Genomic DNA, 144,179 nt, shown 5'->3' with positions numbered 1-144,179 from the left:
CCTGTTGCGCTATGATAGCTTGGATAGGCTCCAGCCCCTCCGTAAGGATAAGTGGAAGAGAAAGGATGGATGAAGCAGACGAAATAGTGATAAATCCATCTATTCTCTTCTAGTTCTCCAGGAGGGGCTAGAGTTATTTTCCAATTCAACAGTTTAGGGCCTCCTTTTTTATTGTTTGTCATATTTAATGCAACAGATGTTTCAGAAAAGGCTGCTGGTGATAGCAGCATATGTGGCACCAAATACATAATAATATATGAATCCTTCAGAAATCATGATGCCCCTGAGGATGTGCAAATTACCCATGTCGCGTGCACTAATGCACCCCCATACCAGCATGAATGCTGGGTTTTGAATTCTGTGCTGGTAACAAGCAGAGAATGCTTCTTCTCCTTTTCAGCCTGGATGAGGGGAAATCATCCACGATTTCCTAAATTTAATAATCAGTCAATCAATCCTTTGATCAGAGCACAGGGCCATCTACCACTTTGCCTCAGTCCATATTAGATGAGCTTGAGCCAAGAGTGGTGTTTTTGGATCTTGTCCCAAGTCAGTGTGGCGACTTCCACAATTCTCACAGTATTTGAAGGATATAATGTACCACAGGATGCTGACCTCCCTGCCTTAACTTCTCAAAGGCTCGGTGTCTCTACCATCTTTTGTTTTTGCTCAAATTGTGTTACCGGCCTGTTGACAATTAACCTAATTAATTGTGGGTTATTCCACCAGGTGTTTCTTTATAGCGTGACACAACTTTTCCACTGTTTTTATTGGCTGTTTTGAAAATTCTTTTGGTCATTATGTGGCTGGCATCAAATCGAAAATGAGAATTGATTTATTCCAAAACAAAAACAAAACAATAAAATAGCTCACAAACACAGCAACACCGTTTGATATGTTCTTTCTGTATTCTGGAGTTGTACACAGTATTCATCAAAGCAGTCTTTTAGAGTTACACCACCCTGTGTGACTTAACAGTTCCTGAATACGGATTTGATCCATTTTACCCAAAGACCCATTAGGTACTTTTTGTCAGATTATTATTATTATTATTTTCACCATCCACCCCCTGCTGTACTAGTTCAGGGAGCTAAAGGGGAGTGAGAAGCGAAAGGCTTAGTCTTCTTCCCAAATTTCCGTTTTGTCCCATATAAATAGTTCCTTCCCATTAGAAACTCTTTCTGATGCCTGAAAATTATGATGAGCACAATTATGACGTGTACTATATGTGGTGGCCGTGGGAGGTCAAATGCATTGCAACTTAAGGAAACACTAGCAAATACAATCATGCTGCAAAACTGCAGAAAACACTGTTTTCTACATCCGTAAAAGAAGCAAGGATTCATCTGATTGTTGTGAGGGCGAACACAAATCTCTCTTAATCACACAATCCAAGTAATACCGTGGATACATGTTTGCTATTAGCTAAACGGCTAATAGCGTGTCACCTCTGCAGCTGCTCCGGCATGACTTTTATTTTTGTAAGCTTTTGCAGTGTTTGATTCTGTTGTGTTTCATGTGCTTTTGTGGACTTTTCTTAAAGTTGTACCGAGTTTGACCGCTCAGGGCCACCGTACCTACAGCTAATTCATGCCGACTAGCAAGTAAATCTGCACACCTAACTGCAGTTAGTGTTTACTAATCATATTGCTGATATAAATTCACTTAAAGAAGCAAAATACAATTTAAATCAGTCAGGGTTAATCCTACCAGTGGCTTCTGTAAATAATTTTTATTAGTCAGACACTAATCCACCCGCTAAAAACTTGTACTAATGAAGTTACCCATGCTATTTTGCATAAGACTCAGACGTGTTCGCTGGTTCACCCCGGGTTCTGCCACAAGGTCACACTTAGTTACATCAGCAGGCGGAGGTTTTGCTACACTGTGTCTCTGTCAGATTTCTTGAGAGGCTGTTGCTTCTTTCGGGGCAAGCCGGGCTCTCTCTGAGGATTGCATCTCAATTTTCAAAAGAACTGATAGCTTTAGACGGAAATTAATCTGTGTTAAAAGCGGTAAAAAAGCTTTAGCTCTTCATATTTCTGGGGCTTAAATACAAAACAAAACAGAGGAGGAAGAAAAAAAAACAAAAAAAATCTAATCTGGTACATTTTGTTGTGGGCAATGTTCTTAGATCCTCTCTCATTTCTTTTTGCTAATTGCAAGACGGTAATTAAGTGCAGAATCTAATTTACTATGGGGGGTTCGTTTAAGGAAGTATGCATTATTTAAGGAGGGGGATCCAAGGAGGAGGATTAATATTAGGGCGCATTAGAGTAAGAAAAGCAGAGAGGCACTTTTGACGACAACAGTGACATTGAGGATTGAAAAGGGAACGACAATGTTAGCGAGGCAGACGCCATCAATGATGATGATGGGGCTGGTGATGATGGCGATTATGGCACAGCGGTGGCGACTGCTGTTGTGGTTCTCTCAAGCCAAGGCACATAAAGGAGGGTCGCTGACCTCTGATTTCACTCCTATTTCCCATACAAGCCAAGTCCTAATAGAGTCTATTAACAGAAAGAGAGGGAGAGAAAGCCCTGACGCTCGAGTAAAGTCTGCATATGTGATGACTTGCAGTCTGGCAGGCTGAATGAACCAGGCTCAGAGCCTGATAACCTCCTCTTTCCTTATTATTTCCCCTCATTTAACTCACTGTGTACCTCCATCACAGTCCATTTTGTGTGTGCGTGCTTGAGAGAAACTCAGCCAGAGCAATCTCTCACTCCTGCAGCATGTCTGTTATTTCACAGCAATTTTGGATAATGATTTATTTTACTATCCACAATTGGAAGGCCTTCCGCTTGAAAGGGAATGATAAAATAGTAATCCCGCTGCAATTATGTAGTGAGAGATAGTCACATTCATCGAGATCCACTGATACAGCTGACATGGACCTGAGAAAGCTTTGAATTGATGGCGACTAACGTGCCCAATCTTTTCTAGCATTACCAGGTCGGGTAAGGGTGTAAAATTAGAAAAGCCTTTAGAGTACACTCTTTTTGTAAATGATTTGTCAACCGCTTCAGAGATTGGTTGCTCAACCAAATAACTGTTATTTCACTTTATATTAATATTAAATATTCCACCAGGTTCAGCAGAAACACTCTTAACAGTGCAATACCATAACGTAAGCGGTATGTTAAAATTAGCACATTTTTAACCACTAAATTAAGGTTTTGGTATCTTTTTCAGCCACAACACGATGATTTAATTTTGCATTTAACATTTTTGTCTGTTATGTAAACTAGCTTAGATTGCTAGCTTAAATTGCTAATAGGTAAAAAAGGCAACACCAAAGCTTTGTTGCCTGTTTCTGGTTTAGCCTTGGTGATGACGATATAAATTAGTTTTAGAAGCCAGCGCTAAAGAACTGCTGTCTTAGTTTAATGTAAGTCTCTATTTTGGAGACTAGAGGATGTGAGGGCTCTTTGTTGTGTGCAGTCTACATGGTCGGCGGAGGGGTTATTTAGCCGTCATGAGGTTAGTGAAAAAAGGGTAAGCTTATTTGATCTGGAACATATTTCTAAACCTCTGACTGAACAGAACTGCTTTTTTATTGTTTCAAAGTTCACTGTAACCATTGTCACCACAGCTACGATAGAGAAGAGGAGAATCCTTCAGAAGCTAGACTTACTCGCTTGTTCACTGAAAAATTTGGCCACTGTGTAGTTTTCATTTAGTAAGACTTTAGTAAACTAGAGGAGGACTTTGTTGACTGACTTTGATGCTGGATTTTGACATTAAAAAATGTTAGCAGCAACAGGAAAACAAGCTAACTCAAGGTAAACTTCATGCTATTCATGCTAGTGTTTGATTCGATTAGCCTTTTTTTTTTTTTTACTTTATCTTTAATACATTTACCTTTCATTGCTGACTGAAAAAGTGGTGGAAGATATTTCTTATTAATTATAATGAAAACTCAAGCATCTAAATCAAATTCTGGACTAGAGATATTTTTTGCATCAGAGGAAACTGAGGTCAAGAGATAAGCTAACTGCAGGTTTGTTAAAGCATGATTCTGCAGATTGCATGCAAGTTATTCGCTAGGACTGTGCCATACTTGTGCTTTCAGTGTTGCCATGCTATTATCTAAATAGTTGCAAGAGTTAAAGGATATTCCACAGGTGTAAAAGATTTTTACTCAGAGGCACCATTTTAAATAGTACCTGAAAATAACGGGAGTCCTTTGGATGCTAAAGAAAAACAATGGAAATTCACCTAGGAAAAATCAAATGAAGGGTTGTAGCCTGTTGAAAGCTCAGGTTCGAATCCTACTGAAATGTCGTGGGGGGGTTAAAGCAGGCAGTATATACAGGGAAACGTTCAAACGTCTTACAACTCAAGGAATAAAGACATCTCAGCAAGCCAATCTCAGAAACTCGTGAATAACAATTATGTAAAACGCCTACAAGAAGTTATTTCTGTTGAAGGGAGGAGCAGTAGCTTCTGTGGCAACAGGAGGATATTAAATGTATGGATATTTTTGCAGGTGTCGTGGTATATCTTCTTTATCTGTACACCACATCAACAAGGATCAAGCGTTTGTTTGACAAAATCTATAAAAGGCATTGCTCTCGGTGGGATTTCCCTTTTTCCACATGGCTGTATACTTTGCTTAAGCTAGTTTTTCAATGTTTATTTTTTATACTCTTTTACTTACAATGAAAAAAAAAGGTCAAAAGATATTTTTCAGAGGGCACCACAATTTTTTTTTTTTTTGGCAGAGATGCCGGCAGACTTTTTTGGAAGTGCATGCAGGGTCATATTTTTCTCCTCACGCCTAGTATATGTGTTCTACTCCAGGCTTTCTTTGGAAGACATTTAATAGTTAAACACTTTCACTTGCACTATGTTGAACTTGCAAAAGCAACACCTCTCAATTACGTTTTCATTAAAGTGGTGCACATTAAGAGTTCCACTTAATATAAATGGAGACCTATTATGTTGATATCAAGCTCCACATATTTATTCTTTCTTTCTACAAAAGTAGCTTTGCATGACTCACAATAATCCTTATTTGTCTTATACTTTAGCTCTCTTCCACCTCCATTTAAGCCAAATTTCCTCTGATTGGTTGCCTCTCAGGGAGTGGGTGGGCCTCTGTTCACATGGACAGAGCTTTGTGCTTGAGATTACCATAGTAGGGATATCAGCTCAATGAGAGAGCCAAAACTGCAGCTATAGGCTCACGGAAGTGACGTGCACATATGCTGTCCTCATTATTTAACACTTTAGCCATGCTTAATGTAAGCATCCAGCATTGTAACAATAAATATGACATAAAATAGGTCCTCTTTAAGGTCTAAATTGGAGTAAACCAATGACAAATGTTTAACAGAGGGTGTTTTAACTAAATCAAACATAGTGGAGGGCATAACTTTTGAAACAAAGTTTAGCCAACCCCAATATTTTATTTTATATTTTGCAAAAGTCTCAAAAATAAAACTACTAGCTTGGAGACAAAATGTCCCCTGTGACTATATCTTTAATGTCCAGTCTCATTCTGAGAGATGGCTTGTAGCTGTTGGTCACTTTCCACCACTGCTTGGTCATTTATTACATGCCCTTATGACAAAACCGCATTTCCAGCGCTTCACGTTGTCAGGAAACGCGAGCCTTGGGCTGCACTGTCCGCTGAGACATTAAAAGACGTACAAGATTGAAAAGTGATGGATTGTTTCCAGTAATCCTTCGGGTTTCAGCATCAATGTGGGAAAGCACGTGGAGCTCTGAACACATCAAAGGCAATACGCGGTCTCGATGCCACAGTCATGAGAAGCTTTATCCAATATGGTCCACTTCACAAGAGGTACAGCGAGGATGTGAGTCAGCAGCAGTGGAAAGTGAATTCAACATCTGCCTGGCTCCCAGCTGCAGAGGTTAAAGAACACAGAACAGGGATTTTCTCTACGAGCGGGTCAAGCGAGTGGCTTGGACTGGCTTGGAATGCTATCCCCCTTTTTTTAATGCTCAATAATGGTGCATTTTGCATGCTTGGTAGATGTGAAGTTGACAAACCAAGCAGGGCAGCAGTTTTGAGAGATCAAGGAACTCCAGGATTTAAGTGGGGGAAAAAAAAACAACGTTCTTCACCACTCCAAAGCCGGGAGGCTCTCCGGAGCGAGCTTAATTACCAACTGCAGGCAGAGCTTCATTTAGAAACCACAGGGCTTTTACTGAAAATCAGAGGTGCTAATAAGTTGCCTGCCCATTCGAGGTCATCAGCACGGGAAGCAGAGAAGAAGGGTGTTGTTTTATCTAACTCTTATTTTCCTGTTAGTTTGTAGCTTAAACTAGACTCTTTGCTTTATACACTGCTGTTTTGTATCATTATCTGTGTCAAGTAGAGTAATTATCTAACAAATGTATAAAAGCGGCTCTCTAATTAAATGCCACGGGCTGTAGGAGACGGAGATAAATTATTTATTCTGCTTTGATGAGAGCTAGCTAGCTCTGAGCAGTCAGTCGTTTTTAGACTTGAAACCGCTGTAGCGGGATTTTACTGAAACTTTTCTGGGGGTGGGAAGAAAAAACAAAAAACCAAGCAAAAATTTGAATGTTTGCCACCAAGGTTTCTGTGTTTGAGAGCCAGCTTCTCCAAAGATGGTCATTCAAGAGACAAAGGTATGTATGAGTCAGGAAGAGGCGAGGTTGTTCAGAAACAAAGTATGCAGTGTTTCAACCACAGCTCTGATCTAATGTGATCTTTGCAGCTGCAGGGCAAGTTAAAAATATATTCCTCCAGCCAAAAAAAAAAAAAAAAAAAAAAAAAGGAAAAATTTTACAAAAAACCCAAAAAGAAAATGGAAAAAAAAAAAAAAAGGGGGGGGGGGGGGGGGGTTCACAGTAATAAAGCATAACTCAGGAGGAGAATCAACAAATGAGACAAAGGAGGCGAGCCAAGGTCAGATAAGAATTTCTTATTCCAATAAAAAATACATTCATACAGAAATATAACAATTTTGCAAAACAATTTCAAATAAAAATTTCATAAAGCATAAACATAACAATTTTACAAAAGTTTTTTTTTCCTTTTTTTTAATACAAAGATTTTAGAGAACAAAGAGCTCTGTGTGTGTGTGTGAGACAGAGTAGTTTGGGTAGTGGAGATGAAAGTGATGATGGAGATGTGAAAAAAAAAAGAAATGCGAGCAAAGACAAGGAAAGAAAAAAAGCATGAGGCTGAATCAAGGCTCAATTATCACTTGGAACAGTATCGGCTGCTGTTTTCGCAGAATGGATGTTCCTGCTCTTTGCCTGCCAAGGGCCTTGCCAGCGCTCCCAAAATCTATCGCAGCAAGCACTTTCAAGTTTGTACTCATCCCCGTCTCCAGTGCCCGCTCATCTGAAATCCATATGTCGGAGCATGCCGCTCTGCAACTTGCTGCGACATTGGATTCCTGCAGCCGGGTCGCTGACCTAGAGACAGTGCCGCACAAAGATTTATCCTAAAGCAGTAATCGGTAGAAGCCCGAGCGGTTTGGGAGTCGGGGGGTTGGGCTCTACTTTGTCGTTGAGGGTCCTTCTCGCTCCACCTCCAAACAGAAACTTTGATGAGCTTTTTTTGTGGCCAAATTTCCCAGATCCTGAGAGCCTCCATTCACCCCACCCGGCTCACTCCTGTGGTTTTCATAATACTGTTGCAGCTTGGCTAAAACAAAGCTCTCCAGACAGGTCAATAACCAACCTACACAGTCAGCAGTCTGTGACAGATTCCATGCCAACAAAGCCTTTAGCAATTCATTACTGTGAGGCGGTACAAGGCGAGGCCTGTCCGACTGCAGCCTGTTAATTACAATAAATCTTTAGCTTTTTTCCCCCCTTCAGTCCCACTCGAAGGGATGCAGGGACAAGGAAAGGGGGGTGGTCAAACCGGGGTGGGGTGGGGAAGGACACCGGTGAATGAGAGGAGCAGCACTGTGTGTGATGGACTTCAGTACATACTACACAGTAGTTAACATCTTTAATAAATGAATTTAAGTGCTCTAAACATACAGCATTTGTCCTATGTACAAGTTCAAACTTAAATTAATGGCATTTACATCGACTAAACTGGTGCTCCGACTCAAAAAGAGACGGGGAAAAAAAAAAAGGCAGTTGACTCAGAAAAGGTACTTTTGTGAACATTTACATTTAAACAACAAATTAACTGCCAGAAAAAACTAGTTTAAACACAAAGTAGGTGCAATTTCATTTGTAATTGAGCCTTGATTAAGCTTTTCGCAAATCACCCAGACAACAAATGTGACACCCCAAAGGGAGCAAAACCACGGCTACCCCAGAGGGCCGAGTCACTTGCATAAGGCACCATTAAAAGGTCAACAGTGCATTATTGGAAAGAAAGTACAAAAAAATCCAAAATGACTCCTCAAGGCAAAGAATGAATGAGAATGTTAGCAAGCAGGGGTGATCTGACAAACCAGAATGAAGGCAATGGATTTAAGTGTTAAAATATATATTAAAAAGAAAAAAAAAAAGAGGAAATCGTCAAGGCTTTATGTACAATATTGTAACATTTAACTGTTTGCCGTTTAGCTGCACTTTTATTGAAACTATCTGGAGTCCTGATTACAGTGGAAACAGGAAATGAAGAAACCCTAGAACCATGCAACACCTGTCTATGATACTGAAGTTATAGTATAGTTGTGTTATACCTCTAAGCACACAGCTTATACAATTGGACTACAAATGAGCTTTGTAGCTTGTAAAAAAATAATAAACCAGGCTACATAACACATTGCACATTTAGTAGCTGCACCAAAAACACCAAAAAAAGCTCCTGTCATACAGTGACCAAGAGAGGGGAGGGGTGTAGGGGGGTGTTTTGGTCCCTAGGTTACACAGACCAGAAGGTGACATGTCAGCACCTCTCTCTCTCTCTTTGTCACTGGCTCTGGTCAAACCCAAGGCCTCGCTAGCTTCAGAGAAGCAGGGGGGCCCCCCCTCCCTCACCCAAGTCTGGTTACCACACAAGGCAGGCAGGCAGGCAGGAGCTTCCTCCCTGCCTCATCCTCACACCGCCACCAGGGAAACACAAGCGGAATGCTTCTCCCAGAATGCTCAGTCCACAGCAACATCGGTACCAGCCCATCCGCCAATCCCATCTCTTCTACCCCCCAAAATTCTCCTCTTCCTCTCCTCTCTCTTCCAGATGGGGAGGAGGGGGGTCCGGTAGCCAATCACAGACATTCACAGTGCACACATGCTTGCCTCAGACAGTTTAGTAAAGTACCAGTGTATCTGCTGTCTGGGAGATGTCCCCAAAACATCATGCACCATACGTACAAATCATTCACTCTTTAATTGTCTTTTCTTTTTATTTCTTCTGTTTTTTTTGTTTAGTTTTGTCTTTTTGTGTGTGTCTGTGTGTGTTTTAAGTCCTTCTCAATCCAAAAAAAAACAAAAAGAAAAAAACCGACAAAAAAAAAAACTTGCCCATCCATGATTTTGTCCTCTTGTTGCAACAGACGACCTTCAGAGCGCCTTTCTCCGAAGAGAGGTCCCGGAGGCACTGGGTTTCAGTATGGTGCAAAACGGCATGCTTTGGCTGGAACACTCTCCCGCCACCCTGCTCTGGGACAGTTCAACCAAGAGACTGGTCGGGAGGCGGCGTTTGTTTACATTTTTTTTTCCTTCCTCTCCCCTTTTCAAAACTTTTTTTTCCCCCCACTTTGTGGCGTCGCTCGGCGCTCACCCCGCTCTAGATGTGCCTCTTCATGTGAAGAGCCAGATGGTCAGACCTGGAGAAACATCTGTGGATAGATTGGGGGGAGGCGAGAGAGAAAGTCAGTAAGATGCTGGATGAGGCACGCTGTAGGGCATGAAGATAGTCGTTGCAATCTGCAGACCTAAACTGAGAAATTCGTAATATGAAGAAGCCAGTTGCTTCATTTTTCCTGCAGCCTGGCTTTTCCTGATTTTTGTGTCAAAGACTCTAAAAATTAGAGTCCAAACATCAACGCAGACAAGCAATCTTGACATCTGACTCATAAGCTTCTGTTGGGCCTGAAATATGCTATGTCACATTTTTACTAGACAAACTGGCCAAAAATATCAACATGTGTATACTGAGTTAGCATTACCCGATATATCAGAGCGATCTATTCATTAGTCGAGTACTAGTTTTTTGGGCTACATGAATGTGCTTTCAGTCTAAAGACAAGCATCACTGCTAGGATGATGCATGGGAAGTGAAAATAATAAATTAAAAATCAGATCCCATGAGAACAAAAGCAGTCTTATCAGAAGCCCGGTGACGATGCTCAGAGATAAACAGCCCAGCTTACCTGTCACAGTGACTGCATTTAAATGGCTTTGCCCCGGTGTGCTTCCTGAAGTGTCTGGTCAGCTCGTCGCTTCGTGCAAAACGCCACTCGCAGCCCTCCCACGAACACCTGTATGGTTTCTCACCTGCGGGAGCAAACAAGAAGACTGGTTAAAACCCGCGCTAACATTTCCCCCTGGTGTGATGACATGCTTGTTTCGTTCATTCAAATCAATCAGGAAGACGGACTGACAAAGCTGTCTGAAACCTGGGATACCACTGAACCTGTTGGCTCACAGGCTCTGCGTGCATGCAGCTCGAAACATGCCAAGAATGTCAACAGTGCTGCAGTGTGGCTGAATGTGTGGGATATTTAAAATGCAAAACAGAGGGAGGGGAAAAAAAGAAGAAGCCGCAAGTGCAATTTCACACTGCTGATCAAACACAAGGGACATTGGAATGACCAGTCAAAGCACCTCCCAGTTCAGTCCCCCCGGCTCCTCAGCCAGTCTCCCCTTTCCCATGGTGAAACCCAATCTGTTTTGAAGTCCTTTTATCTCCTACGTACAACCCCTCCCCCTTGTAAACCCCCCCCCCCTCTCCTCGCTCTCTCTCTGGCTCAGTCAGTCACATTCCAGATAGATTAGGTCACAGTTTAGCTATCCAGCCATGCAGAGCTAATACTCAGCGCTCCAGCTGAGGACATCATGCACTGTGGACCTTTAATTACATGACACAATGGGCAGACGATGCCATTAAGGTGGAAGACTGAATTAACAGCACTCCTGGCATCGACTCAATAAAATCTGAGATTTTATTTTTTTAAAGAAAGTACTGTCTTTCCTTGTATCCCCCTTTTCTGTTTTTACTCTGGGGCAGATAGAGCCGGGACTCACCTGTGTGTGTGCGCTGGTGTGCTTTTAGGTGGGAGCTCTTTGTGTAAACCTTGCGACACCCATTGAAATGGCACCTGTGCACACGCCTCCTGCCGTCCGGAGATGCGTCTCCGCAGGCAAGTCCCGTCTTTTCCGAGCTCTTTGCCACGCCGCCGCTCCTGATTTTGACCGGCAAGTGCAACTCGGCGTGCGTGCTCACCCAGCTGCTCATCGCGCCGCTGGCCTCCGAGTTGGCCTCGGGAGAGGATGGAGGTGTGCTAATGACAGAGGGGCTAAAAGGTCCAGAGCCAACCAAGACAGAGCCCAGAGGGTTGGAGGTAAAGCTGTGAGTGGGCGAGAGCTCCTCAGAACTGTCTGAAGCCTCGCTGCTGGCGTCTGAATTCACACTGTTGGTTTCCAAGATTTGGCTGTCCTGATTGTCCTCCTCGTGGGCCTTTGGGTCAGACTCGGCCTTGGCCTTATCCCCGCAGGCCAAGATCAGCTTGCTCCAGAGGTCCTCTTGGCTGTCGAACTTGAGGTCGGATGTGGAGACGTAAGGCTCGCTCTGCAGGTAGCGCTCCAGCTCCAAGCATGTCTGGATGAATGCAAAAGAAAAAGACACAGTAAGAACAGATGAGTCACAGCACATTCACTCATAGCAGCAAAATGCTTCTGCGAGAGGGGAAATCCTTTTAAATCATGCATGCGCACATCCCCAGTATGCTTTTGGCTGGTGGAATATTTGCTAAACGCTTACAGCGGGAAACCAGCAAATTTCTGCTATTTCTGCATGTGCAGTAATGAGGCTGCACTGATTAAGCAATGGAAGGAAAATTAAAGAAAAAACAACCAATATTTGCTGCTTCTTTGTATCACATGACGCACGCTGATATACGTCTTAAAAGCTAAGCCCCGATTTTCAAAACTTTAAACTTTTGATGGCCAATTTGGGGAAAAAATAAAGACACATGCTTCTAGAAACCGCCATTATTTGCATTTCCTGATGCCGGCGTCACTAATCATGTGTCTCCTTTGCTCAGCTCAGCCCCCTCCACCGCTGATTGGGCATCATAACACGACGCGACCACATGGAGTTCATTGAGCAGCCTCAGCTCTGAGCTCTCCTGCAGCCAAACGTGCAGTGTCATTTCAGCACTCCACAATGACTCACTCAACAAATATAGAGTCCTTTTAAGGAAGCCGCTCAACTTCCCCCTCCAACATTTCAGCTGCTTGTCCTCATGCAGGACCGCTGTCATGCAATCAGTCCTTCCCCTCACTGTCAGCCCCTCCAAGCCCCAGCTGTGAAAAGATTCACTGACTCTAAATTTACTAACTTCTACAGGGCCCTTAAAGTTAAAAAGCAAAAAAGGAGGAGGGGGGTCATTAGAAGAAGAGTTCTGAGACAGCAGCTTTTATAAATATTCTCCTCTAGGCCTCTGCAGCTTTTACACTACATTTTTCCAGCTGTGCTGGTGTCTACTCATGCGAGGAGGAGGAGTAATTGGCCGAGGCTTGACATTTTGATATCGTTATGCCGTGGAGCCCATTCAAATCCCAAGAATGATACAAACATCTGCTTCGTAAAGGAAAGCAAATGCTCTGAAGCACAGAGACGTATAACGCAGATCCCACAACAGACTTATAACTTTGTGATTTGAAAAGCACCGACAACGACATCCTCTACTCTCATGCTGATTTCAAACTGCACTTCCTTCCCACAACCGCTGTCATTCGCCAGCATGTGTCAGCAGTTGACAGAAGCACCCCAGTGCCCTGAAAGCATCGGCCGAAAAACAAGCAGAAGCCGTGCTCCAAACAGAGCAGTGGCAGTGAAGCAGCAGCACGCCGATTCTGCTCGAGTTACTCTCTCCCCATTCATCTCGGACTCCAGCTGTCAGACTGACACACTGATCCACTTCAGCCGGCCACAAACTTCAGAACCAAACAGAAAATGAAACGGGATCCGTCTAAGCAGCGGGAGCCTGTTTTTGTACAACCGTTATCAGCGTACATACACGGACATAGTACATATAAATACATTTGAAGTTGTCCGCCGTGTCATGTGTTACAGCAAGAAGAGCATGAAATCTGCTCAGTTCCGCTTTGCCTTACAGGCTCAAATTGAGACTTAGTAGTGGAAAAAAAGAGCTGCTAGCGGATACATTAACTTATATTCACCTGCTGCCAGTACTCCTCCAGTGACGGTAAGGCTGAGAAATAGCCCGTGTCGTGAACTATTTGAAGTTCTTGAAAGATGCTGCACATGGGTAGAACATCCATTTTTCCCCGAGCTTGTGATTTTTTATTATTTAAATTTGTTTTAGCTGCACTTAAATATATTTTTCTCAGGTAGAAAACCCAGTGAAAGACACAGCAGCGATCCCTCCGCGATGCAAACGACTTGTACTCAGCAGCAGCACCAGAAGAAGACTCCGCGCGTCAGTCAGCCAGTCAATCCCCCCCTTTCCTTCTTCTCTCGCTCTCGTTCAAGGTATTTGCAAACACTGCACCACACTGGATGGGGAACAACTGCGCTCTGCAAACTTCCCTCTTCAAACCTCGATGCCCCCTCCCCTCCTTCCCTCTTCTCCTCTGCCGCCCCCTCGTCGTCATCAGTTACGCCCGCCTCCCTTTCCACCAATCAGCGACGAGAAGAGCAAGGGCCCGCGAATGATATCACAGCCGACCAATCGCGTCGGTCCGCTAACTCATCTCCGCTTTTAAGTGGTTCGTTTAACTCTCAGTGGCTCGTCTCTGATTGGCTGGTATTTATAGCCACATATATATATAACCAGCGACGGGCTCTTTTCGCCGTAGTCTTTTTTTCTGTCGACGGTGTTTCGCCACAGACAGCGCATGTGAGCCGAAACCTCTTGTGTACATGTGTGCAACTTTTGTCACAAGTAGCAGTTGCAACAGTGTTGTTTGAAGGGGGTTGTCTTCAAGGCCGTAACTGTGGCGAAGTGCTTGTGTTGACAAGAGCCATTGAAAGTTCCACTCGGTGAAGACGTGTCTTGGGACACGGTGACTAATGGATGGCAGGATATTATGTTATCACGACACACGCTGTCATTAGAGGAAACATTAGTCCTCAGTTCTCCTCTATGACTACATTCATGTAGACTTCTGCTTTATCGCTGATTTACTGAAGGAAGATCAAAGTTGCACTCTGTGGTTGAGGTTTGACAAGTGTAGCCCTTACTGGGGTTTTTTTTAAAGTATCTTTTTAAACCCTAATTTGCACTTAAAAGAGCACAACGCAGAATTAATATTCAACAGTAGTTCCCCAAAGTTAAAGAGTTTGTTTTACCCCAATTTAATTATTATGATACATGGAGAAAATCCTGTATAAATTAACACTCAATTATTCCCAAGATCATTCTAGACCATGTTTAGGCGGGAATTTAACCAAATCTTTGAGCCTAGCTTTGCACTGCTGTGCCCGTGTTTGTGTAGACAGGAAGTGAGGAAAACACACTTTTAGAATAGTTCCACTACTTGTCTTCATCTTTTGTTTTAATATGAGAAGTGAGAAGTACTAGTGCTGTGCCATACTGCACATTTTGATATGCCCCAAGTATTGCCGATACCGATACTTTCACCTTATAAAGGCAGCTTTTGTAGGGGAGAGGAGTGCGTCATGATTTATACGATGAATTCTGAATGCATCTTAATGACTCTAAGTCACCACGATTTTTACTTCCACAGTAATTAGTTAAGATGAAAGCAAACTTTTTGTGTCTTTGTAAACTTTTTTTTTCTTTTACTTGAGACTTAAAATTTAAATGTGCCTGTCTTTGGGTCAGCTTCTGTTGTTTAAATGTGCTATAGGCTATAAAAAAAATTAAAAAGGGCATGACAGTCAACACTATCAGACAAGACTAACATTTTTCATAGCCTGGATGTTTCTTTTCACATACCTATACTTTAGTGTAGGCAGACTCTAACAGTACGCATAGTTGTGTTTATCAAAGGAGAAACGTGACAGTTTACACCAACACAAAATTCCTTCCTGTCATCTCGCGGATGACGTTTCATTCCAGTAGCATTCCATCACATATCTGGCCATTACTCTACGTCACCCAGCTTTATTCTTATCATTTCCTCTTTGGAGAATTACTCGCGTGCCACAGAGGCATCTCCTTCCTGCAGCTATTGCATAAGTTCACAGCACTGAGTTGCTGCACAGCCTGGCACAGCTGGTCCTCATGAGATAAACAACACCACAACACAGGACTTGCATTGTGTTCTAAGTGGCACTATTTTTCTGTCGCTGGCCCGAATAGACAACTGAGCGCCCTTTGTGCTGCTCTCAGCTGTGAGGTCACGTTGGTCACCCAGAGCATCTGATTTGGTCATATGGCAATGGGATGTCTTGTGAAGCCTGGAGCTGGCCTCAGTAGCCCTGCAAAAGAATTCCACTCTGCTTTGATGTTACTAATGGGGCTATTCATTGTGGCCCCTCCAGGACTCAGCAGACATGTCCATTCTATAAGAGCTTTTAAAACTTCTTTTGTCACCGAGTGAAATGTAACAGAATGTGCGGCTTATCATCGTACAATAATATGCCCGGCTTCATTATTCACGCATTTCCGAAGTTGCCAGAGCTTACACCGTTTGATGAATAACAGAGTACACCGCCGGGTCCCGTCGGAGCAATAGTGGGCAGCTCCGCAGTAATCACTTCCTTCAGAAGACCTCTTAGATGAAGCATTTAGAGAATGCACGGGGTCCTGCATGGCAGCTTTTATCTCAGAAGGCCAGGTCCGGAGCTTTATCATCGTTATGTAATCCCAGCCCAGCCAGTAGCCACAGGAAAGAGCAATTACAGGATGACCCATTTCAATGAATCATTGTCAACCCAATCAGTGAGTTGTTCTATGGGGTTTTCTGAATATCCTGGGTGCAGTGGAGACCTACTGATGTGTTTTAAAAGTGGGTTTGGGAAGAGAGATTAGGCTGATCTCCAGTTTTTTTTATCAGCTTCCTGTAAGTTATGACTGGACGTGAGTATCTGATTAACATAGATTACGTCTAAAAAGTTTGATGCTTAGTTCTTACAAAACATCTAATGATGTCACTTTTGCCTTGTGATGGACATTTAACTATTTATAGACTGAGGATTAACCGATAAATTGGGTATGATATCAAGAACAGCCAAACATGAACATTTTTATTAGTTGCAGCCACAGACTGTATACAAAAGTCAGATGTGGCCACCATGACATCGGCCACTGCTTAGAGAAGTCCCAGCCTGAAGCCTCGAGTTGAACATGTTGGTTGTGTTTCATAAACTCAGAGCAAGTGAGCCAAACGGTTGTTTTCCCTCAGATTTCTGCACAACCACACGACTATGAAACCAAGGAGTTGCTCCCTGCTGGAAATGACAAAGAATACGAGGCAGTTCTTCACTGCCTTTTTTAAGCTGCAATCAATGCAGCAATGATATTACGTTTTGTTCCAGTTTAATGTGACACAATGTACAATTTTAAAGAGTGATAGATTTATTTTTTTAAGGGACATGACTTGTGTCTTTGACAGGTGAAGCAGTCATTTTTGGCACAAAGTGGGCCAATCACGAGAAAGCTTCGAGACGAGTAATTGAAGCATTTACCAATGGGAGCTGATGATGGTGAATCCATTCGTGTGTTGCCTTTGCAATGAACACCTGGAATGTCCAACCAGCTACAAAAAAGTATGAAATGAGAAAATCACTTTATGTGTGAATTATATATAAAGTAGATTGGGAGCTTTCAGGCCCGCTCCCACTTTGGATCCAGGAACCAGACACCCTCTCTACTGTAAAAAAGCTTACAGTTGGGCTGAAAGGGTTTAGACCCTGAATCCTCCCATAGTTACACCGCAATAGGCCTAGGCTGCAAACTAAGGGCTTCCCATGATGTGAAGTGTTTCTTCTTCACGCACCTTTTTTCATTCACATGTGTTTATACACCACTCTATATTTAATCATTAGTTATTATTAATCTCTGTCTGTCTTCCACAGTGTGTCCTTTGTCCTGTCTCCTTCCCTTCGATCCCAGCTTGTCACGTCTGGATGTTTCTTCCTGTTAAAAGGGAATTTTTCCTTCCCGCTGTCGCCAAGTGCTTGCCTAAAGCGGGACATTTGATTGGTCCGGTTTTATTGTAGAGTTTTTACCTTACAATATATAAAGCGCCTTGAGGTGACTGCAGTTGTGATTTGGTGCTATATAAATCAAACTGAATGGAATGTGATTGGGCAAATGACCAAATGAGAAGTTAAATTTATGAGCAATTAAATACACAAACACACCTCTTGTGTGTAAAGTTAAAGCCACAGCACCAATGACACAATTACAGTTAAACTACCTGCAGAATAATGAATTTTAGAAAATGAACTACCAATAGTAGCCTTTTCTTTAGCTCCACATGCAAACACACTAGACATTTATATACAACAGATAAACAAGATAAATGAGCTGATGTTATAATTTACTTTAAGTGTCAGTGTCAAACGCTGTTGGGTAACAAATTTGTGTCCGCGGCATCTTGGAGCAGACGTGGCTGACTCGAGAAATAAACTCATTATTTGCCTGCTTACAATCAGAAGGCCAGTTAGTAATGAGGCACAGAGCTATTGATAGAGATGCATTGCTCTCCTCTGGGGCCACTGAAAATTTGTCCAAGCTTAAATAAAATGAGAATAAAAATAACTGATTGGAAATCAATGTACATACATCATTCACTCTTTTGCTAAAAGGAGAAATGGAAGGAAAGAGAGAAGGAATCGGGGGGGGGGGGGGGGGGAGCTCCTGGAAAATCGATATTCATTCGAATCATAAATCAGAATTGAGTCAGTGCTCGTGTGGGGAGGGGGAGATAATCATTGGCCTGGTTTTGGATTACACACTCCACGTGGCTGAGGCTCGTCCAGCCTGCAAATGTGTTTAGTGTTGTTGCAGTCCCCTGCTTGCTACATTACCTGCCCCCTCCTGCCACACACACACACACACACACACACACACACACACACACACACACACACACACACACACACAGACATGTTGAGATCCTCTCATTGAAATGCATTGATGGTTTAGGGCGACGCCTGCCTTACGTGCAGCTGTCAGGCAACGCTTGGGACAGATCAACACGTGCGCACAATGGGTCATGCGGTGTCAACCCCATCAGGTCGTCAGTGAGGAGCCCCTGGCCCCCCAGCAGCTCTTGACCTTGAGGATGAAGAGTGGGCCCCATGAGTGCGTGGATGTGTGTGTTTTAGCTGAGCGGACATGAGACACAGCAATCAGTCACAATGCTCATGTGATGTTTGGCGATAGAGGGTCGTGAATTGCTTTGTGTGCTCGCATTCAGAACAGGCTGATATATCAGTTTGCTGATATACTGGGGTGGAAATCAATATCGTTCACCTCCAGTACGATGGAGGGTCGTCCCCGATCAAAGCTGCACTCAGAGGGCAAAATAGATCTTTCTTTGTTTTTGGTAAGCAGGCCTGGGTTGGTCATCCCGAGCGTTTGAGATTTTTATTTTTAGTTTGTGTCTTTATACACACGCAATAGAGCATTTTAATTCCATATTTATCATCACTGACCTTTAAAGTACATCAATTTAAGTATGCTGAGCTCAGCTCTGCGGCTAATTTGCAATCAACAGCTCTGCCATAATTAAAGACAAAAACAGTTCCTCAGAATGTCTTGGCCTTAGGAAAGGTGCCATTATTGTCCATTTATACCTTCTATTTAATTTTATTGCCAGATTTCTTACTCAACAGAAAAATGAAATGATGCTGATGAGGTTTTTCTTTTTTCAGCTCATTCATTGTTATGTCAGTGGGTGAGATTTCTCAGGGGAGAACAACAAGATATTATGCAGCACTGCTGCCTGATTCTACCAGGCGCATCCAACTAAATACTGGAACCAGTTATTTTCAGATTTGAAAAAAAATTGAATTATTGTTGATATTTGTTCATTTGGATTAAAAAACCCCAAAGAAACAAAAACAACATCAAGAATCAAACATGTATGGCCATGTCACTCATTCTGTGGTTACTCGTGGTCCCCGGAGAATATATCCTGCAGTCTGTGGAGATTCATTGAACTTTTCTAGGTAAAGTTTTCAGTAAAATGTTTCCACTCAGTGAAAGATTCACATTTACGTAAATGAGCGCCATAATTCCTAGAAGATGAACCTCACAGACATTGTATTGCATCGCTACTTTTGTAGATCTGCTTAGGTTTTCTTAGTTTTATGGGTGATTCACAAAATTTGAACTGTTTTCCAAACAGTGCGACGTGCATTGTGTTAGTAAATCTGGCCTTATTAGTATTCTTGGATAGACATGTCGTGAAATTGGGTCCAAATTCATGACACTGTGGGGATAAACTGTGACAACTTTCCAATCACATTTATTTCAGCGCCACAAAAGTCAGCACGACCAATCATTTATAACTAAATACCAACAAAACTGAAAAAGTGGGGTCAGTTCTGGACTGTGTTTAGTGCTAGTTAGCAAATGTTACCCACAAATGTAGTCACATAAACGTAAGATGGTGAAAATTGCACAGTGAATGTGATAAATATCTTACAGCAAGACATTATAAGAGACATTATAAGAGCTCTGAATAGACATGCGTGACAAAATTACAAAATGGGGAAAAAACTATTGTTTTCATCCAGTCTCACTTACTTTTTTTGGTCCCTTTAACGATTGTAATTAAAGTTAATTTGGAGACTTCATAATTAAAGTGTTACCATGCCAAGAAGCAAGATTTTTAGAAATAATTACCATTGCGTTGCCTCGCTTCAGCATGCAGATTCTTAGTCTTTATGTGTTGCATATACCCAGCTCACAAGTAAGCAATATGTGAGGATTAACCAAACCATTTAAACCTTAAGGTTATATTATTTTAAACATAAATCATTAAAATATTGAAATAAAAGACTCAATAAATGAGAGATTTTAAACACGTGGTTGCTGTGCTGCCTTGAAATCCGTTCGCAAAGAGCAAAAAAGTGTCCGTGTCAAATCACAAAGGACCGTAACGTAGCAGGAGTTTGGAAGCGTATAAACTTACGTATGCTGGGGGTGTTTTGACAACAGCAAATTACCACTGACCGTGGAGGCTGTGTCATACAGCCTTAAGGTTATCACTCGAGTGAGTAGCAACAGTGAGTCTGTTTCTGTGATTCACAGACATGCTCTCGTAGCCCTCGGGAGTCTCGCTGCTCAAATGAAACAAACAGTCTCCAGCTACATTTCTGGAACATAGAAAAAAACAAACAGTGAAAGGACCACACATACCCCCTACAAGCTGAGCTTCATTCACTTCTACCAATACATATTGTGCCAGCCAAAGATTTCAAGTAGCGCTTTGTTTGAATGCCGCTGTCACACGGGGAGCGATTTCAGCAGTAGATCTTAAAAAGTGCTGGAAAATCTGCGGGACAGTTCAATGGTCATTGTCTCACACGGGGTGGTGCATTCAGGGGCTGCAACTTGTTTTTTTCCCTCTAGTGATGCCAACACTGCACTAAAGGCTGCTACCATTATACGGGGTGGAAGAATGTTAAGCATTTTATTATTTTCTGCCAACCTCTGTGGGAACCAGCACTCTCTGGCTCTTTCGGGGGCTGGCCACTTTATAAACACTGGTCCAACCCACTGATTAGAAAGCTGGGCTGTACACTCACTGTACACTTTAGGGTGTGAGATAGGAGAAAGAAGAGTGTTTAGCTGTGTGTGTGTGTGGGGGGGGGGTTATCAGGTCAACATGACCGTGAGCACAGTGAGCTGAATGTGGTATTCCCAGCTTGTACAGGATCAACTATCACCCAGTTGCAGAAAACAGGCCAGCGAATTCCTCGTGCATGAATAACACTCACAGTGACTCACAGTTTCGTGATATCTGTAATCTACAATCTCTCTCATGTGGAAGTGACTGTTGTTTTGCTACTTTAATTAAATATCTGCTTAAACATCGCTTTTGCGAGGCCTGTTCTCATTTATTTTCTGCACATTACAGCCACCAACATCTCGGACGGTTTGGCTCGTGGTCGATTCAGGTTGTCGGTATAAACTGGGATAAACGATAGCCACTCGCCGCTTTTTTTTCATTACAAAGGTTAATGGGTTGTTTCGGAAAAGCGGATTATTTTTATGATATTTCCAGAGATGGGTTTGCTTATGGCGAAGCAGACCAACATCTGCTCCAGTGCACCGCGTTTGTAAAACAGTCTGTTGTTACAAATTTCGCCAAGCTGGGAATAAAAAAATGTCTCAACTTCTTTTGTTTTCGCTGTCTGTGCAGATACAGTCTTTAGCCTCCACCGCTCTTTTTCTATTCTTAGACTTCCTTTTATCCCCATGCACAAAACTAATCCCTGTGTCAATCTTTAATCCTCAAGCCACAACTCACCTGGCGTCATGTTACTTGGGAGGAACTTCCTTATTTGGTAAAGCCATTTGGCATAGAGAAGGGGAACTACACAGCCTGCAGCTGTTTCACACTGTATTGTGGATTTAATATGTCATTTTGAGTTGATTCCAAAAATCCAATAAGTATAACGAGCTTTGTACCCTTTTTTCCTTCTCATCTTTTACCAAATCTGCGTTTACAGTCACCTCCCGCCCTATGCTGAGTTCACATCTCAATATAAGTCACTGACCTAGGATACAGTCTTCTGCCGAGGGGGTCTTTGTCCTCACACAGCTGTGAACAATGTGACTCCACTGCTTGCTTATCGTGCTCACCTGATCTGTGATCTGTCACAGATCTGGGTCACAAATGAGTTTCGGATGAAACTTTACGATAAAGGCAGAAGTGAAAAGGAAACAAAACAAGCAAAAACGTGGAGAAATGGCTTTGTTTTCATCCACTGGGTCAAACAAAGTGGGACTTTTCCTCCCCCCTGGTTTGTGTTGTAACAAACAACCATTTAAAGTGAAACTTGGAGCAGCAGGAGCACTGCAGTATGAGTAAGCCTTTAAGAGCCTGCTTCCTTGTATCAATCCAAGTGCAGGGTAAGACTCATCCAAGCAAAGTTTATGGCACTGTAAGCAATGAACTTTGGAAAATCTTTATTGTGAGCTGCGCTTTATCATAATTGCGTTTTCGTCAGGATAGCTGATCAGCAGCAGCTGATGCAGAGTGTGAACTTTAGGTGTCCGTGCTGTATAGGAAACACATCAGCTCTGCTGCACCTTTCACTAAGGTCGTGACTTTTAAAGGTTGACTCCAAACAGGCTTTGTCGACTCAGCGCCTGTCTGTACATTAGGACACACGGAGTCGGCTGCTAACCGCTGGTCGTTGCCAAATTAACAAATCCTACCCAGTATGACCTCACCTACCAGTGAAGGCTGCTGAACTTTGAACGGTTATGTCATTTATTTGATCTGTGTGTCATCGGCATTTCCTTTTACAAGTTCCTCCCCTATGTCAGCCTCTCTCTGTCCCTTAACTTTGCTTGTTTTCTTTCCCTATCAAAAGGAAATCCTATCCTGAAACCCCTTGTTTCCCTTCATAACCTTTTATGCCGTGGCTTTTGTCAGGCTCCATTGTGAATTTTCTTTAGCCTAATCGTTTCCACGATAGCCCCTTTCTGAGGCCATTTTCCCAAGATTACATAATAGGTGAATGCTTGAGTGAACACTTTGATCTATGGTGACCCACACAGTGTAGGTTTCAGTTCCAATTAGAGGTAACATACATACTGGTGACAAATTAAAGGAAAAACCTACATCAGCTGTCTCAGTGAAGTGCTGGACCACTACAACCCAGCAGAGATGCTTCAACGTGTCTTGCTTGCACATGTCACTTCAATTTTATTGCACATTCTTTTACTTATATTTCCCCATTTGGAGTTTTTTGATGGAGGTGACATTTGAACATTGATAAGACACACCACAGAGCATGACCGGTGACTAAACTGCTTCATCCCACCACAGAAAGCAGCGGTGTTAAAAAGCCTCCACTCCACAGGCACGTTCAGGTTTTTTCCTTTAATTTGTCATTCGGCTGTAGCTAGTGTGTCCGAAAGAGGAAAACAAACTATGCAGCGACTCTGTGTAATAGGCTTGGTGCGACAGCGAAAGGCAGATTTAATAAATAATCATTAAGGTTGCCATAAAAACAACTCTGCTCACTGTCATCATCTGGTTGCTGAAGCAATCAGATGATAATCATCAAGATTCTGTCTCTCTCACTCCTCCCCTCCTCCTCTCTCTTCAGCAGATACCTTTGCCCAGCTGAGAGTGACTCATTCATATCTCATGACTGCTTTCCAATGAAACTTGTTGTTCCAAGCAGCGGTTTCCGGGAAGCAGGCGGAGTGGTGAATTATACCATCACACCACCACCGGCTCCAGGGAGTAAGACTGACATAAACAAATACACCGAGTACAAACTGTACATACTAATGGCCTCAATTGCTTGTCAAACAGATGCTGATGCAGACTGACGCCTGACTTGTTCCCGACAGAATCTGCAAGTAGTCTCTTAGAGATAGAGAAGGCAGGTAATGAGCTAGCTCTAATCCAGCTACTGTTATCACCACTGATACTTAGAACCACTGCTGACACTATTAACAGATAGCCTGCTACAGCTACCACTATGCATAGTTTTACTTCTGCTTTGAGCATATATGCAGCTAATAATACAACCACTTCGTCTTTAGACTTAAATAGTTCGTCTTCTTGGAAAACGTGTCACATCGTTATGAGATCAACAACTCGATAAGTCGCATCTCAGATTTCGCCGACTTTCCCTGTTCATGTGGTATTCATGTGATCTGTCATGTCTCTGTGCTAAATGTGACGCTACAGCTAACAGTTACTCAGCAGTTAAAGCAAACCTGACTAACTGCACATCACGTCAGCTTCAGCAATCAAGCCAGTGAATTACTAACAGATCTTAGCTTCATATTTAGCACAGAGACACGACAGCATGCGTTAATCTTATCTAACTGTTATAAATAAAGTGTTTATTTACACACTCACTATATATATATATTTATATATAGATGAATGAATCAGTTAAAATAAATGTTTCTTCCTGTTCTGGGTTGTTTTGTGACCATCTGGATGAGTCATGGTGGATAATGGCTATGACTGTGGTTCAGTGGAGTCCCAGAGCCTTAAACTTTCCATTCTGACAGATGTCAATGACTTTCTTTGTCAGCTGTTTCTTTAGATTGTTGGTATGATTTCTGATAGATTGTTTAAAAATATTAATTCTGATTATCTGTGTGCAAAAAAGGGTACTTTTTCAAAACACTATGAAAAAAATGAGTCCCAGTCTGAGAATAGACACCCTGGTAGCCTAAAACCAAAATATTGAGAGCATTCAAGCCTCCTGCTGAGCACAACATGCAGTTCTTTAAAAACTAAATAAACCTGTTTTAATGGTCAGTGCTCTGTGAGCACTTAGTTGAACTGTTTTCACACATGAAATTTTCTCAACACTACCTGATGGAGTTGCGTTTGAGAACACCACACTTTAACCCGCGTTTAGCTGTCACGCAACATTGTGATGTCAGTATAATGCTACGTTACTGGTGCTCGTTTGTGCTTGTGCTCATTTCTAATGAGGGGATCATGAAGCCTCCAGCACTGGATGTGTGTCTATGCAGGCCATTAAACAAGACTCACCTGCATGTTGATGTGAGACAGTTCTCCTCGTCTATGGGGCAAAATGATCAGCAATTACAGTGTTTACTTAGCTCTACCAATGCGGCTCTTTCTGGAAACAAGGTGAGCTGTTAAAAGATTTTGTGAGGTGTTCTTTAACACGTCTTCCAAATGTGTACAGTGTGCACCATTGGTGGCAATTCAACAATTGGTGACCTGTACGTGTCTCTCGCCCTATGGCTCAAGCCCTGTGACCTTGAATTGGATAATCAGAAGAAAACGGATGGATGTTTAAGTTTAGTTATTAAAAACTACTTTGTTGTGTTAAGTAAAAGATTACGGTTTGGGACAAAATGTACCGCTTCGTGTCAGTCACCCCGCACGTTAAAAAAAAGCGATGAGTTGTGATTGGCCAAGCCTTGCTGTGTGACAAAGAGCGACCGCGGACACTATGCTTCCAACAGTGTCTGAAATTCATGTGTGAAAGCCGCTCAGCCATTTCTCTGCACAAACATGTTGACATGTGCAGGCGCACAACATGTCGTTAATATTAAAGAATGTGTGAAAGCGTCTCTGCAATGATCTCCCAACCAGTGTCATTTTGAAGCCTGGCTAAAAGGACAGACACCGCCAGGCCTGCCACGCCACGGCAGCAAGGTGACACAAGAAGACGGACGAGACTAGATGGCAGACTAAGCGAAAGGTAAACAGACAGGCAAACAGGGCAGGGGCAATGCCCCAGAGAGCAATGACACGAGCTAGTGCCTCCCAACCGCGACACACAGACCCAGACTGAGCAGGGGAGCGGGCGGGCAGACGGGAGGGGTGGCTTTCAAATGACTGAAGAGCCGAGCGTAGACACACAGCACCCTGCTCACCTCAAACGCACCGCCTGTAATGACTGGAGACATGCTTGCCTTCCCTAAGGAGAAAAACAAGAGGATGTGGGGGGGTTCACACACACACACACACACACACACACACACACACACACACACACACACACACACACACACACACACTAACACGCTCAACACCACCTCTTCCCCAAGAAACCCTAATGGCTGAGGCTCAATAAACAACAGCAGTGGCAACAACACCCAAATAAGCCATGACAGCATGTGCGGTACCTGAGCGAGTTTCTAATTGATCATTGTCGGCTGGAGACTCCACACTTCTTGCTTTCATTGTAAGACATGTCTCATGCGTGGCGCAGTCACACTTTTGCATCATGGCTATTCTTGGCTCAGAGCTGTGCATTCGAAACCTCTGGAATTCGAAATTGTGAGCTCATCTTGTTTTAGCTGTAAACATATTCCAGAAAGATTTATTCATGGAGAGCGTGCTCTTTTTTTTCTTTTAAATTTCATCTGATAATACACAAGAACTATTCCCTGTCGCACAGCTCCAAACTGTCAGCTAATCCAGACGTGCAGTCAAAGCATGTCCAACATGACCGAGCAGCTGGCTGACCTATTGTGAGAATTAATTAGCAGCCACGGCAGATTTTAGCACAGTTATTTGGGACTTTCTGTACGTAGGTGTGATATGTGGGTTAGTGGTGAGGGGGGCGACGTGGCTGGGCATCGTGTCATCTCGGGCTATCGGGTGGTGACGGCCACTCAGAACAGCCTCAATAAGCGTGCTGATCCCAGCCGAGCCTGCTGACCACCACAGTTAGTGTTCCCTCCCTTTACAGCCGCCTAATCCGGGAATTTAACAATACGCCTGGCCTTCCAAACCAGGGATCAAATTCTCCCGGTTGACTCTGCATTAGCCCAGCCAGCACATGCACCCCAGGCCCTGTGCCCACCCACAAAGCCAGCAAGCAAAAATTCACAGGCTGACACCCTTGGTTCATTCTGCAGCTACACACACACAGAGAACACTCAGTAACAGAGGGATGTTAATAGGAGTTTTTTTTTTTACCTTCATTTCCCATTTATTTCCCTGCTCTTGCTCCTCTGTGTCCTGACACAGCTACCCCTTAAAAATAAATTTAAAACCAATTGAGATGCTGTGTTATGCTTCCCGACATTGACAAAAAGGTGAGGATTGTAGGCTGTGTTTGCGCAGCGGCAATAGGATTAGATCCAGGGAGAAAAGAGATGGGAAAACTGGACACATCCTGACATGTAATGAGCGTACACTGCACTTTGGGAGCATTGCAATTAGTGAGTGTCATTTCCTAGTTTTATTTTGTTTCTCCGTGTAGTCACCCTTCCAGCATTTCAGTTCACGTGGACGCAAGGTCAGATAGAAGAGATACCCCAGCCTGTGTCGGAACCTCTCAGCTGTACGCGGTAATTACTGGTGTCCTTGATATTTGATGTGAAATGGTGGATGGTAACCTTTAGTGTTTGCCTGTTAGCTCACCCCTCCTCCTCTCAGTGCTCCTGCCCTCAATTGCTGCCACCACCGCTGCCCTCCCCTCTGTTCCCGGGAGCACGGATGGAAAACAGGAGGCTCACTTTGGAGGGAAATGTGAAGTGTGCTTGAGTGCCAGCTGGTGTCTTGGGATTGGTTAAACATCCATTGGCCAAATGGTGACCTGTCATCGCTGTGAAGCGGGATGACACTGTTTGATGGGACCTGCTGTCCAGGAGAGGATGGGTGAAAGGACAAAAGGACATGGGATTTCAATCTTTGCTTCATATTCCATTCATAAGTCTGCAGAATGCAGCAAAAGTTTGATTTGACAGCAGAAAGTTGTTAAGATTACTATGATACTACTTTAAAGATCCTAAAGTGAGTTCAGCCCCTTTCAGACTGGGCAAAAACCCATTTTTGTCTCTAATCACACAGTTCGTTCCCAGGCTCAATAGCATTGCGGTATTCCTGGGTATTTATCAGCGCCATCTCGTTTTTTGCTCCTTCTCTGCTGCAGTGCCATGATGACTGTTTGTAACTGCCGCCTCCTGTGACTTTTTGTCCATCTGTTTCATTCAAGCAGCTCAGACACCGTTCAGCGGACACTGACATTGAAGAGACTGAAGTACAAAATAAAAAGTCCCCATCCAGTGTGAATATGATGTCAAAGGCCCACTAAACCAAACTAAGATTTAAAGAAAACAAGCTTTGTGGGGGCATGAGGGTTACCAACACTCAGATTACTTGTTTGGCAGGAGTTGTACTTCTGGGAAATCCCAGAAACCTGTCATCAGCTTAGATGATGTGCTGCTTTTACTAATCTATTTTTGTTGGCAGAATGGATCTCTTTACCATGAGGAGCGCTGCTCATAGTTCTAATAACTGAAAGCACATCTGTTTCTCGGTTTGATGAGTGTTTCTCTTGTCTGATTGACCATATGACATCCTTGGGACAGGGCTGTCCTGTTCAAGGTGAGTGGCACTCATTTCTGGAATGACTGTTTGAGCACAGTTGGAAGTGAAATGACAAATAAGCAATTAGAATGTATAATCCGAATCAACAATACACACTTCATGCACAACATTATGGACACCTGCCTAATATTATCTTGGTCCCCTTTTGCTGCTATAACAGCCCTGACCCCGAGGCATGGACTCCACTAGACCCCTGGAGGTGTGCTGTGGTATCTGCACCAAGATGTTAGCAACAGATCCTTAAAGTCTGGTTATTTGTGATGCGGGGCCTCCATGGATGAGGCTTGTTTGTCTACTACATCCCACACATGCTTGATTGGATTGAGATCTGGGGAATTTGGAGGCCAAGCCAACACCTCAATCTCGGTTTTGTGTTCTTCAAACCATTCCTGAACCTTTTTTGCTTTGAGGCAGGTTGCATTATCCTGCTGAAAGAGGCCACAGCCATTAGGGAGTACCGTTTCCATGACAGGGTTACATGGCCGTCCACAATGTTTAGGTAGGTGACACGTGTCAAAGTAACATCCACATGGATGACAGGACCCAAGGTTTCCCAGGAGAACATTATCCAAAGCATCAGAATTTTGCCCGGCTTGCCTTCTTCCCATAGTGCATCCTGGTTCAGGTGTTCTCCAGGTAACTGATGCACACGCACACTGGGCCAAACATGAGATGTAAAAGGAAACGTCATTCATCAGACCAGGACACCTTCTTCATTGGAATGTGGTCCAGTTCTGATGCTCACATGCCCATTGTTGGTGCTTTTGGAGGTGGACGGGGTCAGCTCAACAAACTGTGCTACCCTGTGTATTCTGACATCTTTCAGTTACAGTAGCTTGTTCCCACGTGCATAAGGGAGCCTTGCAGACCAGTCAGGGTAACGCTCCATCAGAATAAGCACTAACTTTTGGTAGATACTGACCACTGTAGACCAGGAGCGGTCCACCAGAGCTGCAGTTTTGGAGCCGCTCTTACCCAGTCATTCGTTTAGCCATCACAGTTAGGTCCTTGTCAAACTCTCTCAAATCCTTACACTTGCCCATTTTTTCCTGCTTCTAACACATCGAGTTTGAGAACAAAATGTTCACTTCCTCAATAATATCACTCACCCACTAACAGGTGCCATGATGAATCACTCTGCTGTTCACTTCACCTGTCAGTGATCGGAATGTTATGCCTTATCTGTGTATGTCTATATTTAATAACTGAGATTTCAGCTTGTTTGAATTTACCCTTAAGCAGATAAATGTGAAAAGAGCACCTTCCAGCACATCGTTCTGCACTGTCAAGATCAAACATCAGCAAAACACCTTTTTGAAAAGATGGGAGGCTTTAACCTAAGCCCCTAAATCCTTGTACTGTAAAGGTGCTAAAATGATGAGCATCAGAACATTAAGGATCCATAAAACGACCTGCATTGCTGTTTACCAGGTAAAGAAACATTCTTGAGGGGATTTATGCCTGGACTTGTGATTACTTGCTCATATAAAAGCTTATGCTATAGCCAGAGCACTGTGACTCCAACGTAGCCTATGGCCACTAATTAAGACTAACAACAGTCCCACCGACAGTCTCTGATGAGCTGCTTTAATTGGCAGAACAACAACTGAAGAAAGTCTCCTGGCCATTACTGCAAGCTACACCTGAGATGGTGAAACTGCTGCATCAGTCTGATCATACAAACTCATCGTAATAAAAGAGCTCCGGTGTTTTCATAGCGGACATCTGTCATTGCTGCAAGTGCTTTAAACAGCATCCTATAGAAACCCCATGTGAAGACACGGAAAAGCAGCTTGTTGCAACACGCCAGGTGTTTTGACAGTCGGGTGATGTTACACACCTCTCCAAAGCACCTACGTGAAGTGTGTTGTACCAACCTCAAAACACGCCCCCCTCCCCAGCTGAATAGCAGTGGCTGATATAACACAAAATCACACCCATCAGTCAGAGTGCGCCATGTTTACATTCGGCCCCTCACTGTTTTTCTTTGGAGGTCCCATTGAGAGGTAAGCGCTGATGGAAGAGGTGAGGCGCTTGTGCACAAATATACACAAACACCTGCATATTTGAGATGCCTTGTAGAAGTTATCTTCCCAGTCCACTGTAAACACGCACACACTAATCTCAGGGTACATCCTTTATAAAAGCCGAGGAACTCCTGCCTTATCTTCTTCAAACAAAAAATGGCAGCCGGGAAACGCTGCCTGGATCAACTGGAATGAACTGTGACGTGGCCGTCAGCTGGGTCTTGTCCCAGGAAGAAAGTGGGAAAGTGGGGGAAAAAACAAAACTAACCAAACCAAAAAACCTGGCTTTTCTTACACATGGGTTTGTTCTAAAACACATTCCGAACCAGGAAGCAATCTCCATAAACAAGGCAAGATTGGGAATATTTCCCAGGTCACTCCTCTGATAGGAAATATAGACGAACATCAATAAAAATACCACAACTGTACTGCAATAGGCTATAATATTGCAATTACAATTGGTTAGAGAATTCAGCACTGAAATGATAATGGCTTTCTATTACAGGCGTGGCAATAAAGTCATTCAGAGCCACATTATCTACACATATTGATATTTTTTTGGTCATTACTTTTGCAGCTAGTTTCAAGTCAGCCATTCTATAGGGCTCCTATTGATTTGGTGTGAAACCGGCATCTGGTGATATAAAAGTGGAAGGAGCAGTGAATGTGGCAGAGTGACTGAGGTCAGCTGCGCTGTCCAGTCGCATTCACCGTCCTCATCCCATTGTCTACCCGTGAGTGAAGAGCTGAATGCACACTTTTCTTTCTCTTCGATAAACTTTTGACCTTTCAGTATCTCCTTCTTCTGCTTTCTTTGGCCCGTGAGTCCGTGTCATGGAGGCCGTAGGTGATTTATTCTGATAGCGTATGCAGCTGAGTCGCAGGGGAGGAAAAGTTTGCTAAACTCGACCCGGTGAATACTCCACTTGCGTCGCGTTTAATGGCTCTATTTTGAGAAACCAGGTCAATGCTTCTCGTGTCGGGAGAGCATCCTTCACTCCCAACCTGAAACAGAACCTCTGCCGCTTGCTCCAGGTAAGCATCGTTACGCCGAAGCCGAGCCATCGTCGGGGCACGCCGCCGAGCATTTGTCACAGATTGCACGAGCGCTGGCTGGTTATTATTTCTGGAGCCTTGTTATAGAGCCTCATTGTTGATGCTCACTCCAGGCGCTCGCATGCATTTTCGTCACGCGCGCTCATCTCCCGACCTTTCATCAGATGTCATTAGCATCAGGTTGTGACCGATGTTCCTAAAAGCTCTGTGCACTGAGATCCTATCGGTGCGGTTTTTTTACATTTTTTTTATTTCAATAAAACGAGAGCCATGAAGAGAGAGCGAGATGAAGGGAGCTCGAGGGGAGTGATTGCCACCTGCCACTTCATTCAACTGCATTTTAATCTGGGGTGTCTGGAGGAATCTCATTCCGCAAATGACTCCACCGGAGGAGTGGCGGAGCGCTGAAGGAAGGGAGTAGAGATTTGAGCTCCTGATACCTCATAACAAATCACCTGGATATGAACTATTCGCTTCCTAATGGGAATCCATATTCATCTTTCTCTGCTAAAGCTCTCCTGTGGGGATGCAGATGTGCGCTGCTTTTATATCTTCTTCTTATCCACTTCTCCATCCGTGTACCCTAATCAAAACCCACACATATTTTAAGGCCCTACACCATCCGCTTACTCATATTGAATTTTCCATTGCTTCGCCATTGAGTTTATGGCCCATCTTTGGGATTATTAATGACACGGCACAGAGTTATACATATGAATATGGAGATCAGCCACACTGTGCATACGTTTTCCTATATAACGGGAATTGATCTAAATCTCTCACGTCTCTTTTGACTGATGGCGCCACCCTTCCGCTCTGTGCATTTTCTTAATAACGTGCCTTCCTCACTCCCATCATCTGTGTATTTAAAACCGGCTAAAAAAAGCATCTGGGAATGATAAGTCTCCTCAATACTAACTCCTCCAAGTTATTCAATCTGTGGCAGAGATACAGGGGGTCAACTTCACGCTACAAGGGATCAAATTGAGACAATAACAGGTTTAGTTCTGGTGGTCTCTTTCATTGTACAGAATTTGCGTTTTTTTATTTTTTATTCAAGCATCTTGAAGGGCACCTTCACGCACGTTGCCTTTTCAAGACCGTGCTGCTATATGTGTGCGATACCCAGACAAGATATGTAGGATGAATTATTACAGTAAAGGGATTTTATTTATTAACTGGAAGGTGGACGTTGGGCGCGTGCCAACTGTTGCTGTTCCATTCAGGGGCCTATCATCTGTACTGTGGAAGGGCAGATAAATACTGTATGGCTGTTTCATGGTTAGAGATAATATATAGCCACACAGTTTGAATTTACATTAGCAGAGAATTAGCCTGAAGATTGCTGGTGAAGGGCCAGCGTGACGAGGCTAAAAAAATAACCACACCATGACTCTGTGAAGATATGGAGAATTTGTTAGAGGGGTGCTACCAATTTTACATGTATTGATGGGTGCATTTGTGTATATATACTCATGATATATCAGCCATGCTATGGCTCTCCATGGAGGGTAATGACCTTGGGCAGCCAATCCTTTGCCATTTGGTGAGCATCTCGACTTCATGCTCACATTTCTGTTCCTGCATATAAAGTTGCATAACTGTAATCCATAAACCTAATTATTAGATTTCAAAGTAACTATGTGTACCAATATGTACAATTATGTTCCTCAAAAGTAAAAGGTACATATTTGCACTAGCCTTAACTCTTTTCTCCCATGAAGACAACATTTCACAACCTTCCCTTGTATCCTTAATGACATGTTTTAACACCTTAGTGTACATCTGTAAAGACATGGTTTGAGGTCCATTAAAATAGCAAGAGTTTTTCCAAGGCTAGCACTAGTAAGTGGCATAGGCAGACATCACTGTCATCACTTCTTCACAGAAACCTGTTCAGAAACAAGAGTTACCCCTAGTAGGTGTCCGTGGGGGAACATTTTTGCTTTTTCATACTGTTTCCAGTATGTATGTCAACCAGATGTGGGCGAGGTCTGGCAATGATGGCACTATTTATGTTCCTATTTTCCTATTTTAGTAAGAACACCCAAATGACTTGCCAGCAAAGAACCAGCAGTGTGTATGCAACTGGCCTTGTGCTGGCCCATGTGTGGGCCACCTCTGGCAAACCAGGTCTGGGCCACCAAAGGGTCGTCATGATGATTGAAAACAATGTGCGGAGAGTTCGCTATTCTCGCCCCGGCTAGCTATCGAGCTAGTGGGTAACAGACGTCTCCGAAAACGTCAAAGCATTTTTGCAAATATGAGCAGATATTTGAAGTTTACAAAGCTACATTCCTAAAATATCTTAAATGTTTATTTTGTGACCCAGAAAGAGTAATAAGAGTAATATTAAAACTAAGTAGCTGCCGCCATTGTTGGAAACTGGATTGGAAACATGGCTGGGCCACGCTATGAATTCTGGGATATGGTGGGCCACGAAGGATACACCCGACCCATCCTTCAAATCTGGGGAAAAGAAGGATGCATTTGTTGGCTGCATTTGGAGGGGTCTATGAATCTGGACAGCCTTCGTGGCTTCGCTGTGACGTAATCGGTCTACAAATGCGGCCTCAGGAGGATGCAGCTCATGAATTTGGACACCCCTACATGGTTCGGACTTATCCGGGGTGAAGCGTTCCAGAATGTCTTCTCTAAGTGCACTGGTTTCCTCCCAAGAGCCAAAGACACAGGTGTAAATGTCAGATTGATAGATCATTGAGTGGCTGTAACCCCGTTAAACCCAATTCTGAAACATCTTTAAAAATATCCATTTTTGAACCGTTACATTAAGGCACAAAATTGTCGCCAGAGGTTCAAGAGGGATCTCAGTAAAGTGCGAAGTTGAATAATAACAAAATGTTGTGATATACCACAAAAAACATGACAATAAACTTTATTTTACAGATTTAAGTAAGTTATAAACGGACAGTTCTACTTACTGTACCCGTAAGAAGCGGCACTTCTAACAAATAAAGTATGACCACATTACCGCCACATGGCAAACAGTCATTCTACTCACCTCAGCTGAAGCACACACAACAGACAAATCCAAGCATTTGTTTCCTGTTTCCTGTGGTCTCTGGACAATAGAAACACATGCACTCTATAGAATTATTCGTTATGTTCAGCACTGTACGTGACCAGACTACACACTGCAGCATCAGTCTCATAGACCAATTACGCAGAACAATGGGTAAGGTGAGTACCTTTACCCTGATGTCAGGCAAATCAACAAAAACATGAGCGAGAGGGCAAAGTGGTATATGCTTTACATAAACAATGCCTTACAGTCGCTTAGACATGCACGCTATCAGGTATACAGTGTTGGTCTCACTGACCTTTCAAGTCAGTTATTCGCATAAGCCCAAGTCTTGGCCAGTTCAGCTTATTGAGGATCGATTTTTCATATAAAGCATATGGGAGTCAGTACGAGACGTGCGGTATATTAACAGCACCGAGGCAACCACTGTAAACATCTGTCCCGGCAGAGCCCCTGGAGTTATTTCGCTCGCTGTTACATCATCATTCAAAGGAATATTGTACAACAGCGAGTGTAATATTGACGTGCGTTATTAGAGGAATGAAAAACTGGAGGACACCACAGGAAATTAGCAGCGGTAGAGCTGTGAATGTTTTGCATCTTCAGCTTGCCGCATATTGTTTGCTGCCTCGCGCACGTTCTCATTTCCATCCCCTCCGGTCGCCGTTGTTATTGTCATTTTTCATTGTTTGTTTACGCTTTGCCTGGATTCCAACTTTCTCTGGGGTGGAGGAGGGGGGTGGGGAGAGAGAGAGCAAATTGTTATTTCAATCAAGCATAACGAAGCCAGAGAGGTGTTGTTGTGAAACTGCCGCCGCTGTATCTTCCTGACCTGCGCTGGTAATGAGTGTCATCTGCTCATGCTTGTGGGACCTCTGCAATATCAGCTGATAGTCATGTTTGTTCAGGGTTGTTATCCTGGGTTGAGAAACAGCTCGGGATAAACAAGAGGAAACAGAGCGCCTACACATGAGACTGGCCTCTCAGCAAATGACATGAAATTGCTCTCTCTTTATTTCTCTCTCTCTCTCTCTCCCACACTCTCTATTAGTTTTACAGTAAAGTGATGCTGCATCATCCAACCAACAATTTCTGGGGAAATGCTTCGACTGCAGCAGAAAACAGCAGCTCGGAGCAGCGAGATAAATGCGCGCTATTCAGCACGCGAGCAAAGCCTTTCACTCAGGGGCCTCGGACGTGTTTTTATTTTGCAAGCAGCGATTTCATCTCGCAGTCTTCACACCAGTCTCAGAAATCCAATAAAGATGACTGACTACATTTTATCACCGCAGGGTTTATCTTTCACGAAGATTTACAAGTCCAGCCCGATAATACGGAGAAAAAAGGAGAGAAAGAAAGAAAAAAATAGGAGAAATATGTAGAACTATAAACCCGGTGTGATGTGTTTTACTCAAACTGAGATACAGCGTGGAGCAGCTGAAAACAGTAAATTCACTGGTGCTGTTACCGCTTCATAAAAGAATTAGGCAGCTGATTTGTATTACCGCTCATATATACAGTAATTTGTCTTCTTTTGCGTTCGCTGCTGCTCTGCCAGCTCTTGATGTTGTTATCCGAGTCAACAGGCTGGCAGCGGGTCCTTGCCGCCACCCCAGCAGCCTCCAGTGACACAGGAAAAACCTGTTTCACCCTCGACCTTTGTCATTACCCAACGCCAGCCTCGCAGGGCAATCGAGGGATCAAGGCCGGCCAGGAGAAATCCTGTCCCCACACATAAAAAGAGGATGCTCGTCGTGATCTCTCTCCCTCATTGCCAGGAATTCAATTTCACTCAGCTAACATCTGCCAGAGATAAGTGAAACATAAACAATGTCACTCACAGCAAGGTGGGGGTGGCTCGCTGATTCGTCCTGCACAGAAGCAGCAGTGCAAACACATCCCTTAATTAGAGCCACAGCATTCGTGCTCTTCTTCCCCGCTTTTTATGAATTTGTGACAAAAACAAGGACAAAACTAAAAGAGATACGGACAACCTGAAAAGAAACGTCATCAGGGGTGAGCGCAGATTATATTCAGACACTTTCTCTCTCCAAACAAAAACTTTAAAGTTCCTGTTACTTCCTGTGTCATGCCACTTTCTTTTTACTTTAATTCAGAGACCTCCACCCGTGGGTCAGCATCCACGCAGCCTTTGCTTCCATCCTGCTCTAGCTCAAGTTAAAGGCTCCATTATGGTTGAGATGACGCAGATATCCAGAGTCCCGGTGTAACCCCTTGAGACCTGACTCAGCCCGTCTCCAGCAAACAGGGTTTTGAGAAAGCGGTGCTAACACGTGTCAGTGAAACAGTATATCCACGCTGTTTCAGACACATGTTAAAATTCTAGAGGTGGTGCACTGCTAGCAGCGAGCTGGGGAATCATTAAAAAGGCTCTGATCTGACAAGGCTCTGTTTTTCAGACTGTGGAAAATGGCAACTCTGTTTTTCCCATTATCCATTTTCATGCAGTTTACTCAAATTTTCCTCGCTGCTCGAGCAGCAAAAACTGATCAAAATTTCCTAATTACATCCACTCAGAGGAGATAAATCATCACTTAGTGTTCCTCAACTTTTGGGCAATGTGTGAAAATTGCTATTAAGCAAAGAGAGTCTGAATCTCCTTACTGTGTACTCTTGATTTGAATAGAAAGAAAAATCCAAAAATATAAATTAATTTGAATACTTATTTTGAATACAGAAATTTTAATTACATTGTTAGGGTAATCACCCCACCCAAAAAAGTAAGATTGCATCTGTATTATCAGCTCGCTCTGATAATAGTAGCCATTTTTCGAATATTCTTAGAAAAAAAGAAATCTCCCAATAAAAGCCTGTAATAAAAGTGAGAAACAAATTGAAAGACCTCCTGCTCTTGGAAAATAAAAAAAAGATAATAATATTTTTCGTCTCCCTCTAGCAAAAATAAAATCTACCTAACCGTCCTCCTTTTCTGACCCGCTAATCGTTTTGCACGGTCCCTGGTTCGAGACGCTCATCTGCTCCCTTAACAACCGGGCTTCACTGTCAGATCGCGTCACAACCGTCATCAATAAAACAAACGTGTGCTCTACCTATGTGTGGCGTTCCTGGTGGCCTGCGTTAAGATTTATTGCTTATTGAAGTACATAAGGAACACATAATGCAATAACCTTATGCTGATGGAATAATATAATTTTCTCTTTGCTGCCTCAAAGGAAAATGTAGCTCACTATTATCACTAAGTATTCTCTGGAGGGAGGGGGGAAACCATAAAGATAGTATTTATATCTGTGTGGCAGTTGCATTTGGAAACATACACAGATTCAGTATTCATACAGACTTTTGCTTATTTGGTGTGCAGACCTCATTATATTAGCATACCAGGAGGTAAATGACAAATAAATGCAGCACTCATCGCCGTCTCTATTTCTACTTGACAATGCATGTTCTGCATGAATGAATATTGATGCACTGCTTTCCCTGGATGCTTCATTTTCAAGTTAACATCCCCCCCCCACCACCTTTTTTTGGGAGAGGGGATGAGGTTAAAAAAAAGCAGCAGCAGCAGCAGCAGCAGCAAGGAGACTTGTAAGTAGCGCACATTGTTAGCATTGAAAGCGTTTCCTGCTGGTAGTCAATAAACAGGATGCTTGCTGTGTCATCCCAGACGTTTGAAGACAGCTGTCGTATGGCAAAGAGAAACAGCTTGGAGTCTGCCACTTTGAGCCTAAATCTATTTCTGGGATTTATGCTTCAGGTTTTTTTTTTCTTTATGTTATTTTTTTGGGGGTGAAATGGATGTAAAAAGCAAACCCCCTTGCTTCCTATTCCCCTCGTCTGCCACCCCCTCCGCTTCTCTCTTCTAAGCTCCTTCCCCATGCAGCTAGCTTCACACACACCTGCTTTTTGTTCGACACAAAGCTGATTACACTTTTCAGCTATTCCTCGAAAAAAAAAAAAGGAAAAAAAAGGGGATTGTCAGGTAACTATGCAAATTACAGGAAAAGCAGCTTGGATATTTTTTAAGGAATATTTTCTGGGAATATTCTGGGAAATACAGTTGTTTGCTTTCTTGCCAAAAAGTTAGATGAGAAGATTGATGACATTCTCTGAGGCTACTGCTAGCTACCTAGCCTAGCCTAGCATAAACACCTGCAGTCCAAAAAACACAGAGTGGCAAATTAAATATGTGAAATGTATGTACTTTTTCTTTGAATATCAAACATCTTGATGTGGTCTATGCTACATGTCTACTGTCTTTGTCCAAGGAAAGCAGAGACTGCAGGAAATGACTGCTTCTGGTCAGGAAAAACAACAGCATGACCAGCTGTGAAATGAATTGTTGCTTTACACTTTGTTTTCTCTTGTACAGATTAGAGAACCAGTGGAATTTCTAACTCTCTGTTGCATAGCTCACCATATGGTGAAGAAGTTGATTTCTTAATATATTTTATATTAGTGAGGCTGAAATAGAAACCATAAACAAACAGAGACATGTTGACCTTTATGACATCTTTATAAGCAGTCTGAAGCTAATTTTTATAAACCAATATGTGGTTAAAGATTTTGTATTTTCAGACTTTCAGAAATTTTATTGACCATTCATGCTTGTACGGCAGCAGTCCCCAACCTTTTTTGCGCCACGGACCGGTTTATGGCCGGCCTTTAAGGTGTTGCGGATAAATACAACAAAATAAAACTAGTACCGGATTTATTCATAACACACGTGAAAAGACCCAGGAAAACCGAGTTAACGATAAAAACGATAACAAAATAACGCTGAAAACCGATAAAAACCCTGAAAACCATACATTTCACACCTGAGCCTCAACTCTTGCGGCCCGGTACCAAACGACTCATGGACCGGTACCGGTACCGGTCCGAGGCCCGGGGGTTGGGGACCGCTGTTGTACAGGATGTTGTGGGCAAAAGAAGCATTCTGTTTGCTGATGACCCCCTATGAGCAAGCACTTGGCGAAAGTGGGAAGAAAAAACTCCCTTTTAAGAGTAAGAAACCTCCAGCAGAGCTGGGCTTAGGGAGGGCTGGCCAATTGGAGGTAAAGGCAGGTAGACAGTCCAAAAGACGAGATGTGGAAGAGAGCCAGAGATTATTAAATGCAGAGTTGTGTATAAAGACATAGTAAGTGAAAACAGGTGAATGAAGTGCATTATGGGAAGCTCCAGCTTCTTGGGCTATTGTAGAGTAACTAAGGGAGGGTTCATGGTCACCTGATCCAGCCTTAACTATAAGTTTTATCAAAAAGGAAAATTTTAAGCCTGACCTTAAAAGTAGAGATAATGTTTGTCTTCTGAATCCAAACTGGGAGCTGGTTCCACAGAAGAGAGGCGTGAAAGCTGAAGGCTCTGCCTCCCACCTGAGGAAAGCCAGCCAGCAGATAGTGAAGTGCTCTATTGGGATGATATGGTACTATCTGGTCTTTAAGATAAGATGAGGCCTGATTATTCAAGACCGTGTATGTGAGGAAAAGGATTTTAAATTTGATTCTGACTTTAACAATGACAGTTGTTCAGCCCAGAAGTCATAAATGCATGAACATCTCTCTGAGACAGGATGTTTCTCATTTTGCAAATGCAAGAAAGCAGTCTTTATTAGCTTTTAACTGCATTTGTAAATGATCATCAGTTCATGGAACAGGAAGTCTTAAACAGAGATCAGCTGTCCATCAAAGGTTATTTTGGTGTAACAAAACCCTTACCATGTGGAGAGAGGGACACAGACAAAATCAATGTCTAGAGCCAAACATAATAAAGTAAGTTTGTTGTTAAAATCATACATAACATATGCATTTTTTCCTCAAACTATCAAAAACGTATCAAAGTAACATCATATATCCTTGGGCGATGTCTCTGCCTTACTTGAGCGTGTCAGTCTCCCACAGTTGCTTGCATAGATGCCCTCTGACTCTCTGTGACCCTCCCCGCTCACCTCATGTGGTTCCAGGCTGTGCATGCCCAGCCCAGCCGGTGGATAACCCCACTACCTCATCCTCCCCTCGGGACATCCTTCCTCCTCTGTCTGCACTCTTTACCATTCTCCTCATATCTTCACTGAGCTCCACTTCCCTCCTCAGTTAGAGAAGCACCATCTGCTAGGCCAAATCCCAAACCAGCCTCCACCCCCCCCCAACCTCTCTGTGCTTAAACCTCCCAGACTCCTTCTCCACACTCACATCTCCACAGCAGGAAGCAACACCTGCAGCCTTACGTCACTTCCTGTCAGAAATGCTCACCCTCCACCCGAATCGAATCCTTTTGCATGCATTTTTCTTGTTTTCGTGCAGAGATTTGTGTCTTTTATGTGTGTTGGAAAAAAGCTGTCGGCTTGCCATTTGCTTTCTGGCGTTGTTCCCGGCTCCCACAGTTGAGGCTGTATTTTCAGTGACAGGTTGTGTCTGGACACTTAATCTGGTCTCGCACACACAACCTTGGCCACTGTTTTCTCCCTGACCCAGTCCACCCTGTGAGCAGGTTCCTGGCATAAATCACACCTTTTCCTCCCCTCTGTTGGAATCTTATCATTTCATCCATAACGTCCTTTGGGGGGGTTGTCATCTGTACAGCAGGATAAACAAGGCAGTGTGTCAGCTTGACCTCTTATTTAAGATAAAAAATATGAATCTTCTACAATGAGTATAAAAGATGTTAGGCTACATTAACTTCAATTGCCATATTCTTCTGTCACAAGCCATTTCCTTGCGTTTCTTGCCATTACACAGCTTAGGAAATATTCTTATTGTTTATTGCGGCAGCAACTCTATTGAGTTAGGTAACACAAAACAGGATGTTTCACTGTGCAATTACCGCTCACAAGGAATGATGGAGGAACAAACAGAAGCTGAAGTCACAAGGAACAGTTACTTCTGTTTTTCACTGAGTGGAAGTCCATTGTTTTAGACTCTCTAGTTATTCTGTGCTCAGCCTGCTTCCTGTACTATCATTAGGCTCATACAGTAAGCTTTGCAATGAGTCAGGTCATCCTGCATCATGTGTGGCCTAGTTTCTCCTTTTCTTACAATGAGGATACACTCAAAACCCAACATCTCATTCGCTAACCCTTCTAATGCTGACTGTAACAAAGTCATAAAATCTTGCTCGCTGACAGTCAGTTTCATTCATTTCTGTGGTTAGCCAGTTAAAGCAAAAGTGGAACCCCTACACTGGGGATCTAAAATAGGTTAGAAAAAGTTGCTAATTCAAACAGCAAATACATATAAGGTAGCATTAGTGTTCATCTTAAGTGATGCTTGTAGACAAGTTGTAGTGCAGGAACATTAGTCACTCCACCTCAGCTCCTCAGCAATTCAATTGTTTTTTCAGTCACTGTTCCCCTGGCAGCTTGCTGCCTACACCGATCAGGCGTGACATCATGACCTTTTGCTGCCAAAACAGCCCTGACCCATCGAGGCATGGACTCCACTAGACCCCTGAGGGTGTGCTGTGGTATCTGTGCCAAGATGTTAGCAATAGATCCTTAAAGTCCTATGTTGCGAGGGGGATTCTCCATGGATGAGACTTGTTTGTCCAGCACATCCCACAGATGCTCAATTGAATCGAGATCTGGGGAATTTGGAGGCCAGTACCTCAAACTTGTTGTTGTGCTCCTCAAACCATTCCTGAAGCATTTTTTCTTCGTGATAGGATGTCCTGCTCAACGAGACCACAGCCATCAGGGAATACTTTTCTGGCAACATTACTTAGTTAGGTGGTTCATGTAAAACTAACATCCACATGGATGGCATGACCCAAGGTTTCCCAGTAGAACATTGCCCAAAGAATCACATTGCCTCCACTGGCTCACCTTCTTCCCATGGTGCACCTTGGTGCCAGGTGTTCCCCAGGTAAGCAATGCACATACACAAGACCATCCACGCAACATAAAAGAAAACATGATTCATCAGACCAGGCCACCTCCTTCCATTGCTTTATGGTCCGGTTCTGCCGGTTCTGATGGTCACATGCCCATTGTTGGCAATTTGAGCAGTGGATGGGGCACCCTGAGTGGTCTGAGGCTATGCACACCAGTCAGGGTGACACTCTGTCAGAACCAGCAGTAACATTTGATAGATACTGACCACTGCATCACAGTTTGCCTGTGTCTAACTCACTCAAATCCTCACTCATTTTTCCTGCTTCTAACAAATCAACTCTGAAGCCAAAATGCTCCCTAATGTGTCCCACCCACTAACAGGTGCCATGATGAAGAGATAATCAGTGTTTACTTCACCTTCATCAGTGCTCATAATGGTATGACTGATCAGTGTATGCCTGCATTTGGTTTGGGCGTCAACAGGCAATGTGCTGTCTAACCTAAAGAGCAAATAGTGATGCGCAAGTACCTCCAGCTTGCCTACTTAGCTACATCAATTGAGTGTGGTCATTTCCCACGTTACTGTATATCTAGCAAAATTAGCTGTACAGTGACAGGTTAATTCTCAGCATGTCAGATAAAACGCTATTAATCCCTCAGGTGGGTAACTCCGGGAAATTCTGCGAAAGATGCTGTGCTGCGATGGCCAGGATTCAAACCCGGGTCAACTGCTTGGAAGGGAGCTATGCTAACTACAACACGTTCTCACTCCCAAAGCATAACATTTTACGCTAGGTGACAAATCGTCAACATATTACGTTTTCGGCTACCCACCACGTTCCTAAATGACGACCTCGGAAAAAAGAGGAAATATGAGAACCGTCTGGACTCCATCTACACATGTTCGCTCTTTTTCTTCAAATCGCTTAGAAACACGCTATTTAACATCATTATAGTCCTGGTTAGGGCTAGGGATAAGGTTAGGTTTAGGGCTGGAATACAGGGCTGGAACGTCTATTACCGCGGGAGCGTCATTGCACTGGATTCCAGCCATAACCCGCCGCGTACCATAAGAACGCTGAAGGTCTCCTTTCGCGTTCCTCAGGAACGCCGCGGGACGTGACAAAACGTCGACATGTTACGCCTCGGGAGTGAGAACGGGCTGGCTAACTACTATACCACCATTGCTGAAGATCTTATCATGGCATTTGTGTTGATGCTAAGTAGGCGTGACAATCTACACAAACACATGTCAATGGGACTTTCTGATGGCAACAGCCTTCCGCATCACAAAAACTGCTCTGGGACAACTGGAGAAACATAACACACAGAGCCTTGACCCAGCCTCCTAGCTTCCCAGATCTCATTCCAATACAGCATACATGGAATGTCCTGGAACAAGCCCAATGCATTAAGTCCCACCCTGCAACTCACAGAACCCAAAGGATCTCCTGCCATCGCCCTGATGTCAGAAACCACAGGACACTCCCCGCTCCCCCGAGGGGTCGCAGCTGTTTTGGCATCCCAAAAAGGACCTGCCCAATATTATGAACGAGGGGGATTTTTAACGGGTGTATTCGTCCAGTATTTACCTTTAAACAGAAGAGTTCAAGAAAAGCACAAACAAAGATAAGATACTCCAGTAAAATAGGCAGGTTCCACCCTTTCATAAACAACCCTTGAAATCCTATCAAGGCATCTAGTGCAGCTCACATGCCTGATCCACGAGGGCCTGCATATTACCATTAAAGAGCACTATGGTAAAATAATGTAATTATTTTAAGTTTCAGTGAATCCATTTAATGCTTTCTGGTTGTCAGTGTTGTTTTACGGGCTTTTCATCCTGATAAAATACATCTGAACAAAGTGCTTGGTGTTAGTTTTTTTGGCATAGAATTCGACATTTTTTATTTACACTTAAAAAAGAGATTTTTATAATCCCACAAAACCTGCATTAAAAAGAAAAAAAGAAAGAATCGTGACTTTTTGATGTTTCTCTTTATATAATTTTACTCATGTGCTTTTTGATTCCACGTATGGTGTCTCAAGCACACTTTTGCAGTAACAACAAAGGAATCACTCAATGCGCTGTTGCTGTCTTATCCATACTTATATTCCCACCATAAAAACCAACCACTGGATGACTCTGAATCGATCTCTTCCCTCTGATTTAAATGACTGTGTGAAACTGTTAATAGAACATCTCAGGGCTCGGGGCTGAACATTGATCCTATTCAATGTTTTTACTGGGTCTAGATAGAGAATATTGATACACAGTATGGATTCACTCTCTTAGACTTTCCACGGATGTGGAGAGTCTTGTCACTGAACAAACACTGGATCATGGAAGGCTTGTGTATCAGTGAGCTCTTGCTCGGCATAGTTTTTTTTTCTTTCAATAATTTGAAACTTAAGCAAAGATGCTGTGCGCATTTGTTGATGCAAATGCGATCGCGAAAGCCGACCGACGTCAAATATTCGTGATTAATGAGCTTCGGGACTGATTGATTTCTCTGAGACTTCCATGACAGACAAAATGTTTCATTATATCAGTCAATAGGAGCGTCTGGCTTGAAAGCACAGTTTCATTATGAGTAAGGACTTAATCTAACATTTCATCTACAGTGTGTGATGAGGTTTATTAGGAAGCAGGGTTCAAGGATCAAAGCCACTCTCAGATGTTGTCCTCGCCGATGCCACTCTTGTGTTGCCAGGGAACCAAACAGAGGGGCTGATGACAGGAAATGATTTCATCGCCTCTTTTCCTTTAACTTACAACAGGAGCTGACATGCTGCGATGCTTGCATCAAATCAGATTTGATGAGAGATGTGGCTGAAAACAAGCGCTACAATATAGCTGCTTAATGGCACATGAGCGAGTGGTGGAAGATGCACATAAGAAGTCCAAAGTATATTCACAAAAAGTTCTTTTCTGAAAAATATTATATAGTTTAATTTATTTATTGCATTTGCATAAACTGCCTGACTGCATGAAGCCTGTTTGCTAGTTTGGGTAAATCACAACTAACAGTTTTTAATATGACCGCTAAGAATTTAAATCCCCTGTAATTAAATGAACTTATTAGTAATTTTAGGTAGTCCATAATTTCATGTTTTTCCACGAAAGAACGGATTATTATTTTGTAAGTTCATGTAAGTAGTGCCTAAATTCTGGGCAAGGGAAAGAGACACAAATTACACTGTAAGTTATTTGAAATACTGCACAATTTACTGGTATTTGTGCGGAAAAACAAACACTATTTAGCCACCTTACATTGTAAGTAAGTACAGGAGTGTAAAGATGACACTCCTTTTTTATGTTTGACCAGTGACTGTGAAAGAAAAAAAATTAAGCTACATTTTAAGTTAAGTTCTGCAGCAATGTGATTTTGAAAAGCTTCTAGGGATTCATCTGGGCACTTATTTTGAAAGGACTTTAATTTCATTTGTGTACAACAGCGAACCCCAACCCCTGGGCCACGGAGTCAGTTGGTACTGGGCTGCCAGAGCTGAGGCTCGGGTGTCAAATTTTCAGGGTTTTTATCATTTTTTATCATTACTTTTTTAATAATTTTTATCATTAACTCGGTTTCCCTGGGTCTTTTCCCGTGTGTTATGAATATATATATTTTTTTGTGGTTGTGGTTTTTGTGGTTTTTTGTGGTTTTATTTTGTTGTATTTATCTGCAACACTTTAAAGGCCAGTCCGTGAAAATATTGTCGGACATAAACCGGTCTGTGGCGCAAAAAAGGTTGGGGACCGCTGACGTACAAGACATAAATACTGCATGTCAGTAACCACGTTAACCTTTGTAATCTGTTTGTTTTCAGAGCAGCAGTTAAGTCTGCTGCTCTAAAAACAAATATACATATTAAGACGGTATAAAAAAACCATTTTTTTTCTGTTTCTCTGTTCAAGTGCAGAGAAGCCTCCAGTGCAACTTGCCACACAATGAGCATGCGATCCACACACACACACACACACTCACACACACAAGTACAAGATCATTCATGCTAGAAGACATTAAAATGGTCTGTGGTTTTATGGACATAAATTTGAGCGACTGCTTCCTGTTGCCACACAGAAAGCTGCCTAATGTGTAGTGGCACCATGTGAGTGCTCCTACCACTGATCTGCACTTCTGTCATTAGAGGCTGTGTGCTTTGTGTTGGAGCTGCCTGACGGTTGCCAGGTCAGAGCCAGCAGGGTTCATCTGTGGAGATAAGAGTGAACCGTACCAGAGCAGCCTCGGGCGGCCTCTCTGACATCGTCTCATGTCTGCCTGATAGAGCTGTGAGGAATGTAGTATCTCATACGCGTCCCCTCTTCTGAGTCCCCCCCTCCACGCCTCATTTTGGACTTGTGTATCCCCCACATAACGCACAGAGGAATTTCTTGTGTCAGAATCACCTCTGTGTGTTTTTTGTTTGGTTTTGAAACGATTTTGATCCAAAGTGATTGCGGCGCTTAATGAATATTCAACAATACGTGATGTCAAAACATAGCTGATGTAACAAGGCCCGCTCATGAAGGTGTGCACCTCTGAAACCCTCGCAATCCCTGCTGTGTCACACAGCTCTGTCTCTTCCATTAACATCTTGATAATAGCCCAGCAGTACCTGTCAGGGGTTAAAAGAAAGACTTCACTGTCTGCTCCCTCAATAATTTGTAGCGTTTTTGGCCCTGGTGAGGGGAGGCCTAGGTCTTCTCAGGGGAGGCACACAAAAGCTGAGCGCTACGTTCCCAGAAAACATGGCTGGAATTTGGCTCAGGGGCAGATGGGTATCCTTTCGACAAGAGGAGTGTGGAATGTGTTCTTTGTGGGAGGGAATGTATGTGTTGAAGGGAGGAGGTTGTGCGTCTGAGCTCGGGCCAAACTCTCTTCAACTCTGCCTGGCTGAGAGATTTATAAGTGATGTAAACATGTGGTGAACTGATGAAAACACCTCTTGCAAACAGAGATAGTGAAGCCGGGCTCAGCGGATCAGGGTGAGGGTGATGGAGGAAGTTATTAGAAGCCTGAGTTCAACCTTTCATACTGCGCTGTAGCTGCGCAGGCTTAAAATGATACAACTGTATCCAACATAAGGCTGTTTGTGTAATTTAATTTAATTTTTAAAGGTATTTCTAAGTGTTTTCAAACCTGTGTCACTTTAATATGCCTTGCTATATGAAACAAGGAATATTAAACTATAAAACGGTGTGCTACAAAACGATAAACTAAAAAAAGTAGTCTATATTAAAAAACAGAGTCTGTAAATTCCTCTTCGCTTAAACGTTTTATAAAGAGATTGTAAAGGTAATTTTTTTTCTTATATTCTGTGGATTTTAATGTGTTTCATAATCTATCCTAGATCCAACCTGCTTTCACCTTGTTGCATATAAAAAAGTGCAAACATAGTGGCAATGATTAAAGATTGAAATTAACAGCAAGCCACAGTATTAAGCACAGGGTTTGTGTTTTCTACAAAAAGCAACACTTGTTAACACAAAACACAAATCTGTGTTTCTATTCTGACAGACTCATTATTGACATTTATCACTACTGGTGTTTTAATCTTAATCTAGTGAAAAGTTAGAAAACAATCAAATACTGGGAAGACATCTCATCAAGGGCTTTTCCGTGCTGCCACTGCCAGCGACAGCCCCAAAGATTAGGCTGTTCGACCAATTATATGTCACATGAAATTTGGATAACTTTTCACTTGGACTCAAATCCAAGATCAAGATAACACCCATGTCCCAAAACAGGATTTCTGCTATAACTGCCTCCATGGAAATGCCTTGAAGCTCCCGATGCACAGTTTTTGTGAAAGTCAGCACAGCATCGGTGACGTTTATAGAATATGTGTTCCAGCACTTGGCGACTCTGTAACTTTATGTGGTCTGCAACTCTGTGGCTGAAGACCTTTGGTTCCTAAAGTATCACTGATCGTGGAATATGTATCAGTGAACTGGTATCAGACTCAAATTCAGTTAGTTCAGTAAAAAGTTCAGTTTAAGTGTACTAGTAATAGTAGTTTACAAGTAATTTGTTTTAGTTCAACAAAACACTGTTTCGGGCAGGTTTGATGAGTCTGTTCAACATTTTAGAGAAAAACGTAATGAATTTCTCAGGACTTACATTACACAGTTGGGTGTGACACAACTACTTTCCACAGCATGTCTTTATCCTGTCTTCCTTCTCTCACCCCAACCGGTCGCAGCAGATGGCCCCGCCCCTCCCTGAGCCTGGTTCTGCTGGAGGTTTCTTCCTGTTAAAAGGGAGTTTTTCCTTCCCACTATCGCCAAAGTGCTCGCTCATAGGGGGTCATATGATTGTTGGGTTTTTCTCTGCATGTGTTATTGTAGGTTCTACCTTACAATATAAAGCACCTTGAGGAGACTGTTGTTGTGATTTGGCGCTGTATAAATAAAATTGAACTGAATTGAATTGAATTACAACCACTTGAAATTACTTTTTGAAGTAAACTGAGTAAAAGTATTTGTTTGAGGCCCAGTATTTCCTAGAAATAAAACAAGTGACTAAAGTGAACTCAAAATACTATTTTTTTTTTTTTAATTAAATCTAACTAAAGGATTCTTTGAAACCAACAACAGTGAAATTTCATACTTTTATAAATGTTTGTAAAGGCAGACTATATGGTGAGGTGCTTTATTTACACAACTGTGGAAACAGGACTTTAAAACACCAGAATTGAAAGATTATGCATTTCATTATGACTGCATAAATATACATTATAAAAGTGTGGATAGAGATGGAGATAAAGTGCAACTTGATTTGTTGACAGTGGTATACAAATATGAACAAGTGCTTTATAGGGAACAAGCTAGCTCTGCTCTGCTTTTCCATTATAGATTTTGTTTGGAAAGGTGAAGAAATCTCTAATGTGAAAATGTAAAAATCATCATAAATTTAATGACAGGAAGTGCCAGGAATTGTTTGCTTACTGAAACCAAAGCACACTGAATTAGCTCCGTTTCAGTATCTGAAAATATCTTTGAATGAGAATTCACAATGTTCGTTTCCCCACATCAGCACCGACACACGCTTGCCTACCAGGCAGTAATTAGAACACATTGTATTGGGAATCAAATGACCACAGGAAGCTTCTTCAACTCTTTTTTATACACACCTACACACACATGCACACACGCAAACCTCTAATAATGTGATTAAGACGAATGCTGTAAGATAAGAGGCAGTGATTTATGTAACTGTGAGGCATCTCATGGCCCAGATTAACTCTGCAGTAAAAGCTTGCAGAAAGTGTTGGAAATACAATGGAAGAAATGTATGTTTATTGTTATTATTATTATGATTAATATTTTTTTGTCTGCCTAAATTTACTCTATGATATGAGCATATATAAACTGTGTACTAGTCCTCCAGCTGATAAATGACTCTCTGATGCCTGCATGGGTTTGGTTCTAGTACTCCTTGACCTGATTACAGTATGTGACACAAATCTGTGTGTATCATATGCTGAGTGACAAAAGATAAAAAAAAAACCTTCTAAAGTCATGATTATTTTATCCAAAGACCAGCAGATTCTGTATCATTTTTATCATTTTGTCATTTTCTTCTTTCTGTTTGGAGTACCTCAAGGCTCTATTCTCACTCCCCTTCCATTCCTCCCATACGCTTATACTACCTTATGTTTAAAAAACAGTTTTAATTTAATTTAATTTTCTGTTATTCAGAATATTTATCCACAGTTTCTTTTTATCCCCACTTTAACCTCTCATACACAAGGCACCTTCCTGCCAGAACTGATTTCTTGGCTCACAGCAACACGCGTTTTATATGTCTTTAACCAGCAGCCACAGTTTACTTAGAATAAACCAAAAAAATAGAGCTTGGCAGGACAAACGGTGATAAACAGAACGGCTGAGAGAGGATAGAGAAATAAGAGAAACTTGAAGAACCCTAACACAAACTGACAAAGCATGAGCCACTCACTCTGTTTGACTGACAGGTCATGTATGGGATGTACTTTTTTTTAATTTTTTTTTGCAATTAGTAGCAGAGTTAGCAAACAAACACACACAATAAAGGATCGGCTCAGTTCTAATCCCTAAATATGCTGCTACAAGCATACTACACTGTCAGTTTTTAAGCTCTGGCACTGAGCAACAGCTCTCACATTAGAGAAGCTCAATTGTTTACTGGACTTTGCTGAGCCTCTTTTACATCCTCCAGGGAGAATAGTCTTATCCCATTAACTCACCCAAGGTTGGCTGGGATTTTCATCTCCAAAGATATGCATTTCTAAACATTGTATAAGCATTGTGCATTATTCATTGTGCTTATTAGAGGAGGTGGACTTTGGGTTATTGCAAATCAGGGGAACAAATATTAACCCATAACATTTGCATGCGAATGAGTAGGATTTCTCATTGAATGGCTTACAAGGACTGGTTTCACAGAGCATACCCCAAAGGTAAGAACTGCTCCACACTAATACAAACAATATAGGCTGGAATTAAAATTGTATGACCACCCCCTCCCATACCATAAGTCCCATTTTATTTGTATTTGACAATATCCCATGTCTGTAATAGTAAATGTCGGTGGCATTTGCGAGAAAATAACATAATTAACCTCGCTAATAAGAAGCAGCGTACCATATTGCTGCTGTGCGGGAACAGTAGATTGACAAAGAACATTATGGATCCTTTGCGCATAATGTGTGGCGTTTTCATGCGGTGCACATGCCGGCACATGTGTTACCCTGTTTATGAGCTCTTTTAGCACCAATTCATTGATGAATATCAATGATCCTCCAGGACTGAGCAGCCTCAGTGTGGCCAGAGGATTTGTTTTGCTGAGATTGTAGCCTAATGAGGCATCGCGATCCCCATCGACACAGACTAAAATCCAATGCTACACCCCCACCCGGCCTTCTGGTCCACACTAAACATGCCCCGATGCAGATGTCTTCAGAATGAGTTACTCATTAGCTACAGGGTGCGATTCCAGCTGTCATCCACTTTTTTTTTCCTCCATTCATTACAAAGTAGAAATATGGGAATTATTAAAAATAATCAGAAAAACTGGCACTATGTTGAAAGTATGCTATTGCACATGTTTACCAAGGCTTAAAGAGCCACGTAAACAGTTTAATATCTCACTTAGGAGGAGGCCAACATAAAACCTACAGTGTTTAAAATCCAGTGTTTAAGTGTCTCTCGTGTCAACAGTTAATGCATTCATTTTCAAAATGATATATATCTTCAGCTCATTTGTGTCAGTCATGTTCATCTTTACTAAATCCCCCTCATCTGTGTCCATCAGACGCTTGATGGGAATCATCAGACTTCAGTCTCAGCGTGCACCGACTTGTCGTCTTAGTGACGCGCGTGGCTCAACTTTACTTGACCTGGTTACATCACTTCACTGCCTCTCATCTTACTGCATTTGTCATAATTACATTATCATAGGAGCATGTGCATGTGTGAGTGTAGGTGTGAGTGAAGAAGCTTCGTGTTCCCATTTTGAGCTCCAACACAGTGTTTTTTTAAATTATCATCTGGTACACTGTTCCAAAAAATAGTAATGTCAAAGTGTTTTACTGTGTATTTTACAGTTTTGTACTGTCTATCTAGAATATCATGAAATTTACATAAGTAGACTCTGATTTTACATGTCAAAGGTAAAATAACATAACATCACTGTAAATATAGTAAAACACAATTTACATATGCATATTTAGATTGTAAAAATACATTCAGAAATGTATCATAATTTGACAAATATTTGTCTGTTATGTGAGAGAATGATCTGTTAAATCCAAAAGTAATACTATGGAAAAATATATAAAATGATCAAAAATTAATGAGAATAATCAATAATTAAAGGAGTATTTGAATTATAATTGCGCTGAAAATTTCATGTCATCTAGGTCTGATTCAATAATTCAGAGGCAACAAGTGAAAATATAATTAATAGGAATAAAAACTAAAAACATATAAAACATTGCACGGCCACGCTGTGCTAATTATATATTTCAAAAAATAAATGTAGAGGTAGGAATTGCAATTAATATAAATCTCAAAGTATTCACAACATTCCTGAACAGAAATAGGCCTCTGCACCTGGGGTGAGGGTGTGGCCATGAAAACAATGTGACATGCCATTGGATGTTGGGACACATAATAACATGATGCTAAGCATCGGCCAATGAATGTGAACTAACAACCACAAGGTCGTGGGTATGGCTGTACTGTAGGAAAAATCCTAATATAAAAGTATTTTACTGCATTTTACAGTTTTGTTCTGTTCTAGAATATCATTAAAGTTACATAAATAGACTGTGATTTCACATTTCAAATGTAAATTAACGTTAAATCACTGTAATGTAATACAACATAATTGTCATGATTATTAAATGTATCTGTCTGTACATATGCATATTTAGATTGTTAAAACACATTCACAAATGTATCATGATTTCACAAATATCTGTCCGTTATTTGAAAGATTGAACTGTTGAATTCAAATGTAATGCCATGGAAAAGTATATAACATGATCCCTATAAGCTTGTGTTACATCACATAAGTATTATTATCATTGCTCTTTAGGGCGAATGTGGCTCAAGAGTTGGCAGTTCGCCTTGTGATTCGAAGGTTGCTGGTTCGAGCCCCGGCTCAGACACTCTCCGTATTGTGTCTGTGGCCAAGACTCTTCGCCTACTGGTGATGGTGCGATATGGCAGCCTCGCCTCTGTCCCAGGGCATGCAATCCATTATTATTTAAACCAACTGTTAACTGTATATTTCTGTACATTTACGTATTATGATTCATATTGCCACATTCATTGACCTTGTTTATAGGTAATTTCATTGTTTGATCGTGTAAAAATGTTCCTAATTTAATGTCTAAAAGCACATGGAAAAGGCAGAATCCCATGTCAAATTAGCGCAACAAACTCGAAGTAGTTGAACAACGTCGAGCAGGAGCAATGATGATGAATATTGTAAAAGCTCAAAGATCTTTTCAAAATGTGCCTGAGCTGTAAAAGCAAGCAAACTGTTCCTGGCAGGTCACTGAGGGACAGCAACCCTCCCCGGCCTCCTCATTTACTAATGTTTATCTTCATACTTTTGGTCTACATGGATTTAGTGTGGCCAGGATAAAAAAGGAAAGGCTGCTTTAACCTGCTGCTGTTTTGAGAATGGCCGTTCTACCCCTCTTGGCTTGTTTTTTCCTCTGACACTCCTCATGTAAAGGTCACGTCTAATAACGGCCCCTCTGCTGCAATCCCGGGAGGTTCCTCCACCTCCTCCGGCAGTCAGTGCCTGATTTCATGCGAAACACAACAAGGAACTGAGATCCTGACAAAATGTTCAGGGGGTTTTCTCAGTTTTCAGGTGAGTGGCTTTACGCAATGTAAACGCTCATTCCGACCGTTTTTAATATGACATGAAAACAGAAAACAGGGCTTGGAAAATTCATGATGTAATGATATTAATATGACGCCCTAGTGGTATTTGATCCAGCTGATATTAAGTTTTTCCATGGCTCATGCTCAATACGCTCTGTCTTCTTCTGGCCAGACAGGTCAGTAATGAGAAAAACTTGTTTTATTCTGAAAACATGGCTTTCTGAGGCTGGCTAGAAACCCACTTTATTTGGCTGTTATGACCAGATCCTAAGTGGGTCAGTCATACTAATGGGCCGCTCCATCGTTCTTCGTCTGGTAATTCAGAGCATTGATTGAACTCAGTCTCAACTTTCTCTTAACCTGTGCAGAGAGGCAGAAGACACGGTATCACTCAGGAGGAAAGAAAAAAACAGGAGGGGTGATTGAAGGGAAAGATGATGTTCTCACATGCCTGACTTGGTCTGTGAAAGGAACACGTAATTCCAAATATAGCGATGTGACCGGAGGACGTGGTATTTAGATCTTTGTACCGAGAAATATAAAAACCTGGAAGAATAAGACTTTTTTCCTTACAATACTAAATGCTATGTTTTTAAGATATCTATAATTTTTTCTATATATTCAAGAAAAGATGCTAAAGGCAACTTTAGATGTAGAAACAACATTTAGTTAAAAAGTGAAGGTGAAAAGCAATCTTCTCAGATGTTTGGAAAGAGACCTGAAAACAGGTGTGAAAATAAACTTCTACTTCTGAAGATCAGTGAAAACGCCTCAGCGGCAGATTCAAACAGCGGTGCTGTTTTATATACAGCGCTGTGAAAAAGTATTTGCCCCCTTTTCCGATGTCTTATTTTTCTGGACAAACGCTACCCAAACCTACACGGCCCTAACATAAGGAAGCACTGATGTGTATCAATCTCAAAGGGTTACAAAGACATTTCTCAGGCTTTAGGAATCCAGTGTACCACAGTGAGAGCCATTATCCACAAATGGAGAAAATCGGGAACAGTGGTGCGTCTTTTCAGGAGCGGCCTACCAAAATGACACTAACAACGCATCGATGACTCATCCAAGAGCTCACAACAACATCTAAAGAACTGCACGGCTCACTCGCCTCGGTTAAGGTCAGCGTTCATGACTGAACAATAAGGAAGAGACCAGGCAAAAATGGCATCTGTGGGAAAGTTCCAAGGAGAAAACCACTGCTGACCGAAAAGACACACAAAGGCTCATCTCACATTTGCCATAATATGACTTGATGACTTTTAGGAAAATATTCTGTGAACTGATGAGACAAAAGTCCTGCGACATCTCACATGAAGCCAAAATGGTAATTCATAAAAAAACAAACAAGAATGAGCCCACAAAATAATGAGCATCTTTCACTAATATCTGCATAGAAATATTCTTGAAATCTAGAGCCAATCTAGAGCCAATCTAGAGCCAATCTAGAGCCGATCTAGAGCCAAGCTGCTATTTATTTCATTCTAATTCTGAGCTTTTTGTTGCTTATGTTGTTTTGGAAATGTGTAGCTAATGATCAAAAGTAAACAGTAATAATAATCATTATTAATCGTCATTATTATTATTAGTAATAGTATTAGAATAGTAGTGTTCATGTTTATGCATTTGTGTTTTTGCTCACAGGATTTGTGCATATGCACTGTTTGTAAATGGTCCAACGTCCATGGATATGTGGGACTGGCCATTTTTCTCACCACTGTTTCCATATGGATTTGATCAATGTGATTCATGCTCTTTGTTTACAGATTGAAATGCAAGCAACTGCCAGAATTCATTTACACATGCACACCTGTAGCCTGTTAGTCAAAAGTCTGTTTTCAGTCTTTGGAAGCGTAACCAGGACTCAGCACACAAGACTACTGAGTTGACTTACGCAACTGCCGTCCCCTTTCGCAGTCCCGGTTCATGCTTTGTGTTTAGGCGTAATATAGTGTACGTCGCTCTTCCGATACCAATAATCTAGTTTTAATAATCAATGACTCTCAGGGGACGTGTGATGGATTGTAACGCCGTGTGAACGCAGGCTGTCGTTAACGATTCAAATTTACAACGCCAACCGGCGCCGTATTGTTTGTCCTTGCCACATTTCAGCACATCTATTTTGTATCGAATGCCATTCCTCATTCCTCGGTCAAACATGCTTCATGTGAGCGCACGTAATGTGCTCGTAAAAAGACGGATGCTGCGGCGCATGAGAAGCAGTAGATAATGGGCCTTTTTGGACTTGAGGGTATTTGTCACTTTTGTTTGTACACCAAATAGCAAAGTACATCAGCAAGGACAACTGTGGTTTACACGAACCAGTGGCAGGCAGCCAAGCAAAGACTAATAACAGAGACGGGAAGAAAAAGGAGCTACCTTACATCATTCATTGCGCCGAAGACCGACAGGAGAGTGATGTACAGTTTATGTGTCACAAAGGAGTCTTTAAAGGGCTCGAATTCCAGCTCAGTCTACTGCAATTGCTGCTTGAAGAGCATCGCTTCCCACCTTATTTGGCTATCTGTGCAGTTATTTTGTGTATGCATCTGACACTTGGCATAACATTCAGACAGAAGTCCTATTTTCTCTGCGTGAGAATAGCAGCCTGCTGTACTATAGCTCACGCAACAGGCTATATTCTGATTCTGTGATTTAATTTCAGACTAGTCAGTATATTTTCTTTGACAGTGTTCCCGCTTCCAGGAGGTGAACGCTTAGTTAGAAACATTCTAATTTGTCAGGAGTCCATTTCCAGCATCCTGAGGTCAATAGATACATGCTGCATGTACGCACGCATTATCCCCCCTCCCCTCCGCTTCTGTCTCTGACAGGGCTTTCGCTGCCTGAGCCAGATGGCATTTCTCAACACAAATGAAGCCCGCCGACGAAAGCACGGCCGCAACACGACAGACAGAAAATAGTGACGGTCCGAGCGCGCCGTCTCTGAATAAATCATGGGCTGCAGAACAAAAGCTTCCCGCTGCTTGATCAACAAAGCTCATTTAAATCTCTTTTTAATGCGCTAAGACCTGCAAAATGTATCAACCTGGCTGCGTTAAACTCAGCTTAACATTTACAACAACGGGGAACCTTGTCTGAAGGAGCTGTTAATTCCTCATTTATTCTGTGGAAAAGGACACTCTCTAAGGTGCAGTGAGTTAATCTCTATTAGCTGATGACGGTGTGGGTTTTTGCTTCCATTAATCCGACAAATTTCGTGACTACACACTAGCGGCGCAGGTAGTAACAGCCTTGCTTTCCCGCCCTCTTTTTCATCCTAAATGCTCCAAAGTGCCATAAAACAAAGGAAATACCTAAAGGGATTCGTTCCACTGCCGTCTCAAAACACGAAATTAGAAAGCTGAAGGCTTTCTAACCCTAACCTCTTTTAGCTGGGCTCTATTTGATACTAGCAGTGGTTCGGCTCCAAGGATAGCAGTGTTTGGTTGGTTGGTCCACCAGTTTGGACCAAGTACAGCTGAAACTGAGCCAAAGAGACCCAGGAACTGCACATCCTCTCTAAAATGTCATCGAGTCAGAAGGATGGGACTGACATCATGCTGTCAGTTAAATATCAACTGTCAGTTAAGTTGATCAAGTAATAAACAATGCTCTTTTAAAGTGCAATCTAAGTATATATATATATATATATATATATAATAATTAGAGGAGAAATTAGTTGTGATCAGACAACTAAAGATTCAGCACACGGACACAAAGACTGAAGATTTTCCTTCTATGCTTTTATGCATTTACTACGGCAGGAGTTGCAGTCTAGAATGAAATGTCTTGAAACCCGTCTGACGGATTCTCCTTTAGCTGGATCATAAGGTCGGATTATCTATACTTGACAAGCAGTTACATAACCAAAAACATACCGAACTTCATGCTAACATGTTGATTTAAGCACTTAGTAAACATTACACTAGCAGTCGTAGCAACGTTAGCGTTTAGCTTCCATCTGCATGCCGCCACCTTGTTATCTTATTGTATTCAATCACATAACCTCTGTAGGTTTGTGTTATTTCAAAAGAAATGAATACGACTTGAAACGCAGAGCCTTCCATTCTGCCGGCAGTCAGACGCATACAGGTGAAAGTTTTGCAGTAATGAGATTTATGGATTTGGCCTTCATCTCTTGAAAACCACGCTGTCTCATCAACTTTACCTTCTGTTTAATCAGCGCTTTTCTGACAAAGGTCATCAGGAGACATCCAAACTTGTACCACAAATATTTGCCCATTTGTGATCAGAAAGGCCTCATCCTAAACATTTTGCCTTGGTTTTTTGCGAGCGCAGCTATTAACCTTTTCAAAAATCGAATCTGGATCTGACAAACTGGGGCCTGGCATAATGCGCTTCATCCCTCAGTGTGGGTTAAGAAAACCAGAGCCTTTTATCAAGCAAGATGAAATTCAGAGATAGTGTGGTGAGACAGTTTGAGGTAAATCTGGGTCAGACGGTCAGTGCCTAATATTGAACGCGCCATCCTCTCTCTCTCTCTCTGTCTTGTGTTCATCCAGCAGATCTCCTCTCATATTGACCGCATACATTACAGGGCTCGGGGAACATGGCTACAAAAGTCCCTCATTAGAAGTTTGGGTTTCTGTGAACATTATGGGAGGAGGTGGAGTATTGATCGCTGCAAGATAGCTAACTGGAAAACACTTCCCACCGGAGCCGGCTGAGGCTCATTTGGGAGGGATGCTGCTGGCAAGCTGGAGACTATTCCACATCTGGTTATTGGACCCGGGGCAGTAGTGAGTACAGTATGTTTCTTCTGCAATCAGGAGACACTGGGAAATCTATATGTGGTAATTACAAATTCATGCCACCACTGTGAAATTGAACACTTGGCATCATTATAAAGTAATGGGCACATTAGAGGGAAGTTTGCAGCAATGATTCCCTCTCGTATGAGAATCATCAGCAGCGATCCACACAAATGCAATATAATCCTGTCAAATTACTCAATGGGCGCTATAATGAGAACGCACCATTGGAATGTGGTTTTCTTCAAACAAAAAGCAAAATGGACTGTGGCTTAAAAACCAAAGCGCAGCACCCAGGATGGTTCGTTTGGTTCAAAGTAAATCATTTACTTTGTTTACCAAGCTCATTTGGAAACCATTACTTCAAGAAGGCTTTTCTTATTTCTAATACAATAGCCAATTTGTACATGAGAATGTAAAATGTGCTATGACTCACATCCATTCTCCCCATCTGTAATGCAATTACCTCACATGCTGTAACTCCCACTACGATTCCATAAATATTCATGCAAATCCAACAATTCATAGGAGGCACATATTCACTATCGAGTCTGAAGTGGCATGTGCTTTATGGCAAAAATATCCCTGACTCTGTATTTGATATAGGACATGAATAGCTGTGCTATTCCCACTGCTGACAGGGTAAGACAATAGATATAGGTCATGAAGAATGAGGTCCACTTAAAAAGTGCTCATCATATTGGAAGGCAGAGTCATTATTTTTCACAGAAACTCAGTAATGGGCACACGCAGATGCCAAGATGAAAGGCCACTGTCTGCTTTTATAGTCATCTTTCAAAGCCCCTTTTTTACAAATGTTGTCCAGCCTATTTTACCATCGACAGCCTTTAATCAGCACATAAAGATCGTTCCTGACTCTGCCCTATGAAAGGCCCCATTGAAAGGAAACATTGTTTTTCATTCATCATTAAAGATATCGGTGCAGGCTTTGTTTTCCGAGCATCAAAGCATCCCAGATTCTTCTATTGCTCTTCGCAAGTAAATGCAGATAGTCTCAAATAAACAGACCCGCCCTTTTACAAAGTGTTTTAAATAACGATTCTCGCTGCACTACGGTTAAGATGTCACAACTCAATTACACTCAACAAAAATATAAACGCAACACCTTTGTTACTGCTCCCATTCCCCATGGGATGGACGTAGAGACCTAAAATTCATTCCAGATACACAATATAACCATCCCTCCCAAACAGTGGTCACAAATCAGTCCAAATGTGTGGTAGTGGGCACATCTGCTATATTGAGATAATCCATCCCACCTCACAGGTGTGCCACATCAGGATGCTGATCTGACATCATGAGTAGTGCACAGGTGTACCTCAGACTGCCCACAACAAAAGGCCACCCTGGAATGTGCAGTTTTGTCTCACAGCAAAATGCCACAGATGCCACAAGCAATGAGGGAGCGTGCAATTGGCATGCTGACAGCAGGAATGTCAACCAGATCTGTCGCCCGTGCATTGAATGTTCATTTCTCAACCATAAGCCGTCTCCACAGGCGTTTCAGAGAATATGGCAGCACATCCAACCGGCCTCACAACCGCAGACCTCGTGTAACCACACCAGCCCAGGACCTCCACATCCAGCAGGTTCACCTCCAAGATCGTCTGAGACCAGCCACCCAGACAGCCGCTGGAACAATTGGTTTGCACAACCAAACAATTTCTGCACAAACTGTCAGAAACCGTCTCAGGGACGCTCAACTGCATGCCCGTTGTCCTCATCGGGGTCTTGACCTGACTCCAGCTCGTCGCCGTAACAGACTTGTGTGGGCAAATGCTCACATTCGATGGCGTCTGGCACGTTGGAGAGGTGTGCGCTTCACGGATGAATCATGGTTCACATTGTTCAGGGCAGATGGCAGCTGAGAATGTCCCAGTTCTTGCATAGCCAGCATACTCACCGGACATGTCACCCATTGAGCATGTTCGGGATGTGCTTGACCGGCGTATACGACAGCGTGTACAAGTTCCCATGAATATCCAACAACCTCGCACAGCCATTGAAGTGGAGTGGACCAACATTCCACAGGCCACAATTGACAATCTGATAGACTCCATGTGACCATGTGTTGCACCGCATGAGGCAAATGGTGGTCACACCAGATACTGACCAGTTCTGGGTCCCCAGACCCCCAATAGCGCAAAAAACTGCACATTCCAGGGTGGCCTTTTGTTGTGGGCAGTCTGAGGTACACCTGTGCACTACTCATGATGTCAGATCAGCATCCTGATGTGGCACACCTGTGAGGTGGGATGGATTATCTCAATATAGCAGATGTGCCCACTACCACACATTTGGACTGATTTGTGACCACTGTTTGGGAGGGATGGTTATATTGTGTATCTGGAATGAATTTTAGGTCTCTACATCCATCCCATGGGGAATGGGAGCAGTAACAAAGGTGTTGCGTTTATATTTTTGTTGAGTGTATGAGTCCAACTTAACATGGCGAAGCTGTGATTTTTCTCCATGCAGTGCACTTCAAAGGGTTCTCGCGTTTCACCCTGTATGTTAAAACGTTTATCACCGAACGGTGTGTACAGAGTCTTGAGACAATCCCCTTAATAATTACAGCCCTTCCCACCTCTTACTTTAGCTATTGGTCCTTAGTGTCCTCTGCAACGCTGAATAGGAATTTGGGCCCACTCATCTGGAAATGAGGAAGGAGGGAGGTGACTGGACGGTATTTGTTCTGGCCATGCTCGATGAAGCTGCTAATTGTCCTTGGCCATGTAATGCAAACCTACAAGTCCTACCCTTTTTTTTTTCTTTCTCCAGTATCACTAGCGTGCAGCCTCTTTATTCTCACAACCCATTTTCACAGTATGAAGCCACTGAAGAAAAGAGCCAAAGAGCAATTGGGTTTTTGTGCCTGACCTGAAAAATTAATGCGTCACTATTAGCAGTAATACGCAGTCAAAGCACCTCATTTTGCTCTTGACTATTTATTTAGCCAGAGTGATCTGAAGATTTTACTTAAACAGTACCGGTATAAAGGAAATTGCGAATAGTAAACTTAGTAAGTTTATAAAAAGTGTTTGTTGTTGCTTTTAATGGCAATGAAGGAACACTGTAGAGTGACGTAGCCGCTAGGCTGCTACAGGTAGGTAGCATGACATCTGCTACAATGTAACGCTGTCAGTGACATTCACTGTTTTTGAACTTTGATCCATACTGCTGACTAAAACAAGGACCTCTGCTTGTTACTATGATAAACTATCATCTTTTATATTACTTGTCAATGTAATACTTAATGACTGGAATAACCCATTACTTATAGCTCAGTCACACAAGAGTAAAAAACAGGATGACAAACTTCCAGTAACTAGGTAAAATGCACGGTTACCCAGTGATTATGTAGGGTTTTTATTTTGCCCCCACAGACCAAATGCAAGTAGCTGCAGTGACTACCTGGTTTCCCAGAGGTTGAGCGTGCAACATCCTCAAACTTTGGCTGACAGCTTTCAATAAAGGCAATTAAAGGCAAATCAAATTACACAGTTTGTGGGAGGCAACCTGTCTCCAAATGATTGCAGTCTGACTTGGACTGATTGCAACAACTCTCAGAAAGACTGGCAAAGCTTTGCAAATAATTGGCATTGAATTTTTAAACAGAGACAGACACATTTCATCTCAAATGGTTGCCAGGTGTTTGCATTAACAGGTCTTAATTTATCTACATGAAAATGCTCTATGATAAGACTATCAATGCTGCTTTTTTTTTTTTTTAGCAGTGTCTTTAAAAAATGCAGAATTTGACACCCCTGGCATGTAGACGGGCTCACATAGCAGACCAGTCTACTGAATCCAGACGTAGCAGACTGAGAAACCATCCATCAAACTCCCAGTGAGACAGTGAACAAGCTCAAACTGTCAGGGTAACAGAGAATTACTGGGAATACTGAATTTCAAAATGTAATTGTGAAAAAGCAATGTCACACTCTGTCAATGGTATATGCCTAGCTGAAAATAACCGTTGGAAACATTTCCTATGTCTGATTTTTTTTAGCATTTCGAGTCCTATCTTAATCTTTAGCTTGATATTGTTGCTGCTTGGTTTCAAGATACCTGCAGAACATTTTGGATGCAGCAGACGATTAATGTCTATATGGGTTGCCACTTAGCACGACGTACACTAATGCATGGCATAAAGCAAAAGTATAAGTCTGATGGAATCACAGGCACCCTTCATTTTTCAGCCTAATGGCTGTAGCATTAACAGCTGCTAGTCGCTGTCTTATAGTCATTTATTACCACCCATGTTATTCTAGTCTGCCATTTTACTACCATAGCGCTATAAATCAGGGGGCAAGAAGGGGGCCAGCACCCCCATTTGTGCCTGTTTCTGGAGAGAAATATGGAGCAGTGTGAAGGCTGAGAACCGAGGTGGATAAAGCGTCTAAAACGTAGCGTTTAAAAGCAGCGTTTAAAAGTCAATCATAGCTTCTCTTCTGGCTTCGGGTCAAATACTTTCATTGCACAACCGGCCTGTTTTGAATTACTCTGCTGTGATAGCGCTTACATCACTTCTATGATGCTGCATGATCAGTCATGTTGGCTGCTTGGCTGTTGATAGATTTAATATGTGTGTTGCTTTTTTTAACTGAGAGCAGTGTTGGCATAAAAAAGGGGTGTGGTGTGTTTAAAAAAACACACCAAAAGAACAAAAGTAGAAACGTAGCTTTTCTGGTTTTGGTTTATGTAAACACTGGAGGGAGATGTATGAATGTTTCGGCCACAGCAGCACAGGCTGATATATCCCTGCTCGGCCTGTTGGCTCCCGTGTGGCATGGCAGCACACCGCATTTAATTTACTAGTGGCTCAACTAAATGTATCGGGGGAGGCTCTCCATAATTCATGAAGGAAGAGAAAGAAAGGGAGAAAAAAAACGTGATGAATCTGCGGTTGCTATTCGTGCATCCGCCCCCCTCTCCTGTACTTTCAGTTGAATGTTAATGGGCAGAGACAAAAGACAAAAAAAGGGATGAACACTGGAAACAGAGATAGAGATCTCAGGTTAAAACAGGGTAAAATGTGGGATTGCGTTTGTGTGTATATTTGTGCATATTTCCAAGCAGGAAGAAAACTCTTTGTAGACTTTGCATTAATCATTGCCAGTTTTGTCCTGGACCATATTCTTATCTCCATAATTAAGTAATTAACAGTTATTGGTGCCATTCGACCCGTGCTCGGACAGGCCACAGCAGGAAAACAATGCTAAATCAGTCAACCGTTACAGGATTTTGGAAAACAGCTGCATGGTAATCAGAGATTAAAGGTAACGAGTGAAGAAACAGATATTGGCTTGTGCAAAAAGCCAGGATGAAACGTTCTCACACTCAGGCATGCATACACATGCGCACGCTCTAACAAACACTACACTTACACTAACTAAGAGATGAAAAATGACCACGGGCGTTTTCACACACTCGACGTGCCGGCACATGCGCTTACGCACCAATTCACCCACTGATGCAGACCTGACCTGTAAATCAACACGTGACAGGATGGAATTTATCACAGATATTTGCACTTTTCGGTTCCTCATGGGAATCTGCACAAACACCATTGTGCAATCGTGATGTATAGCAGGGTTTCACCTAGCGCTCATGTCAAAGGTAGACTCAGGCGATGAGAAAATCAAAGTCTTAACGCAGAGCTGAAATTGATATTCAGTTTTCCTAAGAGATCAGCTTGTTTAGACTTGCGTTCTTGTTTCAAATTCTTTTTTCTCCCGTGGTGATTGTGACCCTTATTTTAGCAGTCTGTCCGCTGGGTGAATCGTTGGCTCACACTAACAATGCCAGTACTTGTCATTTGATGGATGCAATATTAATCTTCCACCTGAATTTGCAGAGTCTGCTGAGGCGGTCAGAAGCCTTCCGATTTCTGTTTGTAGTCCGAGCAGTGTTGACCAGTCATGTTTTAGGTGGCTTTAGCTTCATATTGGAACAGTCCCTCTGAAGCCCAAAAGAGGCAATGCATTTGAAATCGTACAGCTAAAGGCTAGATGGCTCTGATGATGATATTTAATTTGCTTTACAAGTAGTGGGGTTTTAAAAAAATCAATACTTGGAATCTAAAAATGTAAAAATCAGTCGTTTACAACAGTATCGATACCAACAGAGCCGTCTTTGCTGCTTATAACTGACGCACAAGTTCCGTAAAGCTCTTGTTTCAACAACACTGAATTAGTAAGCAGTTAGCATAAATGCTAACCTGGCCAGCGCAAAAGTTAACGTTAGCCTTTTAACTATTAGCAATTAGCAACAACAATGTTAGCCACTTGCTGTCATTAACCTAGCAGCTAGCAGCAGTTATTGGAGGCTGAACGGGTCACAGATGGAATATTGAGCTGTCACAGAGAGGATTACGGACACATGAAAAACCAGGCGGGTTGCTGGCTGGACAAAATGACCAAATTTAACTTTTCTGTTTTTAAACAATAATTTATGAAAATGTGTCTCTGTTGTTGTTGTAGCCAGCTGTGAGGTTCTAAAACATAATTTACTTTCATGATCTGTAAGAAAATAATAATTTATATGACAAACCTTTTTTATTTTGTTAAATCTAACTAATAATTGGGTAAATTAGTTGAAAATTAGTTCTGTTATTGCAGGATGGGGTTGAAATCCTCTCATTTTCCTGGGCATCGGTAGCAAATTTGAAATTCTAGTACCTTCAAACCCTAACAAGCAGTCAAAGTTGTCACTTCTGTAACTCACATGCTGTACATTTCCCTCTTACACTCTTCGGCCTATTCTAACTAGGAGTAAACATGTACATAGGGTGTGCTAAAACAACAAGTAGGACTACTTCACCATAACTGAACCAACAAAAGGGCACCTAGCAGTCAGTCAGTCACTGTCGTGGGAAAGATCCTCACGTTCTGACGATTAGTCTACAATAATATTGTTTTACCTTCATTTAAATAATGAGGAAATATATGAGTTCTGTGTTTTACTGGTCTTTGTATACAAGTCACCTAAAAGGTTTGACCTTCCCTTTGCGCCGCTTCTATAAACAGTGACGTCTAGGAAAAAAAAAATCAAATAGTTTCCATGTAAGGCTCCGTTCACCTGATGGCATCTCAGTTTATCGCGATTTATTGGTTGTGATCTTACACACGTCTATAAAAGTTAACAAGCTCGCTGTTAAACCCAGGTTGGACATTTATATGGGCTTTCTGCCTCTGTATTGTGCAGAGAGAGAGGACAGAGGGCATTTGCTGAAAGCCCCGCTGATCTATCGGTCATCCTCGGACTTCAATGAATACATCTTTTCTTTGATCTGCTAAAGTTGTTTATAATGATTCTTTATTAGTGGGACAGTCATTACCTTTTCCCACGGGAGTGATGCATCCCCACCTTTTAACACACACACACACACACACGCACGCACGCACGCACGCACGCACGCACACACACACACACACATGGACTATTTATTCCCATCCACAGCAGAATGTCCAGCAGATTAAAAAGAGAAAGGGGACATTTCTCAGAGAGCCCATACATCAATCCTCTGTGGTGCCACTGTAAAGGCTGGGGTGCTCTGCTGCTGCTTTATGTCATGTAACTCTTCTTCTTTTTTCTTAAAGGAAGAGATAGAGGAGCCTTTCATTGCTGTTGCTGTCGGAGATAGTTAATTTGGGGCCTGTAATAGACTCGCTTCAACTCTACAACATAGCAGAGCATGTCCCTCTGATTTGAAGGCCTTGTTCCAATCTGGCTCCAATCAGCGCGTTGAGTTTCTGAGACTGCTGCTGATTTTCTCGCCTCAGATGAGTGATCGCTGGGAGACAGTCGGACATGCGATGCCAAGCCCTCTACTCCCACCCGGCTCCTCGCAATCACATGTTTTGAAAAATCACACAATCTTAACGCTGAAATGACCAACTGTGTGTATTTGTGTGCGTGAGTGTCCTGCCAAGGCGCCGCGGTAAACCAAAATGCTCTGGCTGGACTCCAGTTTGGGAGCTCTTTAACGCTCCATCTGCAGGGGAGCGCGCAGGTTGCACGGCACACCTCGGCACGCACACTTTCACATGCATTCCAAGTGCTGCGCTGTGATACTATGCTGTTTGCGTTTGATGTGGGAGACTGAAGAATTATTTTGTAACGTGGCACAAAGCAAAGCCACAGTGGGGGGAACAACCTGCTGCTTCGATTGAAGCGCGCTCGTCGGTGGCGACCTACCGGATCAAAACAACCACGCAGCAAACCCCTGTGGCTTGCACACCTTTGTCACTTCCTTTAGAAGATGCAACGTTTAGAATTTAAAAAGGGACGAGGAAGAGGTTATTACTTTGTCAGAGGATTTTTCCAGATGACAAAAGATGACAAATTCTCCCCTCACCGTGACAGCCGGCGAACGAGCGCTAGAGACGGTAACCTTGGTGGTTGGTGATGCGCTGACCTGGGTCACTTTGCCTGATGTATGATGCAGCATCATGGGGCACACAGCACATTTATTAGGCGGTGTAATGATAAAAAGATAGCGGAGGGGAATGGATGACGGTCGAATTGGAGCCCACACATGGAGACGAGGCCGCTGCTCGCAGTCTCCTGGCGGTAATATCATAAAGCAGGCGAGAGAAGACGCTCCTCAGGAATACAAATGCTGCCTTTAAGTTGGAAACGTGTGGTCTGAGATGTGCCACCATATTGGAGGTGGAGGGGGGGAGATTTAGCTCTTTAGCCGATTAATCTTTGTCATCATCTCAGCACTGTGGAGAAGCAATTTAGATGGTAAATACAGTTTGTGTTCCATATATCATCTGTTTGGGTGCCAAAGTTTAGGCGCAAATTTAGGGGCTAAGCAGGATTTATGCTAAATAAATGGTCTCATGTGTCATGAGATTTTTTATTTATTTACTTTTTATGTCTTTTGTGGCAACAAGAAGGAAATTTTGCCACTGCACATTTGAATTTCATCACCTATGGAAATAATATGGCTTGTGGGGCAAAATGTCAATATTGTCCACAGGAGGAGAAACGTATTCCACTGTATAACAATATCAACATGTAGCAGAAAAAAATGATAGATGCTCCTTTAAAATTAATGTTAAAACTTGGGGGTTGGAAGCACGTTAGGCGGTTGAGTTATGAAACGCCCTCTTCTGCTGGAGTTGGCTGTCAGACCGAAAAACAGCGCTGCCACACCCACTCTGTGGGTTGGTGTATTTGGACGCCACCATGCTGGTTTATATCCAAGTTATGCATTGCAGTGAGCTGTTTTGACTTAGAAAAGGAAAAGGGAAAAAAGAATACCAACAGTTTCAGGTTAAAATAAAAAAGTACTTTTTAAGTTTAAGTTAACTTACATCTTGCTTATTGTCTGTGTAAGTTAAATAAGGTTGTTTTTTAGGGAGAAATTGTTTTGCTTTGCTTTTAAGGAGACAGATGTTATGCATTGTCTTTTCTTTTTTCATACAGTAAGTGTCAGAATGATTCCCAGGAGTTTCAAAGTGGTCAGTTTTTAATCTTGCTAAGCTTTCGTGAGTCACCCCATGTTTAAATCTGCCTCCAAACGTATAATTTATCCATGAAAAATAGCATTTTTTGCAACAAGAAGCTGTTTAAAATAAAAAATTTAAAAAATGAACATAATTAAAAGACCAAAATAGTTTATAGCAATATCATAGTTCCTGTTTATCCAGTTTCATATTCATCACAATAAGTCAAGCAGTCCTCTAAAATAGCAATGACTGGTAACAAATGTAACCGTTTCTCATAATTACCAGGCTTTTTATTATTTCGTTTGTAAATGCAGCACATTTTGGCTCACTCAAGGCCACAAATGCAAGCTGAGCCACTGCAGCCTATTAATATGACAACAAAAATATGGTTATTAAAAAACTGGAATTGTATTGAAACTTTTTGGGCCAGATGGAAGATACCTGTAAAGTGTAACTTTACCAGTTATGTTGCTTTCCTCCAGAGCAGCTCTGCCTCTGCCAAGTGTTTGCATAACCAAACCTCAGCCTGCATGTGTCCACGATGCCTATTAGACTTTCAACATATGTCATAAACACCCTCACAGAATCAAACTGGGAGCATTTTTCTCTGTGCTGCTCTACTCCGTCTGGCTCTCCTCACGTCTTACTTTTAATGAGCAAAATATTTTTGGAGTCCGTCCAAGACTTTTGCTGCTCCCCGGCAGACCTATAGAATAAGATTATCTGCCCAGTAGCTGCTGAAAACTGTGGGAAAGAGAGAGAAAAGTGTGTATGGAAATTACACAACAGTCGCACCGCTCCCTTGACTGTAATGTATGAGATCTACTGCCTTAATATCTCTGTTTGAAGGCATAAAGTCTGTCTCTTTATAAGTCCCGAGAAAACTCCAGCGCGCCCGCTCCTCTCCACTGGCCCGGTGACAGAAGTGGCTTGATATGGAACGCATGTTTCATATTCAGTAGTCAATGGGGTGAGTAGTGAATTATGCTACAGTCTGCCAGCAAAGCATACAGATTGTCCCCTCTGTGTGCATAACAAATGCAAAACAATTTTACATATGGTATTCAGATGACATATGGAGCTAATGGAAAAGATATAAAACACAGCTTCACCCTGAGTGATGGAATTTTAAATTGTATTCTACACATGAATGCCTCCCAGTGTGACCGTCGGATAGTCCTTCATGGCGACGAGGATTTTTGCAGCAAAGCCACGAGAGAAATGGGAAATGGAAGATGCAGAAATGAAGTTCCTTTGTGTTGTTTTCTTTCTGCGTGCACGTCTGCCAAAGGATTCCCTAGGAGGGTGATGTCACCCCGACGTTGCGCACGTTGACCTTACATCCTCGTAGCCGAGTGAAACCCATGTGAGCAAACTGGAAGCAGCTCAGCCTCGGATAATTGACAGAGGAGCGGCTTTGAAATGCTGATTAAGCACAACCTGCCCCGTAGCCTCCCAGACTGATGGCTCCTCATGTGGAGGATGGGGGCTTCTGACACAGGGAGAAATCCTTAAAGAGGAGCTCTCAGTGATGGAGTTACAGCATCAGAATTCAGGGCTGCTTCTCCAGAGATGCTCATGTAAAAACGGACGGGGGTGTGTGGGTATGAACAGCATTCATTAGGGCGTCAGAGCTTCATTAAAACCTCCTTTTCTGGGTTAATATTTCCTGGGTAGCTGCATGCGAATTCTGTCACATCGCCTCTGCTTCTTCGCCACTTCACTAGTGCTATCTGAGCCGCCTTACAGTGGGAGATAACGCCACTTGTCGAGATTAGGATCACATTTGGAATTAAAATTTCAAGGCTCATTAATTTTTAAATCAGCCTTTCCACGCCTGCGTATGTTAACACGGTTTGTATCATTTACAAATTTCATACTTTTTTCTCTCTTTAACATAACTTTAACAACATGGACATACGTTTTTAGGCGTGCTTCCAGGGAATGTGGTAATGATCCAATTAAGCAGCAATGAGAGTTACATCTTTAATAGCTGGATGTAAAAAAATCAGAGCAGAAACTTGTCTCCTCCTGCCAATAACCACGGCAAGGTCAAAGCCGTGGAGGTCATTTGTCTCCCTCCCACCTGATGAGAAATATTGACCAAGAAGCTGTGAAGAACCAGGAAAGTGCCGTAGCGCAACTTTTTCATTCTGACATATAAGCGAGGAAGAACAGTGAGTGTGGATTAAAAGACTTGACACGGAGGAGAGAGCTATCACTCAGGATGAAGGATTGAGGGGTTACGCTGGGGCCATTTGCGCTCAACCTTTTTTTCCGGGTATATAGTCAGTGGCAACAGACTGGAAACCCATAGGTCGAGTTCTGCCCGACAGAAGCAATGGCTTACCCTCGTCTCGTCTCGCTCGGGAACCGGTCAAATTTGTCCCCTGGGAGTGGAAAGACCTTCTAACATAACTCAGCCCTTTGACCTTTCAACCCCAACGAGGCCTTTTGCCAACTGTGATGGATGGCTTTTTGTGCAAGTCTCATGATTTATAGAGAGCTGCAAACATCTTTTTCCCCCTCCGCCCGCTCTCTTCCTCAGCTTCGTGCCGATTTTTGATTAAATCAGGTCTCCCAGCTCACATGTTCATCTTTTCTTATCAATTAGCATCTCACCAGAAGATCCTGTGACACTATGTGAGGCGGACTAATGCAGGGTTACAGATGGATATGGTAATCGTGACAGAAGCTCCCTCTCTCTCTCTGACGTCTCTTCACTGGGGTAATTTTTCACTTTTTTAATATCCATGTGCCAGAATGTGTGCTTAATGGCTTCCTGGGGGCTATAGGCTCAAATGCATTTCGTGTCAAAGTGCTGTTTCCTAAGTGTTCTGGGAAACTCCCATGGTGAGGAAACCTTTCCATTAGAGCTATGAGAGGCTCCATATCAGTCTTAGTTTTGACCCAAACCCAGAACTCTGATTCTATAACGCTGGTCGTGTCTACTCAGAAACTTTAATAATGAATCTATAACCAATATGCAGTTATGGGGATTGCCTTAACTGGAATTGTATCTTTAGGCACTTTGTTATTAGCAGCCTGTCATATAAAAGTGATCATTTGTTCCTATTTCTTTAGTTTAGAATGAAAAATGCCAAAGATAACACAGTTTGACTTACACAAAATATTATTATTGCACCAAAGAGCTATTAGCTGAAAACTTTGTTGGCATGGTGTGCAGTGGATCATTACAGAATTACAGTACAAAAGAAGAAGTGGGGGGCCTAAAAACTTTCTGTGACAGATGAGCGATATCTGAAAGTCATATCTGTAAAAAGTCCAGCAAAGACCTGACACAGGACTTGAGAGACGCATCTGGCCCTTCGGTGGATCCACCTACTGTTTACTGAAGCCTCATCAGAAATGGCCTCAGTTCAAGGGTGGCTGTCAACAGACATTCCTAAAGAAGGAGCACATTGAGAAAAAGCTGAGATATGCCAAATTACACAAGAACTGGACTGAAAGTCAGTGTAGTTCTGCTCAGTTTGGGATTGCATTACAGCCAGTGGTATGGGCATCTTTTCAAAATGATGGAATTAAGAAAGGAGAAAAATATTATCACCATGCAGTGGCATCTTGATTGGCACCTATGTTTTTTTTCAGCATGATAATGAGTCCGAACACACAGATATAGATTGGCCTCCCCAACGGGACTGTGCCTATGGGGGCATCAAGATTCCTGTTTATTGTATGAAATGTCCTTCAAGAAGTCTGGAGAAGTATTCCTAAGACCACTGAAGGAAACGCAATGAAAGCCTTAGGACGTTCAGGCTGTATTGAACTAAAGGTGGTCAGACCAAATACTGACTTTAAGAACTGCACAAACGCAGTTTCAAGTTTTTCCATTTTCCCAGCAAAGTATGAATAAATGAAGGGTGGCTCAAGACTTTTGCACAGCACCGTGTTTCTGTCTTGTCATAAAGTTGGAAGCAACATATGAAAAAATCATTCATATGTGCACAAAGTGTGCTGGTGTTCCAAGACATCCTAGTGGACATATTTTCCATCCATTCTCTTCCACGTCTCCTTTTTCAGGGTCATGGGGGGCCGGAGCCTATCCCAGCTATCTTAGGGCAGGAGGCAAGGTACACCCTGGACAGGTCAGCAATCTGTTTCTGGGCTAACACATAGACACAGACAACCATTTGCACTTACATTCACACCTATGGGCAATTTAGAATTTCCAATTAACCTATCCCCACTAACTGCATGTCTTTGGACTGTGGGAGGAACCCACTCACACACGGGGAGAACATGCAAACTCCACACAGGAAGACCTCAGCCTGATGGTGGAATTGAGCTCAGGAAAAAAAATCTACAGTAGGAAAATTTAACAAAGCTTATTTATTCAAATCACAAAAATGTGATTAAATAGCCCACGAAAAATTAGGTAATCAGAGTATGCATACATCAAGATTATTAAAAAGAAAAATAATTATACAACTGTTTAAATAATGTGCACCACAGCTCAGTATTCAACACATGATTAAAATTAATACCAAGTGCCATTTCCCTGCAGAGGAAGTTGTTTTATCCTGTTACCTGTAACTGAGCGCTGCGTTTTTATCTTGTGGTTTTATCTTGTGTCAGAATGGAGACGAGTCAGAGCAAAGCCATGCAGCACAATCTGCTTGTATCGGTGACAATGCGTACACAGGAAACACAGGAAATCTCAAGACCTTAAACTCGGAGGCCTTTTATTTAGCGTGCTAATCACGCCTCATCTCTTTCATGTCACACGCTCATCATTTTGTACATCAGAGTCAGGCCATATAAGTTTCTCTACCTTTTCTTTCTTTTGATCTTGCACTCGCGAACAGGGTGTTAAATGTTAAGTGTGGCACTAGGGCCAAATTTAAACCAGAGAACTTTTTCATGTTCAATTTAGTTCTCTGAAAGTCACCGTCCGGAAATATGTTCAGCAAACGCTGACTTCTTCCACATCTGTCTCTGCACGAGTATCTAATCATTTGTGGTCATACCTCAAACAGGAACTACTCGAAGGCTCATGCAGAGCACCTCGCGGAGCAGATTTTTACAAAATGTGGTCGAAAATGAGACGACGCCAGCGCTGCAGCTAACGGACCGTCTCTGCAGCAGCGTCACACTTCCTGTTTATTGTTTGTAGATGATTATTGTTGCCTGGCAATGCAGTCCAAGAATTTATGAAGACGTATGCACTTGTGCCGAATCTGTATCTGTCTGATAAGTGCAGATTTAACGATTACGGTGATGGATTAAAATACCAGCAAATGCACTCTAACTACTTTTCCAACTAAACATGTCACTCTGTAATCTGTATTTGTTGGATATCTGCAGTATCAGTGAATCCTGCCAAACTACAGTTCAGTCCTTGCACTCTCAAAGCAGCCAGATGATCTGCAGCGAGGCCTGTTGGTAAAAAAGAGATGAAGGGTGTTGAGAGTGTTGCTCTTCTGGATTACTTTTGACACTCGCGCTCTCTCGCTACTTTTTTTTTGTTGCTGGGGCTCATCTTTGTGTCCTCACTGTCAGCCGAGCTCCATCCACATACAATGATCTGCAAAGAAGCATGATTTTTTTTTTTTAAATGGCTGAAAGCTGAAAATGGAATGTGAGCAAGCTGAAACTGGATGGAGGCTTTAATAATGTTAGCTCTACTCTTCTCCACGCTGTTGCATCTACACCCCGGGCGCTTTACCTGAGAAATTCATGCTTCAGGTCCTCGTCATTCGCGCAGACAATCACAGCTAACCCATGTGATACATAGGCCGAGTGGAAAATCACAGACAGCCAGAGTATATGGGGTAAACTGGGCCAATCTGTTACATAATAGGCCGACAGGTTAGAACAGTGCAAGCAGCTCCCAGTGCAGATAAGTGACCCAGAAATATCAGCTGCAGGTTTATGGCACATATATATTACATATAGTTCTCACTTTCACAGCGGCTGGCTGGTTCCCTGCGCTCACGACTGCATGTAATGTTCAAGCCAAGAATTAAAAACATCTTCATGTCAGGTACAGAGTAACACGTTTTTCCAAATCATACATCTTGTTCTGGTGTTTTGGCTTAAATAAATATACCGAAAATTTTACTGTCTATAAGGTTGCTTTAATAAGCTTTTTTTTTCACACCTACTTGTGTACACAAGCTGTGTGAATATATTGAAAACATTTTTTTGATATTTGAGATGAATAATGAGTGCTTACCTTAAAATCCTTAAAAATAAATTGTGTCACAATAACTTTGGACCTGCTGTGCAGACACTAAGCTCACCAACTAAGCAGCACAGAAAGAAGAGGAACAAAAAGGAAAGTTCATTCTGAAAGGAGAGTTTACAATAAATTCATTCAATTCAGTTTTATTTATATAGCACCAAATCATAGCAACAGTCACCTCAAGGCTACCCTACAGTGATACAGAGAAAACCCCAACAATCAGATGACCCCCTTTGACCACGCACTTGGTGACAGCAGGAAGGAAGAACTCCCTCTTAACAGGAAGAAACCTCCAGCAGAACCATACCATGACAAGCAAGCCAGAGTTTAATAGCAACTAATGATTAGATGCAGAGTGGTGGATAAACACAGGGCGGGAAAAGAACTGAGTGAAGTTGCAGCAGACTACTTACTGCTCTATAAAGTGTAAAAAGAAAAAAGCCCATGCACACATTTACCATGAGACAAGCTATGATTTCAAAGGATGGAATTTGCATCATTATTCTGATGATTGAATACACACAGCAGCAGTGATTTGGGCTAATACACTGGAAGCAGAAGCTTCAGCAGAAGCCTGCAGCTACAGCTCAGCACGCTAGGTTTCTTGGAGCCTAAAAGCACAGCAAAGACAAGTTTCATAACAGGAGGGCTGACTGTGTGGTGCTGCATGATCAAAGGTTTCTTATTGATTTATTTACTGAAAAATAAAGCTCTTAAATTCAGGCTTGTGAAGCAAGTTGGCTGTGTGGTAGCCTTCCTTCAGAGATGTAATAAGTATGAAATGTCTTTTTGAAATATTTAAACTTTGGTGCAAGTCAAACGATTAAATATGACATGAGTTTGATTAAATGAAAGCTTCAGACGTACCTGGTAAGCATCAAGATGCAAGCACAGTCACGGAGGCATCAAATGATGCTGTTCAGTAAAATCACTGTGTTCAATTTTCACTTATGCAGTAGCGAATACAATGAAAAATATCACTGGCACCTTTGCACATTAAGGTCAAGACCTACAGTAACAGTGCTGGAGAAAGAAACTCAGCAGCTGCTTTTGAGCAGCACTTGGCGAGAGTGGGAAGAATAAAAAAATGCTTTTCATTGGATGAAGCTTGCAGTAGAACCAAGCTGAGACAGGGCAGCCCTCTGCTTTGACCTACTGGGGTGAGAGATGAGCAGTGAGAAACAGCAAACCGCATAACAAGCGCTCGACAGATTGCGAGGCCAGAAACAGCAGATCCTTAAAAAAAGCCTGAAATTTATAAGGAAATTAAAATATCTTGCCATTGTTTACCGGGCTACAAGAAAGCACCAGTAACAAAAACCATGTTCATTCACGTTTCTATACAATCAGCAGCTCCACGTGGGTGGATTTAACCCCCCACCCAGCCAGCAAATGTAGAGTGACAGCAACGTGCCCACCCCCTCCGAGCTTCAATCGACCACAGGCACGAGAATTTTGAGGGATATGTGTGTTTTTATTGGGAGAGATGTAAAAGGAAATAATACAAAATAGCTGTGGGCCAACTGGAATTAATTGAAATCTTGCACAAAAACATCACTGAATCACTTCCGAAATTCTTTTTCCCAACCAGCTGTGATGTTTACAACCTTGAGACCCACACACACATTGACACACAGATGTATTTCCAATGGAAGAAAGAAAGCGGCAATGAAAGAGGAGGGGAAGAAAAACAGAATAATTACACAGATCAGAGGAAGAGATCCCTCGCTATAGAGGTCGTGTGGCTGATAAACGATAGGCTAGCTCGCGACGCATGCTAAGTGGGTATCGGTTTAATTATCCGGGCTGTGGCACCCGTAAGAATGTGTGTAATGTCACGGCCTTTCTTCCCTCACCCTCCTCAGGCGCTTTCCTTCCTTGTCAGACACTGCGCCGACAGGGAGTGAAGGTCACTTGACCACAAGAAGAAAGGTCGAGGGAGGGACCTGGCCCACGACGCACCGATCACCCCACCGCCACCGAACGGTCCATTTAATTAAGACGGAAAGTGACATTTTCCTTTCTCGTCTCCTCTTTCCCGACTTCCTGGTCTCCAAAGTTCTGATTATCAATTTTTCTGAAAGAATAAGCACTTCAATCAAATGAGGATAGAGCCTCCTAAGGGGATTAATGAAGGTTTAGTAGGCTTATTTTCTCATTCCCTCTTCTTCTTTCTTTCTTTTTTATTTCTTTTAGCCGAAACTTTTGGGGAAATCACATGCCAAAAATTCTCTTTTTACCTAATCTTGGAGGTTGACAAGTTCGTGCGTAACAAGACGCTCTCAGAAATGTGTGAAATATCTTCATTAAAACATCAAAAAAAAAGAGAAAAAAAACTTTGGGATCCAGGCAGCGGCTCATCCAAGGCAGACCTCCTTCCTCTAAATTGAGAGGAGCCGGTGCCACGACAATCTGTGCTTGCTTTGCAGATTCTTTGGAGCCATTTGGAGGGTGGTGGGGGGGATCCAGTGCAATAAAAGGAGTCCTTCCTGAAGGTTTGGCGGTATGTTTCTGTGGGCGACACGCAGGAGATCAAGGGAGCGAGAGAACTGACTGGGCAGGCCTAGAGCCGCCTCTCTCTCTCCGGGGACTCTTCTCTTTAATCACTGTGCAGCCAAGCAAAGTGATGGTGAACTCCACATGCCTTTGGTCTCCCTCTCCTCTCTCTGTCTTCATCTCTGTCTCTCCCATTCTGCTTCTCTTAGTTTTCTCTCGCTGTCCTCTACTCCACCGCTCATCTCCTCCTCTTGCTCATTCATCTTACCCCCTCGTCTTCTTCTTCTTCTATTTCCCCTCATGGATTTTTGTTGTAAATTTCAAACTACTGCCTGCATGCATCTTTTTTTTCTCTTTATATTGCACCACAAAGTAAATGCATACAGCCCTGCAGAGGTGTTAATCGTGTAAAAGAAGGCGCCTGTAAACAAAGACGGGCTCTTTCCTGCAGCTCTAATTGAGGGCTGGACGGGGCCTCAGGAGGCCAGCTGCCATAAAAGTAGTGCTAGGAGCGGTCATTACTGCACAGGGAAACATATGGTGTCAGGTATCTTTACTTAACTGTCCAGTGGCACAGTGAAGAATTGAATGCTGGGGACACGGGGAGCTGACCATTATGAGAAATCCTGAAGGTTGTCTTAGACAAGCATGTCATTTACCGCCTGTTGTCTCTGGCATGTTTTATTGAAACAGCTGCAAGCTGAGGATGTGCTGTCAGGCTGCAGATAGCATGTCGTCACCCCACCGTCCTGCAACACAACCTGCTTACAAACCACTGCATGTGGTTTTCTCTTTATTCACTATTTTCATTATATTTCAAAAATAGATACACAATGCAATTAAAGTTGCGCTGCTGTCAGTATTTGGAATATTTTATCTTGCTATATTATCATCTTCTTGTGATCTTCTTGTGATGCCTGAATTTTCCGGTTGGGTTTCCACCCTGGACAGCTTGCTGTGAACACTACATCTTTCATATTAATAATTTGAGGTGATTTCTTTTATTTACACATCCCGCACCAAAACTCAAACTTATTTGGAGTTGTCGTTTAGGGTGACTGAGGCTCAGTGGGTACAGCGGGTTATTTATCAATCAGAAGGATGTTGGTTTGATCCCTGGCTGCTCCACTGTAAGTCTATACTGAACCCGATGCTCCCGATCCATTTATCATCAGTGTGAATGTTAGCTAGAATTAATGTGTGTGTGTGTCTGTGTGTGTGTGAATAGGTAATATTGTATAAAGCTCTTTGAGTGCTTTAGTAGAGTATAAAGGTTATATACAAGAGCCAGTCCTGTCCAGTCCATTGTGCCCCTGATGAATATAAGCCCTTTCTGCCCAGCTGTTGGTGTTTACCTGTTTTTATTCTGGCCTTTCAGGTGAAGAATGCTCTACTTTGATCTCCTGCTAACTTTGTCTGTCTGCTATTTGATGGCGAACAGGAAGCACACAGCAGGTTTACCAGAGCTTCTGCCTGTGGGCTGGAAAAGCAAAGCACATGCTAAAAGCTCCGTAAAGAAGCAGGAAGACAATTCACTCTGGTTTTATAATGATGAACAGCTCTAACACGTTCATTTGATTCTTCGGCGACATAAAAGTAATAATTATTGCTGCTTTTAAAAATTATTATCTAGTACTTTGCAGCTCGAAAATCTTTGAGAGGGAACTGTTGTTTTCCCCCCTTAAGCTTCTTTTTTGCACCGATCATCACTTTTTTTGTTTACAGTATGATTTTTTTATGTACCTGTCTAATCCTGCATGTTTAGCAATGTTAAAAAATTCATGTTGGAATTGCAACTCTGCATCTCTTTATTAACATTATATCAAATTCAAATGATTTCTTCAACTCATTCAGCTCAGATCTTGACAGACCCCAGAAGCTGCGACGCGCACATATCCCTGAGCTGTACTTCACCTCTCCTGCACGCGGTCTCGTACAGCGGGTGCTGCAGCCGCCTTCCTGTCAAATTTGGCCCTCTGGCCTGTGACAGGATCTCCACATTCCCAGAATGCTTCTTTAGGCAAAATTGCAGCGAGCGAGCCGCATGTAACATACCGACACAACAGCCGGGAATTGGGTTAGCGTGCTTAAAGATACTTTCAGAATGCTCCGTTATTGCTTGCAGCAAGGAGCTGTGAGCCATTAGCATTTTAGCAGCACCCAGTGCTCCTGCTCTATGATGCAGGGTAGTAAAACTGTCAGCGAGTCCTTATCAAGTCAGTGACGTCTCTGTTGTTCGGCAGGCGTCAAAAACAAATGACGGTTGAAGCACAATCTTCGTTGTGAAACTCATTTCCTTTCGCGTGTTTGTGTGTGTGTGATGGTTCGGGGGGAGGAGGGGAAGAGAAATGTTATTGAGGTTACTATGGCGATTCAATTTCAGAACACCCCCCCCTCCACACTTATACACAAACACACGCTTCCCTCCGCCTCACTCACCCCGATTCCCTCGCTAGAACAAAAAAGCAAATATTTCTGAGAGGAATTCCCTCGGTCGTGGAGGCTGCGTCGGGTTTCACCAACTGATCTGAGCGAGGTTTGGGTGAACGTGTTCCCCGCTGGGGATCCCTGCTCACATATGCATCCTCACAGATCTGCTGAGCATGGAAGTTACACAAAACAATGTTAATTTCTGGAATTTTAAGTGTTTTGTGAGGGGCGGGGGGTGGAAGTCAGACTGGAAATCAGTAGAATGGAAATGAGGAAAGCTTGGAAAGACTGCGACAGTTAGGAGAGAAGACTGAGTTTGTGCGAGTAAATGTCACATCCTGCGCGTTCTTTATGCTCCAGTCAAAGGTGAACGATTAGCATGTGATTTCCAGGCCCCGCCAAGTCAAAATGTCACTCTGGTAGATGCAGATTTATGCTTCACATTAGGAAGCATTTGGTGAAACTCTGCACTGTGTTTTTATTTGAACTTCAAACAGGAAGGCTATTTTTGCCCCTGAATCTCCTCCCACATCTCAGCAGAGTCCGCTGAGGTTTTTATTTTTCCTCCCAAAAATAGACTGGCTGGTAACAGAGGGAGAATGCTTGTAATTCCCCAAACAAAAGATGAGCACCGGGGCTGCTCTATTTTGACATCTAACAGTCTGATAACAGCAATTTGTTTCTCCCTCATCACTCTAAATCGCCTCGGGTGGATGAGGAGCCGCAAGACGAGCAGCCCCGAATGTGTGAGCTTGTTAGAAGGGTGTTTTTATTTGATTTATACACTTTCCTATTGATGAAATGCTGCGGACTGTGATACAAGCCCCCCCACACACACACTCACAGACACTCTGGCTTCCTCTTCAGCTTAAGCTCGGCTCTTCCTCTCCACTGACTGTCTCGCAGTCACCATCTGCCATGTTGGAAGTCTGCCCTCAGTCTGAGAGCTGGAGGCCGACTCGGGAGCTGTATATATAGCTCTCCATATTTCACCTCTTTAGAAGTGGGGTTTTATAATCTCGCCCGCCTGTAAATCACAAAAATCACAAACCATTAATAATTGAGGGCATTTTTCAACTCACAACACAGCACCTCGGCCAGTTAGCGCGCTAAAAGCACAGAACCATACAACCCCATATTGTGGTTTTCCTGCACCGAGGCCTGCGTGGAGCGGTAATTAGAGCCGCCACATGTTCTGGTTGAGGAGTGTGCGCGTGTGCGTGCTGATGGGGGGGATTTACCGCCAAGCAGTTGGCGCAACTGAACAAGATGGGGGAAGCCCACAGTAATGCCAGGGAAAGGTTGACGGGAATCCGTGTGACTCTGCGGTCGTCACTAGGCTGAATAGGGAATCCCTTCCTGCCACCCCCTCCCTACTGTTGTCAGACTACTGCCATGGCGACCTGGTGTTTAGTGTAGTGACGCGGCTGGCAACTAACTACACAGCAACAGGCAGATGACGGGCTCATATGGTAATGCCTATTTATAAGTTTCAACCGTAACCCTGTGCATGTGTGAATGCACCGCCTCAGCGGAAAACAACAGACGCTGATTACACAAGCGACCAGTCAGTTGCTGCAAAACAAAGGTTCAAATCAAAAGAGGGAAAAAAGACTTAGGTAATGTGGTAACTTAATCTCCATGGCAACCTACTGTATCATAAACAGATGATTGCTGTTAGATCTACTCATTTTCTTACGTTGCTTTAGAATTATTAGCTGATTTAGACTTTATCTTTCTCTTATGACATTGAAATTTTCTGGTTTGTGAAAGCTGAGTAGGATTTTTTTTTTTTAACATAAATTAATCTTTCCCATAAAAAAGAGGATATTATGCATGCCTTCTTCTTTTCTTTTTTTTCAACACAAATCCAAAATAATGAGAGAAATTCTGGAGAAAAGGACCACCAGATAGCAGCGCTCTGTAGAGCTCAATTAGGAGTCATCTCTGTCATTAACTCAACCCATAAACTATTAATGGTCTCCAGCCATTTTTCATGATAAGGCTCCCACATTTGAAAAAATCTCTTTAGGGGCTAAATTAGGGAGCTCTGGTTGATCAAAATTGGTCTTATCTGGGGTTTTTTACATTCCAAAATAAAGATTTAATGAAACATCGCTTCTGTTTTTTAACTTTATCGCCAGGCTTTCTCTTCTGCTCCTCTAACAGGGTATTTCCATGCATTATAAGCAGGTAAATGCCTAGAAAGGTGTATTTTAATGTGCAAATTCTTCCTCTACATTGTGAGATCCGCTCCTGTGCCGCATCTGTTTGTCACATCGTTTACCTCAGAATACCCAAATGACTTCCACACTCCACAAACACCCAACACCTTTGATTTTCTACCAAAAAACAAAAAAACGAGTGCGGATGTGACTTATAGAATAATACATCACCCCCTCCGCTCCACCCCCACCAACCCTTTGCGTGAAAAAAAAGAATAAGTCTGAATTTTAAACAGCTCCATATGAATGAAAATGAAAGCCGTGTAAAAATTAATATTACATTTCCGTGACTTCCTATGCTGTTTAAAAAGTAATGAGACTGAATAAAAAAGCACTCAAGTTAATAGCCTTGAAATATTGTGCCCCTGACATTTCATCTGCACTTCCAGGAAGCAGACAGTGTTCAAATTGTTGGCAATAGAACCCGCCTTTTACATAATGGTTGTGTCCATTTGATAACTTAATTGTTCCCTGCATTAGGAGGAAGCTTTTACATGCATTCGCGCAAATAGCTCAAGGATGACAGGGAACGTCGGAAAGTTGACAAGTATGAACAGAACGAGGCTCGACCGAGGAAGAATTTATAGCATCAGAAGAACAGATATGCAGATAGTGGCTGGGTGTGGACTTTCTCTCCCTTTGCCTCACACACACACACACACCACTCCTCCATTTGTTCTGGTGTTAACCTGTGGAGGAGTGTGAGCGGGGATATCCCCTATGGTTTTCAAATAGGTCTGACTCGTTGCCAAGAACATTTTTTTTCCAAGGAGAACACTTTGTCCTATTTGCTCCAGAACAAGTTCCCTGTTCCCTGAGAAAGATCCACCTTCCAGCAGTGCAAATTTACAGTGAACCTTCTCAGGGTAATTCCAGGTCAGTGTAACCTTTGAGGCGAGCAGCGTAGACATGTTTCAGAGGAAAGAGTTATCACAAGTTGAAGTGACGAAACAGATTTTCTGCGGCTTTAATTTAAAACCACCGTGCTGTAACTTATACAGAGAGGAAGGAAAGAGAGAAAGCTAACATATTTGTGGGTACGGCCTTTAAAGAAAGCAAAATAAAAATATCCTGACAGCTGCGATGGAGCTCAGGGAGCAAACCTGCTTTGTGACAAATGATTCAGCAGTGTAAACCGTGACTCCGAGGAGTTGAAAAAGAACCTGATCAATCGTCTCTCAGTTAGCTATAATTTATAGTTGTGAATAATCAGGTTAAAGCCTGCGTGTTACACCTGTAAATACATGGAAGTCGTGGGTGCTCATGGAGAGAGACTGGTGTTGTCTAAGGCTTCTGAAAATAACCAAGTCCATCTTCTTTACTCTCTGTCATTGTCACCTTTTTTCAGAAGCGTGATCTCTGTATTGGTGTTGTTCCATTATAATTAATTTTGATGTCATAGTTTGTGATGTGGAAAAACTTGCTGATATCTAAAGAGGCTAGGCTCAGGGTCAACAATGTGATTGGTCAGTTGCAATGTCCAACCTGGACCAATATTAATTCTGCTGATCCACGAACAACACCAACACAGGGATTTCATGAAGATCATGCTTCTGAAAAGGTGATTTCTGGTAACAATGACAGAGAGTAAAGATGGTCATGGTTGAGATGGTTGGGTTGGATGGGCTGCTTTTTCTCAAGTCTTCTTTTGAAACGATTCTGCCGTCACCGTCTTGGCTACAAAAAACAGATGCGACCAGTAAGGATGACACACAGCACACTTGTTGGCTAACCACAAGACAAGTTCATACCACAAGCCATACTATTTTCAAACATGGTACCATCAAGATACACAAAATGAACTTAACTTAACCCAAAAATGAGCGACTGAGCCAGAAGCGGACTTGAAGCACAACCACGGCGATCACCACCTGGTGTGCGTCAAATAGAATTCAGGTTTTAGGCACTTCTGCAGTGGCTTCATTTTTCTGACCTGGAAGCTACAGTAGATTCAAAGTAACAACTTAAAGCCAGAAAAGACTGCAGTCAAAAACATAGCCTTGCCATTTCAGAAGAGTTCTATCAAGAGGATGATGAGTCGCCTTGAAAGCTGCTTTCACAGTTGGTGAACCTGGGTTTGAGTCCCAGCCATTGCAGAGAGTAGCTTGAAATGAAACACTTGCATGTGTCTTCAGTGTGAGTGCAGTTTAGGTCAAAAACACACAAAATGTACTTCACTCTCCCAGCAACTGCTTATATTCTGAAGCATCAGCAAATACTTTGGATCTTGTTCATCCAGGTTTACAAATGAGCGATTTGGCATCGCTGCTAATGTTGTCCACTGCTGTGGAAAGCATCTATTTACGAAGTCTCTTAGCTTTAATCACTGACACTACTACATAGCTACATAATAGGACGTTTTAATAAAAACACGCAGTAGTGCAGTCCCCAGAGTCCCTCTTTGAATATTGTGCTAAATGTTTTTTCTGTGGTTAAAATAGACTCTTTCACAAGCCTTATTCTTACTTTCCAAGTTCCATCTAATATGTAATTCCTAGACTGACAAGCAGTGACAATGATGTCTTAAGAATAGAGTATACACAAAAAAAAAAACCCTGCAGATATTCTTCATGCAACAGTTTTACCTCCTTTGTTGAGGTCAGGTTGAACGGGATTGTTTCATTGCTCCGATGTCACACTGACAGAGGATACATCTCGGGTTCCTGAGAAATGTATCAAAAATGGTTTTTATCCTCTGCATCATGTTGCAGAGCAGTTATAGTCCATAATTCAATACTCTATAATATTAAACGTGAGCTGTTAGCTTGACTAAGATTGACTTGTAATCCTGTTCATCAACCAGAGAATGCACAAGAGCATGTGGCTCAAGCTTTTTATAAATTAATTTAAAAATTTTAAGAGGACTTTGTGAGGACTGGTAATATTGGTCCATCTCTGCAAGGCTAAAATGGTAATCTCCAGAAGAAAAGATGAGAATGGCCTCAAGCAGTGGAAAGCATGCTTTAGCATGCATTCAAAGAGGCCAAAAAGTTCTGCGGTTCTGTTGAGTGTTAACTAAATGTTAACTAAAAGTGCACTGTGCGAAACCTGTGTCCTTTTCAACACTGCATGTACACAGCTAAAAATGACTGAGTTTTCAGACCTGTCATCTACACAGCCACGGCCCCTGCAGAACTATAAAAGAACGTTATTCTACACTGCTGACAGATCTCTGCACCAACTCGAGCTCTTACTGCAGCATGTAAATATTTCAGTCCCATTTAAATTTAGTGCCTGCAAACAGCCATCAGTCCCTGTGTGCTTTTTTTTTTTTTTTTGGAGTGAGAGGCTTACGACCTTACTGTAGTAACACAAACAAACCAAAGGCTGGAGCTGCGTAATTAGGAACATCTGGATGTCATTTTGGTCTTTTCAGCCCCACAGTCATGATCGTTATAACATCTTATTTGGCCATTTGCAACGCTGCGGACTGACTCGCGGATGAAAACAAAACAAAACAACAACAATAAATTCCTGAAATAAATGTCCTTCTCTGGCAATCGGAGAGTACAACATGCATAAGTGATATGAGAAAAAAACCCCTCCAAGACATATCGAACAGCACTCCTGCGCCTTTATCGTCACCATCGGATGATTATTATCTCGTTGTGGGTTATAGTGAAGTAATACCAGCATGTCACCTTGCTCTGACCCGTGCGTGCCACTGAGCATTTTTTTCACCATCACTGGTGTTTCCCACATGCTGTCTGCAGCAGATAAATGACAAAATTGTATATTAAAGCCGACAGCAAACAATGAGAAAAATGGAAATATGTGTTTGGGAACTGACAAATAAATACATAAAAATGAATCACCTGCCGGCCTTGAACCAGGGCCACCTTCTTAAAGATTGGATCTGACAAGTGGGTAGCCCAGCAAAAGCACTGCAGCCGGGGTTAGAAAATGAGGATGAATGAGCTTTTAAAGCCTAATGAAGGATTTAACCTAAATGAAGCACAGGTGGTTGGTAATAGTTGCTGCTGCCACATCTGCAGGTTTGAAAGATTTTGAGTCAACGCTCCACTGCTGCCCCCCCCCAACACCCCTCCCTCGCCTTTGGTATTTACTCATGCTTTTTTCCTGAGGTCGCCGTGTCACCGAGCTTAGCTGATGGGAACGTGTCGTTTTCCAGTGTTTTCATTGGCTCTGGAGTATATGGGAAAAGAAGTCGGGCATCCTCTGTGGTCCCGCTCGGAGTGGAGGACCCTGCAACCTCCCACCCCACTTCCCCGCTCCTGCCGCATCCAACCCGTTCGAAACCAGCTCCAGCACATGTAAAACGTTCTGCTCCGGACATGCGAGGAAATAATGATGTCAGAAAGATGGGGCTTGACCTTTGCAGCCTCGTTTCATGGGAAGAACTTTAAACCAAAGTGACAAAGTATCCTCTTGGGTAAGAGCGGAGCAGAGGAATTTCAACTCTCATATCCATGACACTTGGAGTTCACGAACTGCTTTTTTTTTTTGCTGGTGTGGCAAACATGACTTTAATGGAAGAGGAGTAAATATATCAGCGTTTATGTGCTCTAAACAATAGCTTCAGATCCTCTTTTGATAGATTAAGTAAAGCACCAAAGGCCGTGTAAGAAAAATAGAGCTTATTTCATGATTAAACAGCTACATGATCAAAATTATCCAGATCAAAGAAACTCCTGGAGTTAAAACTGAATAAAAAATTACTCAGTGGAATTAATTTATTTTCTATTTTCTGTGTTAACATGTATTAGTTTGCATTTGGCATTAGGCAGCTTCAGCTTTCAACAAATTGGCTTTCCCCTTCCTTTTCTTTCTACTTACTTTATACATTTGTAATCAGATATTAGCAGCTGATGTTTCAGATATTACTCAAGCTGTGTGGAGGGATCCCTCGCTAATTTAAAGCTTGCGTGTTGACTGTCGCTTCCCATACACACGGAAGCTAGTCATTTTCCAGCGTGAGTGGCAGCCAACAAGGAAAAAAACACTCAAGCCTTTTGTTTAAGGGAGGTGCGTTCACTGAACTTTGAATCATGTAATGAGATTATACACAGTATGTGGTCATGTTTTCCAGGAAGTACATTTTTAAAAAAACCTAAATGTAATGCTGCTTTGGAAAGACTGTGGTGCATTATGAATGACTTGAAACTATAATTATTGCATGCTGTATATCAGTTGTATTTACTCTGTAATTGGTTTAAATTTATCTCTGGAAAAAAAACGCTCAACACCTCCATTTTTTTTAAACCCGCAATTCTATTTACTATCGAGTAAATCATCCAGCGAATCAATTATTTAAAACCCTCCTCATAATGAGGCAAAGAAAATAAACTGGCCGGCATATTACACCGAGAGGAGTTTGAGGGTCAAAGCAGAGTGATTAAAAAGTGGAAGAATCCATCTTGCACGTTTAAAAGTTGGCGTGCGTGTGCGATCACGCACCTGCACGTCATTAATCTGGGATGTAAACTCCAGCATTTTGGGTGTAACCTGTTTGCCTCCCTTTGACAGAGGGTGTTTTTCATTATGCTAACGTGTCGTCTCATTTTCTTCAGTCGCATCTTAACTCCTCCCAGCGAGGATGTGTGAGATAGATGTGAGGATGGAGGAGTTAAATGAGGAATGCTTGACTCCATAGTCTGACTCTTAAGTGACATCAGTTACAGGTGACGTGCTTTGTCTCTTTTGTTGTCATGGATCAATGTTGTTATTTGGATATTTAGTACTGTACTTTTAAAGGGTACAGCCAGTAGACCTGGCACCTAGAAACACCAGTTAATCAGTTAAAAATCATCTATTGGAGTTGGACTCCACCAATCCACCAATGCTTATACATATCATTATGGAATCATCACTGTGTTGAATCCACATAATTGGGTATTTGTGCTTGTAAGCTAACTGGCTAACTGCGGTTTTTGCCACAGTTAGCCTCTGTTAGCTGCAGTTAGTGGGCGTTAGTAAAAGTTTGTTGGATTCCGACACTTAGTGTGTAAACTCTCGTGTGATGTTAGATCAAAGTGTTTATCAGAGTGTGATTTGTAACAATCACCTAACATTAGCTGGCATAAAGTTAGCCAGAAGGGTTGCATTGTCTGATCTGCTGAAAAGAGGTAATTGCAACAACATCTGGATTAACTTAGCATTTTTCTTTTTTTTTCTTAACAGGGACAATGTACATTAATAAACGTTTAGCCATAGGATCATTTTCAGCTGTATTCCCTGGCTTAGGAGTAAAGTGTATGTACGTTTTCCTGTGTTAGAGCCCTGACTTCAATTCAGGAGATGAGGCTTGAGTTGAGGAGGCATTCATGTTTTCTCTTCTTTGTTGAAGGGGACCCCTCCTCAATCATAGATATGAACCTCCATATCTTGAGTCTGAACGTGCAGATACAACTTAAAATTTCCCTCCATAAAACACAAACGCCAACGAATTCATTTCTCCTGCAGTACATTTTTGTGTACTGCATATGTTCATCTAAACCGCTGTATTCAAGTTTCTTGGTCAACATGGCAGCTTCCACAAATTGGTGCCCACTCCTGTGTATTATGGAATATTACATCATTAATTACACACTAATCAATGTATAGTTATGAGTACAGCTTTCTTTTTTTCTATTAAGTGAACTTGAAAAGTGACTGATTCAGGTACAGTACTTTCTGCTTTATGCTTCGCCATCACAAAAACCCCAGATGTGAATGGCTCTCAGAAACATTGATGGTTTTAATATGAATCAGATTATAGCAGCTTGTTTAACGATGCAATCTCTATATTTGCTTAATGTTAATCCTCCTAGTGACTAATCTGTATGGGTTAATTAACAGCAAAGTTGTGATGAATTTCGGTTAGTGTTAAAAGAGTGTACACATAACAACCTCTCACTGGATTAACCCATCGTCCATTCAGTCCATTAAAAACCCAGACAGATATCTATCTATTTACTGTACGCTCTAGTCAGTGCAAACACATTTATGTGTACATGAGTAATAGAGAAAGTATCTCAAATTTGGATGTAATATTTCTCATTATGAGTTACTCTGTTACCAGTGCTATCAGTCGCAATGCCACTCTTTCCATTAATGAGCTAACCGTATTTATGTGAGTGCATTAAGCACAATCTTATTCAGCTGTGCATTTTAAAACATTTTCAGTCGTCCTGTATAAAATAAAACAGCCCTTCAGGTAGGCAGTCAAATAGAGCGATCTTATTGGCACACATCATGTTAAATTCTTTGTGAAAAACAAACAAACATGAGATTTCCTTGAGTTGCAGCCTTCCATTGAAGTAGCCGTTTAGCAACACTTTAATTTTCTTTCGAATGACTCATCGGGGGTTTCTTGACGTAAATCCACTTGCTGCTATTGTTTGGCTGTTAAAAATACAGCTCTGCCTCATGTTTCCAGGAGAACGCTGTTTGATGAGAAGCTCGGTGGGAAAAATGACATCGGCCTCAAGTGAACATGTCAGAAATCAGATTGTTTTTGTGAGCAGAGAAGGGGTTTCTTACCACCGAATAATGGCAAGGCTGACGTTTTCTGAAGGGGGTAACACACAGGGATCTTTAAAAGATTTTAAGGTGTAGCCAAAGCACAATAACAATGTACAAACATCAACAGGAGACCAATACAATGAGCCTGGCTCACTGGGGGACAGAGAATAAGTTCTTCGTACATACAAATATATTTAAGCCCAGGAGACGAACAAGCAGAGGTCCATCAAAAAAGAAGGTTTCTAGTACTGATTGGTGAATGAGTGGTTTCTCTAAACCACTTTAGGGCTGAAAACCAGGTGAAAGGCTTGTGGTGAGATGGGGTGCCGTGTTGGAAGATTCTCCCATTTAGTTATGAATCCACGCCTGAGGTTAGAGGCAGTAACAGAAGGGTGGAAGGACATGAAAAGCAGAACAGACTGTGGAGCATCACACATACAGAGAAACACAAAAGCAGAAGTCCACTCTACAGAGACCTGCCCCACCCTCTGCATCTTTGTGGAAAACAATTCTTACCGCAGCAAGCATAATGACCCCAAATACACCTCAAAGCTTTGCAACAACTACTCAGAGACCAAAGAGGAGACAGGAGTGCTGACTGTCATGGACTTTCCTCCACAGTCAGCTGACCTCAACCCCACTGAAAATTTATGGGGGGCACTGAAAGCCTGACCAAAGCTGAGCATTCCTGACATCAGAAGAAGCTCTTTGAAACATTGCCAGATCACGCAGGGGTTACGCGGGGTTATCGGGTTTTGCACAAACCTGTGGAGTTCAGGGAGCTTGAGGGCAGCTGTCAATAAAAGCGAAAAATGCGCAAACATTCTTGGACATTGTTCAGAAATTCAAGTTTTAATAACTTTAACAACAGCAATGCATTAAGCCCCAAACAAAACAGAGCAGTGGACTCGTTTTCAATATAAAATGTAAACGCAGACATGATGAAAGTCTAGAGTAAACGACTATGATTTGCTTTTAATGTTTGTAATGAGTAACTAGAGCCAAATTTAATCTTAGAACGCAATTGAGCACATGGCAGTGGTTGGTTAAACACCACAAGAAATTGTTATTGCACAATACAGATGAACATGTCTGATCCAGTTTGACCAAGACTATCAGACGATTTATATGGTTATTATTTTTATTTGACCACTGCTGTGACATTTATATATTTATTTTAAAGGTGTGAGATGTGAGCTACAAAAAAAATCTCTATCTCTATCTCTCTCAAAAAAGAGTTTGAGATTGTTTGCTGAATTTTATTAAAGTATAATGAGAAGAGGATGAATTTATGGCACGAATTCAATAAAAGTCACTTTCAGCTGAGAACACCAGAGGATAATTTTGCATAAAGTTATTTGGGAGAAAATCTCAAATGTGCATTTCTAATTACATCTGCAGAGAAAGTGAATCATCCAAAAAATGAAAAAAAAAAGGAGACTCTTGAAAATCAATTTTTTGCTCGCTGGCATGCTTCTTCTCAGCAATCCACTCAGGCCTAAAGCAACGGATGAAAAATTTGCACAGAGCAAACATTTCGAACCACAACAAACCACGCAGACACTGCGCGGCCCTCCTCCTCTTCTGTCGAGTTCATCGTGGGTGTGGTGCCTGAAAAGTCCAGCTGCTGCATACTGACTGAGTGAATAATAAAATAAACTGTATTTGAGGAGACTCACATTAAAGATTAGTCATTCATGAATCATGAATAGGAGGGGAGACGGCTTCTCTTTGCTTGCAGTTTTATCCCAGCCCTTTTATGGCTTACCACCAGCATTTTTAACCAAACCCAGGCCCCGGTGCTTGGACTGGGCTCGATCCCATTCTGACTCACGGCGTGCTTTGTTCTCTGCTCACAGAAGGCAGGGGGAGAGCTGGGAGAACAACTGGTGAGCTGCTTTGGGCAAGTTCAACCCAGCTTGTGGCTGGAGCTCTCAGCATGCAGCCCGGTCATCTCTAAAACTAAAGGTTGGCCACACAGGGATATTAAAAGGGGTCCACAGGATAGCCATTGTAACAAGTCACCTTGGTTTACTTTTAATTTTTATGATGCTAAACATCTGGCAAGGATAGCAGGACGTTTTACAAGTTTCAGCTGTTTTCATCTTGGATCAAAGTGTCATTTACTCTTGTGTGAGTGTAGATGTGTTGGTTTTAATTTGGGAAAGGGGATATTGAACCTTCAGTTTGCATTCATTCTAACCTTAACTCAAAAAGTAGGGAAATTTGTTTCTTTTTTGTAACAATGCTTCTTGGAAATAAGTCCTATCCTGTTTAGTTTTCCTTTAATTGTGTCAATATGTAACAAAAATGCATTTGTGGGTTGAGCAGCAGAGTTGAGTGTGTGGGTTGAGCAGCAGAGTTGAGTGTGTGGGTTGTGCCCATGAAACACTTGCCAGATCTTCTCTGCTAATGCCAAACACCTTATTCTGCTATTGACTCTTGTTTGGCATTGTGTATTTGATTGGATGATGCTCATGCTGGTCACCGGCTTGCTCATACACTGCTATTCGAAGGTAGTATCCATCGTCTCCATTGGTGACAAGCTTCGTTTTCCAGTGAAGGAGATTCTTCCACACAAAGCCGTTACCCTGTTGGTGCTGCAAACAGCGTAGCGTTCTCCGCTTCTTCTCCACACTCGATCCAGCTATGATCCAGCTGCTGTTGGCAGAATCTCAACTCATCGCTGAACATAGCGTTCCTCCACATGTTCAGGTTCTATTGCACATGTTGGTGACACCAGCGCAAACAGGCCTGGTGGAGAAGGGCAGTCTCCCTGTGAGATCGTCCTGCAAACACTGAGTCCAAATCTGTACAAGACTGCCTACGGTACCTACACGCTGACAGGGTGAGGAAACTTGTGGTGTTGTCTTCCTGGGACGCCCACTTCACCTGACATCCCCTGTTCTCTATAATTTGAGTTTGGACATGGTACCATCAGGTGTCACTCCTGCTGAAACTTGGTTTTGTGGAACATCAGCCTGATTTGCCCTATGGGACAGGCCATATCCAGATCAGTCAAATGTGGCATGTTTGGTGCAGACACCAATTGCACGATCCATGGTGCTAGTCTGGCGCTTGATGGGCATCAAAACAAAAACAAGAGTCAGTAGGAAAATGCTGACATACATACATTTCCTTACTTGTTGTGCTTAGTTTTCTATTTTTCATACAAATCTCTACAAATCTCTAGACTTCAAACGAAAGCCTCGTAATTTAGTCTGAACTCTATCATCAAAGCAAGCCCAGCTGGTTAACTGTATAACGTCTATGAAGCTGGAGCATTAACATGTTTAAAACTGCTGCCATATTCCTTAAAAAAAAAAAAAGAAATCATAATAATAAAGAACTCCTGTAAACATGGTGACTCACACTGGAAAATATTTAGCAACACACAGCAACATCAATTTGCTTTCAGACTAAATGATATGGCAAACCTTGAAGGATTTTTATGGCACATTTGCAAAACAAGGGGAAGTTACTGTTCGGTTTAGAAAGGGCAGTTAACGTGCACTTTAGTGAACTTTGTTTTTTCACTCTAAATTTTATAAATTTGTCAACTTTGATGAAAGGAATGGAAGATCAGTCTAGCAAGCTTCTGCATTTTATTTATTTATTTTTCTCTCTTGCCATAAAGAGCACCATTGTTTGTACAGCCAAAGGGTTCTGTGGATCTCAGACGTTGTCCAAAAACAGATCACAAAAAGAAACATTAATGAGTCATCATTTTGTGACACATCACATGGACATGGCAGTGTTGTTTTTTTTGTTTTTTTTTTTGTTTTTTTTGCGTCAAGCCTGGATATGTCCATGAAAAATCATGTATTGATCTACGAATTAAAAATTGTGCTAAATAAAAGCTCTTTTTGCGTCTTTTTATGCACTCAAGTGCATAGGTTTAAACAAGGAAGAGGAAGCTTTACTGACTGTTATTTAAAAAACAGAAAAGAAAAATCAAAACAGGAAACCACAAAAAGAGGCGCAAGTAATAAGGGTAAGACTCGCAACAGGAAGGACAGGATCATAACACTCAGAGGGATGATTAGTGGTTAGATAAAGGTCTAAACTGATAGATTATATGATGACCAAGACAGGGGAACACAGAAATCAGGGAAAGAAAAAACTAGGAATGACTAAAAATGAATGGAAATCAATGGAAACCATAACAGTCTTAACTAAACTAACCAGCAACAAACCAGTTGTTGCGCACAGCTTCAGTTGGTTCATTAATCTATAATAACACTATTAATAAATTTCATTTCACTTTAATCCCTTGAGGAATATTAGCTACACCAAGTGTAACAACACACTCAGGTTTGCTATCTTAATGGCTATATTAGCCACATGTGGCGTTAGCCAAGCAAAAATCAACAAACCAAAAAAAAAAGAAGCATATTTTCTTCTGTTTATCACTTAAATAATAACCCGTTAAAAGATTTAGCGTCAGATTTTAATTGTTTATACCTGTGTTTCCTTTGTCCTTTGTCTAACCACCAATCATCCCTCTGAGTGTTTCATGCTAACAGCTAGCATACTGATTGACTCCCAGCTGCTTTAGCTAGCCTGTGAATACTGATCTTATTTTAAATGCTTGATTTAATTGTTATGAGTCTAAATAACTATAAGCTAGTCATTAAAACCATTAAGAGTTGGGCCTGGTTTTGTTATTTTAATGGGATTTTTCACAAATATTAACTATGAACTCAGTCATCTTTTATTTGCTTGTATTACATGCCAAAAAAAAGATAAAGAAACAATAAGGACAGAATATGTCAGTGTGCTGCAGTTACACCTACTTGTTCCTTATACATACACAACACACTCATATAGGCCTACACACACTCAAATTCAATTTCTTCATCTTGTACCAATCCTGTGGTTATTGACTGACATTTGAGAGTAAAATCACTCAACGTGGAAGACAAAAGAACAAACCTGCTTAGTTTCATCTTCCCTATGTCTTGGTTCTCCACTCCCTCTCTGGCCTCTGTCCCAGCCCTGTGCCCCGTGGGCAGGAAGCAGGGAGACTTTCACCTTATCCCCTATTGATTTCCCCTTCTCAGCAGTGTCATTTATTTGCAGGGAGATATAAGTGGGACTGATTAGAACAAGGGGCCTGATTGATTTGCGCACACAAGCAGCGCGACAACCGGGAGAAAATCAGGCCCGGCGGAGAGAGAGACCATTCATCTGAGGTTTGTCCAGCTCTGTCATGCCAGAAAACATTATCCTCTATATGTGTGTGTGTGTGCAGAGCCATGTGTATGTGTGAGTGATTGCAGGATGCACACAATGCTTTAAATCAGCCTGGAAAGCTTTGAGGTAAAAAAAAAAAAAGGGTAAAAAACCAAACAAATGCAATTTGCATTCCAATTTGTTTACAAAGAAAACCTTTGCACACCATCAGATGATAAGATAAATGATGGTGTGCGCCTTTTGTAAAGTGCTCCCTTGATTCTAACTCTTTTGATTGATTTGAGGCGGACGCTGACCCCGGCACTGAAGCGCCATTATAAACATCTCCAATGTCCTTGTTTGCGCATTATCTCTTGCTGAGTAACTCTAATAAGCATTTTTCACTTGTTGTGTTAGTGGGATGAACAGAGCAAGATCTCCCCTCCCATCTTTGAATTGATTAAAACAACGGGCCTTAATAAAGAGCTTAAAGCTTCTCTCCGTCCACGTGGCAGCCGTGTTTCTTCATCCGTCGACCTCAGGTGTCGTCGGTGCCTTGAAATGGACGAAAAAAATTTAATCGAACACTTTGCTGACTTAATGACTAATATGTGCTTCTTTTTAACCCCAAACAAATTCAGTTTCTGATGATTCACCCGCTTTGCCTGCTGGTGTTTTGAGTCAGCACAAACTCATCAGGCTCCACTTTAGCCTTTAGCTGGATTTTGTTTAATTAGGATGAATTCAAATGAGAGTCAAAAACCCGGATCTGGTCACGGCTGACACCGAGACACGTGCCCCCAGCTTCCTTAAAAGCAAGGCGTGTTCTTGTAAACATGATCGTTTTTTCCATCCTCCCTGCATTATGTCCTCCTTACTGACAAAGAAGCAGGATGGGAAACATCTGAAAAATCACAAGAAGCTTCTCTCTAATGTCTCCGGAAGCCACGGGGCTCTAAACAAAAATCCTGCCAGGCTGCTTCATCGATGAAGTTAGTTATAGTGGCACCTTCCCGACACCGCTGAGAAATCGGAACTGTAAATGCCACAGTGATATTTTCACACTGCAAATCTCCCCTTCTGCTATCTCCAGAGGAGCTCCGGTTTGAGACTGATCCTGGCCCTGCGGGGGACAGGCTCGTCGTCCATGAGGCGCTATTATCAGTAAATATCTGTTAATAACAACCAAATAAACCGCAGTCAGTCTGCATTCCAGTGGTGCTGCATGACAGATGCATATTATGCAGCTAACCGTTGCTCTTTTTCTATACGTGGTATTTTTAAGGACATTTACTGGTGTCTGACATACTGTAATCATTAAATGTTGCAAAATTGGACTGTCTTTATTTACTTAATGATTATGTCAAGTCTGGTTGATTTGCTTGTTTTAACTGATAACCCTTCAAGTCTGTTCTTGGGAGATGTGAAGCTACAAAGTTAGAGGAATTCATCTTTACAGTATTTATGTTCAGACTTTTATCCTCAGCTTTCAAAATGAACTTCTGGCTCTAAACAACATTCCATGGGCAAGTTGATAAATGTATAATAATAGTTGTTGCCGGTACGCTCTGTTTCTCTAGTGTTTACTGCAAGTCTGGTGTGTTTATACAGAACTTCGTCAAGGGTGCGTCTCCCAGCACTATGCAAACGTGACTAATGAATCTGCAGTTCTTCACACAAGTCAACAATGCGGTAAAATAAGTAGCCAATTAAAAGCTAGGACACTAAATAACACTTTGGAACATCTGTACCTGCAGTTGCTCCGTGGATTTTAGGTGATTAAAACTGGATTTAGCCATGTGATTTATAAACTAAATTAGAAAGAGTGGGCCCCTTTCGATACGTCATTTCTGATCAATAGTTAAAAAAAAAGAAACAGAGGTTTGCTTCTTTTTTAAATAATAAAGCCCACAAGGTGCAACTCTAACCTTCTCCGCTCCGCTAGTTTAGCCCCCTCACCTGAAGTGCTGGACTAAACCATCGGGGAAATGGTCCTTGCTCACCGTTTGCCAAAAGGGTCAGTGCTTTCAAAATGAATTAACCATTTTTTGCTACAACCATCTAACTCTATTTGATTTAAACTAATCAGATCAATAAACTATTGAATCTAGAGAGCGCTGTAGAGGAAAACTGATCGGCAGCCTCAGAATCTTGAAACCTAGTAGCGTGTTGTTGGATGATTATTACTTTGTAAGAAAAAATCAGAAAGTGAAAAGCACTCACACGCAGTCTCTTTTTAAAAAACACAACATACGAGCTGTTATGTGACTGGATATTTCATCTATCTCTTGTCACCTACACAGACAACTATAGCCGAGACCTTGTTCCCCAGTAGGTGCTTATAGGTTGCTGACTGGGCTGATCGAACTGGGGTTTGAGTAAAGCTATGTGTGCTCACTCAAGCTATTCCAATGACAGAAATCACACACGACCAAAGAAGCGTTTCAAGCACAGACCGCCGTTATAAAAGAGACCAGACCTCCCAAAGTTAAGCCGCGGAGGCTGCGTATCTGTAAAACTTTCCTCAAACCCAGATAAGAGCTTATTTGTGAGACGTCTGACATTAAATCTTTGGCCAAGTGAGAATGTATTTGTCAGGATGGCAGAGAGAAACTAAGACACATGTTATTTGGCAGAAAAGCGTGGAGGAAGATGATTTCTGAAGCTGATCGTCTAAGAAGGAGCATAACTGCAGCCGTATGGCTACCATTTTGGAGTTCACTGCCCAGTTCTCACCATACATCAAAAGTAAATAAATAAATAAACTTTGCCCTTAACTGCACTATCAGTAATATTGCTGTGTATCTACCAAATTCAAGGTCTGGCCAAGTAGTCTTAATTCTGCCTCCCTCACCGTAACGAAAGCACTTAGTCTGCATCTTCTCTCAGCAATTGATCTTGAATGTCCTTCTCTCTATGGAGACTTTAGCTTGTTCCCAGTCCCTAATGCTCATCTATCTGCCTTTCTTTCTACCTCTGTCTGTCTGCCCGCCTGCCTCGCTCCTCCTCACTTGTCCTCTTTGCATGCATATTAACGAAATGTGCCTGCCTGAAAGTCATTTATCCTAATGTGGGAGGAAGTTGCAGCTTTACCGGCCTGCTCATGACTTATTCAGGATAATGTGAGACTGTGACACTCTAATGGCATCCTGTTGGAGAGCCACTAACAAATGGGAGGCCTGGTAGTGTCCACCCAGAGTCTGATTAATAAGCGGTGGCAATCGATGGAGGTGGTGGCTTAACCCCTTGGGTGATCTGTGCGGAGGAAAGCAGACAGGACAACGGTACGGACAGAGCGTACATAATGGACCATATGTTTGACCAGCTGAATGCATGCAGGTCTCTGTGTACATGTCTGAAGTCCCCTGAGCCACTTGTGAGGAATGAACAGACAGGAGTTAAGTGTCTTGCTCAAGGACAGTTTCGCAGCTTATGTAGAAATCCATGGACATAATATCTGCCTCTTGACTTTTCAGTCATGTATTATTTCTGCATTCATTTATTCTTGGATTCATACAGCGTGAAAAGCATGTCATAACCCTGGTTTTTGCAAAGTTCTTCATCTGAGCAACTTTTCTTGCTTTTTCCTAGGCAAACAGTTTTTTTTAACTGCTTTGACACTGTGAAAAGCAAAATACACACAACTGAAGCGATTTGGTGGTCAGTCAAGACATGGCAAAACCATCAATAAAACTACAGCGGCATTACACAGAGGGAGCAAGGCACTTCCCAGGAGCATCCTTTTTTTAAACAGCTACTGTTCCTTTTCCCAGGAAACTCTCAAACGATGACAAGCCAATTAACCTGCATCATTAGTTTGCGAGGAGCCTCTTTTAAATGAAACCACAAGGCAGAACTTTAAGGAGGTTTTGCATTATTGATCTAATGTCAGGGCCGGAAGCAACGGTTGTCATTGGGGAGTTGACGCAGGCTGGAGCGAATTACAGTAATGGCTATCTGTGCCATCTGAAAATCAGCTATCATTGTTAACCACTAATGGGCTGTAACATACTGTTAGTGTGCTTGCTAATGCATTGCAGATCAGCTGGATTTGGTTTCCTCCTCTTCATCTGTTTCTCACAGAACAGATTTGATGGGCAAGTTTCAGTGTGGATTGCGCATTAAAAATCCATTTTCACCTACAATACTCTCTTTAAACAAGCGGTTCTAGCTGGTAACTTATATAAATATATATATATATATAGCTTCTCACATAACACCTTCTCACTAGTGAGTAAGAAGAGGCACATAGTTTCTTTTTTGTATTGCCCCGTTTTCTTGTGCCATATCCTTGTGTTTTGGGACATGTTTAAATAAGCTAACCATGCTCATTTATGTTCCTTCAGGATTTTCCAGCATTTATCAAATGTAAAATGAATAAACAGATGATTTAAATGCTAAAGCAATTGGTGAAATTGGTTTAAAGCCAGCTTTGCCCACTTTTGTTCTTAGGGTTTCAAAGGTCAGACGCCACTAGGGGAAAAACGGTTGGAGACGACCAAAATTATCGTGACCGTGTGCATTGAACTTTTCCAATGTCCACTTGAAAGACAGCATCCAGCTCTGCGATCACTTTTGTCACTTTTTAGCCACAAATTGCCTTTCGTGCATTAAGATGGTGGTAAAATTGCAAATCTGTTGCCAACTACATAAGCAGAATTTCTACTACTACAACTACTAACATTCAAATTCCAGCCAAAATGTCACAGAGAAATCCAAAACTTCCTTCACAAATAGTCATGTAGTTGCTGCAGAGCTGTGATTTAACTGCAAAATGTCACACGGCCCTGGCAACTTTGTTTTAAATAAATAATTTAACCAGATGACAGTCAGCTGAGTTCAGTCCCCTGTTGCAGGCAGACCGACTCAGATTGCTAAAAACTTGTTGGCAATCTGTCTGCATTTGTGAACTAGGATTTGCATTTATTTGCATACGTTTGCAGAGCTGTAGCTGGAGACAATTTGCCTCCCACCAGGCAACCTGTGCAATCACCTTTTGATTGAAAGTGATTGCCCAGAGACTGAGATCGTTGCACGCACGACCTCTGAAAGACCGACTGAATGTGTTAAAAAAATCAGTGTAATCATTACGTAACGCACAATTTTTTTCATAGGTGCGAAAAAAAGACCTCGCACCTATTATAACCCTAACCCATGAGGCGACTGTTGTTGTGATTTGGCGCTATATAAATAAAACTGAATTGAATTGAAATTTTGAAAGCAATTCTTTTGGCAATTCACTGAAACATAAACTAGCCGTAATGTCAATAACATGTTTTTTCAAGTCATTGTAACTTAAACTTAGTTCTCACTCCTGACGCGTAATATACTGACGATTTGTCACGTCCCGAGGCGTTCCATGGGAATGCGAAACGTGACCTTCCTCGTTCCTATGCTACGCGTCGGATTGTGGATGAACTCGAATAGAATGACGCTCCCGCGGTAACACACGTTCCAGCCATGTAGTCCAGCCTTACCCCGAACCTTATCCCTAATCGTAACCACTACCTTGTTACCTCGTGTTAGATAGTGTTTTCCAAAGCGATTAAAGTAAAATCAACGTATATGTGTAGATTCATTCCAAACGGTTCTCATGTTTCCTAATTTTTCTGAACTCGAAATAGGGACATGTTGGGTGGCTGGAAGCGTAATATACCGACGATTTGTCACCTAGCAGAAAATGTTACGCTTTGGGAGTGAGAGTGTGTTGAAGTCAAACCATAGTGGGCATAAACAGTGGATGTAGCCTCTGTGATGTCACCCATTTGATCATGAAGTCACATGTGCAGGGCATTTGTCATATTGGTGCTTTAACCAAACGAAGGGAGGATCTCGATGTGAAACTGCACTCATTGGCTCACAACTTGTGTCTGACATGTTTAAACAAAGTTCAGTTTTTCGCTGTTTTGCGACCACAACAGTTGAGCCCTGCTGGCCATTAAAAAGAATACAGGTTGAAAGCATCAGCCACAAAGATCTGTTTTCCCTACAAATTTAATTCTTTACCTTTATGAGGAGCAAGGTTCGGTTTGCAAGACGAAAACCTTCGTTATTAAACCTTTTTACGAGTGTTTGAATAAAACCCTTTTTCTTTTTTCTTTCAAAACCCTCGCTACATCAGTTATGGTTTCACTATTGTGCTCGGGGTTAGTTCTGATGGAAATTCATAGTTCCCCAACCTATCCATTTACATAAATAAAAAAGATTGTTGAAGTTTGAAACTTTTTTTTTCACATAAATTCTTCATGATGCCCATATTATCTTTTACTACCCAAAACCGGGCTAATAGCCACACGCTTTACATTCTTCATCGTCACAATGTGAAAGGTTTTTGGAGAAACAATAAAAAAATGATTTTCTCTTGTACCTCACATGTATTATTAACAACCCGAGAGGAGATTCTCTCATATCTCATTACCCATAAAAAAGGCCAGTATAAGTTTAATACAACACCAATGCTCATTGCAGTGGATAGAGTGATGTACTTTTTAATAGGGCTAAGACTGATATCAGTTTTATCCTGGTGGAAAAATGTTAATTTCAATCAGTTTGAATTGTTACTTCCTTTAACTCCTCTACACACAAACGCCCTTAGCGTGGGTAGGGCGTGATCCTGCGCTTCATTAGAAATGTACTACACGTGCCTTACTAAAGTGATATGTAAGCAAAAAAGAGCCCCAGATGAGAACGAGCTGCTTTGCTGTGGCCCTGCTCCTTGCTTCTGTGTGCCACAAGCATGCCTCATTACCTTCAAAGAACATTTTCAAACAGCATTTTGGGAGGCTTGCCAACATTCCTTTTTCCTCAGGAAATTTTCAAAACAATTTGGTTCTGCCATCTTTATTTTTGTGATTTGAGCGTTGAATAATTAATGCTCTCTCTGTTTGTCTCATTGAGCACATCACACACTCTGCGCTCATCCGCACCCCCTCCTCCCTTGGCTTATTGTCAGCGATGAAAAGGCAGACAGTAAATATGAAGATATCATTCCACATATGTGTAATGTTTGAGGATGCAGGCTGCGAGTAATTACCAATAAAGGGCAAGACATTAGCCCCCCGAGTGGTCGCGAGTACAAGAAACACCATATTGAGTGTCATTGACCGGATTAATCAATTTTACAGCTTTTTGCTTGCTTTTTTTAATTTGGGTTTTGCAGGTGGGATGTTTTAGCATCCCTGAGCTGCAAGAAAGAGAGACGCATTCAGCACATTCTTTCAATACATAAAGCTCCGGGGGTTATGTCTCTCAAAGGAGTTGGGAAATGAACAGTGAGCCCGACGCTTCTGAAAACAGAGCCAGATTTATAGACAAACGTGCTCAACCAGACGTAAGTCAATTTGTTTAAATATCCTGTGACTTCGCAGCATTATCAGCGAGCTCAGGCCTCAGTTATTTTTTCCCCCTGCTCTAAAGCCAAGATGCAATTATAGATCTTCTGTTATATGTTGAGGATGTATTTGTGTTTCCATGCATGCGTGCACACTTGAAACGGGTGGACAGACTTGATTTGTGTGCATGGTGGACTGAGCACACCGAGCCGTGGCGCTCGTCCCCTTTGCATGATGACAGATAGTTGGCCCGGAGGCAGGGCTCACCTGGCCTTTCCCTGCGACCCTTCACCTTTCCCACCTCACAATAAAACCTTGGCTCCGTGTAGCATTTTATTTCGAGGGTTAACTTAAAGGAGGCCACAAATGTCACATTTTGAAATTCGTCGACTCGTAAGCCGAAATGTCCCAGTTTCAGGGAAACGTCGAGTATGTTTTCAACATATTTCTGTCCAGAATAACACACTGGGACTGTCCACTGTGATTGCCAAAGTAGACAGTGTGCTTTCCAAGCAGACATGACATGAACCACAATAACGTTCGAGCAAGGCAAGCTTTTGTTCCATAACCTTACTCTGCATGTCTCTCGGGGAGCTTCCCTTCACGGAAGAGCCTTTTCCAGTGGTAAAACATATTTTCCTCATTGCTGTGTTGAGTGTATCTGAAGGTCTGAGCCATAAAATTCAGTGAGGCATAGATGACCGGCCTTGATCACACCACGAACTACAAATTTGGCCAGTCTGACAACGGGCGACGCTGTGATGAGAATCCAGCTTACAAAGCAATTTGCAACAATCCTCAGATTAAGCTGATCGGAAAAGAAGTGCATTCTCTGCTCTTTAATAAAAAAAGCGGGAACTTGCCACTCATATTGCAATCAGCAGATACTTTCACAAATGCACTTATGTTTTTTTCTTTACTCTCTATTTCACGTTAAGTGTTTGAGGTCAAATATTTTGACCTGGCCTGCAGTGATGGACCGATAGGTGATAGATGTTGACTACCTCCCTCCTTTCCCTGCTCTCTATCTCTCTGCTTCTGTCCCTCCAGCAGAGCAGAAGAGAGCTGTATCAGATCCCTATGGACCTAAATCAAACCAGACCCCTCTGTGGCTTAGTTTAAGGGGGGCTAAGAGGGGACACACAGGGGAGTGGGCCTGCTTTAAGGTTTAAAGGCCTTGATCCCCTCCAGAAGCCGACCACTGTCAACTCCAGCAGAACCAACACCTTTGATTGCCTCCTTGTCCTCTTGTATCTACCAGAGGTTATCCACTTGGACTGACAGATGCTAAAGGCTGTTAGCTTTGATAGTGAAGCTGGGAAGAGGGGAAACTACTGAGCCCACGTGGCTGCTAGTCCTAAACGTTGCTAAATGCAGCCTTTTTGTGATTAACTGTGTCCTTCAGTGCGAGCGTGGCTATCAACGTTCGTCTTCTTCATACGTCTTTGCTAAAACTTGCCGACGCCACCTTTTCTTTTTGTCAGAGTTTGACTGAAACCCAGTGTAAATCAAATTAATGGCAGCGGGCTGCGATGGCATCTGATTTTCTCTGACAGTGCATCGCATTGCAGAGAGGCACATAGAATGTATTCCGAGGATGTCGGAGGAGGGCAACATGCCTCATTGGCTTTCCTGTGATGTCCTCGACCGCTTTGAAGATGTCCTCCAGCTCCATTCACCTTTGAATTCTTATCACGGCCCAATAGATCAGTAGTGAAATATACCCTCAAAAGTTATGAATTCATGAATTTTACACAGGAATATCTTTCACCGAGTCCATATCACCAAGGGGAAAGTTTCCCCGCTCAGAGGCAAAGTTGCAACCTGTAAAAAAGAAAAAAGAGGGAAGATAGCAGCATTGATATTCCATGCTAACACCTGCGTCATGTTGCCTGGAATTAGCTTCATGTAAGGGAGGGTCTGTGCTTATTTTATATAAAGGTCACCTTTTTATAAGCCTGATAAAGGTTGAGATCATGCATCCAGCGTGGAATAAAAATGATGTACTGCGCTGCTAATGCTGTGTGCTGGGAGTATAATTTCTCTCCGCGTTGCAGAGAAAAAACAGCCGCGCGGGAGTCTCGTGGGAGTGATCGGCATGATCAGCAATAAATGAAACCTGGCTATTATAATTGCAGCGTTGTGTCAACAGAATATCTTAATATGAAAGTTCAGACATGTGCCGGTGTGGGTGTGGGCCCACGTGTTCTGTACTGTCTGTTTCTTCTCTGGCCCTTATAATAGCTCCAGCAGTGTGTAATCGCTCCAGCAGTGACTCATCCTGTCTTTAGTTTGCACTTGCAAATAATCACAGGCGGACAAGTGCGAACGCTGGTGCCAAGACACACACACACACACACACACACACACACACACACACACACGAAGGCATATCTCTTTCCATGCAAACATTGTCTGAGAGATGCAGATAAACAGCTGCGATTTACTTTACTTTTCCATTTCTGCTCATAACAAAGCGCCACATTGCAGCGGACTCACTCACAACCCTCCCGTTTGCCTACTTCAGAAGCTGCTGAGCAGCCTAGCTTGGCGCGACCCAGCGCAGTTCAGGTTCGTGGCTCCTAAGAGAGAGACAGAGAGAGAAACCTGAGATGATGGAATAAACAACTGTGATTTACCTCTCTGTTATCCAGTATGAAAGTTGTGTGTGTGTGGGGGGGAACGTCGGTCGTAGTGGCCTCTGGTCTCTCTGAGAACAGCCGGCTGCTTGCGTTGCCCTGAGCAAATTGTCCCAGAGGTCGAAAGGAACAGGGAAGCAGCTGGAAGTGTGAGAACAATACACGGCATTTACAATAGGAAAACACACACATGCACACACACACACACACACACACACACACACACACACACACACACAACTGGCATGTATATTATCACATCCTCTCCCCTTATCAGACCACATCTGTTTCCTGGAGCTCACGGCGGCTGACCAGCGCTATTGAGCGACCCAGGAGGGAAGCGGCCCGCGCTGTTCGGCCGAGCTGCTATTCATAAATGCTCATCTTCCCCGAGTGAGTCACGCAGAAATCCAGGTCCACTCATTTATCTCTCCTCACTCCAGCAACTATAAACACTTAGAGGATGTTCGCCGTGTCCTCGATAGCCTCGGCGTCCTACAATAACAATAGCGTGGCCATTGTTGACAATGTTAACAGAGGCATAGAGCGGATGTTAAATACTCGAGCTATGAGTTAACCGGCTCGTTGCTTCTACGTGTTTATTTGGAATGCAACCAATGACGTGTTTTTTCCGAGGAAGGGTTTCCGTTTTTCCTTTTTTTTTTTTTTTAACAAATGCATTTAAAACGTTCCTTCTGAAGATGATCATTTCCTGCAGTTAAATCAAATCAGACCTTTGAAGTTTTACGATAGCTCGGAGGTTTACTAACTAATAAGTAATGAAATCTTCAGGCTATTTTAATTACTTTTACTCTTTCAGGACGTCAGAAATTTTTAAACTATTGAGATCAATGCAGAAAAAGGGTTATTGTCTCTTTTTATTATAGACATTCTTCTTTCTTGTCAAAAGCTGCCTCCTACATTACCCACAATGCATTCAAACTAAGACAGGTCAGATTTACAGGTGTCATGTTAATGTAAGCTACTGTCGCCTGGAGCCTCAAGCAGAGATGAAGAGTTTTGAATTTTTCCTCCCCACATATGAAGTAGTGTGTAAAATAATGTGTAATTCCCCTTTCTCTTAATGCCTTCTTACATAATTTAGTTCCATGATTAGCCACTGACTCACAGCTTTGTGGTCTAAGCTCCTGGATTATATAACTGCCTCCTCCCAGGAGTCCAGACAGAAAAATGTATTTTAAAACTCACCTCAAAACCTCTTTTCCGAAGCATTTTATGAATGCTTTCCCCCCCCCCCCAATGTGTTCCTTTTTAAAACATTTCCTGATCGTCTTTGTTTAAAATATCTGGTTGCATGTGTTACATAAATAAAATTCATTTGATGTTTTTCTCTAACATAGTGGAGGAAAAATTACTTGCTGAAATTTACTCATTTTCAAAGAAATAAACAGTCTCTAATTTATATGATAGTTTCATTTTAATGGAAAGAGACATCAACCAAAAACCAAGAAAAATGACATAAAAGCTATAAATTCATTTGGGTGTGACTGAGTAAAATAAGTATCTGATCAATTACAGATCTGATCTCATAATATGTATAAAGCACGCCTGAAAATGACACCAAACATACCACCAAGGCAACAAAGAAGTGGCTAATGGAGAAGGAAAATAAGGTCACAATGGCCTCACCAGTCTCTAGTCCTCAGTGCAATAGATATAAAACTGAAGACAAAGAGTCCCACAAACAAGCAGCAGCTGACAGTGGATCCAGTAAAGTCCTGCAGAGCGTCTCAGTGCATGAAACACAACAACTGGTGATGTCCAATTAGATTTGAGTCTCTGAAAATGGGGTACTACGTATAAAAACGACTTTCCTTCCTAAACAGTTAATGCAATAGTTAAACCCTGTTTCAGTGTTTCCTATAACCTCCAGTGTGTGAGCTGTAGTGAAATGAAGGGGTAGATAATGAAACAGAGACAAGGAGGAAGACAGAGAGAAGAGTGTAGGAGAGGGTAATAATTTGTTACACTGTGCTCCGAGCATTCTAAACACTATAGCAGACAGAGGCTGCAAAGAAGCATCGTGTTTTGCGCTCAGCGTGAATGCGCTATGGGATGCAAATGAGACCTTGATTGCATTAGTAACCATTTTCTCTTTCGATGCACGGCACATACAGATGTTAGGGATCTGTAAACCATACACTCCCCTTGAACCGGCCTGTTGGGGTTAAGCTTAGTGAAACACTGCAGCTGGAAGAGATTTGCATCTCCACCCTCATCCTTTTCCTCCTTCTCACTCTGTCCCTGTGTTGCTTCATCTTTCCATTCTGCACAATAGCATTGTCTGCCTCCAGCTGACCCAGGCCTCTCAGGTCCGAAGCAAAGGCCACTATCACTTCTGTTGCTCTAACCCCGCTGGACATGCTTGCCTGCACACGTGTGTGTTTGGTATATGTGTAAATGCCGTCATCATTCACTCCGTACACACAATATGGACCTGACCGGGGTGCTGGGTGGATGCGGGTGGGGGCTTTGTTTTGGTCTGGGCCCTTATCCACTTTCCTAAACCACACACACAAACACAAATCCCTGCCATAGTCCCTCATGAAAGAGACGGCAGGATGGTTATGAATGAAAAGCAGGGAGGAGTCGGGGGGCTGATAAACGGGCCATGCACAATGACACTTAACAAAATGTCTGAGTCAATTCAAACACATCTAAATCCTTCCTCTTCTCCCGGGTTCCCCACTGACGCTCCATTATCCCTGCTCCACACAAAATCCCTTTAAATGGAGAACCTCAGAATGGCAATGAGGATATGAAACAAAACTGTCTATTCATCTGCACATCTGACTAGACCCCTATTAAAACCCCACAGGGAAATATTTGCATGATGTGTTAAATCTGTCATAGTAAACAAAATGCTTGTTTTTTGTTGTTGCTTTATATATATATATATGTATATGTATCTGTGTGTGTATATCTATTATATAGCTCTAGCTCATCCAGTTTCCTTTGCTGCCCTTTCCCCTCTCCCTGACCCCCTTGTAAAAAAACAACATAAAAACAGGCTTGTTTTTGCCTACATCACAGTTTTCTCAGCTACAAAGTGATGCTAACTGCCCCGATGAGTCCATCCTTAAGCAATCTAAGCAAAACTGAGCCCGTCTCTGAAGTACCATCAAGAGGCCACTGAACATATGCATCTCTGAGCATGCTCCAGCGAATGACTCCTTGCCCCCCCACCCCACCCCAACCCAACCCAGCCTCCACTCCACTTCCATCTGTCTGCAGAGGCATCACAGCACTGAGAAGGCGAGGAAGATCAATGGCCTGCTGCTGCCAGTTCAAACCAAGGGATTGAGCTCTTCGCAGCAATCTATACTACACTGTGATATACAACAAAGACAGGTTCTCTGCAGGTCTGTAAACATGCGTTTCGCTTTATTTGTTCTGAACCCGTGCCTGGCTGCTTGCTTTGGGCACTTACTGTCTCATACCGACGAGCAAATGATTCATTCCCGTGGCTTTAATGTTACAGTTTATGAGGTAGCACCACTACTGGAAGTCAACCTAAAGATGTTTGGCCCTTGAGCTATAGACCATTCAGAGGGAAAAATGTTCTTTTCCCTCACAGTGGAGAGCATAGTTATGTCAGCAAACTGGCAAATTGAACATTACACGGCAGCTCGGCTGTCACATATTAATGCAGGAACAAGAACGAACAGTTCGGTCAATTCTGCCTCGTACTCACGGCGTGCCAGCAGCCACTTCAGACCAGCAACTTGATTCCAATACTTGATCTGACCAAGCAATGGGTCTAATATGACAATTACACACTTGGAGCAGCCCGCTTGCCAAAAGCCCTTACAGTTAATGACAGGAGATGGCGGTTAATCACATCCTTATGCAGGGATCAGGGTGCGGCTCAGGGGAGCTAAAGTCTCTGAGTAACCTGCCAGTGCAATTACCTTTTTAGCAATTACAGCGAGCGTTGTTCAGGACACTTCAGGAAAACGCTTGCAACAAAGAGACGTCTGCCAGGCAGTGCAGCAGGACAGACCGCCATCAAAGGCTCCAGCCATTTCTAGGTCAAATGCAGGACAATGGATTTGCTTAAACATCCTTCCTCTCAAGTTACCCCCACTCACAAGATCAACACTCATAGAAAACAAAGCTATTACAGCTATAAAGGTTCAATTTGCATTTAGAAAAAGAAGAAAAAAAGAGAAAAGGTACAAAACTGCTGAAGCCCATCAGCTTGGAATTGGGTTCATTATCCATTTCATAGTCCTTAAGAGGCTTAAGATGTTATCATTGGTCAGGGTGATAGTTGCTACATGTGTTTAATTCATATGGAAGCCCGAGAAACACATGTTTGCGACTGCGTTTAGTTCACAGGATCAGCTGTCCTCTGTGACCAACATCTGTTAGCCTGACGGTGCCCCGAGCTGAAGTTCGGCACGAGAGGCAGATTTAGCGTGCAGATACACACATGCAGTATTTAGAAAAAACAGCTAATGGCCATATGTCCACTGAATTGAAACATTTTGGTATACAGATGCTTTTTTTAATATAATTGCATATAAAATTAAAGTGGCAGGAAAAAAAGGTGCTCTCAAGCCTCGAATGTCTTCAGCTAAAAAAACCCTTCATGCCTAGTTTAATCCCATTGTGCAACCATAACAGCTTTTACCCCAGTTAATTATTTCCAAATCTTAAACAAATACATAAGGTACAGCCTTCAATTGGATTTCAATGTGCAAGTCAGGCCTCTGGAGGCTGAAACCGCTGCTGTTCTGTATCCACTTTTACTGGGTAATCAAATGACTGATAATGCTGGCTGTGTGTTCTCAGAGATGAGGGGAAATGCAGCATCTTAGAAAGATAAGAAATCAGTTCCTGCTTTTTTTTTCCTTTTTTTTTTTTTTTGATTGGATTACATCTTGGGGAGGGTAATCCTTCATAGTGCTCACTCTCTGGGAGTACATGCAGACCAGAAAGCAAATGTGGAAGTGAGGAGGGCGGAAAAATAATGAAATAAAGAGTGTCAGAAAGGGAGAGGATTTGGAGAGTCGAATCCCAAGACAAGCTGAGAAAATCTGGGTGGGGAGAGTGAATTACTAACTCCATCCTGTATCCCTGAGTAATGGCTGATGAGTTGTTCTGGAACAGCCACTTCTCAGCAAAGCTCCCAGGTGTAAATTTATCTCCCTTAATGATGTTTACGATGCTCTCCATTTTAGCTAGCCTGCTAACATTAGCTAATTATTACTTAACACAGAGGGGGGTTAAAGTTGATGGGAATGTGTAATTACAAATTAAAATTTGGACCTGATAGCGGTGATTAATGAAAGGTTAAATTAACGAGACCAAAACAGCAATGTGAGAAATGTTTTCTTTAACATTGAAACGTGGGCTCAAATAAGGGAACAGTTTTAATTCAGCTTTAGATTCAAGTTTTATTCATAATGACACATCCCATAGTAATGTTGATGTCATGCAGTGATTCTGTAATACTTGTTACAAGGGTTTAATCTACGATGCATCATGACATCTGTGTAAGTTAAAACAAACAAACAAACAAACAAACAAACAAACAAAAGTTCAGTTAGCTAAAGCAGCGCTGAAAGCTCAAATGCATGTCAACCTAAGAAAATATCAGCAAATAAAAAAATGCCGCAAAAATACACAAATAACACCAAACTCACAAAACACAACAATGTATTGTTGTGGAGACCATAACTCGAGGAGCAGTTGGGAAAGTAAATGGCTAACACCAAACATGAATCATATGATTTAAACACATTAACTGCATCATTTTCTCCCTCAAAGCACCGATGAATCTTCTTTTAAGCACGACTGCGATCATTCACATGTTCTGGTTTCTTTCATAGTGACATCACTGTCTCCTCAAAAACCCTTCCCCTGTTACTGTGAGGTTTTGTTTTTTTCTACTTCCATTGGATTTTCCCCCCTGTTTCCTGTTAGTTTTGTGTTTTTGAAGCACGAGATTTCTTTGCTGATTCTGTAGCAATCTGGGTTTCTCATCTGGGCTTCTCATCATCGCAAAATACATAATCTGGACTTTGCGGACGATATCGCCCTGCTGGGCTTGACTCAGGAAGACCTCCAAGAGTCGACCGCGGCTCTGCAAAGGGAGGCGACGAAAGTGGGATTAAGAATCAGTGCCAAGAAGACGAAGGTTCAACCAACAACGTGCTGAAGAGGTAGAGAATTTCACGTATCTGGGCAGCATCATCTCGAATGACGGGATCTCTGATCGACATGTCGATGTCAGAGTAGGGAAGGCGGCCGATGTCTTCGACGTCTCCAACGTATTTGGAACTGGACCTCCCTGAATGCTAGGATCAAGATCAGACTATTGAACTCTATCATCATTCCAACTGCACTGTACGCAAATGAAACCTCAACAAATGCGATCACTCGACGCCTGAACGTGCTTCAACAACATGGCCTGCGCCAAATCCTGAGAATTTTCAACCGGGGCTAGATAACAAACGAAGAGGTCTTACGAAGAGCAGGCACCCGCCCCTTAGCCGATGTTGTTGCCGAAAAGCGCTTCCACTTTGCGGGCCATATTCTATGTCTACCCTCTCATCGTCTTGCCAAGATTGCCATTACATGGTTCCCGCGCACTGGCAAGCGAAAGCAAGGCTGACCAAAGATCACATGGTGTCTGACGATGATCAGAAAACCAACGACATAGCCTGGGACGAAGATGAAGCAGTCGCCGCCGTCGATGGAGATTGTTAGCTGGCCAAGGCGCCACTCGGTGTAGGAGGAACTAGTGCTGACTACAGTACATTTGACCTCCCATGGCCACCGTAGTTAATCTCTAATTTTCATTCCACCACTGTGTTCAGTTCTCGTTTCTTCATCTTTACTGCAAGTTCATTTTAGTTTAGTTTAGTCATGAAAGTGATAATATATTAGCTTACAGATATATTTTCTTTACTATTTTCAACAGTTGAATCAACTGAAATTAATCAGAATCTGAAGCAGAATCACTGCAAACCATGTCTCTGTTACAGATAGCTGCACACAATAAATTTTAGCACTGCATGTCAATACAATTTTAAACTAGAGATTGGATGATTTTTATCTATATGCACTTTGGACATTATCGCTAACTTCTTGTACCTTCAGTTTTTTTTTTATGACTCATTTAGCTTTTCAGGACTGAACTTGTAGAGTTAATACCCAAGCTTTCGTGCTTCAACTGAGGCATAGATTTCACACAAGTACCCTGGTAATGTTTGGAGTATCATTGTCATGCACGGCCCATTTTTATAGAAAGCAGTTACATATAACACACATCTGAGAATCCTTAATCTGCTATCTGCATATGGTAGAATTTTCCTTTTTTCCTTTTTCCACCAGCCTTACAGAAGAAGCTCAACTAAAAAGCAAACACAACAACATACTGAAAAACTAAATCAAATCTAGATTGAGAATAGAAAACCATCACGTTACCAGTCTCACAGCAAGGATGCTGAATTAGAGCCTTTTTACCAACGTGGATAAATTCATTGTGTACTGATAAAATTCCTGCAGCTCCAAACACAAGCTTAATACTCCTCCTCTTTGATCTGCTCAGGCTCTTTCTAAAAGTCAGTGCAATCAGTTAGGTAACCTGGCTGAGCTCGTAGACACAGTCTTCTGTCCTGAGGTCTGAGCGGTGTTTAGAGCAGCTGTCTGGGTGACTGATTGACCTCTGGGGACATGAGTTTGACTACAGCCACTGGTCTGGACACCGTGAGAATGAAAGACATTAAAGTGCGCTGACAGATAGTCACCTCTCTTGTCTGCAGCGAGCACGGCGACAATCACTTTCTCTAAATGCCCGAAAGGTCAGACTGGGTGCTGGAAGGAATATGATGAATTGCTTTTTGCATTGTTACCTTGTTTATTTCTTTCAGCGTCAAGCAGAGGCAGCCAAGAAGTCAAACTAAACCAGGATGGGAATAGAATTTATTCAGATGTTATTCCAAGGCTGAAAATTGAAAGAAAAAAGAAGTCTTCATATGCTATTTAACCTGACATCAAATCAGAATTTTCCTCCTCCACAAAGTGATTTTTCTTTGTGCGCTTTTCTGTCAAGAAACAAACAGTTGTCAACAAGGCAAATCTTCAGCAGTCCTTAGATAATAGGCCAGATTTGCACAGACTGAAAACTTGTTTACATACTTTGAGCCCTTGTCACAATGTGCAAAGTTGCCCGAGGTGAAATGAGTCATTGACTCATATCAGGTCACATTATAGTAGGTACGTCTGTCTTCAGTACACCTTTGGTATGCAACCTGTGCAGACCTGTCTGATTCCCCGTCTGAGCACAGACATAAAATTAATGGAGGCTCATATTTTCAGCACATCATCATTACTTTGTAAGACAAACATTTAATCCCAGTGCAATACCAAACTGAACAAATTATCTCGGGTCTCATTCTATCAGCTGCTAAATGAGATGATATTGAATTAGATTATGCTGGAAAATGAGGTGTTCACACCAATTGAAAGTAATCAAGGTGGTTGAATCGAAGGGTAATGAAAGCCTTTAGAGCTAATCCAGGCCTGCAGAGCGTTCTTTGACTAATAGCTGCTGTTTGTCAAGTGAATAATGATGAAACCAGCAAATAATAAAGAAAAGCATAGGCGAGCTGCAAGGTACAGTAAAAAAAAAAGAAATTGGGTTAATGGTTAAACAAAATATTTGGGTTACATGTGTTGACCAAATGTTTACTTATCCTTCAAAAGAGTGGAAAGTGCTACTTGGGTTAAAAAAAAAGAAAAAAACAGCGACTGCAAGTAATCCAATTTCGTGCATGGATTTCTGCCAAGGTCGAACAACGGGGGTGCAATAGCGCAGGTTAGCCTGCGTAATCTGGAATTGCAGGTAAGCAAATAAATAATTAGTGTCAAACATCCTGTTTGCTGCAGTGTTACACTTCAATCCACATTATGTGAAACAAAGCTCAGCAGGAATCGCTAGCTCAGTGTTTCCTGGGTTTAAAGCGACAGCGCCGAAGTTTGGCAAAACTGCCTTTTCTCTCCATCCAGATTTGATCAGAAAAGCTTAAATTAGCTTGGTGCTGCTCTTCTCGTTTTTGCCACATTACTGCAAGTATGGCAGTGCTGTTAGATATGCGATTCTAAACAGATGTTATCCTCAGATCATGACGTCTAATGACTTTGATAAGTTGATGACGTAATTTGCCTCCAGAGCCACCATAGTTTTGCATTTTTTGCAGTCTCCAAAACACATGTCCTTCTGGCTCTGATGATGACAGATGCAAAGATGAAAACAACATGTCCATAACTTCAGCACTCAAGTATTTGGATTTTATCAAGGCTTAAGTCGAGATGTCGACACTTTGATTGATAGACTAGCAAATAGAAGGCTTGGACTCACCTTCACTGACCTGAACTGACTGTGCTTTGAGTTTTAAAGGAGTGTTTTTAATAAAATTATCTGACAAATAATTATACGGCTATGACACAGCCCTCCTCTAGGTATGGTAGAACAGTTTGTCATGATTTATGAGATGAGTTTTACTTTCCACAATCACTGGTTCATACAACAAAACAAACTGTTCAGCTTTTCATGTATTTTAGTTGTTTGTTTGTTTTGAACAGCTGGAATGTAAATATGCCCGTCTCTAATGCACTTGTGTAAATTTGCTGTCGGCTATAAATAAAATAGACGTGGCAAAGTTCAGACTTTTTCATTTCCAAAAAATTGTATTCATTGAACAAAATTTAGTGACCACAAATGGAACAAAATATCGATCCTATCACACAAGTATTGATGTAATAACAGTAACATGTGGAAGACAGATTTGATCACAATAAACACCTTGAATGTTCTTGCTCTCCACTTGATAACAACAGTATATTCACAACTGTACAAACAAACTATACGGAGCCCTCAGGGAAAGAGGAAACGTTAATATCCTCGGTGCTTTGAAGTGACTCTTTATCTCAAGTAAGTCAGCAACGTAGATGTAAATAGCATACAATTAGACATAATATTAACAGTAAACAGATAGGAAAACTAAGTATTTCCATCGCCATGTAGAGTAAGTGGTAGGTGCCTGAAAATAAAAAGTGTCAGCGCTTGAAAGACGTTCTCGATAGCTGCGCTGTGCAGCCAAATTTACCTTTCACTTACAAGCCTATAAATCAGAGCACAGATGGAATTTTGCAGGCCCATACTATTACGCAAGACTAGCTCTGTGTGAAGATAAATGCACAGTAAATGCTGCTTGCTTGCTCAGGGTGGAGCAGGAGTTCGGCGGCGTGACTAAAGTATGGCCCATTGACCGATAGCGTCTCTTTCTAAAAGCTGCTCGCAGAGGCAGCTGCTTTATGTCTGCTTCGCTGTCAAATAAGGCACGCCGTCCTGCACAGGGAAGGAGGATAAATCAAGCATGTAGACCACTCTTCGAACAAATTCTGGCCTCACTGACACTGGAATTCTTGCAAAACCGCAGAGTTAAATGGATACGTAAAAAAACAAATAAATAAATAAGAACTTGTTTGAATGTTTACCACCATCCACTTTAACATCCTATTTGGTTTTCTCCAAATTTGGCCTTTCTGTGCGAAATCTACCGCAACCATCTCAGCCATCCCAGGAATTTTACTCCAAACCATTGTATTGCTTCTCCTCCTCTCGAGTGTGTGTTACATTATACATATGTGTGTGGGTGTGTGTGTGCATGTGTGGCTCCAGGCTAAGGAGTAGTGAGGGAGTTCCCCCACATCTGTTCACCATAAGAGCTTGTTGACAGCAGCTCTCTTCTCTCTCTCTCCTCCAGCTCCCTGTTCATCCCTTCTTTGGATTCTGTTCCCGCTGCTCCTCATCCAAGATTAAGTAGAACACAGCGTGTGTCCTGGTGTTTAGAGCCCCACCTGACTGGAAGGAGAGGTCAGCTCTGCAGCTTCAAGAGAGAATTGTTTGTGGGGTTTTTTCCCGTGTGCGCCCTATATTCTCAAATTCAATATTTCTCATCTTAGCCCGAATTACTCTTTATTAAAAGACGTGTGCGCGCAGCATATTAATCCTCATTTTGATCTAAATACTGATACAGCGACATCGAAGCCATAATGGCTCAAAACAAGATTTTCTTAATGGAATAGACGGAAAATACATGATTCGTTTCCCCAGCATCACAAGGGAGCGTGTGTATTTCTGTGTTTTCGATACAACGCCAACAAGAAGGGATCGCACTTGAGCCACTAAGCAGTTATCTGACGTTAAGGCCGGAGCGTTTCTGCACAAGGATTGAAAGCCACCCAAGCCTGTAATTGGGAAAAGCGCCATTTGGACCATCAGAGTTGTCCATTTGTTTTTAAAAGGGAGAGACGATCGATGGGCAGCATTAAGTAGATCTGTAAGAGATCTAAATGGCCCACAATCTTTACTTCCTACTCCAGAGATACTGGCCTCTAATGATTGGACAAGACCCAGAGATAGAAATGGAGCTGCGAAAACGGCCAATCAGATGGGGGCCGATAGTGCGCGACACCTACCTATCGACCCCAGCGTTTCCTCTTTGCTTTAAAGGTGCTCCAAGTTAAGATCTCACATCAGCCTCGGGCGCATATGCAGACAAATCAGCAATAAGCAGGTAGCTGAGTAACAACTCTGCTTGGTTCAGCTTTGATTGCACTGCTAATTAGCTTTGGTGTAATGACTTTTAGTAGAAAGGTGGAATCGGAGCGCTCGGATTCCATTATATCCTTCAGGGTTTTGCCGGCATGACGGACCTCATTTCGGATTGAGCAATTTCACATCTCTGTTCTCACTAACATACTCGCAGCTTTGCCGGTGCCTGAAAGTGTATCGATCCGCTCTCGCTCTGTACTTGCACGGTATTGGCAGGTTGTGCGGCAAGATGGTGTGAAGACCTCTGGGTGGGAACTGCTCAACGGGAAAATGAAATATAAGGCTCAGAAAGCCTCGAAATAAAAGAACTCATCTGTGCTTTTCTTTTACTTTTTTTTTCTTTCTTTCCAGAATTAATTATTGTTGTTCTGAAAGTTGAATTAAGGTGAAGCCCACAAAGGACGCACACCTGCTACGGCATCAGAGATGGCAGCTTAAACTGCTGGAGCTGTACAAATGGGTCCTCGGAGGACTTCTCCATTTCTTTCTTCTCCTTCAGAGTGTAAAGTTTTCCAACAGCTGGTAGACAATAAAAAGTGAGTGCAATGGGGTCGTGATTGCAAAGCTTTCCAGAGGTTTTATTGAAGGGGGGGGAAATAACTGTTCGGTTAAGACTCCTGCTGAGAGCTGTACAGTAAGTGACCCAGTTCATTTTTTTGGAATTCTCCTTTTTTGTTTCCACGCTACCTAATAATCATGTTTTAATACCTTGATTATATAGTTAAGATAGTCAGTGTTTTCAATGAAATCAAATCCTGTTTTTGTTACAGCTGATATTTTCCACACTAACCCTAAAAAGAAATCACAGATTTTCTCCTTAACAGAGACTTACTCTCATGTTTCCTCCACCTCTCATTTTATTTCATTGTAATTTAAAGTTGTCAAATGGCAAACTACAGAGTGATGTTCATTACTGTGTGGATGATCACATTAAATTTGCAGGGTATGGCTCACTGCAGTTGCCACTCAAAAGTGCATCCACAGATAGATCATTTAAACTATTTTCCTTCCACACTGTTTGTGTGTTGTGGTGAAAAGCTGCTTGTCAAAGGAAATCTGATTGCGGTTGTCACAGTTATTACCACGGTGTCAAACACTGCAGTCTCATGCATGCACGCAATGTGACCTTTGGAGTTGGTACTGTGATGTGGTTACGTTAATGCATGTGCTAAAAAAACATGGTGGTTAGCACTGTTGCCTCACAGAAGAAGGTCCTGAGTTCAATTCCATTATTAGGCCGGGGTCTTTCTGTGTGGAGTTTGCATGTTTTCCAATGTTTGTGTGGGTTCTCTCCAGGTGCTCTGGCTTCCTCTCACAGTCCAACGACATGCAGTTAGGGTTAGGTTAGAATGGTTGTCTGTGTCTATGTGTTAGCCCTGCGACAGACTGGTGACCTGCCCGGGGTGTACCCTGCCAAACTACAAGACAGCTGGGATAGTCTTCAGGAAAAGTGGAAGAGAATGGATGGAATGGATGTACAACGGCACTTGACATACATTCAGCATATTTTCCTTTGTGATTAATTATTTGGATAAATAAACCTGATTTCATTTCTTGCGTTTTACTTCTTGCTTCATGTTGATGAGAGTGAAGAATCCTTGTCATTGAGTGTGCGTGATGCTCCCAACTCATCACATATGGGTGTTTGGGATCACATTCAAATGTACTGTGTAAGTGTAATTGTTCAAGGTCCAGGCTTAATGCTGTGGCATGTACAAGTCCAACAGTAGTCTTTACCTGAACCTTTTAATGCTTACATCTAACCAGCAAGTGAAAATTAAAGTGTCTAGTCTGTCTGTTCTCATGACACACACAGAGCAGAGCAGCCAAATACTGTACACACAAGGTGAAACAGAGAGCAGAGCAGCAAAAGCAGTAGAAATGGACTTTGTTGCACGCTGTAACAACCCTTATTGTGTTTTAGCACCGCTAGGGGGTGTTGCCCTACTAGTGTAGTAGTTGGGGGGAGTCTCCTAGTGTGTGTGGATATAGTGTGGCAGCAGTTACATGCTGCTCTGCCTGTGCGTCTGTTCCGAGAGAGACCTCACCATTGTAACGGGCTGGCACCGACGCCTACCCATCCCTGCACATGTATGTATGGACGGAGTAGAGCCGTGGAGACCTGGCTTGTATGGTCTTATGTTGCTAACAACCAATAAAGGTCTATTGTTCGATTTAACTGACTGGCTTCGAGTTATTCAGCTAACCTCCACACCACATGCCCACTGGACCAGCTAGCCGCTCCTTCCTCGCCAGACTGCTGTTGCAACACCACCTCTGACTTGTTAACCAAATCCCACATGCTGACAGGTTGTCTCCTTACGGTCCGAATCTGTGTTTCTGCCTGAGATTGGTAAACACTGCAGTTCCAAGGTGAAAACGTCATGACAATGACTGCTTTGTTTAGTCTTTTGAGCTCATAGAAAACACCATACGGGCACATTAACAAGGTTAAAGACTCGATTTTCTTATGCGGGGATCTTTTTTTTTTCACATATGCATTACCACTCCCTAAGACCTGGCAATTAAAACCACACGTGATTATAGTATCACTTGGACTGGCTCAGTTCCCAGACTGCACAAGAATAGCAGGAGTGCAGATCTAACATGTTTTTAGTTGTTACAAAGAGTTGGAGCAAAATGGGGTGGAAAAAAAATCCACTTGAATCCAAATTCGTTGTCAAACAAATTATTCTTATACAGCCAACGATGTATTGAATATGTGTTAGACTCAGTCTGAATTCTCCAAAATCTGCATGAGGTCAAACGAATCCTCTTTTAGTATTCATGCCCCTTTGCTATTCAGCCTCTCGGCCATCTCTCGTCTAGTAGACGAGTCCTGCTCTCCTCTCTCCAAGTCTCTTTGTTCTTTCTAAAAGTGCTCGTCTTCCACTGAAGCCGCCACTGTTGCCGTGTCTTTGATGTGAGTCGGGGAGACGGCAGTGAGTTCTCACCTGTCAGCTTTCATGGCTCCCCGAAGGTTGACTTTCAGTCGGTGTCTGTTAAATTGGGATTGATCGCAACAACAGGAGCCACACATTACACACATACTCTGGGGAAGAAAAAAAAAAGGAACACGATGCATTTCCTGACAGTCGCGCAGGGGTTGCCGGCGTCCGATGAAGAGTAACCGTTTTTCATGGCGGTCGAGGCAGTTTGACATGACCGCTGAAGCCATTTATTTGGGCTTTCTAACGTTTTTCCTGTGGAGGAAGCGAGATATGCAGGGAATACCTAATGTCTGTATCAGATATTGGAAAGAGCTGTTCTTCCAGGAGCATGTCTGATTCATAAAGCCAAGTGTTACGGTTAGAGAATGATAAGCACAACATGCCGACCACAGCTAACCTTCTGAATGTGAAGCCAAGCTCAAATCTCCACTCCTTTTTTCTGTTATTGCCTTAACTGCACAGAGAGTGAATACCAGTTGTCAAACTTCTTGCTGGAACTGTCAAGCATCATGTGCAAGCCCCCAAACACCACCCACCACCGCCGCAACCCCCCATGAAATTCATTCACCATGTGGTGAAGCAGCACCGTGCGTGTCATGGGAACGTCTTTGAAGATACAGTTTGCTTTTCTGATGGTTTGGCAGAAAACAATGAGTGAATGTGAACAATGCAAGCTTATTGGCTTACAGAGAACGGGACAAAAAAAAAACATTGAAGGGAAAGTTTGTGAGCAAAGAGCTAAGGAACACCCGTCTCCCAGGCTTCCTCTCTAAAGCCATCATTGATCAGGAGAGAATTTTCTTTGGCTATGGAATTTCAATAAAGTTTCCCTCTCTGCAGTGATAAATGTGTAAGAGAGCAAGGGAGAGAGAATAGCGAGGTAGGGGAAAGAGAGAGAGAGACCATTAAAGGAGGAGAAGAAGAGGAGAGCCCCCACGGATGCTACTGTCAGCTGTGGGAACCCAGATGAAAGTGGTGCAGCCAGATACCAGCGCTCTTTGATCGTGCCTTTGTGTGATAAACATCGGGCTATGCCAGCCATGCTCAATGCGTCGTGCCAGCCCGGCTGTGAAGGTGAAGGGCTTTGAGCAGGCTTCCAGCTCAGCTCTGCTCAGGACCAGCGAGCATTTGCAATGCCAGAGAGCTGTCTGCAACACACACACACACACACACACACACACACACACACACACACACACACACACACACACACACACACACACACACATTCTCCAGCCGATTGCTCTTACTTTCCCTCTCAGTGTCTCTTTCTCTCTCCTTATTTCTCTCTTTCATTCTGCCCCCCACTCATGAGATTTCTTTTTTTTTTTTTTTAAGGGGGGGTAACTCGTTAAAAATGCAGCCTCGGTACCACAGGCAGCCGCTCCTGCTGTGGAGTGCGAGTCCTATTTGAACCAATAATCATCAAGTGTTCAAAATTAAAAGTGTGCAGGGAGAGCATGCAGAGTTTTTTTCTCCCCTCCACCGCGTGTTGTAATAGTAATACCACTGCTGAATATTTCATATCTGCCACTGCTTTGAAACGGTGCAGGTTTGCGATGTTAGGCGAAACAAGGGAGGTGTGAGGGAATTCTGCCAGTGCTGCCTGCATAAATCCTCACCCCTTCTTCTCCTCTTTTCTTTCTTTTCTGTTCACAAACCTGTGCGAGCAACACATTTTTTTCCTTCTTCTTCTTCTTTTTTTATGGTATAAGGCAATAGGAATCCGGCTCCCAGCTTTAGCTTGCGCGTCTAGTGTAACAAAGCCACATGGTGATTTTGATTCACTGAAAAGGGAACAGGATTACTGCTGCTCTCTGTGTCGCTGTGAAGCTAGAGCGTGTACGCAGGAGAAGGGGAAAGGGAGAGAGAGAGAGAGACGGGAGGAATGAATGCCATGCATGTGTGGGAAGTGGTTTTGGCAGGGTTTGAAATTAATGATCTCAACATGTGCTATAGTTAAGAATCATCAGAAAGAAAAGTGCAGACAAAAGCACTTGCAGTACAGCCATGCAGGGGCCACAGATGGAGAAACCACAAGGACTGCAAGACAGAAGCTGCAGAGAAAACTTTTGTTAAAACGAGGATCTTTTAATATGAAATGTCAACTTTGGTGCTGGAAAAGTCTCAAGCTCCGACTTTGCTTGAGATCTGAAGGCAGCTACGCGGGGACATCTCACAGAGTCCACTCCTTTAACCATCAGCCTGCCGTGGCAGCGCGATGGGGGAGTCTGACACATGGTAATGACACCTTGCAGCCACATTGCCTGACAATGCCTCCTTAAATAATGCACACTTCACGCAGATGGCTGCTTTATGAATATGTGGTGCTGGGGTTCATGTTGCGTGGTGGAGTAGCTATAAAATGAGTCTCTGCAAGATAAACACACGCAAATTGTATCGGCTTGGGGTGGGCATGGAGGGGGGAGGGGGGGTCACTTAAATGTGATGTCAAAAAAAAGAAATGAAAGCCGTCACGTTAGGGTAAAACACCAGTCTATGTGTGTCTGTGTGTGCGCGTGTGCCTGTCCTGAGGCTCTGAGAAGTCACCAAAAATTTGAGCCTTTTGAAGTCACAAAAATCTCGTTACAACAATTTCTGCTATTTCCACTTTTCAACCTTGGCCGCGGAGATTGCACACTTCTCTTTCAACCCACAGAATTGAGCAACAGAACGCGTTTAATTGGAGAACCGTAGTTACACATGCCCCGACTTTTATTTGACATTTGGTGAACTCCATTGTAAAGTGAAATTTCTACAGAGTGGAATAAAAGTAAGCCCCTTTCTGCATCACACAGAGATGGCCTTGATTAGATTCTGACTCATTTTACTGATAAAATGCCACAGATGTCAGCAGCGGAATCAAATAAATAGTTATGTAACTACGCACAGATGGATATTAGAGGATATTGAAGTTGTGATTGCTTTTTATCCCACAAGGAAAAAAGCTGCACATGAGAGTTTTTATACTACGAAGAAACATTATTTGATTTTTTTTAAAAAGGGGTTGTTTTTTTTTTAGATCCAGTCCCAGAGTGAAAGTAAAGAATCTATATGCAGCCGAAATTTAACACGTATCTCCCCGATATCTCTTTAAGACAATGGCAGTGAGTGAGATATCACCAAGTGTGTCAAAGTGTGAAGGGGGTTGTCAGAGCCCACGGAGCGTATCCAACGTTGTCATTGCCGCTCGCCTGTCTGCCTGTGGAGAACATCCACCGTTGACAAGAGGTGAGCGCCGGCTCCTCTCCGCATCAGTTTTGGATCACTACTCTCAATCAAAGCCAGGAGAGGAGGGCCCGCATAATGTGACAGAGCCTGTCTCTCTCTTTGCCTTTTGATGCCTGAGGAAGGCTCAACCAGAGCAACCCCTGTCAGAAACCTGCCCACAAGCCTAGACACAAAAGAGATCCAGGAATATGAGGAGGCAGATAAACAGACAGACAGAAAGTTGCAGACAAACAAGCGCGGGAAAAGTGAGGACGCGATAAACCGAGAGAGAGGCAGCGTGCAACGGTAAAGCAGGTAGATGCACCAAAGCTGTGTAATATCCAGCTTATACAAATGCTATCAGCATCGCGTGATAAGACTGCACTTTTCATTAAACGGCCCCTGTGGACCAGCTAAATGTATTTGCAAATAATGGCAGTCAGATTTAATGACATTATGAGCCATTAAAGAGGAAAAAAAATAGTGACTGATCTTATCATCCCCTTGTTTCACATTGATTGCCATATCTGATATCTTGTTTCATATCTTTGCCAATCTAATGCTCTAACAGCTGTGGAAATTGGAGCTGATGTGCATTGTTAACTGTGTTTATTGTGGTTGTGTAATTACAAACTGTATAATGCGCAATCTAATTTATTAGATTAGTGAAAGGATTGGGAGACGGCGTGTTTGCTCTGCTGCTCCGTGCTGTTGTAAACAGTGCCATCTAGTGCGCTCCAGCTGGGCTCGGGTGTCATGACGGGGGCTTTGAAGATGGGAAAGGAGCTCAGGAGGCGTGAAGGAGAAACTGTACAGCTGGCAGCACTGCGTGGAAGACACGAGCGTCTGCTAGTTGGAAGGAAGTAAGAAAATGTTGTGTGTTATTTTTCCCCAAAGCAGCATTCAGTCAGAAGGTCAGACGAGCTGTTTGTAACAGTGTAAGGCAAGATTGCTATTATAGCCTCTGTCTAGAGTACATCTAAGCGTATTTGTGTGTTTAGTGTTGTAAATAAATGCTGTAGTTGTTTTTTCTTGAAAAGAATGCTCTAAGATTTAAAAAACAATGAATTAATTTTGAAAAGTTTCCACTGAGTGCAGATATGTCTTCAGCAGGCATACGAGGTCATCCGAGGATACGCTCGAGCAGGAGGATGCAGAAGAGTCGGAAACTACCGCTCATGTCACCGCAGCACATTCTTCAGCTTTTACACCACGGAAAAGAAATCACCGTACCAAAATTACCACCCAATCATACCACAATTGGTCCTGAGACACACATGCAGTCAGAATCTCAAAATAACCCCCGACCAGACCCAGACTGGACCTCTTTAAGCTATTTCTTATTCTGTTGTGGCAAAATATCAAGGAAAATATTAGTCAAAACTCGCCACTTGTGTGTAAATGAGCTCAAGATGGATTAGGAGGCTCTGGATTCTATTTGAGGCCGTACGAACCACAAGATTTCCACCCGCAGCTGAAAGCCAGCAGAGACCCAGATGTGTGGTGTGCAGCAACTTTGAATGTGATTTCCTCTCTTAAGCCTTTAGTGTAGGTAAAGGCATTATAGGCGATCAAACATCTTAGCCCTCCTACTTGTGGGATTTGATGTGCATTACTGACAGTGAGAAATGGCCTGCCTGAAATACAATATCTCACTTCAGTGGAAGATGGAGAGGAGAGAGGAGGAGTGGAGAGGAAGCATGGAGAGTGATGCTGCCTGACAATAAGAAATACACACATACTACAGCAGTGTAGAGTTACCAGGGATTGCATGGATGCTGTAGAAAAGCTTAGCTAAATTAAAAAGAAGAGGTAAAAAAAAATGTAAGCATTAAAAACTATCTTTAAGGTGAAAATTAACTTCAAAAACACACTTTTTGTGTAATTTCTCTTACACAGGATACACACCTTTACAGCCCAAAATATCACTTAAACTAGTCACTGTGGCAAGAAAAAAGCTAAAAGGGTTAAACTTGTAGCTAAAATGTATTATAAATAAATAAATAAAGCTCTAAATGGTTAATTCTAAACAGTAAAAGGACTCGGCTTTCAAAAAATGGCTTGTTTAAAAAGTATTAGGTAAATGGTTAATCACTGTAAACGTTGATTTGTTAATTTAATCAAGGGATACTTACATTCAACTGCACTTATATCTGCTTTTCAGTTGATGTTGTAAAAATACCTAAATGTAGCGATTGAAATAGCTAGCTTACAGTTTTTAGCTTTTAGCTATATGGTATACTACTGAAATAGCTAGCTTACAGTTTTTAGCTTTTAGCTATATGGTATACTACTGAAATAGTTAGCTTAACCGGTTAAAAGACCCCTTCAATCAATGGTTGAAAAACACAGAATACACTAAAACAGTACGTAAAAGCAAAATGATTAGATAAAATTAGCTAGCTTATTTACTTTAGCCTATTTAAGTTAAAGCTAAATAGGCTAAAGTAGGCTAATGGATGGTGTTACACTGTTAATACAGGCAAAGCAATTAGAAATAATTATTTGACCACACAACAATAAACTTACTAAAGTTTAAAAATATTGACCCTACGTCAGGTTGGCGACATGTCTAGAGTGTAGCCCACCTCTCGCCCTATGGTAGCTTGACAGGCTCCAGCTCCCGCCGACCCTAATAAGGATAAACGAAAGAGAATGGATGGACACAAGTTCAAATATAATAATATATACATATTAATGGGTGTTGTAAAAATATCCATTAATATGTAGCGTTGCGTTTAGAATCATTAACTACCAGATAAAAAGTATGAAGACACTGTTTGGATAGCTTATAAGTTCTTTAGGTTTGGAAAATTAAAAGCGACAGCTGAGTCATCACTTGGTAGTTTCTACTTTAAAAACATGTTATAGTCTTTTTGTTTGACCCATGGTAAAGTCTCTGCCTTTTGATATATTTCTAAAGAGCCTTAAATAAAAAGTGAATGAAAAAATGATGTAACTCTACTGCCCGACATGCTCCGAGACAGGAAGGGAGAAAGGTGAAATAAAAACTATATTGAGGTGGCTCCTCCATAATAGACTTTTTCACCTTGCTGTATTCAGTCTTACCTTGGCTTATCTCTGCCCTTGCCCATGATATAATTGAGCTTTTCAAAGCGGCGGCACATTTAATGCCTCACATATGGATACGCATTTGAAAATGACTACAATTTAAATCTTTTATTAACAAAGTGGCTTAAATTTATATAACCTGGGTGAAGTTAGTGGAGCTGAAAGAAACCAGATGTTTCCCTTGACTTGCTTTCACCCTGCAAAGGACATATGGCTCTTCTGATATGGATACAGGCTCGCGTATAGAAAATGAATCTACTCTACTGTGTTGTGGTTTTAAAGTCAGCTGGACCCACAGTGTTACATCCACACCTCCTCCGCATATTTTCCCGTGCACTCACACACACACCAAACACACTTCCTTCCTCTGAGTAAAACTTCCTATAGGGACTTCCTGCGCTAAGTGTTGTTTACTTAGTGCCCACTCATCTCCCACCTCCCTGGCAAGCACTTCCTCTTCCTCCTGCTGTGTTCCTTTGTGTCTGTGTGTGTGTGCTCACATACTGTGAGCTTGTGTGTTTGTGTAACATTTTCCTATTTTTACTATTTTATGTGTAACTCCAGGAGTGTAAATATTGCTTCTCTGTATGTCAGTGTCTGCATGAGCCTGTGCATAACCCAGTGTGTGTGACATCCGGCCAGCTGTTCTGGGTAACCATTTCAGAAGAATCCCCTTCCCCAGCTATTCCTCTGACCGCTATTATTCTATAAATATCCTGAGACAGTAGAGATAGGACTCAATGGGACTGCAGGACAGCTACCAGCTAAAATCAGAGTGCCAAAATGCCCTGAATCTGTCCTGAAGGTTAATCTATGCGTAGGTGCACTGTTTGGTGTAGGTGCTGATATAGATCCAAGTCAGCATGTGAAAACCTATCATATTCATCAGATGGTGCCAATCTGTACACGCACACTCGGAAGCCTATTCTTTTTTGGTTACAGTCCAAAAAAATAAATAAAAAATAGAAAATGCCACTTTCCCACACTTAAATAAAGATTTTACCCGGAGATGTTTTTATAGATCAAGCATGTCAGAACACTGTCACGCTTCCATGTGTGTCACATAAACACCTGCCCATCGGCTTCATCTGCGATCCTCTGGTAGTTTTTTGGCATTCATTTTGGAGAAGGGCAGAAGAGCTTATAAAAATGATCTCACACATTTTCCAGATACGCTTAATGGTTGTAAAGTAGCTGTTATGCCTCAGAAAATACTCCATAGTATGGCAGTTGAGCTCATTGTATCCTTTAATAGCTTTTAGTTAAACAAGAGTTTTAATATGACAGTAAATTCTACGTGTAGACTATTTTCACCAAATTAAAGTTAATAAAAATATATTTTATGCTCAGATTATGGCATGAAATACACAAATTCTCCACTATCCATTGCTCTTTATTTATGTAAAGGTGGGCAGATCAATTCAAATATCGAGCGCTGATATTGGTATTTTATCGATACTACTATGATCGATACTGAGTTCTTTATGTAGGATCCTGAAGTGTGTAAAACAATACACCTCAAACATGCACTATAAAAAAATCTCTGAACCTTTTTGTGTTGACTGTAACGTCTATTTTATTTACAGGTTATAGCACATTTAAACAGCACTAGTTTTTCATCAACAAGCTTAACAGAGATCTTTATTTGGGGTGTTGCAAATACTTTATAGATTTGTTATAGCAGTTGAAATGAAGTTAAACGCAACATATAACTACGGAAGAGGATTAGGGCCACTGGGAAAAAAAGGCTTTTTTTTCTTCTTTTCTAGAATTCTGAGAGAAAAGTCAGAATTCAGACTTTTTTCTTAAAATGTTTTTTTCTTAGAATTCAGACTTTTTTCTCAGAATTCTGGAAAAGAAGAAAAAAAGACGTGCCCACTCTTTTTTTGTTTTTTCCGGTGGCCCTAATCCTCTTCCATAGATAACACGTATTGTCAAAAAGTAGAATAATACGCAGCACAATAAAATTAAAAAAAATATATATAGAATAAGAATACGAAAAACGCTAATCTAAAATAATAAAAAAATAAATTTAAATAAGCAAGATAAGAAAATCTACTTTTCATGTAATGCACAGAAACACAGTGCTACGTTGGTGATATACCTTACTTCAGATTTAACCCTGTTTACCAGCAGGGAGCATGCTCGGCTTTGAGGGCAGTATTTCTTTATGGTAGTTTGAGACCTTGTATTTTTCAGATACTGGTAATATTTTAGCTGTTGACATATTGTGTTGGCCTTACACCATTGCTGTAATGTGCAAAGCCTTGCATGTTAGATACATGTGAGCTTCCTTTTGACTCGTTTGAATCTTGTGTAGCAGAAACACATCTTGAAAATCCTCTCAGATCTGGAAAACACATTTCAGTAAGTAGCTGAGGCTCCAAAGAAGAGACTCAGTGCCCATCAGTGCACTGATTATGTTGGCTGCAATAAAGCACTTCCTTAGTTTATTACTTCATTGTTTTCACATATGCCAGTTTTTGTGTTCCACCTGTGAGCATGACTAATGGTAAATATGTAATGAGTAAGTGAGAGAGTGACATGATCTTTGCCTGAAAGGATCAGTTTTTTCGTGACCCCCTGAGTCCAGAGGTTAATGACATCATTAGCATTCTGTTGGGGCTTGCCTGGCTTCTCTTTCCCAGCAGGGTTTGAGGCTGACTAAGCCAGGGAATGAACACAACACAAGTCTGTGAGCAGAGATTGTGAGTGCATGTGTGTGTGTGTGTGTGTGTGTGTGTGTGTGTGTGTGTGTGTGTGTGTGTGTGTGTGTGTGAGAGAGAGAGAGAGAGAATGAAAGAGTGAGATGGATGGGTGAGGGGTGCTTTTGTGGTCATCCTGAGAGTGTCACAGGATACTGGCAGTGTGAGTCATGAATCTGAGGATGAAGAGGGGGAGGACGTGAAAAGGGCTGGAGGGTGAGTGGGTGGAAGGGAGATAGGGCTTGGACACGGGGGTGGAGGTGGCCCAGCAGGACATGCTAAACAGTGACTAGACCTGTGAGTCAGAGGGAGTGTCCATTGGCCAAGGGCACACACACACACAGACACACACACAGTTTGTATTACTATAACTACTGTATGAAAGCCATCATTGGAAAGTCAGTGGAAACTTATTACCTAATCCAGCATGCAACATTAATCAATTGCCTGGAAGGAATATTTTGATTTTTTTTTTAACAGAAGGTGCAATGAGATCATTTGTTACAAAAGCTGGAGATGAAGTCAGATAAAACAAATGTTAACATAAGAAAAAAATAGAAGCTATACTGAATTATCAAAGTAAACAAAACTTGAAGGAGTGATACATACACTCAGCTTTCAGATATTTACCATGGGCCAGGGGTCTGGCTCCATTGTAGGGGTGGACTCCATTACAGTACCGATTCCACTTTCTTAAAAAAGCTCTTTTGACGCCCTTGCCCCTCCTACAGTCCAACATTTTTCTGATTGGCTGCCCCTCACAAAAAGAAGTGTGCTTTTAGAGCTTTCCGAAGCCTCAATAGTAACTGCAACAATGTCTACATCTATGCATACATGCCATGAAGTTCACAACTAACTTTGTCTTTCTGTGAAAAAGTGCAATTAGATGTTCTATGGTGCCATAAAACTGAGTGCAGTCAGCAAGATATCAGGTTTTGCCACCGTTAGTGTCTTTTTCACATGACACATGCTTTATTGTTATTATAGAAATATTGATTGCAGCAGCTTTAAAAGTCTTGGTGTCTTTAACAGTGTTAGTGTTGCCTTGATGAACTAAATGTGAATCATTCAAGGGGGCTAAAGAGGTTAAATCTAAATCTTGTCCAAATATTTCACTAAATTACGGTCTCTGCTTCTATCAGCACTCAATTTTCAACCTCAATTTTCCTCAAGAATTATTAAGCATTACAAGAATGTATAAAGACACATTTTCCAGTGTGGTTTCAGGTTCATTATAACTTAAATGAATGGCTACTTGCAGGCTAAGCGCTCTCTGAGGGACACTCTGACTCAGTGTTATTCTGTTGAGGTAGCTGTAGCTGCAGCCTCTGACTCTCTGTTATTTCCTTAGTCTTAATGGCTTTTGGTTGGCGTTTGTGTGTGTGTGAATGTGCATGTGTATTTTCTTTTCCTTGCCAAGGGAACGGAGGGAAAACAGTTATGTAACCAAGGCTGCTGCCTTGTGGATCACTGTCCTCAGGGAAGCATCAGTGCTTACCTCCCCAACTTTTTCCTCTTCATTTCCATTTTCAATTAGATCCGATCATGCTCTCGCACAATACTCAGGAATCAGGAGATTTGGGCTTCACCGTGAGCACCTTAATGATTTATTCCCTTAAAGTATGAGGCAGGTTTTCAGTACATTCATAAGTAAAGCTTCCCCACAACACTGAGGGAAGAGTAGCATTTAGCCAATGACCACTTTGATGATCATACCCTTCGGATGGCATTTATCTTCCAGCATGTAAGACAGGTGGAGCGAGCAATGGGAGAAATGCCAACCGCTGATGTCTTGGCACATCGTCATACGTCTGGAAAAAGAACTGGAGCAGTGACTCAGGAGATTCAGTTTTTTCCCTTCAGGTGACTCTGTGGGCCATGTCAACACACTAACTGACAGACAGAGAGAGCAGGAAGGAGGGGGTTTGTAGGGGAAGTGATTTTCCATGCGGGTGAATCGCACTTCAGACGTGGGCTGTAAATCGAGGTAGCAGAGTGCAGCTGAGGCGCTCACAGCAGCGTGCCAGTTCTGGTACAATGTGGGTATGTCACACCTCTGTGCCAGAGCACTGGACTGACCCAAATATAACCTGGTCACTGACTTTGCTGGGCGCTCAACTTCTCCACAGCTGAGTGTCAACACAGAAATAGCTTGACTGGGGGGAAATGGGGGTGTTAAACAAGAAAACCCAAATGAAAATGTTGAAGGCGCTCAAATTTGCTGGATGATTGTTTTCGACTCTTTGATGCTATAATCATAAGCACATCGCATAAAGGATTTTTCCAGTGCATCTGGATGAGAACACACCTGATATTTCTGTCAATCATTGAAAGATCCTATAAAAACCTAGAATCATCCATATTTATCCAACAATATTAATAATGTAGCTACTATTCTACTGTACTAGTTTGCTAAAGTAATTATTCTCCTATTGAAAGATTTCTCCTGCAGACGTTACATTATTCCATACATTGTAATTGGATTAAAATCCCGACTTTGAGCAGGACATTCCCAAAATCATCAGTTTGCTCTTACTTAGTGTTAAAATGAGAAGTATGTAGTTCTTCAATAACACATTATATCTGATGATAGCCGCTATGTTGCAAACTTAACTACATACTTGACTTTGTTGGATAATTTTCCAGACTTTACAAATGTAACCCACTTGAGTTACTGTCTTGTAATTGACTGTTCCAAAACATTAGCATCCCACTCTTTGTTGGAGTTATACCCCAGCAACTCCAGCCAAGCTTATTATCTGATATTGTATAATAATTGCCAAATGCACTGATTAGACCTTTTCCCAAAAATCTGTTTCTCTTTTTCCTTCTGAAAGTAACATGTGTTTTGCTCATGTTCACAAAAAAGCATAGATCACACCACCCACTTTGTCTATTTATGAAAGCTAATCATTCAAACAGAATAAAATACACGTCTGCAGCTCAAAAGGATTATTTAATTATTATTATTATTATTATTATTATTATTATTATTATTATTATTAATAAATAATAATTATTATTTAATCCCCTAGGATTATTATCCTAGGGGAACTACGGTGATGTGGTGGTTAGCACTGTTGTCCTCACAGCAAGAAAGTCCTGGTTTCTTCTTGCATGTTCTCCCTGTGTCTTCATGGGTTCTTGCTGAGTACTCCAGCTTCCTGCCACAGTCAGCTGGGTTAGATTAAGTGGCAATTCTAAAGGGGTGTCCAAATTCATAGGCTGCATCCTCCTGAGGACCCGGCCTTCGCGGTCTATGTGGACAAAGGCCAGATAGGCCAGAAGTGAGCGGCCGTGAAATTGGATAGTCTAGCCTTCAGTTTTTATTCAGTTTTCCGTTTGACGTTTATTCAGCTGTAATCTCAGCCAAACTGATTTACTCACAATCAGAGATGGGCAGTAACGCGTAACGCGTTACTGTAATCCGATTACTTTTTTCAAGTAACGAGTAATGTAAGGGATTACTATTGCAAAAACGGTAATTAGATTACCGTTACTTTCCCGTAGGAACGCTGCGTTACTGCATTACTAAAACCGTGAGTTTTTTGCGAGAATGTCTCATGACAGTGACGTAAGCAAGTGCGACGTTCGTGACAACAGCTGTGTGCAGATCAACAATGGATAATATATCGAGTGCGGGAGAGAGTATGAGCGTGCAGCATTTAAAGCGTGGAAGTACTGACCTTATTTTGAGTTTGATTCCATAAAAAGTGACAAAAACATTAGCGTCAGTAGTGCGTGGGAAGAAAACTTCTTTTTACAGCGAAAAAAACCCCTAAACTTCCGAGCAAGCACCGAGTGCGCTACGACGTAATGGGAAACTCACAGAGAAACTCGTGGATTCTTCCACTGACCGCTGCGGCACACCTGCACCAGGGTAAACCTCCGCCTACCCTATTCCTGCTTTACAGGTGAAAATAGAGCAAAAGGACCGCTAGTCTTTGATTTTTATTTATTTTCTGCTGTGTTTTACTTCCATCTATTTGAAAGACTGAGTGTAAACACACAAAAAAAAATTATGTGCTGGAATGTGCAGAAAATAGGTTTAAATGTTAAACTAATTTATTCAAGTCAGAGAATGTTGCATATAATTAAATTTTTGCTTGATGCATAAAGTTAAAAGATTAAAACTAATAAAACAAGTTTTAAAAGGGGACCTTTCCATTTGATTACATTTTGTATGATGGATTATGTAGAAAAAGTAGAATTGGGCTGAAAGATCTATCGCTTTATCACCTATTCAGGTTGTAAATCGTGTTTTTAAAAAGTAACTAAGTAATTAATTACTTTTGAAAATAAGTAATCAGTAAAGTAATGGGATTACTTTTGGGGGAAGTAATCAGTAATTAGTTACTGATTACTTTTTTCAAGTAACTTGACCAACACTGCTCACAAACAAATAAAATACTGAAAAAAGCCAAACAATATAATTTTCAAATCATCTAAGTGACTTATATATCATGTGTAACCTGGGTAGGAAAAGGCCGCGGGGGGTTTGAAAATGATATGCCGTTGGGAGTTCGTTGTTCTCGCCCCAGATAGCTATCGAGCTGGTGGGCAACAGACGTCTCCGAAAACATCAGAGCACTTTTGCAAATATGCGATGTCTTGATAAACTGAGCAGATATTTGAAGTTTACACAGCTACATTCTCACCTCAAAATATCTTAAAAGTTTATTTTGTGACCCAGAAAGAGTAATAAGAGTAATATTAAAACTGCATTTGGAGGAGTCTACGAATTTGGACAGTCTTTGTCGCGTTGCTGTGATATAATCAGCCCACAAATGCCGCCTCAGGAGGATGCAGCCAATGAATTTGGACACCCCCTAAATTGCCCATAGGTGTGATCATGAATTGTTGCCTGTCTAACTGTGTTAGCCCAGGGACTGATTGGTGACCTGAAGAAGATGTAGCTCACTCCCTACGGCAACTGGGATAACCCGCCTGGTTCCAAATTGGATACATGGAAGAAAAAGGATAGATGGATAGAAGACTAATTCCATTTATTTGATTGTTTATCAACTGCACTTTTCACATCAAAGCTAGCAAAGAGACAAATTTGTTATTATAAAAGTTGCTGATTTTATTTAAAAAAAAAAAACAGTTTCTAAATTCATGAAAAAAGTGGATTAACACTTCAATCATCTCCCTCAACAATTCATCTTGAATTTCCCCTCAGCAAAGCCACTAAACCCAGAGATCCTCCAGAGAAGCAGAGACATGGAGCAATAATTAGGTACACTGTGCTCTGAGAATTTCCTGCACAAGAGAGAATCCGTTAATGTCCCAGAGATGGTGTATTCATTAAGATCTTTACTACTGTAATCACATGCAACCCCGGTGGCCGAGGATCAAATGCGTCCACAGTCCTCCCCTTGGTGCCTCTCCAATTCTTCATTGCTCCCAAATGCTCCCCGACACAAAACAAGTATAAAACAATGGGTTGTTGTGATGAGGAATCCAGCGATTCGTTTTGTTGGTGTCCATATGTGTGTACCTGCATGTGAACATTCCAATAATCCAAAAACACGACTGCATTGTGCACATTGAATGCACAGGCCTGGCTTCACTTTGGTCATTGTGCTCAATTTAAATGCCTCCAAGAAGCAACCTTATCACTCTGTTTTTTTTTCTGTCACACCGACACTGGCTGCTGAAAGAGGAAATCACCCTGATGCTGAAAGGAAATTGCATTGTTACAGCTGCACTAGCTCGCATACCAAAATTATCCCCACCACGGCATACCTGTAAATAACAACCATTCCCTGCCTGTCAGTTGCTTTACGCATCACAATTAGAAAGTGGTTCAAAATTAAAAGCTCCCCAGTTATCTTAAAACAGAAGGTGGGGAGGCGACATAAGCACAACGCTCCTGTACTAATTGATTCAAGACACGCACCAAGAAAAAAGAAAGCGGCACGTGTTTGGGACAACAATTGCTGAAAAGACAGCAGCATATGTGGTCTTTAGGTTTATGTCTGGCTAAGGAAGGATTTACAAAACAACAACAGGGCACTCTGCCTTTTCTGGTAATTGCTTATGGCCAATGATGTCATGAAGGGGAAGTGCTGTTGTCCTTTCATATGTAAAATAAAAAAGACATGAGGACAGTTTGCATGCTTCAGCCCTTTGTCTGTGTGCCCTTTGTATACAATGACATACTACTTCTTGTAAGCTTGTGCTGCAGATGACTCAATTTTGTAGGTAACTGTTAAATGGGCCAAAAAAAGGAAACTTAGAGGTACAGTTTGTAAAATCTCACTACTGATGGTAAGTAAATTGTACAGTGTAGGCAGCTGAGCTCTGTTTTCTTTCTCCTCCCAATTCAAGTAAATTCAAGTTCTAGCTACTGTGGGCACTTTTGCAGTGAGTGTAAGCTGTCACATCGCCGTTTACCTCAGCTGTCAGTGTGTGTGTTTTACTCTGGAGAAGGCTGCAAAACTCTGGGAAAGAAGTCCAGTACAAATCGATTAGACAGTGAAGCTAATTTGTGGTCGATGACAGGACACTGAGGTGAGTTGTCGAGGATATCCTAAACTTTTCTATTACTAAGCGCTAATGTTTTTGCCACTGTTAGACTTTGTTAGCTGCTGTTAGCCTCTGTTAGTGAAACTTTCTTTGACGTGGATCTAACATTGTTGGACTTGGACACTTGAATAAACTCTCATATGGTCTGTTAATGTAATCAAGCTGTTTATCAGCGAGAAAGTGTGATTTTAGGACACTCAAGTCTAACTTTAGCTGGCATAACATTAGCTTATAACCGGCTGTTGCTGTTGTTTAGCCTCCTTGTTGTTAGCTGTCTGGAAGGGTTGCAAGATAATGTCCTGACAATTAGTAATTTCAGCATTATCAATATGCCTCTAGCAATGTATAAAAACATGATTAGGCTGATGTCAATCTCGGCCACTGCATTCAAGATGGGTGGACCTTTTTCGCTGCTTCCACAAACAGGCACGCACTCCTGTGGGCTTTTAATTGATTCATTCTAAATTTCCGAGAATGCATCAATCCATTGGAAGACATGATTACACACTAAACAATGTATACTGAGTACAATATGCTTTTTTCTATTAAAAACAACAAAAAAAGACTGACTGAACCTTTAAATAAGCACAGTAATTTTATCTAATATCTCACCTCCTGACTATTTTCTCATGCCCCCTTCGAATACCTTTCCCCATGAATAGCAGAAGGGCATCCTGACTGTTATATTCACTTTGTTTTCTTGACTTTGGCCAACCCTACAGCATCCTTGGCTGCCCAGGAAGCAGGGAGCCTTGTAAATTAAATTAAGATACTGTGTGAAACACTAGTTCATTCCATAATGCTGTATCAACATTGGCAGCTGCCAATAAAATTCCTGACATCTACATCATCATCCAGAGTGGAATGAACAGCCCTGTCAGCTCGCACAGTGGGTGGGGTGGAGACAGCCACAAAGTAGAAGAAGAAAAAAAATAAGTCGTGGATACAGGCACACGTAGCTGATTCACATACATATTCAGTCAGCACACAATTAAAGCACCGTACATAGGTGTGGAATTACTAGCGGCATTTCTTCCATATACTGGGAAATGGGAAGGGAGGCAGTGATGTGATACGTATTCGGAGGTAATGCTGCTTGCAGATGTGTCACCCTGAGAGAGAAGGCGAGTTCATGCCTGACCTCTCTCCTCTAACCCCGGGCCCTGGATCTGAGAATAGTTTTACATATCTAGTCGACCTGTCCATCTGACATGACCTCGGGGCAAGGCTGGGAGACACGGGCAGGCTTAACCGAATCTCACGCAGCCCGGCTGAAAAATGACTCCCCAGGTAATGTGGGCTTTTTTGCGCCTGCTCCCATCCCAGGTGAATTCCATGGATCTTAAAAGGACGCTTTGAATTCAGCAGAGGCTGCGCTGAGAACAATCAAGGAACATGGCTGGCTGATTATGTATGGTCAGTCTGGGGGACATTCTCATTCATGTATGCATCTCAGCGTGTGCAGTTCTTTATATTCATCTTATGAATCTGCAGCTCTGTTCAAGACACACTTCTGAGGAAAGTCACAGAGCTACCCAACGCTAGCACATATCCATTGGTTCGTGTAGCTATGCTGACTGCCATTTCATTCCCATTTCATGTGTTTCTCATGCATCCATGTGTATGTGCAGGTCCAGAGGCTGCATTTCTACACATAAATGGCATCTTCATAAGCAGATTGAAACTGTGATCAAAAGGATGTATAACCTATTTTGTTTGTGCTTTTCAAGAGTCTATTACCCAAAAATCCTGTAACTCTGAGAAAATTCATACATGCACAATAAAACCTTCAGTCCTGTGTCATAAATCAATATCCCTTTGTTTTCATGAAGCACTTTTATAAACAGTAACATGAAATAGTCATGTAATATACTGTATGTAAGGAAATAGAGGGTCATGAGCCATGACTAGACTCACATACACATACTATATTAGGCAGCACAGTGACAGCCTTGCTTTTATAGATTGTGTATTTTTGTTTTGTACAAGGGTTTGTGTAAATCCAAATAAATAGGTCAATAAATTATAGTTGGAAATATAGTATAGCTGAAAGTGGCAACAATGGGCATGTGAATGTCGGAACTGGACCATCTAGCAATGGGAGAACGTGGTCTAGTTCGATGAATCGCATTTTCTTTAAAATCACGTGGACGACTGGGTGCATCACTTAACTGGGGAACACCTGAGGAACACAAATGTACTAGCACTTTATTTGACAAGCTGGAAAAATCAGGTCTGAAGATTCATAATTTATCTTATTAGGTCTTTGTAGTAAACTGGGAGAGCACTCCAGTGTTGCACATTACCAAGAACACATGCACCACAAACTCAGAGTTTAACCCGGTTCAGTTTTACACCAACAGGGCCATGCAGGCACAGGTCTGTCTATCAGCAGACACAATCCAAGAAAGAGTTACAATTAACAGTGTCAGCTTTGATTATACGGTCGCTAAGACTACAGGAGGAATTGTTGTTTTTACCAAATCTTGATTTTTATTAAATATTATTCCAAAAATACTTGAAAAACTGATCAACATATTTACAGTGCTACACTCCCAGCATCTATTGTAGGCCACAAAACCCATCACAACTGTGCTGGACAAACATGTCCAACAAACAAACAAGTGAGTAACTCATTCCCTACTTTATGACCGTTTCATGGGTGCAAGCCACGTTCTTCAGCCTCACCTTTGATAAATCAGACATCATCATGTGTCCAAATCCGTCACCAAAATTGCTCATAAGCACCCACGACCACATTAATCATATTCTTGAGAAGCTTCTGTGACTTCCATGCTTCTCCTCCCACCAACCTCCACTCTTTGGATGCCAAGATCATCTAACCATTCTGACTAAAGACAAGACCACACAGCATATTCTACAGCTCCCCTCCCTCTAGAGCTCCTACACAAACATTTCACACACACTTTCATATCTTAGTCAGGACATCTATTTGACATAATGCTTTCCCTAGCCGCTAACCCTAATCCTCAAAAATGAAAAAAATGAATGCCTAACCCTAAACCCTGAGCCTAAACCTAACCATAACCAAACTGTAACCCTGGCATTAAAACCACATTTGGAGCTTCAAAATGTTGGTCCCCACGAGTATAGTAAACTGTGTATAGTAAACTATACACACACACTCTGAAGTCACCTTTTGATGACAGCTCCAGCGTGTACTTGTTGTCTTATTACTTTGAGACTGTCGGGATTTAAAAACCCTTAATAGTGTTTGATCTAACTATCCATCAATCCCATCCAGTTCCACTTTTTACATCTGGAGCCGTGCCTGTTTCAGACTTCCTGTGCTTTTTCACTGTGAAAAGTCAAGCTGAATGATTTTTGGTATCAAAACATTTTGAATCCAGGCATGAAAAACATGAGGTGACTCTGACTGAGAAACAGGGCACATACGGTAGGCCCTCACTGAAGCACATCCTGCTGTAATAATAATAATAATGGATTGGATTTATATAGCGCTTCTCAAGGCACCCAAAGCGCTTTACAATACCACTATTCATTCACTCTCACATTCATACACTGGTGGAGGCAGCTACAGTTGTAGCCACAGCTGCCCTGGGGCAGACTGACAGAAGCGAGGCTGCCATATCGCGCCATCGGTCCCTCTGGCCATCACCAGTAGGCAAGTAGGGTAAAGTGTCTTGCCCAGGGACACAACGACCAGAACAGAGAGCCCAGGGATCGAACCGGCAACCTTCCGGTTACAGATGCAATTCCCAACCCCCTGAGCCACGGTCACCCAGCCTCCTTTTGACTCTATTGTGGCACTTAATTTACAACATGTACAAAATAGGACTCGAAAGTCACAACTGAGACCATGAACTCAAGGAAAATGTTTACTGAGTTTACTAAGTGCCATAGATTTCTGTATTAACTGTCTAATCTACTCCACAGTGACTTCAATATTCAGATGCTATGTCTATCTTTAATATACAGTCTTTGAGAAGTAGCCAATCTGGGGGAATAAAGCAAGTGTTAAGTCAGACTCACACATGCTGTCTTTGGACTTTTCATGGGACTCTTTTGAAACAAAATGTGTAGACACTTCATAATGAAACTAAAACCAGACATTAACCCAGTGTGAATGCTCACACAGCCTCCAAGGTGATCACAGAAATGCCCTAAAAACAAAAGTATCCATCCCTTTTTTCTCTGCGTTTAGAGTATAATAGCATTAGGTTATGTTAATTTGTTAACTTCTTGTCAAACCCTAATGTTACATCTTTATGCCAATCCACAAAACAGTTGAATCCCCATAATGTGTCGACACACATGTAAACGCAACATGAGTAAAACAAAGCAGACGTGCGGCAAACAGGCAGCTGTTAGAGAGGAATAAATCTACTGACAGTAAGAGAACATCACGTCACATTTTACATAGGTAGAAACCCCAGATCACGGCAAACACGGCATAAACAACAATAAAGGGTAAAATTATTCCAACACGCGAACTGAAAATAGAGTCTCATAGGACGAGGCTGCACTCAGCTCATAAACGAGTCCAGCACTTTGCCTTCCTCTGGCTGCACTCGTGCAGTACAGTCTGAACTACAGAGGTCAGAAGTTAATGAAATTCCTGTGTTCAGTTAAATAGTCATTTAGGTAATATACTATGCTCCATACTAACCAGCCATAAATCATCCTAATTTAATAAATGTAGGAATAATGATGAGATGTGCAGCGAAGACGTTTACTCACAGACCCCATCCTGCTTTAATAGTCACAGTGTAAAGCAGAACGACGTCAGATAGCATTTCAGTGGAAATGCATCAAAAACAATTGGGTCATATCCTACCTGAGGATTGTGCTCTGGATCACATCTCCGTCCTCTTTCCTCTCATTAGAGCCAATTTTTTTTCTCCACAAAAAACCAAAACATGATTATTCAGGCAACAGAACTGCAACGAGAACTGTTTCTTTCTTTCTTCTCTTTTTTTGCCCTGAATATTCAACTCATTTTGCCCCATAAATCTGCCAAGTATCAGTTTGGACACATTAGCACATAGCATGCATTAGCCAAGATATATATTTTACAAGCAACACTGTGCTTTCAGTAGGAGGCATAATGAAGTGTGAAGGAGAAAATCTGGTGTTGTACAAATCCCGGGTGGATATGATTTTTGTTTTGGGACTGAGTGGACACTGTTGTTCAGGAGAATTTATAACCTTTTCAAAATGGCTTTACACCTAACCAGCAGGGGTCTTTTTTCTTATTTCAGTTGTATATTTTCACAGGGAGGAGGGGGGACAGAGATGAAATGTTTCTGAATAACAGACTCCAGCCGACTGAGTTTCAAGGAGGAATAAGTGAAGGTCAGTGGAGGCGATAGAAAATTCTCCTTTATGTTTAGTTTCTGCATCTTTACAACAGCTTCTCTCTCTTTGTTATGTGTTAAGCATATATCTACGGGCATCTCTTCTTCTACCTGAAGTGTTTCATTACAATCTAGTGCCCCCTAATGGATGCGAAGCCCCGGTGCCTCTCGGATGCTCTGGCGAGGTGCTGTGAATTTCATCGCAGCTTTGGAACCAACAAATTAGCCATTTTGGAGGCGTTCACTCATACTTTCGTGGCCGTGCTCCGTTCACCAGGGCTCCTCTCAAAACTGAAAGCGGCTCCCCATTTCTGCTCCCATGAAACATGCTGCCCACCCTCCCGCCCACTCGCCCATTCACCTCCTTTACAAAAAGCCCATTTTGGCAGAAGCAACAACAAGAATCACTATAGCAAGCGAGAGCGACCGGGGGAACATCCAGCATGAAGACAAATCAATGAAATCCATTTGACTTTCAAGCCTCAAAATGCCAAAATGCCAGAGAGTACAAAAAAAGCAACATTTCTCAGTGCCCTATCAAACCCCCCTAATTCTTTGTGACATTTCCTGGCAATTTCCTGCACTATGTAAATGTCTTCCAGCAATCTGATTTAAACAAATGTCATGAGTTAAACAACCGGACAGACAATTTTTGGGGGGTTGTTTTTTGTTTTCTTTATCTTGTCTCACGGAAAGACCATCTAATGGTCAAATAAGCCCTGGGGACAGGGGTGTGATTCCTCCTCCCCTCCTTCTCTCACTCCTGTTTTCTCACTTCGTTTTTTTTTTAAAGCAAAAAGGAGCTGGATGTTGCTGGTGTTCATGTTGGATATTGAACCCAGTGCACGTAAATATTACATTCTGCCTGCATGATGTTGCACCAAACTCTAATAAAAATCCAGCACACTGTACACCTTTTGTAAGCAAGCTCTTTCCTCTCCAGAGGAGACACTGTAAAAGTTCAAAGCCCAGGCTCCGAGCAGCATGTGGCCTGCTCAGCTCCGGTGCAACCTGTCTGCTTGTATGGCTGCTGGGGCACATCATTTTAGCTGGGCCAAGATCTGAGGCTGAGGGGAAGGGGGCTGGGGCAGGCACTGAAAGGATTTGGTCTCCTGCACAGGAACGTGGCGCCCGTTGTCCAGCGACGTGCCAAACTGGACTGTGTGGAAGCCTTGATGGAGCCTTCTGTGAATAACTGCACTGTCCTGGCACTGAAATCACCCTTGAGGGCTAATTAATTGTCCAATCTGACAAACTGACACTGTGCACTAGTAACCTTTCCAAATTGTGTAATATAGGAAGTGAGAGATACAAAGCAGCATGCTGTTCACAAAACCATCCCACGTGACCTAATTGTTTACTGCAGTCATATTATTGCATCAAAATGTTCTTCATAGTAACTGAAACGCTAATGTAATGAAAGACTCGTGACTTGCAGACTGTGGAGATGCTGTATCTGACGGTGTTACCCAAACCCAGCACCGCACTGTGCTCTGCTGCTTGTGCTAATGCTGAGCTTTATTTGTCCAACAGTGCCACCTAGTGAAGAGCTTCTGAAGTGTCGCAATATTGCAAAAGTTATTGAGTTTATTGCACATTTTAGAACAGTGGCTCTCAAAGTGGAGTGCTGGGATCCCCGGGGATCTGTGACTTACATTCAAGTGCACAATTGTTTTGCTATTTATTATGCATTTATGTAGCCATATTAAAACGTCTACAGAATAGCTGCTTTTATACCAACAAAATTAACATATGGTGTCCATTACTCTCGCACATGTTATCACGGGACCAAAGGAACGCCTAAAAGTGTTGTGATGATTTCATGAGGATCTGAAAGGTTTGGGCTGAACCATTAAGGATTAAAGAGCATTTTCTCCTTTTTAAAGGATTCACTTCTCCCACAAAGTTTGAGAACATATGTTATAAGAAATAGAAAACTTAATTACAATCATACATCAAAAGTGACTGCTTTAAATAACTGAAAACAGATAGGTTTTCAGTTAGAGCTGTGTTATTTGTGCCCCTATTTACATGTATAAACTGTAAATAGCTTTTGGGGAAGTCCCCTTACACAGGTAACTATTTTATATACTCTGTTGGAATTTGTATTTTAATTTTCAGTAGAAGTAAGGCCTAAGGACTGTTGCCTGACATCTGAAGCTTTAATGTATTGTTTAAAGAGGTTTATTATTTCTGTCTGATAAATGAGCTTCACCCTCACCAAACTGAGACACACTTAAACCTTTCACCAGTCTGTTAGCAATGATTTCCCCGGCTTGGTCAGCCAGAGTGAGGACCTCCTGTGCGTGAAGATTTATAATGTACTGTACCGCTCTAGGTTTGCAAACTTGCGCTGTTCTGGCCTGCTTCATGAAAGCTATTTACACGATTCTCCTCCTTCCAAGTGGCTCTTGTAAGCCTGCTATAACCGGGGCTGATAATGTTTATGGATGTTTCATTGCTTTTGTTGGACAGTTAAACTGCTCTTTGTGGTTTATGGGGTCAGGCTGTTTACAAGTGTAGGCTGGGCTTTACGGAGCGCAGAGCGCGCCTTCAGCCACAGGCTTAAATCTCGGCTTATTAACCACACAAATACGAGTAACCGTCGCTTGAATCTTTCTGTTTCTCGGCTGCACTGATCTTTTACTTGCTAATTAATTTTACTCCCATCTTCAAATGGTTTTATTTGTACATTTATGCACCCGGTGTTTAAGATGTCAGACGGATACAGCATTAGGGCTGAACGATATATCGCATTTGCGATAATATCGCGACATGATCAAGTGCAATTTTCTAACCGCAAAGGCTGCGATTATACTCTGGACATGTCCAAATTCATGGGCTGCATCCTCCTGAGGCCGCATTTGTAGACCGATTACGTCACAGCGACGTGCCGAAGGCTGTCCAAATTACTACCATATCCCAGAATTCATAGCGCGGCCCAGCCAAACTCCAGTTTCCAGCAATGGCGGCCACTACTAAGTTTTAAAATTACTCATACTAATCTTTCTGGGTCACAAAATAAACTTTTAACATATTTTCAGGCGAGAAAGTAGTTGTGTAAACATCAAATATCTGCTCGGTTTATCAAGATATCCCATATTTGCAAAATTGCTTCGACGTTTTCAGAGGCGTCTGCTACCCACCAGCTCGACAGCTAGCCGGGAGCTCGAGGGTTACTGATGCGGCCGAGAACGGCACAACTCCCGGCACATCATTTTCAGATCACCGCGGAGTTTCGCTGCTCGGGTTAAACGTAATATATAAGTCACTTAGACAACCTAAAAATGTTATTGTTGGGCTTTTTTCAGTGTTTTGTTTGTTCGTGAGTAAATCGGTTTGGCTGAGATTAAAGTTATTAGATTAGATAAAATAAAACTTTATTAATCCCCCGGGTGGGTTCCTCCTTGGTTTTCACACAGCTGACTAAACGTCAAACAGAAAACTTATTAAACAGAAGTATGAGACAGTCGAGAATTTACACCAGTGTCTGGTTATATTTTAGATAGCAAGAAGCAGACGGCCGAGTTTATTAAACTCCACCGAGACAGCGGTGACGCTAATCAGAACTAGACCGTCCAATTTCACGCCTTTAAATTTTAAAGGCGTGTTTGTGTGTGTGTTTATACAATTGCTATTATGTTTGCACTTTATGTGTAATGTTACTGACTGCAGAGATCAGTAAGATGTGTGTATTTTTTATTTATTAGTTTTATTTATTTAATATTATTTTTTAATTGAATGACTGTCTAGTAGTTCACAGATGTCGAAAAACTGAGTGTGGTAAAGCCACTGATTTTTTTTATGTATATTTCTGCAATCTGCACATTGTACTGACTTTCATTTTAATGTTTACACCAGGGTTCCTTGTCAGCACTTTATGCTCAGATGTTTGTAAGCTAAAAATAAACTATTGTGTATGTTCAAATATACTGTTGTGATTGAAGAAGTTAAATAAAAATGTCAGTCATCAATTCATGCATCACCTCATGTCATCATAACAGAGGTCTGTCTTCCAGGAAAGAACAGTTTAAAATTAATGTAATATAGTATTGGCCATACTATATGATGTATTGCTTGTCTTTGTTTAATAATACAGAAGACAAAGACCTTAAAAAATAATCGCATATCGCATCGCAATCGCAATATTGGGGCAAAAAATCGCAATTAAATTATTTTCCATAATCGTTCAGCCCTATACAGCATGATCTCTAATTAGCAGAGATTAAAAACATCATACCTATAAGCTACGAAATGTTATTTTCCAATTGTATACAGACTGAAATCTCAGTGACGATTTGGACCAGATGTAAAATAAATAAATAAATAAATAAATAAATAAATAAATAAATAAATAAAATAAGAAGACAGATGGATTCACTTTTGTATAGGATCATTTGAAGAATCGCTTTTATCACCACTACCCGACCTCCACCCAGACAGTTCCAAAGGTGGTGACCAGTACAGAAATTTAAGCCTAATGAAGCTCTGGTGGTGCCATTTCAGATGAGAGCCCCCCCATTCCTTGCTCCTTCCTTTACCCATTTCTTGTCCTTTTTTTTTCTCACATCAGTCACATCTTAACGATCCTCTGTCATGTCTGAGAGATGTCCTCAAATTTGAGCCTGTGACCCCAAGAAATTCAGGATCCACTGGATAGATGTTCCTCTACCTTCTGATGGAGAAGTGAATACCATGCACTGCAGAATATAACTATTGTGTATCCTCTACGCCTTTTCCCCATCAAATAAATTCATCCAAATCGATGTAAATGAAAACACAACTTCTGGCTGTAGGAAGGTTGCAGAGATGCCTTGAGGGAATGCCAGCTGGCAGTCAAACTCAACTCACCACTGAGTGTCAGGGTGAGCCACTTTCCCTGCTGCTGCTGTTCAGCCTCACCTCTCTTGTCTGACAAGCTGGATTAGCAGCTGTGATATTACAGGACTGGCACTCTTTGCTTCGAGTCTGACAGTTGCTACAAGTAAGTGGGGAAACATTACTAATCATGCTTATGGGATGAGAATGACCTCAGACAGCTTAAAATCA

The 144,179-nt window shown here is 42.1% G+C and overlaps 1 protein-coding gene and 2 long non-coding RNA genes across 4 annotated transcripts; 1 reads left to right on the top strand and 2 right to left on the bottom strand.

Annotated features, from left to right (window-relative positions):
* Nucleotides 1-6,906: 6,906 nt before the first annotated feature.
* klf6a (Kruppel like factor 6a) lies at nucleotides 6,907-13,722 on the bottom strand. Its single transcript, XM_082545857.1, has 4 exons — nucleotides 13,327-13,722; nucleotides 11,167-11,740; nucleotides 10,293-10,416; nucleotides 6,907-9,758 (listed from the first exon to the last, which is right to left on the bottom strand). Exons 1-4 carry the CDS (start codon nucleotides 13,426-13,428, stop codon nucleotides 9,707-9,709), a joined length of 852 nt encoding a protein of 283 aa, XP_082401983.1. The 5' UTR covers nucleotides 13,429-13,722; the 3' UTR covers nucleotides 6,907-9,706.
* Nucleotides 13,723-89,573: 75,851 nt separating this feature from the next.
* LOC309713988 lies at nucleotides 89,574-125,863 on the bottom strand. 2 transcript variants are annotated; one of them, XR_014278774.1, is made up of 3 exons: nucleotides 124,239-125,863; nucleotides 124,013-124,115; nucleotides 89,574-91,601 (listed from the first exon to the last, which is right to left on the bottom strand). It is a non-coding gene; the product is annotated as an uncharacterized lncRNA (long non-coding RNA). The 2 variants fall into 2 exon arrangements; XR_014278775.1 differs by having other exon boundaries at nucleotides 124,553-124,603.
* Nucleotides 121,580-123,518, top strand: LOC309713989. Its single transcript, XR_014278776.1, has 3 exons — nucleotides 121,580-121,798; nucleotides 122,145-122,346; nucleotides 122,594-123,518. It is a non-coding gene; the product is annotated as an uncharacterized lncRNA (long non-coding RNA).
* Nucleotides 125,864-144,179: the final 18,316 nt, after the last annotated feature.

The sequence above is a fragment of the Aulonocara stuartgranti genome (genome assembly GCF_965226115.1).
Source record: "Aulonocara stuartgranti genome assembly, chromosome: 9".
Taxonomy (NCBI): domain Eukaryota; kingdom Metazoa; phylum Chordata; class Actinopteri; order Cichliformes; family Cichlidae; genus Aulonocara; species Aulonocara stuartgranti.
The sequence above is the reverse complement of the archived record's forward strand: the minus strand, read 5'-3'. Positions and strand labels throughout refer to the sequence as shown.

Bases quoted from the DNA above. Each gene is read 5' to 3' on its own strand.
- klf6a (XM_082545857.1), bottom strand. From the start codon at position 13,428: ATGGATGTTCTACCCATGTGCAGCATCTTTCAAGAACTTCAAATAGTT. The intron at 11,741-13,326 runs GTGAATATAAGT...GCATTCATCCAG, and splicing joins TGGAGGAGTACTGGCAGCAG to ACATGCTTGGAGCTGGAGCG. The intron at 9,759-10,292 runs GTAAGCTGGGCT...ATCTATCCACAG, and splicing joins AAATGCAGTCACTGTGACAG to ATGTTTCTCCAGGTCTGACC.